Source organism: Manis pentadactyla, chromosome 1, assembly GCF_030020395.1.
Source record: "Manis pentadactyla isolate mManPen7 chromosome 1, mManPen7.hap1, whole genome shotgun sequence".
Classification (NCBI taxonomy): Eukaryota; Metazoa; Chordata; class Mammalia; order Pholidota; family Manidae; genus Manis; species Manis pentadactyla.
In genome coordinates this window covers 200,308,965-200,430,138 of record NC_080019.1, presented here as the reverse complement: position 1 = coordinate 200,430,138, position 121,174 = coordinate 200,308,965, and the positions used below count along the sequence as shown (strand labels likewise).

The 121,174-nt window shown below is 42.3% G+C and overlaps 1 protein-coding gene and 1 pseudogene across 1 annotated transcript; one reads left to right on the top strand and one right to left on the bottom strand.

The window, feature by feature from the left end:
- Window positions 1-22,913: 22,913 nt before the first annotated feature.
- RAB7A (RAB7A, member RAS oncogene family) lies at window positions 22,914-105,215 on the bottom strand. Its single transcript, XM_036911542.2, has 6 exons — window positions 104,987-105,215; window positions 38,183-38,243; window positions 36,036-36,162; window positions 28,627-28,845; window positions 26,948-27,076; window positions 22,914-24,335 (listed from the first exon to the last, which is right to left on the bottom strand). Exons 2-6 carry the CDS (start codon window positions 38,233-38,235, stop codon window positions 24,240-24,242), a joined length of 624 nt encoding a protein of 207 aa, XP_036767437.1. The 5' UTR covers window positions 38,236-38,243; window positions 104,987-105,215; the 3' UTR covers window positions 22,914-24,239.
- LOC118925510 (10 kDa heat shock protein, mitochondrial-like) lies at window positions 40,105-44,029 on the top strand (annotated as a pseudogene).
- Window positions 105,216-121,174: the final 15,959 nt, after the last annotated feature.

Sequence of the window (121,174 nt, the reverse complement as noted above, 5' to 3'; positions counted from 1 at the left end):
GATGGCTACGCTCAGAAGTCAGCGGCTCTCAACCTGGCCAAGAGCTGGATTTACAGCCCGCGTGGTGCATGCTGGGGGGTTTTGAATGCCCCAGCCAGCCAGCCTTGCAGCTGGAGGACTGATCTCAAATGCTGGCCATTTCGGGGGGCAGGACAGAGCACAGAGGAAGTTTGCCAGCAGATGAAAACGCAGCTGGGGTTTCTGCAAGGCTCCGACCTATTTTAGGTTCATGGGCTTTAGGCCCAAATGGCCTTGACCTTTTTAGATCAGTTTCCTTTAAAAGAAAAGTTATACAATGTACATACCAAGATTTACCATTTTAACATTTTTAGGTGTATAATTCAGTGGCATTAAGCATATTCACACTGCTGTGCAACCATCAGCACTATTTATTTCCAGAAATTTTCCAGTGTCCCAAAGAGAAACTCTGTACCAATAGTAACCTTCCATTTCAACTACCCCCTCACCCCACACACTTCCAATTTCTATTTGACTTTCAGCTGCTATGATTTTTACTATTCATATAATTGGAATCATACAACATTTATCCTCCCATATCTGCTTATTTTACTTAGCATAATGTCTCCAAGGTTCATCCAGTTATAGCATGATTGAGAACTGCATTCCTTTTTTTTTGAGAATTGCATTCCTTTCTATGGCGTAATATAGAGAGACCACATTTCTTATATTCATTCATCTGGTGGTGGACACTTGGATTGTTTCTCCTCTTTGACTATTGTGAATAGTGCTGCCATGAACATGGTGTGCAAGTAACTTGAGTCCCAGCTTTCAGGTCTTTTCTGTATAGACCTAGTTGTGGAATGGCTGGGTCATATGGTAATTCAACGTTCGACCGTTCGAGGAATGGCCGGGATAGTTTCCACAGCAGCTGCCCCATTTCACATTCCCTCCAGCAATGCACAAGAGTTCTAATCTCTCCAATTTCTCTTCACATCCTTGTGAAGCTTATTTTGTTTTGTTTTGAATAATAGCCATACTAAGGGGTATGGAGTGGTTTTCATTTGCATTTCCCAAGTGACTAATGACATCGAGTGTCTTTTTCACGTGTATTTGCCACTTGTATATATTCTATGGAACAGTATCTGTTCAAATCCTTTGACCATTTTTGAGTTGCATTGATTTTCTTTTGTTACCGAGTTGTGGGCATTCTTTATATATTCTAATCATTCCTTATCAGATACATGATTTACAAAAGTTTTTAATTTTCATGAAGTCCAACTTCCCTATTTTGTTTTATTTGTCTAATTTTAGTGTCAAATCTCAGAAATCATTGTCAAAGCCAACATCAGGAAGCTTCTCCCCTCTGTTTTCCTCTCAGGATTTTATAGTTTTGGCTATGACCTTTAGATCTTTGATCCATTTTGAGTTGTTTTGTACATGGTGCTAGGTAAGGGGACAACTTCATTGTTTTGCATGTGGCTATCCATTTCTCCTTGCCTGGTTTGTTGAAAAGACTGTCCATTTCCCATTGAATGGTCTTGGTACCTTTGTCAAAAATTAATTGACCATATATGTGAGGGTTCATTTCTGGTCTTTCTATTCCATTGGTTCATATGTCCCTATGCCAGTACAATACTGTTACAATTATACTAGTGTTGTATTAAGTTTTGAATCAGGAAGTTAAGTGTGAGACCTCCAACTTTAGCCTTCTGTTTTTTTAAGATTGCTTTGACTTTGCAAGGTCCAATGATTTGCTTTTTTAATTAAAGTATCATTAATATACAATCTTACCTTGGTTTCAAATGTACATCACAGTGGTTCAACAGTCCCTGCAATCAACTGATACTGTGATTGCAAATGATTGTGCCCCTTTATCCCCTTCCCCTTCACACCTGCCCCAGCCCCTCCCTCTTGGTAACCACTAGTCACTTCTCAGTGTCTATGAGCAGACTGCTGTTTTGTTCCCTCTGTTTTGCTTTGTTTTCATATTTCACAAACAAGTGAAATCATATAGTATTTGTCATTCTCCACCTGGTTTATTTCACTGAACATAATACCCTCTAGCTCCATCCATGTTGTTGCAAATGGGAGGATTTCTCTTCTTCTTATGGCTGAATAATATTCCATTGTGTATATGTACCACACCTTCTTTATCCATTCATCTACTGATGGACACTTAGGTTGCTTCCATATCTTGGCTAATGGAAATAGTGCTGCGATAAACATAGGGGTGCACGTATCTTTTTGAATCAGAGATTTTGTTTTCTTCAGGTAAATTCCTAGAAGTGGAATTAATGGGTCAAATAGTATTTATATTTTGTTTTTTGAGGAACCTCCATACTGCTTTCCACAGTGGTTGCATCAATTTACATTCCCACCAGGAGTGTAGGAGGGTTCCCCTTTCTCCACATCCTAGCCAGCATTTGTAGTCTTTGTCTTTTGGATGGTGGCCATCCTAACTGGTGTGAGGTGATATTTCACTGTGGTTTTAATTTGCATTTCCTTGATGATTAGTGATGAGGAGTCTTTTTATGTGCCTGTTGGCCACCTGAATTTCTTCTTTGGAGAAGTGTCTGTTCAGTTCCTCCACTCATTTTTTAATCAGGTTATTTGTGTTAATCAAGGTTCCATGATTTTCGGGTTCAATTTTAGGAAAGGTTCTTCCATTTCTGCAAAAAACATCATGAGATTTTGATAAGGATTGCATTGTTATCTGTATATTATTTTGGGTAGTATTGTCACCTTACTAATATTAAGACTTCCAATACATGAAGATGGGACATCCTTCCATTTATTTAGGTCTTTAATTTCTTTCAGCAAAGTTTTGTAGTTTTCAATGTACAAGTGTTTCACCTACCTGGATAAATTTATTCCTAATATTTTATTCTTTTTTATAATTTACATACAACAAAATGCACAAATCTTAGTGTACAACTTAATGAATTTTGACATGTGTATACCCCCATGTAACCATCGCCCAGAGCAAGATACCAGACATTCTATTTTTTTCCCTTTTACCTATTTTACCCATCCCTCCCCCAACCCATGACAACCACTAGTCTATTTTCTGTGTTTATGAGTCTATTTCAGTTTTTTTTTTTAGATTCTACATATAAGTGTAATTATATGGCATTTGTCTTTCTCATTTCATAGCACGATACCCTATAGGTCATCCCTGTCATAAATGGCAAGATTTCATTTTTTATGGCTGAATAATATTCCATTGTATATGTACCACCTCTTTTTTTATTAATTCCTCTATTGATGAACATTTAAGTTGTTAATATTCTATTATTTTTGATGCTAAGGTAAATGGAATTAATTTAATTTACTTTGTGGATTGTTCATTGATGTATAGAAATGCAACTGATTTTCGTGTGTTGATTTTGTGTTTTGAAACATTGCTGAATAAGTTTTTTGTGTATGTAGATTCTGTAGGGTTTTGTACAATTAAGATTTTTTCATCTATGAACAAAGATACTTTTCCTTTTTCCTTTCTAATTTGGAGGCCTTTCATTTCTTTTCCTTGCCTAATTGTTCTGGATAGAACTTCCAGTACTATGTTGAAGAGAAGTGGTGAGAGTGGGCATCTTTGTCTTGTTCCTGATCTGAGGGAAAGGGCTTTCGGTATTTCATCATTGACTATGGTGTTTGCTGTGGGTTTTTTTTTAATATGGCCTTTATTATGTTGAGGAAGTTTGCTTTTATTGCTTGTTTATTCAGTGTTTTTATTTTTATTTTTTGTAGATAATTATTTTTTATTGAAGGGTAGTTAACACACAGTATTACATTACATTAGTTTCAGGTGTACAACATAGTGATTCAACATTTATATACATGATAATTCTAGGTACCAGCTATCACCATACCAAGTTGTTAAAATATTTTGACTATATTCCTTATGCTACACATTACATCCCGGTTACTTATTTATTTTACCATTGGAAGTGTGTACTTTTTTTTTTCTTTTTTTTTGTGAGGGCATCTCTCATATTTATTGATCAAATGGTTGTTAACAACAATAAAATTCTGTATAGGGGAGTCAGTGCTCAATGCACAATCATTAATCCACCCCAAGCCTAATTTTTGTCACTCTCCAAACTTCTGAGGCATAACAAACAAGTTCTTACATGGAGAACAAATTCTTACATAGTGAATAAGTTACATAGTGAACAGTACAAGGGCAGTCGTCACAGAAACTTTCGGTTTTGCTCATGCATTATGAACTATAAACAGTCAGTTCAAATATGAATACTCATTTGATTTTTATACTTGATTTATATGTGGATACCACATTTCTCTCTTTATTATTATTATTTTTAATAAAATGCTGAAGTGGTAGGTAGATACAAGATAAAGGTAGAAAACATAGTTTAGTGTTGTAAGAGAGCAAATGTAGATGATCAGGTGTGTGCCTGCAGACTATGTGTTAATCCAAGCTAGACAAGGGCAATAAAACATCCACGTATGAAGAAGATTTCTCTCAGAACAGGGGGGGTGAGGTTCTAAGCCTCACCTCTGTTGATCCCCAATTTCTCACCTGATGACCCCCCGGGACTGTGCCTGTCTTAGGTTGTTCCTCCCTTGAGGAATCTTACCCGTCTCTGGCTAACCAGTCATCTTCCGGAGCCATACAGGGAAATGTAAAGTTGGTAAGTGAGAGAGAAGCCTTATTGTTTGAAATGGTTAGCTTTTTATTTCTTTGCATATTTATGCCCTGTAGCTTCTATGCCCAGCATTTGTCTTGAGGTATCTTTACCACTTGGAAGAATTATGATACTCGGTAAATTTGATATGAGGCACAAATTCTATTTAAGGGTTGTAATTAGGAAGGAAGAAGAAAAGCTATAGAAGTAGCAGGCGGAAGAAAACATGGGAAGATTGATTATTTCTTTGACATATCTTCTTGTAGAGTAACTTCACCATGTATAGGTTTTCAGCTACTACTTAAATTGCGCACACACATTAACATAATAGGAGTATAGTTACATAACCAAAGCATACCTGTAATTACCAGCCATCTCCAGTGAAACCAAGAAAACCAGTTAGGCACCTTAGGCATTTGTGAAAACTTATCTATGATATGGTGGATATTGTCCAACTGAACTTGAACAGTCTGAGAGAAATCAGACAAATTAAAACAACCCATTCCTGGGGAATGTTTACATCCCTTATGTTCTTTTAACAGTAAATAGTCTGTAGTTGTAAGATTTTAGAGCGCTACAATTTGCACTTCCCCAAATTCTTGATTGAGTTCCAACAGTATAGATCCAGTCAAATTTGTTGTTTTACTGTATGCACAGGCCAGCTTAGATATCTCCTTCTTCATTCCCATGGCAAGTCCAGGAACTGGTGGGATGAGTGCACCTACAGCTGTAGCACTGGATGGATCTTTGTTGGGGTTTTTTGATGATCATCTTCTGGCATGAGTCTTCCAGAGAGTGCTGATGTTGGAAGTTCTTTTTCATATCGTATCTTAGTTCACTTTCGGGGTAGCCCAATTAGGCTTTGATCTTCTGTATAAACACTAACAGACCCTTTGCCTACACTTTTATATGCCCTTTATACCCTTGTGTAGAACTCACTGGAGGTTACCACACAGGAACTGCCCCTTTTTTTGTTTTGTTTTGTTTTTGGTATCACTAATCTACACTTACATGACGAATATTATGTTTACTAGGCTCTCCCCTATACCAGGTCTCCCCTATAAACCCCTTTACAGTCACTGTCCATCAGCATAGCAAATGTTGTAGAATCACTATTTACCTTCTCTGTGTTGTACAGCCCTCCCTTTTCTCCTACCCCCCCATGCATGCTAATCTTAATACCCCCCTACTTCTTCCCCCACTTATCCCTCCCTACCCACCCATCCTCCCCAGTCCCTTTCCCTTTGGTACCTGTTAGTCCATTCTTGAGTTCTGTGATTCTGCTGCTGTTTTGTTCCTTCAGTTTTTCCTTTGTTCTTATACTCCACAGATGAGTGAGATCATTTGGTATTTCTCTTTCTCCGCTTGGCTTGTTTCACTGAGAATAATACCCTCCAGCTCCATCCATGTTGCTGCAAATGGTTGGATTTGCCCTTTTCTTATGGCTGAGTAGTATTCCATTGTGTATATGTACCACATCTTCTTTATCCATTCATCTATTGATGGACATTTAGGTTGCTTCCAATTCTTGGCTATTGTAAATAGTGCAGCGATAAACATAGGGGTGCACTGATCTTTCTCATACTTGATTGCTGCATTCTTAGGGTAAATTCCTAGGAGTGCAATTCCTGAGTCAAATGGTAGGTCTGTTTTGAGCATTTTGATGTACCTCCATACTGCTTTCCACAATGGTTGAACTAACTTACATTCCCACCAGCAGTGTAGGAGGGTTCCCCTTTCTCCACAGCCTCGCCAACATTTGTTGTTGTTTGTCTTTTGGATGGCAGCCATCCTTACTGGTGTGAGGTGATACCTCATTGTAGTTTTAATTTGCATTTCTCTGATAATTAGCGATGTGGAGCATCTTTTCATGTGTCTGTTGGCCATCTGTATTTCTTTTTTGGAGAACTGTCTGTTCAGTTCCTCCGCCCATTTTTTAATTGGGTTATTTGTTTTTTGTTTGTTGAGGCGTGTGAGCTCTTTATATATTCTGGACGTCAAGCCTTTATCGGATGTGTCATTTTCAAATATATTCTCCCATACTGTAGGGATCCTTTTTGTTCTATTGATGGTGTATTTTGCTGTACAGAAGCTTTTCAGCTTAATATACTCCCACTTGTTCATTTTTGCTGTTGTTTTCCTTGCCCGGGGAGATATGTTCAAGAAGAGGTCACTCATGTTTATGTCTGAGGTTTTTGCCTATGTTTTCTTCCAAGAGTTTAATGGTTTCATGACTTACATTCAGGTCTTTGATCCATTTTGAGTTTACTTTTGTATATGGGGTTAGACAATGGTCCAGTTTCATTCTCCTACATGTAGCTGTCCAGTTTTGCCAGCACCATCTGTTGAAGAGACTGTCCTTTCGCCATTGTATGTCCACGGCTCCTTTATCAAATATTAATTGACCATATATGTCTGGGTTAATGTCTGGATTCTCTAGTCTGTTCCATTGGTCTGTGGCTCTGCTCTTGTGCCAGTACCAAATTGTCTTGATTACTATGGCTTTATAGTAGAGCTTGAAGTTGGGGAGTGAGATCCCCCCTACTTTATTCTTCTTTCTCAGGATTGCTTTGGCTATTCGGGGTCTTTGGTGTTTCCATATAAATTTCTGAATTATTTGTTCCAGTTCATTGAAGAATGTTGCTGGTAGTTTCATAGGGATTGCATCAAATCTGTATATTGCTTTGGGCAGGATGGCCATTTTGACGATATTAATTTTCCTAGCCACGAGCATGGGATGAGTTTCCATCTGTTAGTGTCCCCTTTAATTTCTCTTAAGAGTGACTTGTAGTTTTCAGAGTATAAGTCTTTCACGTCTTTGGTTAGGTTTATTCCTAGGTATTTTATTTTTTTTGATGGAATTGTGAATGGAGTTGTTTTCCTGATTTCTCTTTCTGTTGGTTCATTGTTAGTATATAGGAAAGCCACAGATTTCTGTGTGTTGATTTTGTATCCTGCAACTTTGCTGTATTCCGATATCAGTTCTAGTAGTTTTGGGGTGGAGTCTTTAGGGTTTTTTATGTACAGTATCATGTCATCTGCAAATAGTGACAGTTTAACTTCTTCTTTACCAATCTGGATTCCTTGTATTTCTTTGTTTTGTCTGATTGCCGTGGCTAGGACCTCCAGTACTATGCTAAATAACAGTGGAGAGAGTGGGCATCCCTGTCTAGCTCCCGATCTCAGCGGAAATGCTTTCAGCTTCTCGCTGTTCAATATAATGTTGGCTGTGGGTTTATCATAGATGGCCTTTATTATGTTGAGGTACTTGCCCTCTATTCCCATTTTGCTGAGAGTTTTTATCATGAATGGATGTTGAACTTTGTCAAATGCTTTTTCAGCATCTATGGAGATGATCATGTGGTTTTTGTCTTTCTTTTTGTTGATGTGGTGGATGATGTTGATGGACTTTCGAATGTTGTACCATCCTTGCATCCCTGGGATGAATCCCTCTTGGTCATGGTGTATGATCCTTTTGATGTATTTTTGAATTCGGTTTGCTAATATTTTGTTGAGTATTTTTGCATCTACGTTCATCAGGGATATTGGTCTGTAGTTTTCTTTCTTGGTGGGGTCTTTGCCTGGTTTTGGTATTAGGGTGATGTTAGCTTCATAGAATGAGTTTGGGAGTATCCCCTCCTCCTCTATTTTTTGGAAAACTTTAAGGAGAATAGGTATTATGTCTTCCCTGTATGTCTGATAAAATTCCGAGGTAAATCCATCTGGCCCGGGGGTTTTGTTCTTTGGTAGTTTTTTGATTACCGCTTCAATTTCGTTGCTGGTAATTGGTCTGTTTAGATTTTCTGTTTCTTTCTGGGTCAATCTTGGAAGGTTGTATTTTTCTAGGAAGTTGTCCATTTCTCCTAGGTTTCCCAGCTTGTTAGCATATAGGTTTTCATAGTATTCTCTAATAATTCTTTGTATTTCTGTGGGGTCCGTCGTGATTTTTCCTTTCTTGTTTCTGATACTGTTGATTTGTGTTGACTCTCTTTTCTTCTTAATAAGTCTGGCTAGAGGCTTATCTTGTTTATTTTCTCGAAGAACCAGCTCTTGGTTTCATTGATTTTTGCTATTGTTTTATTCTTCTCAATTTTATTTATTTCTTCTCTGATCTTTATTATGTCCCTCCTTCTGCTGACCTTAGGCCTCATCTGTTCTTCTTTTTCCAATTTCGATAATTGTGACATTAGACCATTCATTTGGGATTGCTCTTCCTTTTTTAAATGTGCTTGGATTGCTATATACTTTCCTCTTAAGACTGCTTTTGCTGTGTCCCACAGAAGTTGGGGCTTAGTGTTGTTGTTGTCATTTGTTTCCATATATTGCTGGATCTCCATTTTGATTTGGTCATTGATCCATTGATTATTTAGGAGCGCGTTGTTAAGCCTCCATGTGTTTGTGAGCCTCTTTGCTTTCTTTGTACAGTTTATTTCTAGTTTTATGCCTTTGTGGTCTGAAAAGTTGGTTGGTAGGATTTCAATCTTTTGGAATTTTCTGAGGCTCTTTTTGTGGCCTAGTATGTGGTCTATTCTGGAGAATGTTCCATGTGCACTTGAGAAGAATGTATATCCTGTTGCTTTTGGATGTAGAGTTCTATAGATGTCTATTAGGTCCATCTGCTCTACTGTGTTGTTCAGTGCTTCCGTGTCCTTACTTATTTTCTGCCCGGTGGATCTATCCTTTGGGGTGAGTGGTGTGTTGAAGTCTCCTAGAATGAATGCATTGCAGTCTATTTCCCCCTTTAGCTCTGTTAGTATTTGTTTCACATATGCTGGTGCTCCTGTGTTGGGTGCATATATACTTAGAATGGTTATATCCTCTTGTTGGACTGAGCCCTTTATCATTATATAGTGTCCTTCTTTATCTCTTGTTACTTTCTTTGTTTTGAAGTCTATTTTGTCTGATATTAGTACTGCAACCCCTGCTTTCTTCTCGCTGTTGTTTGCTTGAAATATGTTTTTCCATCCCTTGACTTTTAGTCTGTACATGTCTTTGGGTTTGAGGTGGGTTTCTTGTAAGCAGCATATAGATGGGTCCTGCTTTTTATCCATTCTGTTACTCTGTGTCTTTTGATTGGTGCATTCAACCCATTAACATTTAGGGTGACTATTGAAAGATATGTACTTATTGCCATTGCAGGCTTTAAATTCGTGGTTACCAAAGGTTCAAGGTTAGCCTCTTTAGTATCTTACTGCCTAACTTAGCTCGCTTATTGAGCTGTTATATACACTGTCTGGAGATTCTTTTCTTCTCTCCCTTCTTGTTCCTCCTACTCGATTCTTCATATGTTGGGTGTTTTGTGCTGTGCTCTTTCTAGGAGTGCTCCCATCTAGAGCAGTCCCTGTAAGATGTTCTGTAGAGGTGGTTTGTGGAAAGCAAATTCCCTCAGCTTTTGTTTGTCTGGGAATTGTTTAATCCCACCGTCATATTTGAATGATAGTCATGCTGGATACAGTATCCTTGGTTCAAGGCCCTTCTGTTTCATTGTATTAAATATATCATGCCATTCTCTTCTGGCCTGTAGGGTTTCTGTCGAGAAGTCTGATGTTAGCCTGATGGGTTTCCCTTTATAGGTGACCTTTTTCTCTCTAGCTGCCTTTAAAACTCTTTCCTTGTCCTTGATCTTTGCCATTTTAATTATTATGTGTCTTGGTGTTTTCCTCCTTGGATCCTTTCTGTTGGGTGTTCTGTGTATTTCCGTGGTCTGTTCGATTACTTCCTCCCCCAGTGTGGGGAAGTTTTCAGCAATTATTTCTTCTAAGATACTTTCCATCTCTTTTCCCCTCTCTTCTTCTTCTGGGACCCCTATAATACGGATATTGTTCCTTTTGGATTGGTCACACAGTTCTCTTAATATTGTTTCATTCCTGGAGATCCTTTTGTCTCTCTCTATGTCAGCTTCTATGCGTTCCTGTTCTCTGATTTCAATTCCATCAATGGCCTCTTGCATTCTATCCATTCTGCTTATAAACCCTTCCAGAGTTTGTTTCATTTCTGTGATCTCCTTTCTGGCATCTGTGATCTCCCTCCGGCCTTCATCCCATTTCTCTTGCGTATTTCTCTGCATCTCTGTCAGCATGTTTATGATTTTTATTTTGAACTCTTTGTCAGGAAGACTGGTTAGGTCTGTCTCCTTCTCTGGTGTTGTGTCTGTGATCTTTGTCTGCCTGTAGCTTTGCCTTTTCATGGTGATAGGAATAGTTTGCAGAGCTGGGACGAGTGACGGCTGGAAGGACTTCCTTTCTTGTTGGTTTGTGGCCCTCCTCTCCTGGGAGAACAGCGACCTCTAGTGGCTTGTGCTGCGCAGCTGCGCGCAGACAGGGTTTCTGCTTCCTGCCCGGCTGCTATGGAGTTAATCTCCGCTGTTGCTGTGGGCGTGGCCTGGCTCGGGCAGCTACTCCAAAATGGTGGAGTCGCGTTGGAGCAGGAGCTGCTGGGAGGCTATTTATCTCCGTAAGGGGCCTCCCTGCTCCCTGGAGCCCAGGGGTTAGGGTGCCCAGAGATCCCCGGATTCCCTACCTCTGGATTAAGTGTCCTGCCCTGCCCCTTTAAGACTTCCAAAAAGCACCCGCCAAAACAAAACGACCACCAAAAAAAAAAAAAAAAAAGGAAAAAGAAAAAAATTTTTTTTAATTATAAAGAAAGGTGGTCGCTCGTTTTTCTTTATTCTCCGGTGCCAGCCTCAGGCCTCTGCTCACTGGTCTTGCTGCCCTGTTTCCCTAGTATTGGGGTCCCTATCCCTTTAAGACTTCCAAAAAGCGCTCGCCAAAACAAAACAGCAAAAAAAAAGGGCGCTCGCTTTTCTGGTGTCCTCCTGCGCCAGGCCACCGGTGCCCGCTCACTGTTCTTGCTGCCCTGTTTCCCTAGTATTGGGGTCCCTATCCCTTTAAGACTTCCAAAAAGTGCTCGCCAAAACAAAGCAGCAAAAAAAAAAAAAAAAAAAATTGGTCACGCGCTTTTCTTATGTCTTCCGGCGCCCGGCCTCTGGTGCCCGCTCACTGTTCTTGCTGCCCTGTTTCCCTAGTATCCAAGGGTCCCCTGGGCACGTACTGTGTCTGGGCCCAGATGGCTGGGGCTGGGTGTTCGGCAGTCCTGGGCTCAGTCTCCCTCCCGCTCTGCCTACTCTTCTCCCGCCAGGAGTTGGGTGGATGGGCGCTCGGCTCCCGCTGGGCCGGGGCTTGTATCTTACCTCCTTCGCGAGGCGCTGGGTTCTCTCAGGTGCGGATGTGGTCTGGATATTGTCCTGTGTCCTCTGGTCTTTATTCTAGGAAGGGTTGTCTTTGTTATATTTTCATAGATATATGTGGTTTTGGGAGGAGATTTCTGCTGCTCTACTCACGCCGCCATCTTTCGCCCCTCCCCATAGATATTTATAATGATTATATTTTGTTGTTGGATTAACCCCTTTATCATTATGTAATGTCCTTCTTTGCTTCCTTCTTTGTTTTGAAGTCTATTTTAGCTGATATAAGTACTGCAACTCCTGCTTTTTTCTCCCTATTAGTTGCATGAAATATCTTTTTCCATCCCTTCACTTTTAGTCTGTGTATATCTTTGGGTTTAAAGTGAGTCTCTTGTAGGCAGCATATAGATGGGTCTTGGGTTTTTATCCATTCAGTGACTCTATGTCTTTTGATTGGTGCATATAGACAGTTTACATTTAGGGTGATTATTGATAGGTATGTACTTATTGCCATTGCAGGCTTTAGATTTGCAGTTACCAAAGGTTCGAGGGTAATTTCCTTACTCTCTAAGAGTCTAACTTAACTCAGTATGCTATTACAAACACAATCTAAAGGTTCTTTTTTTCTCCTTTTTCTTCCTCCTCCATTCTTTATATATTAGGTATCATATTCTGTACTCTTTGTCTATCCCTTGATTGACTTTAGGGGTAGCTGATTTAATTTTATGTTTGCTTAGTAATTAACTGTTCTACTTTCATTACTGTGTAAAGAAATTAATAAAATTATATTTTTTCCTTAGTAATTAACTGTTCTACTTTCATTACTGTGTAAAGAAATTAATAAAATTATATTTTATTACCTTTGGTGACAGCTTTTTAACCTTGGGAACACTTTCATCTATAGCAGTCCCTCCAAAATACACTGTAGAGACAGTTTGTGGGAGGTAAATTCTCTCAGCTTTTGCTTATCTGGAAACTGTTTAATCCCTCCTTCAAATTTAAATGATAATTGTGCCAGATAAAGTATAAAGTATTCTTGGTTCAAGGCCCTTCTGCTTCATTGCATTAAATACATCATGCCACTCCCTTCTGGCCTGTGAGGTTTCTGCTGAGAAGTCTGATGATAGCCTGATGGGCTTTCCTTTGGATGTGATCTTATTTCTCTCTCTGGCTGCCTTTAATACTCTGTCCTTGTCTTTGACCTTTGCCATTTTAATTATTATATGTCTTGGTGTTGTCTTCCTTGGGTCCCTTGTGTTGGCAGATCTGTGCACCTCCATGGCCTGAGAGATTATCTCATTCCCAAGACTGGGGAAGTTTTCAGCAATTATTTCTTCAAAGACACTTTCTATCCCTTTTTTCTCTCTTCTTCTTCTTGTACTCCTATAATGCAAATATTGTTCTGTTTGGATTGGTCACACAGTTCTCTCAGTATTCTTTCATTCTTAGAGATCCTTTTTCTCTGTTCCTCAGCTTGGTTGTATTCCTCTTCTCTAATTTCTATTTCATTTATTGTCTCCTCCACCATATCTAATCTGCTTAAAACATTTTTTTTATGGTCATCGTTTGTTGAGTCTGGGTTGGTGCTAATCTGCTTTTAAAACCTTCCATTGTATGTTTCATTTCTGATACTGTGTTCCGTAATGATCGGATCTCTGACTGGAATTCATTCCTGAGTTCTTGAATATTTTTCTGTACCACCATGAGCATGTTAATGATTTTGATTTTCAAATATCTTTCAGGAAGATTCATGAGGTCAATTTCATTTAAATCTTTCTGTGGTGTATTCATAATTTTGCTTTGAACCAGGTTCCTTTGGCATTTCATATTTGTATGTGGCACCCTCTAGTGTCCAGAAGCTCTAGTCTCTGGAGCTGCTCAGTCCCTGGAGTGATGTTGGGGGTCACAGGGGAACGGTGTTGGTGCCTGGGGGGAGGAAAGAGCTGTTTCCTGCTTCCCAGCTGCTATGCCCGTCTCCACTGCCAGAACCAGTGGGCCAAGCACACTGGTATAAGCCTCTATGCTTTGCGTTTGTAGCTGCTGTAGGTGGGGCTTCCCTCTGGCTGGCCTAATCCCAGGGTAGGGTTTGTTATTTTGTGAGCCAGTTGGGGCTGGCCAGGAGGAAGGCCCAGCAGGCTGCGTATCATGGAGGGGGGCCTTGAAGCTGTGTAGGGAGCCAGGGGTTGGAGTGCCTGAAGATCGTAAAAGTTCCCAACCTGCTGAGCAGAGTGTACCCGGACAATTTTGTCTACCTGTCCTTTCTCCTGAGCAGTAAGGTCTGTGCAATCTTTGCCCCTTTAGCAGCCCTCTTGCTGTTAGGAAGTCTCTTAGACTGCCCACCTTTGTTTTGTACCAGAGCAGCCAGATATGGATCCTTACTTTCCACAAGTGGCTGGAGTCTCAGTCTCTCCAGGTTTTCTGCCTGTCTTAGCTTTCCAACCCCCCATTCATGAGAGCACCATGAAATGTAGGTTTGTGCTCCCAGAGCAGATCTCCAGAGCTAGGTGTTCAGTAGTCCCAGGCCTCCACTCCCTCTCCACTCCGTTTCTGTTCCTCCCGTTGGTGAGCTGGGGTTGGTGAAGCCTTGGGTCCCACCAGACCATGGCTTTGGTATGTTACCCTGTTCCATGAGGTTTATTCTTTTCTCCAGGTGTGTGCAATCTGGCGCAGCCCTCTTTCCTGCTGTTCTTTCAGGATTAGTTGTATTAATTATATTTTCGTATTATATGAGCTTTTAGGAGGAAGCCTCTTTCTCACCTCTCATGCTGCCATCTTTAATCCTGCCACATTTTGTTTATAAATTCATACATCAATGGGCATGTAGGTTGTTTCCATATTTTGGCTATTGTAAATAATTCTGATAAACATAGGCATGCATGTATCTTTCCAGGTTAGTAATTCTGCTTTTAGTAAATTCCTAAAAATAGAATTGTTGGGTCATATGGTATTTCTACTTTTAGTCATTTGAGAAAGCTCCATAGTGGCTGCACCAGTTTACATTCCCACCAGCAGTGTATGACGGTTCCCTTTTTCTCCACATCCTTGTCAACACTTACTATTTTCTTGCCTTGTTGATATTAGCCACTCTGATTGCTGCAAGGTGCTATCTCGTGTGGTTCTGATTTGCATTTCCCTGATGATTATGATGTTGAGCATCGTTTTATGTTCTTGTTGGCCATCTGTATGACCTTGGAAATATGTCTATTCAGGTCCTCTGCCCATTTTTTGACTGGAATTTTTGTGTTATTTTTTCTTTTTGATGTGGTTGTATGACTTCTTTATATATTTTGGACATTAGTCCCTGATCAGATATATCATTTGTGAGTATTTTCTCCCATTCAGTTTTTTGTTTTGCCTTTTCATTTTGTTGATGGTTTCCTTCGTTGTGCAGAAGTTTTTAGTTTGATGCAGTCTCACTTGTTTATTTTTGCTTTTGTTTCCCTTGTCTGGGTAGACAAATTCAGAAAAAAATTACTAATGCTGATGTTCTAGAGCTTATTCCTTTGTTTTCTTCTAGCGGTTTTGTTTCAGGTCTTATATTTAGGTATTTAATCCAGTGTGAGTTATTTTTGTGTATGGCATAAGGGAGTGATTATTTTTTTTGCATGTAGGTGTCTGGTTTTCCCAACACCATTTATAGAAGAGAATGTCTTCTTCCCATTTGTATATTCTTACTTCCTTCATCTTTTATTGACCATATAAATGTGGGTTTATTTCTGGGCTCTCTATTCTGTTCCATTGGTCTATATATCTGTTTTTGTGGCAGTACCATGCTCTTTTGATCACTGTAGACATACTATAGTTTGAGATGGGAGTGAGAAACTCCAGTTGTGATCTTTTTTCTCAAGGTTGCTTTCGCCATTCAGAATTTTTTATGGTTCCATAAAAAATTTAGGATTATTTTTTCTCTCTCTCTAAGAAATGTCAATGGTATCTTGATAAGGAATGTATTTGGGTAGAATGGCCCTTTTGACAATATTAATTCTTCCCATCCATAAACATGGAATAGCTTTCCATTTATTTGTGTCCCCTTCAACTTCTTTCATCAGTGTTTTATTTTTTTTTTCAGAGAACAAGTCTTTTACCTCGGTTAAATTTATTCCTAGGTATTTCATTCTTTTTGATGTGATTATAAGTGGGATTGATTTCTTAATTTCTATTACTGTTGTTCATTATTTGTATATAGTAATGCAATAGACTTCTGTATTGATTTTATATTCTGTGAATTTACTGAATTTATTTATTCTAAGAGATTTTTGGTGGTGTCTTTAGTGTTTTCAATATATATAGCATCATGTCATCTGCAAATAGTGACAATTTTACTTCTTTCTTACCAGTTTGGATATCTTTCCTTTTCCTTGTCTGAATGCTCTGGCTTGGACATCTGGTCCTATGTTAAATAAGTTGTGAAAGTGGGTATCCATGTCTTGTTCCTAGTCTTAGAGGAAAAGCTTTCACGTTTTCACCTTTGAGTATGTTAGATATGGGTTTGTCATATATGGTCTTTATTATGTTGAGGTATGTTCCCTCTATACCCACTGTATTGAGAATTTTTATTATGAATGGATGTTGAATTTTGTCAAATGCTTTTCAGCAACTACTGAGATGACTATATGATTCTTATCCTTTTTATTATGTGGTGTATCACACTGATTGATTTGTGGATATTGAACCATCCTTGCATCTCTAGAATAAATCCTCCTTGGTTGTGGTGAATCTTTTTAATGTACTTTTTAATTTGGTCTGCTAATATTTTGTTGAGGAGTTTTGCATCTATGTTCATCAGGGATATTTGTTTGTAATTTTTTTTTTTTGTAGTGCCTTTGTCTGGTTTTGGTATTAGGGTAATGCTGGCATCATAGAATGAATTTGGAAGCTTTTCCTTTCAATTTTATTTGAGTCCTTTCATATCTTTAGCTAGGCTCATTAAGAAAATATCAATTTTGTTTCTTTTCAAAGAACCAGATCCTAAGTTTCATTGATTTTTTGTATTGCCCTTTTTTTGGGTCTCTATATCATTTATTTCTGTTCTGATCTATATTATTTCTTCCTTCTAACTTTGGGCTTTGTTCTTTTTTTAACTACTTTATGTGCAGAGTTAGATTATTTGAATATTTCTTGCTTGTTGAGGTAGGCCTGTATTGCTATAAACTTCCCTCTTAGGACTGCTTTTACTGCTTTATTTCTAGTTAAGTAATAACCATTTTATTTCTATTTTCATTATTCTTAAAAGTATTTTTTTACTTCATCTTTGATTTCTTTGACCCATTGGTTGTTTAGTAGCATGTTGTTTAGCCTCCACGTGTTTGTGTTTTTTCCTGTAATTGATTTTCAGTTTCCTGCTGTTGTGGTCAGAAAAGATGGTATGATTTCAGTTTTCCTAAATTTATTATGACTGTTTCATGGCCTAACATGTGATCTGTCCTGGAGAATGTTCCATGTGCACTTCAAAAAATTATCCCAGTGTTTTTGGATATAATGTTCTGAATATGTCTGTTAGGTCAATTTGGTCTAACGTGTGTTCAAAAACACTGTTTCCTTATTAATTATCTGTCTGGGTGAACTATCCGTGATGTAAGGGCTATGTTAAAAATCCCCTACTATTATTATATTACTGTCAACTTCATCCTTTATGTCTGTTAATATTTGCTTTATGTATTTAGGTGATTCTCTGTTGGGTGCATACTTACAATTATTATATCTTCTTGCTTAATCAAGCCCATAATCATTGCATAGTGTCTTTGTCTCTTTATACAGTGCTAGTTTTAAAGTCAATTTTGTCTAAGTACCACTACACCAGCTTTTTTGTTTGTATTTGTACACTTTTTCCATCTCTTCAGTTTGTCTATGTGCCTAAAAGGTATGAAGTAGGTCTCTTGTAGGCAGTATATAGATGGTTCTTGTTTATTTAATTCAGTCATCATATGCCTTTGATTGGAGTATGTAGGCCATTGACATTTAAAGTAATTATTGATAGTTATGTACTTATACTGCCATTTTGTTAAACTTTTTCTGATTAGTCATTCTTCTCTTGCTCTTTCCGTGTGTGTGATGACTTTCTTTAGTGTTAGGGCTGGATTAACTTCTCTTTATTTTTTACGTGTCTATTGTATGTTTTTGGTTTGTGGTTACCATGTAGTTTACATATGATGTCTTACATATATAGCAGCAGCCTATGTTAAGTTGGTAGTTGCTTATGCTTAAGTTTGAACACATTCTAACAGTACTACAGATTTAACTCCTCTAACACCTTTTATTTAGTGATTCATTTAATTTTTTGTAGTAGTTGATCTTACTACTTTTGTCTTTTAACCTTTGCACTAGCTTTTAAATGACTGGTCTGTTACCTTTGGTGTTGCTTTTGCCAGTGAAATATATAATTTCCTTGCTTCTAGTTGTGGTCTTCCTTTTCCTCTTTTTTAACATTTCTTGTAAGGCTGGTTTTGTGGTGGTAAATGCCTTTACACTGTGTTTATCCGAGAAGATCTTTATCTCTCCTTCAATTCTGAATGATAACCTTGCTGGGTAGAGTATTCTTGGCTGTAGGATTTTCCTCTTTCAGCACTTCATGTCGCTCCCTTCAGGCCTGTAGAGTTTCTGCTTAAAAATCAGCTGATAGTCTTATGGGGTTTCCCTCAGAAGTAACTCATTGCCTTTCTCTTACTGCTTTTAAGATTGTCTTTGATCTCTGACATTTTAATTCTGATGTCTTGGTGTGGACCTCCTTGGGTTCATCTTGTATGGGGCTCTTTGTGTTTCCTGGACCTGGGTGTCTGTTTCCTTCCCTAGGTTAGGGAAGTTTCCAGCTATTCTTTCTTTAAATAAGTTTTCCACCCCTATTTCTCCCTTCTCCTTCTGTGTCTCCTATAATACAAACATTAGGACTTTGATGTTGCCCCAGAGCTCTCTCAACCTATCCTATTTCTCTTTATTCTTTTTCCTTTACTGTTTAGCTTTCTACTGTCCAGCTTGCTTCCCATTACTGTCTTCCAAATGGTTGACCCATTCTTCTGCAGTCTGTTGATGCTGTTGATGCCCTCTATTTCTCATTGATTGTATCCCTTATCTCTGGTTCTTTTATATATTTTTTTAAATCTTTGTAGAATTCTGAGTTCCTCCACTCTTAAATCTAGTGAGCAAACTATATAACTGTTAAACTCTATCATTCAAACTACTTGTTTCATTTAGTTATGTGAAATTTTGTTTTAAGCATTTTCCTGGGTGTCAGTTTGACTTTATGTTTTTATAAGTTATGTGAAAGGGCAACCTCTATTTTGAAGGAGTGGACTTGTGTAATGTAATCTTGCTAGGCTGCATTTGTCTGGCAGTTTTGGCTGGCTGGCTGACTGTGGGCTGAGATGTCCTGAGTGGGGCTACCAGGGCATGGGCCAGGGGTTTCCTGTGTGGTTGCCAGATGAGGCTGTCCTGGCAGGGTGGCTATTGAAAGGGCACAGTCTGGGGCATCTCCTGGGTGAGCAATGAGCTGGGGCCTCTTTGGTAGGGAGACTGCGGGTGGGAGCACAGGGTCCAGGGTCTACCGGATAGGCACTGGCCTGGCTATGCTAATGGAGCAGCTGGGGATGAATGGTGAAATCTGGGGGTCTCTCAGGTTTTCACTGGGCTTGGGCTGTGCAGACAGGGCAGCGAGGAATGGAAGGGGTGCAGGCTGGGTGAATCTGCAGTAGTGCTGCATTAGTACCACCTTGGTGGGCCTGCAGGTCTCTTGACACGCACGTTTGGGTGTAGGTGGGAGGCCGCCTCTGTCATGTCTGCTCACCCTGACCTTGCTTCTGTCTGCTCTGTTAGTGTCCGTGGGGAGTGTAAACAGTGTCACGCACCAGCACATCTGGTCCCAGAGAGTTCCAGCAGTTCCCCTGCTGTTTGGTAATTGGGTTCAACTCCTCCAAAAGGCAGTTTCTTTTCTGTACCCCGGGGTAGGTGAGTCTGCACTCCCTCTATTATTGTGCCCCTGTCTCTCCTGCCATATTTTATGTGGTCTTTTCTCCCTTTTTGTGCAGAAGGTGTTCATTCAGGCTACAGTCCCTCCTCGGGATCAGCTGCTGTGTGTTGACTTGGTGTGTACTTGGGAGGTGATCTCTGGCTCTCCCTGTGCCACCATCTCGGACCCATGGATCTACTCTTTTCTGTTGTTTAGCTTGAGTGTTTTCCAATACTCTGTCTTCGAAGTCACTTCTGCATCCTCCATCTGCTGTTCATTCCCTCTACTATATTTTTATTTTACTTTTTGTGTTCATCAGGGTTTTCTTTTTTATATTTTCTCTTTATTGAAGTCCTCCCTGAGCTCCTGTATTCTTCTCTCAAGTCCAGCGAACATCTTTATTAAGCGTTGCTTTGAATTCCTAATCAGGGAGATTGGTTAACTCCATTTCAAGTTTTGTCTTATTCTGTCATTTGGAGCATATTCCTCTGTCTACTCATATTGTTTGACTTTCTGTACTTGATTCTGTAAGTTAGTCGAAAGGGATACCTCTCCCAGTCTTGAAGGATTGGCCTTGTGTAGGACAACCCCTGTGTGGACTATTAAGTGCCTGGTGGCTTTAGCTGAGTGAGCATGAATGAATGGGCATGTTCCAGTGCAGGGACTCCCAGAGTGTGGTCTGGGGTGTGTGGCTGGAGGGGCTCCTGGATGGACACCAGTGAAGACTGTCCTGGGGGCCTGGGGTGTGGGCCAGCGGTACACTCCAGGTCACTCCTGGATTGGCACTGGCCAGATCCCTGCTGGGGGTGCAGTGGCAGGCATAAAGCTCCACTTTTAGGTAATCTACAAGCTCTACTAAAATTGGGATGAGACGTGGTCAGAATTAGGATGTGGGTTGGGTTCAGGGTCAAATTAAAAGTCAGGGTGAGACGTGGTCAGGTTTAAGGTGATCAGATTTAAGAGTGTCAAGATCATTTCACAGCCAAGATTCTGTTAAGGGTAATGTGAGGTATAGGAAGTTCTTTGGGGTCATGATGAAGGTTAAGTGGTTCAAGTTTCAAGACCAGACAGGGCAAAACCATGGGTCTTTTTTGACTGTCTGGTGGAGAACCAGGGTCTGGGTCAGGATTTGAAACAAGAAGAACATAAACCTGGCAATACATATTCACCTCAACAGGAAGCCCTTAGTGAAAGTTTGAGCCAACTGGGGTGAGTCTATTTAGTGGCAATGCAAAGAATCTGTGTTAGGGTAAACTGAGGTGGCATAAGCAGTGCTACAGCCATTCTTACTGTGAAGTAAGAATTAGCTTCAGTCTCGTACTACTGACATGCACATTGGAGCAAACCAACTTAGTCTCTCTTCTCAAAGGTAAAACCTTACTACTGCTGGTGTTAACAAAGGCATTGTTTTACTGAGAGGTAGGAGGAATTAGGATCCATCTGAATGGGACCTTGGACAAGAAGTTAAGTTTGTTAGTGCAACGAACTCCATCCCACAGGCCTTAGAGCTTGTGGGAGTGAACTGAGATGAAAGCAAGCACAGCGACACACCCATACTGCAAGACAGAGTGATTCGGGTCACACCGTGGCAGCAAATTTGTATTATGCCACAAACCAATTCCCAGACACTCGTTTCAAAAGTAACTTAATTTTTGTTAGAGCAAATTAAGATAAATGTTAAACTCAGCAACATACATTCACCTCAATTCACATTCTTACTGGGAGGCAGAATAAATTCAAATGAACTTATTACAGAGAATCCACACTAATGCAAAAAAACTGGATCCCATTATTCTCAAAAGCACATACTTAGGGTCAGTCTAAATAAGGCTATGGAAACATACTTTATTAGAGCAGAGTTCAGTCTCAGCCATTATTTTTTACTGTGGATAAACCAAATCTGGATGGACACAGTGTGTAAGACTTTAAGTATGTAAGATGAAATCAAGGTCAGCCAGATAAATGGATATTAGACTTAGTTCCAGCTTGGAGATTAAGGCTGTCATAGTTGGGTTCAATGTTAACTCCGAAGTCACGATTATGATTAGTCATATGGGTCAGATTCAAGATCACTTCAACAGGGACAAGGTTTAGGGTGATTGTGACTGACAAGATGAGGGAGAAGGTCAGAAGCAAAGTCAGCTCAAGGTCAAGTTTAAAAGTCAGGCAAGCTGTGGCTGGTCACTCTTAAGGTTCAATTCAGACTCATCTCAATATAAAGCAGGTCTATCTCAGAATGATCATCAGTTTTCGTATGATGGCTGAGACCAGAGGTCAAGATCCATTTCCATGTCACATTCAAGGTTAGGACCAGAAGAACATGACTTGAGGAAGAATAAACTGGTTTGCAGAGGTGAGAGCATCACACGGGCCCCACAAGCCATGGTGCAGTCACTGGGCCCCACGTCAAAGAGGACTCTGCTTCTCTGGAGGCCAAATACAGCACCGAGTAGGCAGCCCAGGCACTGGGATCAGAATTAAGCCAGCACAGCAGCCACAGTAGAGCTGCAGTTGTGAGTGTCTATGAAGGTTACTTTTAACACATGAACTACAAGCCAAGAGCAGGCATGAGGAAAGAGACCAACAGAGGCGGCTAACCAGTGGGGGTGTGGAAAAGCACAGCTTAATGGGCTCCAAAGCTAGACCTACACTGACCCACTGACTGGAGCATTTTATGTATTTTATAAACTTTGATCTATTTGTCATCTGTTTAGTTGAGCTGGTGGCTCAGAAATGTCGAACACAGGGCCCCTGCTGCCAAATCTTCCTCTCCTGTGAAAAATCAGAAATCCAGAACTATGTGATATCTAGCCAGCAGGGATCATGCCAATTGGAAAACCAAACACAAAGGAAAAACCACCACAGAAAACCCCTACTTGAACCGACAGGCTGTGCACAGTGCACAGGCCACCAGCAGTGGTGGTGACTCCTCCGGAGGGACGATGCTCTCACCACTCAGGGTTCCTACCCACCAATACCATGATTAAAAAAACAAAAATGAAAACACATCTAGGGACAGGTAGTGCAGGGCTGGCTGCAAGAAGGCCTTGTGGCCTCACAGCCCCACATGGGCCTGGCTATGGAGCTCGCCTGCCTGATGAAGCCATGGCTGGGATTGGCTACCATGGGCTCTACTGAGCCAAGGGTCTGGAAGGAGGAAAAAAGACAGGGCAAAGGTGGAGGATCTTTGTTCTTGTTACATTTTATTGGCATCACGTTCGTCTCTTTACAGAAGAACTCGGCCCACACCCTAGAATGTAGTCCTTTGAAAAAGGGGAGTGCTCCGTGAAGCAAGCTACAAGGCAGGGGCAGGTTCTGGGGAGGCTCCAACCAAAGAAACAGGTTAGCTGATGATGGGCGATACTGGGCAGCTGGTGGGGAAAAGGAGAAAAGGTTTGCTAACCTAAGGAGACCACAACCCTGAAAAGGAGCGCCTTCTAGAACAAAGGTAAAATCACTAGGACATGTCTGTTAGGATTTTCCTTTCCCTCTTAGAAGTAGGATGATGATCTAATGGGAGAGTTTTGAAGTGTGGAGCATAATGGAAAAAAAAGAGGAAAAACGAGAATTTTAAGTTCTGAAACAACAGCCATTTATCCATTGCACACACCACTGTATTATGCAAATCAACCTTTTGGAAAATTTAGACACAGAAGGGAACTAGACAGTTTTCCTCCTGGAGAGATGAAAAGCTTTTGGCTCTTAAGTCTTTGATAAAAGGCGCACATAATTCTTGTGTCTACTATACAGAATACTGCCTCTAGCTGGAGTTCTGAATTCTGAGTTGCTAACACTCTGCAATCCAGATAGGGTTCAACCAACCCTCCATCTTACACACCTGCATTACAGGACTTAAACACATAGTCCAAGAATTTCTTACACTAATTTATACATTTTTAATTGGTTGCATATATTAACATGTACTATAAGATTCTTTTCTAAGAAGCATTACATAATAAATGGATACTGTAAAAAGATCTGATTAGTTAAAAGTAACAAGCATTAACAGATACATACAAAACTCAGCCTGATCAGACTGGGTGTGAGCCTGTAACGAAGCACGGGCCATCAGCCTTCCCAAGTGGCAGCCTTCACGGGGTAGGGGTGGGGGGTAAGAAGACCACAAGACCGTTAAAAAAAAAAAATCAGATAACTAATTCAACACAGATTAACTGTAAACAGTTCTCTCTCTCCAGTGGACAAAAAGAATAAGCTTCTGATGCCGACTCCACACCAGAACAATTTCTATAGCTGGCCCGTCCTGCTCCATACGAGGGCTGGTGTGGTGGGTGGGCAGACCCCAGCAGAGCCATCGCAGGCCTGGGAGGGAGTCTGCTTGTGTCAGATCTGTGTGTGTGTGTGTGTGTATGTGTGTGTGGGGGGGTTTCTTTTGGCAGCTGGCTGTGAGAGAGCACTCTATGTTTTGTCTGGAAGGGAAGAGGGGCTTGTGTTGGAAGGCCTGGTGTGTTCGTGGTCTGTGAGGGACTCTGCTCCTGCTCTCCCTGCCCCTTCAGCAGCTGCAGCTCTCCGCTGAGGCCTTGGCCCGGTCATTCTTGTCCAGTTTGATAGGTTCAGGGAATTCATTGTACAGCTCCACCTCCGTTTCCTGGGCAGAGAGAGGGAAGGTTTGTTACTCAGGGCACGGGGATGGGGGGCAGGGCCCTGCTCAGCTCTGGCCATGAAGGGAGGGCTCTGGGAGAAGGTGCTCAGTCCTCAAAGGCTGAGCAAGAGGATAGGTTTTGTGATGACTCCAGGATGAGGTTGAGAAAGAAACAGCAGAAAGGGCAGCCTTTGACCCCAGGCAGGCAGGACAGAGGTTGACTCACGCTCTCCGTCAGATGGCACTCTGGTGGCTTGGGGACCACAGTTAGCTCACAGATGCCTTCTGTATGGTCCACAGAGTCACCATCGCTTAGACTTTAACAGGGCCTGGATTTATAGCAACTCATAATTAGCATTTCCACAAGGCAGCAGCAGTGGGCTAGGGCCCAGCACCAGTGTCCTCTCAGCCCCAAAACATTCCTCCAGGTCCTTATCTGCCACTTTTTTCTGGACTTACGTTATGGGTAGCCTTTTTTCCTTTCAAAGGCTTAGGAGAGTTTTGCCTACAAATGCTGCATGCTCAGAAACCAGCTGTGGACGAATTTTACCACCATCTGTAGTGCAAGATCACAGGAGATGGCCCGTGGTCATTTAGTGGCCTTTTGCTGAGTTCATGTTTCTCCTGAGGAGTGGCTTCCTCCTTCCTGGGAGGATAACAACGTCCCTTAAACATTGAGCACCTGTGTGCCACAGTGGTCTAGGATTTGGAGAGAAAGCAGACAATGTTTCCATTCACTAAAAGCTCTCTAGGAAACCTCTAGGAATACATATTTTAAAATAGAAAAGCTTTATTGAGGTATATGACAGAGTTGACTATTTTGTGGTTTTTAGTATACTCCCAAAGTTGGGCGACTGTACCCACTAATTCCAGAATACTTTCTTCAACCTGAGAAGAAACCCCTGAACCTGTAAGCGGTCACTCCCCGTGGCCCCGACCCCTCAATCGAGACGGTCCAGGCAGGGAACACATAGCTCGCAGAAAGAGAGTGGGGAGACCCAACACAGGTCCCAATACACATGCACATTAATTACAACAAAGGTAATGTTTCAAAGTGGGAAAAATGGTTTACTGAACAATTAATTAGCTACTAGTATTTGAAACAAGTGGCTATTCCTCTGAAAGGAAAAGGTGAGTCCCTATTTCCTGCCATAAGCTAAAGTAACTTCTATCTGAATTGGACATGTAATCTAGACACAGGAAACCTAGAAATTTAAAATGACAAACTTGACTAAAAAATTACTTTTTCTATGGCTGAGGAATATATATAAAAGGACAGCAGGGTTAGGAAATTCCCCTGCAACACAGATGAAGTTAGTTTCAATGCACCCAAGCTGGTGAGAGCTGGCAGGTGCCCAGCAAGCGCCGTGTCCACAGCAGAGAAAACCCTGAGGCCGGCGCTGTGTGTGCACAGGGCCTGCCACTGCCATGGGGAGGCCGGCCGGCACCAGCCCTGATGACCTGAGCCCTGACAGGCTCGCTCTAGAAAGAAAAGCCTTACGCTAAGGTACGGGACAGCTATTCAGAGGGAAAAGCCCAACAGTGCTGCCAGTCAGCAGGGAATGGGGAAAACAACCCCCAACACCACACCTCTCCAGGCTCATGTGCACTTCCATTAGGAAAACCAACACAAGGCCATTCACCCAGGGTGAGGGAAGCGGGGAACGGAGAGGCAACGGGGCCTCAGGCTGTGGCCTGGTCAGGTCCTCCCCACTACCGGAGTTTCTCCTGGACTTTGGGTGGACCGATTCCTTTTTGGGTAGGACTGTTCCCTGTCATCATGGGACATTCAGCACAGGCCCCCAACCTGAGTACCTCCCTGCCCACAGGTCTGGAAGCCCTGTCCTGCTGCAAACCACCGCCTTCTAGAAAGCCAGTTTCCCGGAGCAAGCAGAACTCACCCTGCCCCCATGTGCCCCCTCAAATGCTCTCTGCACCCCCCAACACATGCACCTCACCTCTGACCGGCCCCCACACCAGCCCCCACACCAGCCCTGGGGCGACTCCCACAGACAGCTGATGGTGCCTCATGAACTGCCTTAACTCCCCACCGCAGCAGAGCTGCTCAATCAGCAAGGGCCTTCAACACACACATGCCAACAAGAAGTGACATTTTGGGGGGAACAGTTGGGTAAACAATACAAAGGCAAAATGCAGGGAAATTTTATTCAAGGCATAAAATTCCTAGGATTCTGGTTAACTTCTCTGGTGATCAAATAAAACCATTTTGAGATGACAATACTAACTCTGTCCCGTTTAATCTTGACAACCAGCCTGCAAAGCAAGCATTATCCTTTTACAGATGAGCTGGAAGCCCAGACGTAATAAAAACTAGATCTAATGATGGAGCCGGGATTCGAAGTCAAGTTTATCCCTCCCTCACCCAGGAGGAGCAATCTGGCCAGGGCTGCCTCGGTAAGACGAAAGGGAATAAACACGCCCAGGCAAACGAGAGGCCCCCACCAAGGTCTTCGCTGCTCCTGCCCTGTTCAGGCTGTTCACAAACAAGTGGAATTTCTGGAAGCTTTAGCAGAACACGTCATTATTTTCCCAGATAAACACACGGGCTGGGCCACTGGTCAGCCACCAGGGAGAGCCAGAGAGCTGCCCAGACCCACCTGTTTAAGCGCATTCCGGGCGATCGTCTGGAACGCCTGCTCCACATTGATGGCCTCCTTGGCGCTGGTCTCGAAGTAGGGAATGTTGTTTTTGCTGTAGCACCAGGCCTGTGCCCGCTTTGTGGCCACCTGGAAGAGGAAGCAGGATGCACGTGTGCTCACACTAGAAGCGGCTGGCACTGACTCAAGCCTTCCCAAGGGTCTTGTCCCTGCTCTTAGAGGCAGCATGGGAGGGAGCAGGCTTGAGGGCTGAGGGTGAGTGGGGAGGGCAGGGTGACCCACCTGCAGACCTGTCCAAGGCCACCCTGCAGGCGACCCGCGGCACAGCGAGGATGCAAACCCAGAGCCCGGTCTGCCTCCGGTCCATCGCTTCTGAGCCTGACCTATCTCTACTTAAGCTTGTAAAGGGCATGTGCAGCCAGCCCAGGGAGCAATGAGCCCCAGAACCCAGAGATGCCAGCACAGCAAGCACCTGGCGGCTTGGTCTTGAGGGTTGCAGTCCCCTCCCATTACCGCTGATGGTCATCAACCTGTGCTATGCACGCACCCAAGTGCCATAGAATTCTGCGCTCTCACCCAGCACCCTCTCCTCTCGTACTCCAATTCCTGCCTGGCCCCTAACCCTCAGGCAGGAGAGAAGGACTATGTCACTTAGGAAAGGGAGAGAGATCAGTGGTTAGAAATAAACCTAGCTATAATTAAAACAGTCTATGTTCCCAAGAGAAATACTAGTTGAAAGTCAACCAGAGCAATTTTACTCAAAGCCCAAAGCAGTCTTCGGCACACGTGGGGCCCAGGTAGGGCCCCGAGGCACTGGGAGAACACTGGAGAAGTCCCTCCTCTGAAGTGCTGAAGGGGAACTGCGCCATAGTGCAGAGGCCGCAGCCCAAAGCCACAGCTGTGGGCAGCAGCGTGGGCGTTTCAACCAGGTCTCCTGGGCCCTGGGCCTCAAAGGCAGCTGACCTAAATGCAGTTCACACTCCCACACAGACCTTCCAGAGCATTCCAGGTGTAGCACGGAATCCTCCAAATTCACAAGGCACTAAGGAGCAGGAGTCTCTTGCAGGAGAGGACGGTTACAATGAGCCAACCAGAAAGCCGCCACTTACCCAGCTCTCACTGGGCACCAGGGCTTTCAGGTCCTGTCTGTTATGGTAAGGGGAGATTTGGACTCCAGGAAGCATTCCCAGCTAAGGATGCATGAGCTAAGCTTTCAATGTGAGTCTGCTTTTAAATCCAGGCCACCACTCAGCCTCAGTCATATCACTTCACCAGGGCCGAGATGCACGGCCAGCATGGGCAATTCCATGAAGTAGCCTGGCCCCTCTGCTGGCACAACATCAAAGGCAATACCGCTGCAACTCCCACTGTGCCCGCTTCTCCGCAGGGAGGCTGCACTGGTGCGCCTTCACCAGGTTAGGGAGCAGGGCCCTGTCCCAAGGGCTGGGCAGGTACCAGCTAACTGTCCCTATCCCACCACGGGGACAACACACAGATACGCTGGGAATGGGTCCTTGAGGCACGTGGCTTTTTACCAATCAAAGCTTAAAACAGCACTTGTCAGCCACACTTAGTTGCCGCTTTTAAAAGGAGCCCTTTCTGAATCAGCAGCCATCACCCTAACGAGGGCAGGCTCACAGGCCTCCACATTTATGAGTCCCACTATCTTCAGCACTTACTTGTCTGTTCTCCAGGTCGATCTTATTTCCCAACACAACGAAGGGGAAGTTTTCAGGATCCCGGGGACTGGCCTGGATGAGAAACTCATCTCTCCAGCTATCGAGGGTTTTGAAGGTGTTGGGGGCAGTCACATCAAACACCAGCACGCAGCAGTCTGCGCCCCTGTAGAAGGCCACGCCCAGAGACTGGAAGCGCTCCTGCCCTGCTGTGTCCCAGATCTGCAAGAGACAAGCATTTATTCTTGGGGGCAGAGAGCCAGGGGGGATGCCAGGCAAATGGGCTAGATTATGGGGCCACCCAGAGACAAGTGACTTCAGAATGCAGGAGGCAGATTTCAGTACCAAGACTCCCACACCAACCTGACAAAGAGCATGTGGGAGTGTGTGCGTCTGTGAAGGACACTATGGAGTCTGAACTTGGGGTGCTAGAAAACTTATTTTGATCCAGGTGGTGGTGGCATGGGCAGATACTTATGTAAAACGTGTGCTATGAACTTACAACTTATGTACTCTAGGAACTTCCTGTGGATGATGGAAATTTCGGGATGTGGTTACTCTATGAAGTGTACATCTAAGTTATGCATTTTACTGTATGTAAGGTTTACCTAAAAATATTAGTATGTTTTATTTATATTACACCTCAACCAAAAAAAAACAAAGCAAACAAAACACCCTGAGAGAGAGAGAGAGAAAGAGAAGGACGCGAACACACTCTAGTAGAGTGCAGGTTAAGTCAGTCTTTAAGACACAGTCTACGTTCCCAAGAGAAGGTTAAGTCCGTTTTTAATCAAAAGCAGCTCAGGTACAAATGACCAGCTCAAAGGACGTCATATGATTCACTGCCACACCAAGTTCAAGAGCAAGGACGGATTTCCACACACCCCAGGTCCCTAACTGGGCCACCCTGGTTAGCCTGGAGAGATGACTGGTGTTCTGAGGAATGGTTCCAGGGCCCCCAGCAGGCCTCCTGGTTTAAGAGTGGGCTTGGGTTGAGGCTGCATGCACCCACTTCCAGCTGACATGGGCCTCCAACTGTCTGTTTGCAGAAAATCACCTGCCTTCAGAAGGTGAGAACCTGGACCATCCTCATAACCCAAATAAATTCCAACTTTATGTCCAAATCATCAGCCACTAAGTACCCCAAAGGCCCAGGATTTGGGCCACTATTATTCTTTCCAGAACCAGATTTTGCAGGGTGGTCAAGCTCCCTAGGCCCTTCTCAGGCAGTTGGTCCTGCCTCCCTGTGGTCAGAACATTGGAGGAACACATCAACTGCACCTAGGCCAGACACACACTGAGCTCACACTTCAGGGGGCAGACCTCACCACACAGAACACAGTATGAGGCCTGGGGGAGTAGTAACTGGGCATGAGGGCAATGACATGGGGTGGGGCAGCACACTAGGGAGTCACAGTTCTCTAGTACAAGGTAAACAAAGCTCCTGAGGTAGTAAACACACTACCTCCCAAGATGCTCTCCAGAAGGAGAAAGTATGATCTCCAAATCCAGACAGTTGATCTGCTCTTGGGGACTGGCTCAAGTTGACACTGTGGCATGCAGGAACAGAGCCAGAACTCAAACACTGGCTGGAAGACTGGGAATGGCAGCAATAGGGCCCCTTAAAGTTAAGTTCCAATAAAGCAATACAATCACAGGCTAAAATCTGGCCCACAGACGGGTCAGGTACAGTCCAGGCCAACAGCACACTGGAAGAGGGGCCCACTTAGGCAGCCCACTCCGCTCACAGCAGGCCTGGGAAGACCCTTTCTGAAACAGGGCACGCCCTAGTGGCCACAGGCAATCGCCTGATGGGGGAGCGGAACTGGGAGGCTGTCGTGAGTGTGTGTGGCACAGAAGTGTGCAGACCACTGGGACCCAGAAGGAAGCAATGATGGCTTAGAGAGAAGAGTGAAGGGCAATAAAAACCACCTCGGAGCCAATTTTTCTACCTGTGCCTCACGGTCGGGGCTGAAGGCAGCTCTGCCCCTGACGACCCACAGGGAGACCGCACAGGACTTCTACTGACAGGGGAAACCCACAGGGGTCCGACCGCTAGTGGCGTCCGCCTCTGTGCTTTCCCGACTCCCCGCACTCCATACATACCTGAGTGGAAAAATGAGCCTTTTCTTATAAGAGGGGAAAACGGTGGAGGGGAAATTGAGAACACGGTTATGTAATCAGGGAAGGCAGAAATGGGTAACTACTCCTATAAAGAGAAACTGGAAAAGTTTTAAACCAGAACTTAAACCTAGGCTTGGATAAATTAAAAACATTTTCCAATTAGAGAAATAACATTGTTATTATTATGCAAACATTTGGATAAGTAAAGCAAAAGCCAAAAACAAAAAAACACCTGGCATCCTCCCACAGAGACCTTCATCAGCTGTCTTATTCTGGCTCCGCCTTGTAGGGGTTTTATGTAGCTGAAACCTTACACCACATGCCCCTCGCACGCTCTCCCGGGTCACTCCTCAGCCCCCAGAACGCCACGGAACTCCATCGGGCGCCAGCTCTCATCTTTACTGCTGCCCGAAAAGCTCTCACTTCATTCCTGTTTTTTAAGAAAACACTGCTGCCGATTTCCCGTGATCCTAAGTAACTCAGTAATGAACATTAACATAGAGAGCCCTTCTGTGTTTCAGATGCTTCTTTAGGACTGAATTGCAGGTGGAGGATTATGTTAAGAGCCTGTTACTTCTTGGTGGAACCAAATGGGTGTTTGGAACTCAGACACACAGACAGGGCAAAGTAAGAGAATTAAAAAGAAAAGTTGAAAAACTGGGGGTTCCTCTTATCAAGTTTCCAAAATTAATTTACCTTCAAACTTAGAAAAGCACAGTCTGTAAGCCAACTGTGGTCTTTTGCACTTTGTATATTTTAATTGAAACATTTTCTACATCCAACATACACTCATATTATCTTCCCAGTACTCTAATGTGACATACATTAACACTTTTAGCTTTTTTTTGTTTTTAAAGAAAGAGTTAAGCCTTCCTCACAGCATTCCTTGTCCTTCCTGCCCAGAAGTGAGGGGCTCCTGGGCATCTGTCTTCCATCAGCAGTAAGATCCTATACATTTCTCTGAGACTTGCTTTTTGCCTTCTCCCAAAGCTAAGGGCCAGAGAGCACCCCGCTGCTTTAACGTACCACCCCTCCTGTGCGGCCGTCCTTGCTGCGCCTCTGCATGTGCCCGGGAGCAGCTCCCCTCAGCTGCACGCCGGGACAGACTGCTGGGCCGCTGGTCTGCACATGTCCAACAGGACAGCAAGATGCTTAGCCTCCACTGTAAAGGAGACACAGGTACATTCCCACCATCAGCTTGAGCGTATTTTCTGGCCCAAACTCAATTCTGTCAGGTTTTTTCCCCCTCATAATTGTACATTTACTGTAAAAATACAATAAGGAGTATCTGTATGGTACATTTAAGCCACTTCCAAGAACTCCAAGTTAGTATCTGCATCAAGAGATAGCTAAATAAAATGAGGAATATATGAGAATTAAAATGCTATCTGGTGTTCATTTTTTAAAATGATTTAATGTACGTAAATTCTCACTTGTAACTTAGTTAGCTTTCTTAATCACGGCTGAGTATTTTCAACATAATGGACTCTGCTTCTAAAATGTCCTGAGAGGACATCCTTTTTGTTCTATTGATGATTATGCATTTGTTGTCATTTAGGATCAACGATTTCAAATGGTACTTTATACTGAAATAAGACACTTACCCAATGCTCATGAGACAAGAGCTGGTGGCACAAGCATCCACCATGTCCACAGCTGTGGCAGCTGGCCCATCAGCCTTCTAAATTTTGTAACTCCCTGAAGTCTGCCAAGGGACGTTACAGTTTCCTCTGCAGGCTGGCTGCTGAAGTCCCATGCCCAGCTATCCACTAGGTTGCCTCTTGACTGAATACAATTATGTGTTATCAACATTGTCTCCTGCCCTGTGTTTTTTGTTACTTGGAAACCATGTATGTCATTTAGACATTGAAGTTAACATGGTCTATCATCTTTCATCTTTTCTGATTTGTCCTTTCTCCATTTTAAATGCCTAAAGGTAAAAAGACTGTATTTTTCATTTTTAGAGTTTTCATTTTGTGTTTTTTTCCATTCAGGTCTTGAACCTTTTGGCTACTCCCCACCTAAATGGAAAGCCACTGGCTGGGCCCCACTTACTGTGTGACTCCTCTTTCCCCAGGCTCCTAGGAGTCACCTCTCCATCCAGTGTCCAGCTAGGTGTGCCCTGTTTCTGTGCCCTCTGATCCCTCCATCGGTGTATCCTTGTGATAGTATCACACTATTTAAACTTCTAGGGCTTCATAGTGGTATCTTTAAATTTTTCATGCATACTTGATTTCATCTACTATTTAATACTGCATGCTTTCTAATTTCTTCCTGAACATACAGGAACTCAGAAAAACCCGAAACAATCACTCATCTTTCCCTACACATTAAATTACATAGTTCCAATCCTGGTTTCCTTAATACTAGTTTGGAAGGTACATACTCTTAATATTAGGATCATTCTAACAATAGATACAAGCAAACAATTATTTTATCTCAGACCTTTCCAAATGAAGTCACTTTTCTTCTACCTGAAGTATATCCTTTGGGATTTTCATGAGAACTTAAAGGTGTACACTTCCATTCTTGGAGGGTATTGTCAGTAGGGACAGAATACTATGCTGACAGCTCTTTCAGAGCGTATTCCACTGCCTTCTGAGTTCCACTGTTACTGCTGAGAGTCAACTGTCAGCCTTGCTGCTGCTCTTTTCAAAGTCATCTTTTTCTTCTGGCTGCTTTGAAGTTCATCGTTTGTTGTCATTGCTATTTCATTTATGATTCACATGGATTTCTTTTTGATTTATCTTTCTTGGAATTTCGGCTTCCTAAAACTGTGGATTGGTGTCACATCAGTCCTGGAAAATTCTCAACAAATATTACCTCTGATCTATTCTCTCTTTTATGAGATGACTAAAGTAGGTGCAACCTACTGGGCTGAATCCTTTTTTACCTCTCTCTTATGTCCTACCATTCTTTCCTTCAGCCTTCGTCTGTGTATCCTCCCTGCTGCTAAAAACAGGCTTTTTATTTCCCAATTTGGGTTACTGTATTTCATTTTTAGAAGTTCTACTAACCTATGCCACCTGTTTTGTCTCTGCAGGTATGTAAGACTGCCTTATTTCTTTAACTGCAGAGAACACTGAATTTTCAGGGGTTTCTGCTGGTTCTTGCTTTGTTTTAGTTGAGCTATCTTTTACTGCAAGCTGCTAAAAGCTCTTGAAAAATGTGAGGATTCCTCAAGATCTAGGATGATGACAGTTTTAGTTTACTTCTAGTTTTAAACTGGCTTCAAAAGCATGAGGGTCAGACTTTTGTTTCAACCTCTCAGGAACACTTTCTCTTTCCCACTCTTCCCAGACCTGCCTCAGTGCCCTCAGTGCCTCAGATGGGGTTTACTCCAGGAGTGCAGCACCCTCAAAGGCCCACTTTAGCAGTGTGTGTGGGCTTTACTATGATGGCCCCTAACCCAGGAGGGGCTGGTCACTGACTTCTCAATCAGCCCACACGGCTCTCAAAACCACAGCTTCTTGTAGAGTTGTTTTTCCTGGTACCAGAAGCAGCTTTCAGTCTGGCTGGCACATGCTTGAAACCGTCAGGAGGTATTTCACCCATAGCATCCTGAAGGAATTCCACCGCTTTCTGTTACTGCTGAGAAGTCATCTGTCTGTTGTTACTTCATAAGTAATCTGTCTTTTTTCTCTAGTTGCTCTTCTGACTTTCTTTTTTGGTGTTCTGTAGTTTTGAGTATCCTAGGTGATCTGCTCTGCTCTTGCGGTTTATTTACTGTTTTCTTCAGTTGTGTTTAATCTGCAATTTAACTACCCATTCAGTTTATTTTTCAATGACTATCTTTTCACTTCCTGAAGTTCTAAGTTTTCCATATCCTCATTTTTTATAGTGTCCCTTTTCATTATGGTTTCTATTCCCTTTAAAAAATTTCTAGTCATTGTGATCATTTTTTGTGGTACATTATTTCCTCATGTGGCTATGAACTCATCTTCTGTCCTGAGGTTTTAAGTGTCCCTACAGATCGGCCTTATCTTTGTTTCTGCCAGGTGACAGGGTTTATGTCAAATTCTCCCAGACCAAGACTTCTGTATCATGCAGAATATAAACACAGAATCCACACGTGAGCATAGCAGGACTGAGCTTCTCTAATGAGGTGGCAAAGAGGCAAAGCCCCAAGCCTCTGTTTCACACATGCTATCTGCCACTTCCTTGGGTTGAGGTATTTGGTTCAGTTTTCACATCTTTCTAAAGCCCTAAACGAGTGTGTGCTGTGTCCAAAGGGATTCTCAGTTCTAGCTCCCTGCCTTGTGTAGTCATATCTCCTGCCCCTGATGATCAGTAGAGAGTCCCTATTATAAATTCACAAATCACCATGGCAGGAGCCCCTGAGCTTATCATCAGCTTTCAGTTCCTTCTCTTTACTTGTGATCTGGACATTTCCGTATCTCTCAAGCTTAGCTTATTTAAACTTTAGTTATATTTTGAACATCTCTGTGTAAGTCAGGGTGGGGAGAGATGGGGAGGGGTTAACATTATTAGCTCTGTCCTGGATGTGTGAGCAGGAAGTGTGGAGAGTCCTTATCTCCTGGGAGTTGATCACAGCTCAAGGTCAACAACGGGACACCATTTACTACAGGAAGGAACAACTGCTGTAGAGGCAGGAGTTTCAAAAGACAACACCTGGCTAACAATTGGAGCCTTTGGATGGGTGCAGATGTGACAAAGGGGCCTTGCTGGAGGTAGAGACCTGTGCAAGGACAGGTCTGTCAGAGCAGTACATGATTTGGAAGGACGGACAGGAGACAAAAAAGTGAATAGAATTTGGGGCCAGAATGTGAGGGCTTTCAAAAAAGCGGTATGAAGGGATCTACATTCTATCCCAACTGTTGGAAGGGAAGCCTTTGGAAGATAAAGCTAATAAAGAAAAAAACAGATTGGCTTAACAGAGACACAACTTTGGTGACTATAGACAGGACACATTAAAAGAAGCCAGGAAAATTGGGAAACTACTTCAAAGGCTGCTTTAAGAACGTAGGAGACACACAGAGAATTCTGGCCTAGAATACTAGGCAATAATATTAAAAATGGAACACATAGACTTTTGGAAAGACAAGACAGATCTGTTCATTGTCAAATTTAGTAAAAGACAACCAAACCAAATAAAAAACAGGAAGTCCAGTTAAATCAGAACTTTGGAAAAACAAAGAAAACATTTTAACAGGCAATCCTACCTGTAGCTAATTACCCATCCACGTAAAAGCGAGATAGGAAAGACAGGGAGGGGACACACCCAGAAATAGAAGAGTTGGGCTGGCAAAGGGGACAGGTGTGCTTACCTGCATCGTGACTAGTCTGTCATCCACCATCACTTCCTTTGTCAGAAAGTCTGCTCCTATTGTGGCTTTGTACTGATTACTGAATTTCTTGTTCACATACTGGTTCATGAGTGATGTCTTACCGACGCTGAAAGCAGAGGGAAAACCACAAGTGTTAAGTTCTGGTAAGGGGCTGAAACCTGACTCTGACACTAGCAGAGCGCTCTGAAGGAACCTGCCATCTTGAAGGAGAAGGAACAGCTCTCACAACACAGGGCAGTGCCTGCAAACTCCCCAGCATTACTCATTTGAGGTTGTGCTTTCTTCAGGGATAAAAATACAGGGTGTAGATGTGGGCCAGATGTTGCAGGCTGCCTCCAAGTTTTGGTACAGGCAACTCAGTTTCTACTGAATCTAGCATTGTTTTTTTCCTTCCACAAGGAGGCCACCAAATACTCTCCTTCTAAAACAAACTTCAGCAGTGAGATCACTCCACTATTGCAAAAATATCTCTGGTGTCTTGGGTGCCTCTCCACTTAGTGGTTGCTATCCAGTCCAAAAAAGTAATAGCAGGAGAAAGCCACTGGCTTTGAGCAGACTTACACACCAGTTAGCCAACCTGCTGCTTCAAAGTTTGAAACCTGAAGCAGAGAAAGCACCAACACTCCACCAAAACAGAATCAACCTCACAATACCACCTCCAGAGATGGTCTTCAGTAAGAAAACTCAGCAAGAGGCAATGTGTGACTTCGTGGGGAAGAGGTCAACTGGGACAGGCTGAAGATAATGTGAAAAAGCCTTCCTCAGATCAGTAATATCACCTTCCTTTCCCAGAGGAATACATTGGTTTTCACATGCAGAGGCTCTGAGGTACAGACATAGCCTAAACGCAGTGTTCTCCAGCCCTAGTCTCCTGAATCAGAACTTCCAGGAGAGAGGTTGGGAAATCTGTGATCCGACAAGGGCCTGGTGATTCTTTGCAGGTAAGTTTGGGTAACAAAGGCCTAAAAGGAGTGTCCTTCAATTCTGACAGCACAACAGAATCCCAGGGAAAGTGGACATGAAGGAGGGGGGAGGGAGAGGGGATTTAAGTGCAATTTAAGTGCTATTGACCCTTAAACAACGTGGGGGCGGCCACCCCGTGCAGTTGAAAATGTGTGTGTACCGTGTGACTCCCTGAAAACTTAACTACTAATGGCTTGCTGATGACCAGAAAGTGTACCGATAAACAGCTGATTATCACATTATTTTATATGTTACAGCTATTACATATATACTGTATTGTTACAGTAAAGCAACCTAGAGAAAACAGTTTTTCAAATTGTTGAAAATCTCCAAAAAATTTTTTCCAACGTGTTTATTGAAAAAAAAAAAAACATGTTAAGTGGACCTGCACAGTTCAAACCCATGTTGCTCAAGGGCCAACTGTATTGCCAACGAGGCTCTAACCCACTGGTCTAGGCAAATGCTACTTTAAAAGGCTCTTCAGGTGACTAAAAAAGCCAGCCAGGGTAGAAAAATCCCTGCTTTTTTAAAGGAAGGGCAGAGGCTTTTGGAATAAGGAGGCACACCTGCATTTATTATTATTATTAATTATTATTATTTTTTTTTTTTCAGCGTAACTTCTAGCTGGTCTAAGCTCTCCCAGGTAACTTCGGATGCCAACTCTGAAAGGCCTCCCACAGAATCTTAACAGCTACTAGAGAGCTAGTTGGTCAGTGCAGACCTCGGACCAGAGCCCAACTCCCCAGGCCAGGCTCTCTGGAATATGGGCCTGAGTCAGCCCAGCAGCGGGAGGGCAGCACACAACACACCTCAAATCACAGCCGGCAGACCTGGTGCCAATGGCAACAGCGCTACAGAAACAGGCCTCCCTTGTCTGGCCAGCTTGGAACCAACAGATTCTATGAACTACCTAGTATTAGTTGAGTTCAAACAGCCACCTCTTTCCCCAAATCATGCCAAAAATCAGGGAACCAAGGGTTATTCACGTAACAGGGATCATTAAAATTTCTGCTGTGCCCCACAACAGCAGGGAGACCGAGGGCCCTAATGCCATCACCATTAGAGAAGAGGTGGCAGAGGTCAGCTTGGAGGGCACAGGCTCCAAGGTGGTGAAGTTTAAATCCAGCCCAATCTGTTAGCTCACATTTATGAGAAACACTTACCCAGAATCTCCCAGGATGATAACCTTCAGCAACACTTTCTTCCTAGAGGTCATCCTTCAAACTAAAGGGAGAAAGGAGAACGCACCATGAGCGTGAAGGAGAAGCCAAGGTGAGCCGCTGCCCTAGGCACAGACTCCTAAGCAGCCCCAAGGGCACCGTGCCCTGAGCCTTCCTGCTGACCAGTTCTCTGCCACCCGGCGCCTTGACAGGCAGTTCTCAGTCACCAGAGCTCTGAGCCCAGGAGCAAGGCAATACAGTGGGCAGGGCTGTCCTGCCACTGGCAGTAGTTTGAAACAATGGATTCTACCGCTTGGATGTTGGATCATTTGGATTATTGCTCCAACTGAAGAGCTCAGTCCTGCTTCATTCAGGTCTCTGCTCAGAGAGGGGGTGGCTTTCTGTAAAGTAGCACACCCTCTATTTGCACTCTGTTCCTTTGATCTGCCTTCTTTTTATTCGGAGCCCTTGCCATGACCTGATATTTTATGTATCATATTTGTCTTCTTCGCTTTCTAATCATCTCCACGAGGACAGTTTTATTCCCCCTGCATCCCCACTGCCAAGTTGAGAATGATTATCCAACATTTGGTTAGTGTGTGAGTAATACTTGGCCTTGCAGCTCTTGGGCCCACCTTTTCCTAGGAAGGCTTCCAGATAGCCTTCTCTACCCTAACCAGACAATATGTAAGATGCCTAATTTTTGCTCAAATCTCGTCCAGACCTTGCCACATCACGGTCTCTTTACTTACCAAGCTAGAGCTCCGGTCTTACTGTGTACAGAATCTGACTCTGACTTTCAGAAAATGAATGGCTCTCAGAAAAGTAGGTGACCCCAATGTTGGTGATTTATCTAAGACTGCTGGAGGAACACCCCTCAGACAGCTAAACTCCCCAGTAGGAGGCCTGCATTCTTCTCTAGAACCAGGAATTGAAACGAGAATGGGAGCACCCTCAAAAGTGACAAACTACCCCTGCTGAGAAGCCCTAGCTCTGGCCCATTATCCTCAGCAGACACAGAGTACCAGGGCAGGTGACTTCAGTAACAAAACAAGGGTCAACACCCTCCTCGTGCTTTCAGTGGAGCAGGGGAAAATGGTGTTTATACATACAGTAGGCAAGGAGGTGGGTTCAATAAAGCCTGCTGTCAGTCTTCTATAGATGGGACAATAAGACCTCGGGCCAGAGGCCAGCTCCCCAGGCCAGGCTCTCTGGAATATGGGCCCAAGTCCACCAAGCAGTGGGAGAGCTGGTCTCGAAAAAGCTACTTTCTAGTTTCATCTTTCACCAACCTGGCTTTCTAAAGGCTGAGGCCGACAGTACTATCTACAGTGGGTGTGACTTCAGATGCAAATACCAATCCTAGACTACCTAGGCTTCTATTCTGGCTTTGCCATGTATTAAGCTGTGTGAGCCCGGGCAAGTCATGTAACCATTCTGTTCAAACAGAGATATAGGGATAATACTTCTTATGTCCTGGGGATGCTGCGAGGCCTGAATGAGTAAAATGCTCAGGACAGTGACAAGAATACAGTAAGTGCTTAGTAAATGCTGGCTGCTAGCATTTTAATGTGTGCCAAGTGCAGAGCAGGATAAGTAACAGAACCGAGTCCAGAAGGCAATGACAGAGCAAAACAGTCACACAGCCCAGGCAAGGTAATCAGGCCACACTCCCGTTTCCAGATACTGGTTGTCAACTGTTCTCTTTCAACAGGTGGTGTTGCACCAAAGACCACAAACTGAAAGGAAGTATTAGAACTGAAGACAGCCCACAGGACAGGATTAGAAACCAAGCCCTTGGCTTCTGAAAGTGGGTTTCCACGGCTTCATGAACAGCGTGGAGGCAGGATGCAGACCAGAGAGAGAGCTCGCAGACGCTTCCACCAGGTCTCGTGATCTACGCCAGGTCAGCGGTCTTACGCCCGATGCCTGGTGCCCATGCAGGTATGTGAGGACCTGGTAGCTCAGCTCTGCCAGAATTTGTCTATAAAGCTTTCTCTGGTGCTACTTAGGCGGCAGGATAGGATGAGCTGGAACCAAACCCATTCCCTTTAGTCTCCATCCTACTCAGGGCTTTTTTTCCTATCAAGCAATGAGAGGTATATTATGAAATCACTCATCTGTGGAGCCCTGCTAGCCCACCTCCTTGCCCTCCACAGTCAAGGTTTAGAGTCCTCATCCCAAGGTCTGGTACTACATTTGGGGCTACAGATCAGACAATGACAGCTGAGACAAGTTTCAAATCCAAAGAAGGGCAAATTAAGGGAAGAGATGAAAACATGAAAAGCTTTGCAAAGAAATTCTGGAATATTTAAGAAGTTCACTGACTTTGAGAATGAGAAAAGGGATCTCCATAACTTGGTTTAGTAAATTTCACTAGTGTACCAACCATTATTTTACATTATTTAAAAAAAAAAAAAAAAAAAAAAAACAAGAAATACAGTGCAACCTCCCTGCTCCCCCGCGGTGTTTCCTTTCCTGTTTCTGCCCTCACAGGCTGTAGGTCTGCCTGTGCACCACCCTGTGTGGCTGACCCTCCTAGGTGCAATGCCCTTGAGCCTCTTACCACATCTGCAAACCCCAGTCACAGTGATCCCCGAAACTGCCTGCGAACAGTCCGGAGGTCCCTGAGGTGCCACCTGGGCAGGTGCACATCCCCAGCCACGCAATCTGCTGGTGTGTTGCTCCTGCATTATTTATCCTTGTTTCCAGTACCTGTTTCCATTATAGTCTTAATGTTTAACGTTCCTGTGAGTGAAGTAAGCATTTAAATACCCATTCCTGCCTTTTATTTAATACATCAAAAATGGGAGAAAAGTAATGCCGTGAAGGACATGTTTGAACGTTTTGTGGGATCATTTCCTTGGGATACAGCAATACCCATGGGGGAGGCGTCTCGGACCCAGACTCACAAGACTACCACTGGCCGCACCTTGCTGGCTGTTTATGCAACAGTCCCCGTGGCAGGCAGTTCAGGTACAGAGACAGAGCAGACTCAACACACTGACTTAGAACCTCCCTCCTGAGAGGAGCCAGGTCTCTCTTGGCAGCTTCCTTGGCCCCCCGCACAAGAGCCACTGTGCTCCGGGAGGCCCAAGCACAGGGCCCACCCTGTATCCCTTTCTGCTTTGATACCCATTTCCCGATACTCACCGCCCCCTCCCCGTCCAGATGCAATTACCAACCAGGAGACACTTTACCGTAAGCAACACTGCCCAGTGACAGAGGTAGGGTCTGCCTTGATCAGGCTCCCAGGAAAACAGCTAGAAACTTAACTAACAAAGCTCAAATTCTCATGCAATGGAAAGGGCTCTGTCAGTCCTAACTCACAGATACTACTCAGGATGGGGATACTGAGTCAAAGTATCAGCCTTTTCATGGCATTCGCTAATTCACTTTCCTGAAGGATTTCCCAAATTTATATTGCAACCACGGTTAACAGCAATATGGGACCTGAATGAGAAAAATGACACTTTTACTGAGACAAAGAAAACTGGAATAAATGAGGAGTTATTTCTATTAGGAAGCATTAATGTAAAGATGTGACTTCTCCCCTATTTAAAAATTCCATGAATTTTTTTGGAATTTGATGAAATAATTCTAACTTTATTCATAAAAATGAATATATGAGAGTCCCACCCAGAATGAGTAATGGCAGGGGAGCTGCCTTAACAGCCTTAGAGAGTATGTTATGACAATACAGATTTAACAGTGTGGAGCTGGAAGGACTAAACAGAGACTCCAGAACTCAATAATTTGGACAAACAGAGCATTATAAAATTCAGTGGCAAAAGGAAGAACAATTAACTAACTGGTGGGAGCTGGAAGAATTCTGATGAGAATTAAGGTACTTACACTTCACCTTCCAAAACAGATGCCCAAAAAAGTAACAACTGAAATATAAAAATGGCTGTGTGTGAACCTGAAAGGGATACATGCAATATCAGCAGGCGTCTCCTGGGTGGTGTGGGCTTACAAATGGCTGTTTTCTTTATACTTAGTATGGTGACCTTCAGAGTAGCACATGACCTTTAAACTCAAAAAATGAGTTATATTTTGTTGAAAAGTATTAATTTTGACTTGACAAATAAGTTTTCTGATTACACAAATTTTCCTCATTCATTATAAAAGACAAACTACACACGAACACAGATTTTCATCTTCACTTAGGACTTGCTGAACACTGCAGGGGTTGCTGCAAATGATACTCCACAGCTGCCCCAGAGGAATCCCACATCTGATTTCACTAGGATGGTGATGGCTTTAACCTGTCAAAAAGCTAAAAGCTATGTGTTTTACTTAATGTTCTCCAGGATCAAGAATTGGACCCTTGTTTCTAGAAAAGAGCTAGGAAACAAAACAAAACAAACACAAATTTTACCTAAGAAACTGCCTAACAGCAGGGAGCAGCTTAAAAAATCTCCACAGGCAGTTTCTGCTTTGATACCCATTTCCCGATTACCACCCTCCCAGATTGCTGAGGACTAAAATTTCTTTTTCAGATACTATGAAGTTACGGAAAACAGTTTTCTAAGGCAGAGACGACTTCCTTTAAAGACAGAAGAAACTGAAGCAGGCAAAGCAAAAAGAGAGAGAGGTATACAAGGTCCCTGACTTATGTTCCTCAGAAATGAACACTTTAGGGAACATTACGAACAGCTTCTAAAACTTTTCTAGAGTGAAGCATATTCAGAACACATTTTCTTCCTACTGCTATCAAACCAAGCCTCATCAGTGTGTTTTGCAATTACTTCTGTGGAAGAAGGAGCATTTTCTGAGCAAACACAAACAGTATTTTATATGCTGAAGTGATTCTTTGCCTCAAGTATGTTTTTTGTGTAATAAATCAAAAGCTAGGATTATCCTTTATTAGCCTGGAGCTATTGCTTTCTTCATGTCTGAAGTATAGCAGCCAACTGGCCATAAAGGCAGATCAACAAGCAAACCCCAGGGAGCTACAAAGACCAGGAAAACTCATTCCATCTGCATTTCTCAGATTAGCAGTCATGTATTTCAGCCTTCTCTCTCTCTCAGCTGTCTGATGGTTTCTGCCTACTTTACCTACTAGGATGTGATTTACCACACACAGTCTAAATATAGTATTGAGAAGGAAGCATTGTGGAGACAGATTTCAGACGCTGGAGGTTTCTGAACAGATTCCGAAGTCCCATTCTAAACTGAACACAGCACACAACATCTCCGTCTCACTTTCTTCCAAGACTCTGCTCTGTACCTGACCAGCAGAGGACCCAGCAGTCATCCTACCCTCAAAGGTGATGGGCTTCAGGCTCAGAGTGAGGCAGGCCAGTGACATTTGCTGATAAGGTTTTGGAAGAAGTTACAGGGGAGAAACAAGGAAGGCACCTGGAGTCATCTAAGCTGGAGTCATCTAACACAACAAGCTGAACAGTAGTGTCTGTTGTAGGCTGACTCTTTAACTTTCCAGTCTGAGGAACTGGAGTAGGGCCTTATCAGCAGAAGGGCACAGCCTGTACACAGCAAGAAACACTACTTGCTGAGAGCAAGAGTACAAACTGCAGTGAGTTAGGGCAGAACGGGCATTTAGAAAGTTTCTTCCCCTCTTTGACTGACTACTAGGTGAAAGGCATGTAGCCCAACTGTAACCCAAAGAGGGAAAATGCTTCCAGAACAATCTCAAGGAAAAGTACTGCAAGTGACAGCAGGAGCTGTTATAATGGGTTCCAAAGGAAAGGGTGGACAGAGTCAACCAGTTAGTGGGAAAGTTGGAGACGAAATTCTACAGGATAGGGAGCCATCAAAGTCTTTCTAGATGATAAGGATTATTTCTTATTTAGAGATGGTGACATTCTTGGACAGTATGTAGGCTGAAATAAATCACTACCGAAATGGCATCAGCTGAAGCTGCCCATTCCAGTGAAGTTCTGAAATCTTTCATTATGTAAATAAGTTCCATGTCTCTCTTTTATAATAAACTAAATACAAAAAATACAAATAGAAACACCATTTGCTGAACACACACTGTGCTAGGCAGGGCACTAAGGTCAATTGTTTAATCCTATTTATTCATTAATTCAACAGATGAGGACATATAAGCTCGTAGGTGGTTGCTGCATTTCTAAAAATATTCAGATGTCAGATTGGAGCCCAGGACTGATTACAAAAACCTTTGTGTCACTAAATTGGGATGATCACCAAGGCAAAAAGGCATCTCATGCTTCAGAATGATCCAGAGGGTGAGGTGGAGTGCACATCCGAGACTGGCATGAGTGGGTAACTGTGGCTGAGCACCGGGCACATGGGGGTTCATAGCACTGCTCTCACTTGGATATAATTGAGATTTTCTATAATAAAAACTGTAAATGCAACTCATAAACTAGGAATATCTGTAAGAAAAAGCAAGAATATATAAATTTAATTTCATTAATAAAAATACTTCGACAAGCTTTATGGCAAAAGTATCCCAGACTAAGGCTTGATATCAGCCCTGGTTATCTGTAATAATCTAAAAAGCCTTTGCCACCACAGAAATCTGAGGTGAGAAGTAACTAGCATGTACATTCTAAAAAGGTTATGCTATGGTTTTGATAGGATCATATAACTTCTTTTAAGATCAATTTGAGAGATAATAGGAATTATTATATGAATTTATATGAATAAACATATTCATTGATATGAAATATATAAAAAGATAGTATGGATATAATTTGTATTCCCATCACAGAGCAGCTTACATAACAAGTCATAATAAGAGCAAACTTTTCAACCAACAGCATCACTCAGCCAATTGCAGTGACTAACAGACACTGCGCAAGCATTCTCAGTAGCAGGAGACAGCTGTACAATGTCACCCGGCAAATAACCACGGCTCTCAACAGCACTTCCAAGTCAGCAGGTGGAAGGAAGGAAACTCTGCTGGTCGCAGAAGGTAGGTTTGCTTGATGGGCAAAGGGAACAGATTCCCAGTAAGTAAAGGAAGATGAGCTTCACAGAGGCCTGGGCTCAAGCAGACTGCTGGGAGGCACGGAGGTCCTCATCACTGACTGTTCTTCTGGAATGCTCCCCATGTGCCACTTGAATGCTCCAACTTACTGCTATGAATGGGACAGGTGAAGGGTGTTCAGCGAGTCCTGTGGGGATGGGAGCTGAAGTGTGGCCATTTAAAAAATCCAAGGGTTACCAAATCTAAGAAATATTTCACTACAAGAAAGCGGTAAAAGGATGTGTGTGAGACTGGCTGAGTTAAAAAATAAAAATGGCTTCAAAGTTCTAAGCCTAGGGAAGAGGCAGGAGAACTGATATTGAATAATATTTTGAAAGCTGCAGAATTAAAACTGAAGCCATAATTTCCAACAGTAGCAAAAATGTCCCACCAGTAAGAAAAGGAGAAAGACAGAAACTGGAAATGTTTGGAAGCTCCATGATGAGATGGTACAGAATCCAAAAAAGTAATGGGAAAGTGAAGGAGAGAATATAATACACAACGTAGGAGGCCTTAGCCATACACTTCCTGAAGTATACTAGGGGAGGGCACCCTGGCCTGGGTAGGCGCCAGGGTGGGAAGACCCAATCTGGTGAGGAGAGGAGAGGATGACAGATGGCTTTGACAAAGGCCCTTTCTACGGAATCACAAAGTCATTTTTAGCAGGGTGCTGGTGTTCTAGGAATCAGGACAATGGGATCAGACTGGGAAGCAGAATTTAGCAACTGAACAGGACAGGACTATCACTACCTCTGAATGCACAGCAGGCGTTTAGGCAATTAAGACACTGTTTTCCTTTTGCTAGTCATTGCTCCATTTTTATTATTCTGCTCTCCCCTAAGTCCCCTGCTTGGCCTAGAGAACCTTCCTTGTCCTTCAGTCGGTCATCCCTTATTTCTCATTATTCAACAATTATTTCAAAATAATCCCAAAGCCTTCAATCTAGGTTCTGTACTCCCAAGCGCCAGGGTGTGTCTGTAGCTGGTTTTTTCCTCTCCGCTACAGGTCAAATGCTGCCTTTACTGAGCAGCCTCCTCTGACCTCCCCAGAGCCCAAGGTACCCTTCAAGCCTTCCACCAGTTTCTGTAAAGCTCTTCTGCACTTCCTGGGGCAGCTGGGGCTCCCTGAAGCCCTCCCATTCCTCTTGCTCAGTGGAAGAGATGGGGCAGGAGTCAAGGGGGTACTGCAGGGCTGTCCTACTGACCACACAGAAGCCCGCGGAGCCCTGCAGAACAGTAAGAGAGCCTCCTGCAAGTCTGTCTCCACGTCTGCCATCCCTGAAGGAACCCTGCCACTGAACCATGGTCCTCTAACGGGGCCTGGTTTCTACCTTTGCTAATTTATAGGGTTGCTCCACTTTATGAGACACTGGAATTTATACAACTTGAAATACATGGCCTACTGATAATGCCTAACTTGAATCTTCCAAGTAAGACTTTAACTGTAGGGATATTACTGAACAGGCTGCGTTGTTCCACTTAGAACTATGAGCTCCTGGGGGAAAACTGAGTAGAAAAAGTTATTACAAGCCTTCAAAATACACACTGAGGGCCCAGATAGAGTTAGACAGTCTGTCATTACAATAAAAATATCTAGTGAGAGAAGCATGTTAAGGAGTTGTCCTTAATATTTTACAGAAATATACTGATCCTACTCTCTCTGCTATAACGTCAAGAAACTCTAATATTTGGTTTCTGATCACACAGTGAATAGAAGACTCTTAAGCCCCAGGACTATCAATCAGTGTCATATTAATCTTACTACATTCATTCATTAAATAAATATCAAGGGCAAGAACAAACACTAGACTACAAGCAGAAATCTTATGAAATGCAAAAATAACATACTAGTGTGATCAAGACACGCTAAGCTTATTTTAAGGGTAACTCCATTAGTTGGGAGAAAGGAAAAGATTCCTCCAGGAAGAACCAACTGAACTAGACCTGAAGGAGGTAAAGACGGCAAAGCGTTTTCCTGGCAGAATGAACAGAACAGGCAAAGGTCTTACTGTACAAGAAACAAAAATCTGGAGGTGCATGGCCAGATCACGTGACACCTAGCAGCCCATGGCAAGGCCCTTAAGCCAGAGCAATGAGAAGCCCACCTTCAGAGGAGTTTTACACAGTCGCGTTCACACTGAGAAGCCATCAGCACCCTGCCATGGGCGGGGGGGTTGGTGCTGGAGCAGAAGGACACCCTAGGCGGGACCTGTAAAAAGCAGTTGCAAACTTGAGGCAAGGATGACTACACTGGAGTGGTGGTGAAAGTGGGAGGAAATGGAGGCCTTTTAGAGGGTTTGAAATAAAGATGGAAGCATTTAGTGATGGACTGGACTGGGAAGGGTGCAGGAAATGAAGGAAATGCCATAGAAGTCATCTAGTTTATGCCTAAATCAACCAAAAGGATCTTGGGTCAGGGAACCTGGAAAAAGAGCTAGATTGACTCTGGAAAGGAATCATGCTTGATGTAGACATGCTGAATGTGAGGTGACCTTGGCACACGCAGAGATGGTCTTTACTCAATTAAGTATTCATGTTATTTGGCTAATTACCACATGTCTTTAAATGGTAAATGAATAATGAAGCGGAGGACAGACATGGACCAAAATCAAACATGATGATGGATCTGGACAACAGTTACTTTTCACTGTAGAAAAAAAACAATAAAAGCAGAGTTAACGGTAGGTGGGACTAGGCTGTAACCAGTCCAGAGCGGAACCTATCAAAAGAGGGAGCCCATACCTGGGACACCGATGGCTGGGGGAGTGAGCAGGGCCTGTGGAATTCCTTGCCTTGCTGAGGCAGTTTGGAAAGTTCAAGAGCCCACTGCTTTAAGAGACTTAAGGATCTGGCAAGGAACAGCTATTTTGAAATTCACATTCAATTTCTTCCACATTATAGCTCACAAGAATTTCCAAGACCAGGAAAAATGTGAGCTCAACTGAATTTTCTTATTCCCCTTTCCTACTAGCAGGCCTGGAGTAATCTTGCAATCAAATCTATTAAAAGATACGGTTGTATTTAGTTATATCTTAGGTTTCACTGTTAACTGAGGGAACGCCTGCGCTAGGATGTTGACCTAAGTCTACATGCCTGTGCTAAAATGGGAACGTCAGAGTTCACAGGACCCAGAGGGCAGTACAAATAAGAGACAGCTGGCCTTGCCTTCTAGAGATTTGTTGTCTGGAAGGCAAGAAGACATAATCATTACACAGGGCGGTATAAATACAGTCCTTTAGGAACAGCACAGCAAGGGGAAGAACACTACCAGAATATGGAATGTCTTCAAAAGCAAGGCTGAACAGCTGTACACACAATGCCTCCAAAGGAGCGTTCAGTGTGTCAGAACGAATTGCTCAGTCTGTTTTTCTCATTTTCAATCCCTTACAAGCTTCGGAGAAGTTCCCAGGAGGCTGAGGCCAAAGATGACCCAGGCTACTGGGGGCACTCCAGATGACCACGTGAGAGAGTTGACTAGTCTATCTTTGTAACATTTCTTCAGCATACAACTCATTTCCACCCCACATGTCCTGTCTCAGGTGAGTTGCCACTGTGCCCACAGGGTCCCATCCCCTTGATGCCCTTTGTACCCAGGATCCTGCTCATCTGGGAGGGGTGATGTCTAGGCAGTCTTGTGAGCCTGTCTTCTGCACACCACTCCCCAGACCCAAGATCATCTGGGTACCAGGGTCCCCTTTTATATGACTACCTGTGTGTCTGCCTGTCTCCAGCTGGGGGTGGAGGAAGAGGCAAGCTCTTCCTGGAGGCAGCCTCTTCTCCATCTGTGCATCCCGATTTCAGCAGGGCAACACACACGAAGACCTGATAAACAGTAACTGCTCAGGTAGAGCACATGCCCGGAGGCCACCTGGTTTAGATATACAGTTCCAGGCTGCTGCCCCGGTAAGTGTCTTCTTCTAGGCTAACCCATGACTGATGATTCTAAGTTTCTTAGCACAAGTAACAGCTAGCTCTTACTCACATGAAGACTTTGAGCCTCCTGCCCATTCATATACTTATGGGTACACATATCACTGAGCAGGAAAGGGTGGGCTGAGAACCCTGGCCGGGCCAGTTCTCTGAAGTAGTGGTGGTATTAAGGGTTGTCTGTGCTCTCCCTTAAAAAGTAGAGACTACTTCCTGTGTATAGTCATCTGTGAGCCTTTAGCAGTAAAAGTTGGAGGGATGTAGGAGTATATAAAACCTAAAAAAGTGCCTTGGCAACCCCCTTTCCTCCCAAGTTCCAGTAGGTTTTGTGGACAGCCCTGCCATCTCACTGGAGTCTCCCATAGGCAACAGAGGCAAACTGGCCCATGTTCACACCAAAGAGCAGAAAGACATTAGAATGCACAGTTGCTCTTGCTGCTATTTAGCAGAAGCAGACCTTAACAGCCATGAAAACAGTTTCTGTCCCTTGCTCTAGCCTGGGTAGATCATGGGGATTATCAGGGGTGACTTTCTTGCACACTGATTACAAGGCAGGTGAAAGGGTGCAGGAGGCAGGCAGCAAGCTTCCCCACCCATTTGCGCATCAGCCCGGCCACATGAGAGAATCGTTCTGCCTGATACGCAGCGTTTGTCTGTTCAGCTAGGCTTAAGTTGGCAGCCTCTTCTTTAGAACTGCTTTCACAAGAAAAATGAAGCTCCTCTACAGAAGAGATAATGCAGAGAAAGTTCCTAGCATTTCATCTGACACATGAGATATCTTTAGTAAGTCGCTCTTACGTGAGGAGTTTTCTGTGATGAAGCACTTACACCTCGTCAATGACTAGTATTTCATGTAGTTTACGACTTTAACTATAGCTACATCAATGCACTGAAACTGTCTGAAGTCCTAGTTATATTTATAATACATATCAACCACGCATGACCTGAAATCATGATGCTTATCAGCATGGATGCTTTGCATCATATATTAGCAAACACTGCCATGGAGTCATATTTAGTATAAGACTCTTGTCATTAAAGAAAGATACATGGCCAATGTCAATAGAAAAAGCAGAACTGAGAAGTGGGCAGTGGGTTGGTTACTAAGTGACTCACTCCCAGATACCAATCTGAATTCTTGCCTCTGCTTCCGCTGTGCAGAAATGGTGTAGGCACAGGAGCCCTAAGATGTGAACTGCTCACAAAACCCTAGCCCACGTTGGTTGGACCACCCCACACCAAAATACTCTATGCCTTGACATGCTTCCTCTGAGCCTCACTTAATCATACTTAAACAAGTACAATCATGTGTCCCCTTTTTATTCACTAACCATGACCCACAGGATGCACAACCTAGTTCAGTTCAGATACTTGCTGAGTGTCCATTACATGTCGGTCACTGGGCTGGATGGATGTTGGGGGTGACCTACAGGAAACTGTAAATGTTTTCTTTGACGTCCTTTCTAAAGGAGGTCATCATAATTCTCTATAAGGTGATAAGCCATCTTCATGACATCAAAGTACCAGGTGAAACAGCAGGTGCTGATGGAGAAGCCGCAGCAAGTTATCCAGAAGAGCTGGCTCAGATCAGTAACAGGTGGCTACAGTAAACAAATTTCAGTGTAGAGGAGCAGCTTTCTACTGGATGAAGATGCCATCTAGGACTTCCATAGCTAAGGAGGAGAAGTCAAGGCCTGGCTTCACAGCTTCAAAGGACAGGTTGACTCCCTTCTTAGGGGCTAATACAGCTGGTGACCCTTAAGTTGACATCAGTATTCACTGACCATTAGGATATTCCTAGGGTCTTAAGAATTGTGCTGAATCTACATCCATTTACAGAGCTCTGCGTGTGCTCTGTAAATGGAACAGCACAGCCTGGCTGACAGTACATCTGTTTACCTCAGGGTTCACTGAATATTTTAAGCCCACAGTTAAGGCCTACTACTCAGAAAAAAGATTCTTTTCAAAACATTACTGCTCACTGACAATGCGTCTGGTAACCTAAGAGCTCCAATGGAGATGGACAATGAGGCTAATGTTGTTTTCATGCCTGCTAACACAGCATCCACTCTGCAGACTACGGACCAAGGAGACATTTCAACTTTCATGTTTCATAATTTAAGAAATACATTGCCTAAGGCTATCACTGCCATGGACAGTGATTCCTCTGATGGATCTAGGCAAAGTAAAAGGAAAATCTTCTGGAAAGGGCTCACCATTCTAAATGTCATTAAGAAATTCATGGGAAGAGGTCAAAATGTCAACATTAACAGGAATTTGGAAGAAGCTGATTCCAATCCACATGGGTGACTGTTAAGGGGCTCAAAACTTCAGTGGAGGAAGTCACTGTAAATGTGGTGGAAATGGCAAAAAACTAGAATTAGAACTGTAAGGAGTGGAGACTGAAGGTGTGACTGAATTACTGCACCACATTATAAAACCTGAGTGGAAAAGGAGCTGCCTCTTATGGATAAGTAAAAAAACTTATGGTTTCTTGAAAGGCAATCTCCTCCTGGTGAAGATGCTACTGTCATATCAACAAAAGATTTAGAATATTATATAAACTTAGTTGATAAAGCAGAGGCAGGGTTTCAGAAGATTGACTTCAAATTTTTTTTTTGATATCATTATGTACAATTACATGAGCAACATTATGGTTACTAGACTCCCCCCATCATCAAGTCCCCACCACATACCCCATTACAGTCACTGTCCATCAGAGTAGTAAGATGCTATAGAGTCACTACTTGTCTTCTCTGTGCTGTACAGCCCTCCCTGTGCGCCCCCTACATTATGTGTGCTAATCGTAATGCCCTCCTTTCTCCCTTACCACCCCCCACCCATCCTACCCAATCCCTTTCCCTTTAGTAACTGTTAGTCCATTCCTGGGTTCTCTGAGTCTGCTGCTGTTTTGTTCCTGCAGTTTTTTTCTTTGTTCTTATACTCCACAGATGAGTGAAATCATTTGATACTTGTCTTTCTCCTCCTGGCTTATTTCACTGAGCATAAGACCCTCTAGCTCAATCCATGTTGTTGCAAATGGTAGGATTTGTTTCTTCTTACGGCTGAATAATATTCCATTGTGTATATGTACCACATCTTCTTTATCCATTCATCTACTGATGGACACTTAGTTTGCTTCCATTTCTTGGCTATTGTAAATAGTGCTACAATAAACATAGGGGTGCATATGCCTTTCTCAAACTGGGCTGCTATATTCTTAGGGTAAATTCCTAGAAGTGGGATTCCTGGGTCAAATGGTAAGTCTATTTTGAGCTTTTTGAGGAACCTCCATACTGCTTTCCACAATGGTTGAACTAATTTACATTCCCACCAGCAGTGTAGGAGGGTTCCCCTTTCTCCACAACCTCGCCAACATTTGTTGTTGTCTGTCTTTCGGATGGTAGCCATCCTTACTGGTGTGAGGTGATATCTCATTGTGGTTTTAATTTGCATTTCTCTGTTAACTAGCGACGTGGAGCATCTTTTCATGTGTCTGTTGGCCATCTGAATTTCTTCTTTGGAGAACTGTCTGTTCAGCTCCTCTGCCCATTTTTTCATTGGATTATTTGCTTTTTGTTCGTTGAGGTGTGTGAGCTCTTTATATATTTTGGAAGTCAAGCCTTTATCGGATCTGTCATTTACGAATATATTCTCCCATACTGTAGGGTACCTTTTTGTTCTATTGATGGTGTCCTTTGCTGTACAGAAGCTTTTCAGCTTGATATAGTCCCACTTGTTCATTTTTGCTTTTGTTTTCCTTGCCCGGGGAGATATGTTCATGAAGAAGTCACTCATATTTATGTCCAAGAGATTTTTGCCTATGTTTTTTTCTAAGAGTTTTATGATTTCATGACTTACATTCAGGTCTTTGATCCATTTTGAATTTACTTTTGTGTATGGGGTTAGACAGTGATCCAGTTTCATTCCCTTACATGTAGCTGTCCAGTTTTGCCAGCACCATCTGTTGAAGAGACTGTCATTTCCCCATTGTATGTCCATGGCTCCTTTATCAAATATCAATTGACCATATATGTTTGGGTTAATGTCTGGAGTCTCTAATCTGTTCCACTGGTCTGTGGCTCTGTTCTTGTGCCAGTACCAAATTGTCTTGATTACTATGGCTTTGTAGTAGAGCTTGAAGTTGGGGAGTGAGATCCCCCCCCCCCACTTTATTCTTCTTTCTCAGGATTGCTTTGGCTATTCGGGGTATTTGGTGTTTCCATATGAATTTCTGAACTATTTGTTCCAGTTTGTTGAAGAATGTTGTTGGTAATCTGATAGGGATTGCATCAAATCTGTATATTGCTTTGGGCAGGATGACCATTTTGACGATATTAATTCTTCCTAGCCACGAGCATGGGATGAGTTTCCATTTGTTAGTGTCCTCTTTAATTTCTCTTAAGAGTGTCTTACAGTTTTCAGGGTATAGGTCTTTCACTTCCTTGGTTAGGTTTATTCCTAGGTATTTTATTCTTTTTGATGCAATTGTGAATGGAACTGTCCTGATTTCTCTTTCTATTGGTTCATTGTTAGTGTATAGGAAAGTCACAGATTTCTGTGTGTCAATTTTGTATCCTGCAACTTTGCTGTATTCCGATATCAGTTCTAGTAGTTTTGGGGTGGAGTCTTTAGGGTTTTTTATGTAAAATATCATGTCATCTGCAAATAGTGACAGTTTAACTTCTTCTTTACCAATCTGGATTCCTTGTATTTCTTTGTTTCGTCTAATTGCCGTGGCTAGGACCTCCAGTACTATGTTAAATAACAGTGGGGAGAGTGAGCATCCCTGTCTAGTTCCCTATCTCAGAGGAAAACCTTTCAGCTTCTCGCTGTTCAGTATGATGTTGGCTGTGGGTTTATCATAGATGGCCTTTATTATGTTGAGGTACTTGCCCTCTATTCCCATTTTGCTGAGAGTTTTTATCATGAATGGATGTTGAATTTTGTCAAATGCTTTTTCAGCATCTATGGAGATGATCATGTTGCTTTTGTCTTTCTTTTTGTTTATGTGGTGGATGATGTTGATGGATTTTCAAATGTTGTACCATCCTTGCATCCCTGGGGTGAATCCCACTTGGTCGTGGTGTATAATCCTTTTGATATATTTTTTACTTCGGTTTGCTAGTATTTTATTGAGTATTTTTGCATCTATGTTCATCAGGGACATTGGTCTGTAATTTTCTTTTTTTGGTGAGGTCTTTGCCTGGTTTTGGTATTAGGGTAATGTTGGCTTCATAGAATGAGTTTTGGAGTTTTCCCTCCTCTTCTATTTTTTGGAAAACTTTAAGGAGAATAGGTATTATATCTTCTCTGTATGTCTGATAAAATTCCAAGGTAAATTCATCTGGCCCGGGTGTTTTTTTCTTGGGTAGTTTTTTGATTACCACTTCAATTTCTTTGCTGGTAATTGGTTTGTTTAGATTTTGTGTTTCTTCCTTGGTCAGTCTTGGAAGGTTGTATTTTTCTAGGAAGTTGTCCGTTTCTTCTAGGGTTTCCAGCTTCTAAGCATATACGTTTTCATAGTAGTCTCTAATAATTCTTTGTATTTCTGTTGGGTCCGTCGTGATGTTTCCTTTCTCGTTTCTGATTCTGTTGATGTGTGTTAACTGTCTTTTTCTCCTAATAAGTCTGGCTAGACGCTTATCTATTTTGTTTATTTTCTCAAAGAACCAGCTCTTGGTTTCAATGATTTTTTTCTATTGTTTTATTCTTCTCAGTTTTGTTTATTTCTTCTGTGATCTTTATTATGTCCCTCCTGCTGACTTTAGGCCTCATTTGTTCTTCTTTTTCCAATTTTGATAATTTTGACATTAGACTATTCATTTGGGTTTGTTCTTCCTTCTTTATAAATATGCCTGGATTGCTATATACTTTCCTCTTAAGACTGCTTTTGCTGTGTCCCACAGAAGTTGGGGCTTTGTGTTGTTGTTGTCATTTATTTCCATATATTGCTGGATCTCCATTTTGATTTGGTTGTTGATCCATTGACTATTTAGAAGTGTGTTGTTAAGCCTCCATGCGTTTGTGAGCCTTTTTGCTTTCTTTGTACAGTTTATTTCTAGTTTTATACCTTTGTGGTCTGAAAAGTTGGTTGGTAGAATTTCAGTCTTTTTGAATTTACTGAGGCTCTATTTGTGGCCTAGTATGTGGCCTATTCTGGAGAATGTTCCATGTGCACTTGAGAAGAATGTGTATCCTGTTGCTTTTGGGTGTAGAGTTCTATAGATGTCTATTAGGTCCATCTGTTCTAGCGTGTCTTTCAGTGCCTCTGTGTCCTTACTTATTTTCTGTCTGGTGGATCTGTCCTTTGGAGTGAATGGTATGTTGAAGTCTCCTAAAATGAATGCATTGCATTCTATTTCCTCCTTTAGTTCTGTTAGTAGTTGTTTCACATATGCTGGTGCTCCTGTGTTGGGTGCATATATATTTATAATGTTTATATCCTCTTGTTGGACTGACCCCTTTATCATTATGTAATGTCCTTCTTTATCTCGTTACTTTCTTTGTTTTGAAGTCTATTTTGTCTGATACTTGTACTGCAACACCTGCTTTTTTCTCCCTATTGTTTGCATGAAATATCTCTTTCCATCCCTTCACTTTTAGTCTGTGCATGTCTTTGGGTTTGAGGTGAGTCTCTTGTAAGCACCATATAGATGGGTCTTGTTTTTTTATCCATTCTGTTACTCTATGTGTTTTGATTGGTGCATTCAGTCCATTTACATTTAGGGTGATTATCGATAGGTATGTACTTATTGCCATTTCAGGCTTTAGATTCGTGGTTACCAAAGGTTCCAGGTTACCTTCCTTACTATCTAAGAATCTAACTTAACTCACTTAGTATGCTGTTACAAGCTCAATCTAAAGGTTCTTTTCTATTTCTCCTCCTTTTTCTTCCTCCTTCATTCTTTACATATTAGGTATCAAATTCTGTACTTTTTGTCTATCCCTTGATTGACTTTGGGGATAGTCAATTTAATTTTGCATTTACCTCGCAATCAGCTGCTCCACCCTCCCTACCATGGTTTTACTACTCTGGTGACAGCTATCCAACCCTAGGAACACTTCCATCTATAGCAGTCCCTCCAAAATAGACTGTAGAGATGGTTTGTGGGAGGTAAATTATCTCAGCTTTTGCTTATCTGGAAATTGTTTAATCCCTCCTTCAAATTTAAATGATAATCTTGCCAGATAAAGTAATCTTGGTTCCAGGCCCTTCTGCTTCATGGCATTAAATACATCATGCCACTGCCTTCTGGCCTGTAAGGTTTCTGCTGAGAAGTCTGATGTTAGCCTGATGGGCTTTCCTTTGTATGTGATCTTATTTCTGCCTCTGGCTGCTTTTAACAGTCTGTCCTTATCCTTGATCTTTGCCATTTTAATTGCTGTGTGTCTTGGTGTTGTCTTCCTTGGGTCCCTTGTGTTGGGAGAACTGTGGATCTCCATGGCCTGAGAGGCTTGGGGAAGTTTTCAGCAACTACCTCCTGAAAGACACTTTCTATCCCTTTCTCTCTCTCTCTTCTTCTTCTGGTATCCCTATAATGCGAATATTGTTCCGCTTGGATTGGTCACACAGTTCTCTCAATATTCTTTCATTCTTAGAGATCCTTTGTTCTCTCTGTGCCTCAGCTTCTTTGTATTCCTCTTCTCTAGTTTCTATTTCATTTATTGTCTCCTCCACCATATCCAACCTGCTTTTAATACCCTCCATTGTGCTCTTCAACGATTGGATCTCCGACCTGAATTCATTCCTGAGTTCTTGGATGTCTTTCTGTACCTCCATTAGAACGTTGATGATTTTTATTTTGAACTCCCTTTCAGGAAGAGTCACGAGGTCCATATCACTTAAATCTTTCTCGGGAGTTGTATTAATAATTTTACTCTGGACAAGGTTCCTTTGGCGTTTCATTGTTTGTATATGGCGCCCTCTAGTGTCCGGAAGCTCTATTCTGGAGCTGCTCAGCCCCTGAAGCAATGTTGGGGGTCGCAGGGGAGCGGTACTGGTACCTGGGGGGAAGAAAGAACTGTTCCCCGCCTGCTGGCTCCTGTGCCTGTCTCCACTGACTGAGCCAGTGGGCCGGTCACACAGGTATGTTTTTGTCCCAGAGCAGCTGGATATGGATCCCTGCTTTCCACAAGCAGCCGGAATCCCAGTCTCCCCAGGAACTCTGCCTGTATTAACTTTCCAACCTGGTAGTCATGCGAGTCTCATGAAAGCACCATGAAATGTAGGTTTGTGCTCCCAGCGCAGATCTCCAGAGTCAGATATTCAGCAGTCCCAAGCCTTCCACTCCCTCCCTGCTCCGTTTCTCTCCCTCCTGCTGGTGAGCTGGGGTGGGGGAGGGGCTCGGGTCCTGTGGAGCCACAGCTCTGGTACGTTACCCTGTTTGGTGAGGTCTGCTCTTTTCTCCAGGTGTGCGCAGTCTGACGCCGTCTTCTTTCCTGTTGCTCTCTCAGGATTAGTTTAGCCAATTAAATTTTCTAATTGTTCCAGTTTTAGGCGGAAACCTGTCTCTCCTCTCACGCCGCCGTCTTTCTTTGTTAAGTATTTTTGCATCTATGTTCATCGGGGATATTGGTCTGTGATTTTCTTTTTTTGTGGTGTCTTTGCCTAGTTTTGGTATTAGGGTGATGCTGGCTTCATAGAATGAGTCTGGAAGAATTCCCTCTTCTTCTAATTTTTGGAAAACTTTAAGGAGAATGGGTATTGTCTTCTCTAAATGTCTGATAAAATTCAGTGGTGAGACCATCTGGATGGGAGGCTTTGTTCTTGGGTAGTTTATTGATTACTGATTCAATTTCATTGCCAGTAAATGGTCTGTTTAGATTTTCTATTTCTTCCTCAGTCAGTCCTGGAAGGTTGTATTTTTCTAGAAAGTTGTCCATTTCTTCTAGATTATCCCATTTGTAAGTATATAGATTTTCATAGTATTCTTTAATAATTCTTTCTATTTCTGTGCTGTCCATCGTGATTTCTCCTTTCTCATTTCTGATTCTCTTTATGTTTGTAGATTCTCTTTTTCTCGTAATAAGTCTGGCTAGGGGTTTATCTATTTTGTTTACTTCCTCAAAGAACCAGCTCTTGATTTCATTAATTTTTTCTATTGTTTTATTCTTCTCAATTTTATTTATTTCTCCTCTCGTGTTTACTATGTCCCTCCCTCTGCTGACTTTGGCCTCATTTGTTCTTCTTTTTCCAGTTTCAATAATTGGGCATTTAGACTATTCATTGTGATTGTTCTTCCTTCTTTAAATAGACCTGGATTGCTATATACTTTCCTCTTAGAACTGCCTTTGCTGTGTCCCAAAGTTGGGGCGTTGTGCTGTTGTTGTCATTTGTCTCCATATATTGTTTGATCTCTGTTTTAATTTGGTCATTGATCCACTGATTATTTAGGAGCATGTTGTTAAGCCTTCATGTGTGTACAATTTATTTCTAGTTTTATACCCTTGTGATCTGAGAAGTTGGTTGGTAGAATTTCAATCTTTTTAAATTTACTTAGGCTCATTTTGTGGCCTAGTATGTGGTCTATTCTGGAAAATGTTCCATGTGCACTTGAGAAGAATGTGTATCCTGCTTCTTTTGGGTGGAGAGTTCTGTAGATGTCTGTTAAGGTCCATCTGTTCTAATGTGTTGTTCAATGCCTTCATGTCCTTACTTATTTTCTGTCTGGTTGATCTGTCCTTTGGAGTGGTGTGTTGAAGTCTCCTAAAGTGAATGCACTGCATTCTATTTCCTCCTTTAATTCTTTTAGTATTTGTTTCACATATGTCAGTACTGCTGTGTTGGGTGCACAGATATTTATAATGGTTGTATCCTCTTGTTGGACTGACCCCTTTATCATTATGTAATGTCCTTCCTTATCTCTTGTTACTTTCTTTGTTTTGAAGTCTATTTTGTCTGATACCAGTACTGCAACACCTGCTTTTTTCTCCCTATTGTTTGCATGAAATATCTTTTTCCATCCCTTGACTTGTAGTCAGTGTATGTCTTTAGGTTTGAAGTGAGCCTCCTGTAGGCAGCATATAGATGGGTTTTGCTTTTTTATCCATTCTATTACTCTGTCTTTTGATTGGTGCATTCAGTCCATTTACATTTAGGGTGATTATCGATAGATATGTACTTATTGCCATTACAGGCTTTGGACTCATGGTTACCAAATGTTCAAGGGCAGATTCTTTCCTAACTAACTGTCTAACTTAACTTACTTATTGCCCTATTATAAACACACTCTGATAATTCTGTATTTCACTCCCTTCTTTTTCTTCCCCTTCCACTCTTTACATGTAAGGTGTTTTATTCTGTATTCTTTGTGTTTACCTTGACTGATTTTGTGGATAGCTGATTTTACTTTGCATTTAGTTAGTATTTGGTTGGTCTACTTTCTTTGCTGCGATTTTATTTTCTCTGGTCACCGCTATTTAGCCTTATGCATGCTTCCATCTAGAGCAGTCCCTTTAAAATACACTGTAGAGATGGTTTGTGGGAGGTAAATTCCCTCAACTTTTGCTTATCTGGGATTGTTTAATCCCTTCTTCAAATTTAAATGATAATCTTGGTGGGTAGAGTATTCTTGGTTCGAGGCCCTTCTGTTTCACTGCATTGAATATATCATTCCATTCCCTCTGGCCTGTAAGGTTTCTGGTGAGAAGTCTGATAGCCTGATGGGTTTTCCTTTGTAGGAGATCTTTTTTCTCTCTCTGGCTTCTTTTAATATGCTGTCCTTGTCTTTGATCTTTGCCATTTTAATTATTATATGTCTTGCTGTTCCCCTTCTTGGGTCTCTTGTGTTGGGAGATATATGCACCTCCATGTCTTGGGAGACTATTTCCTTCCCCAGCTTGGGACAGTTTTCAGCAATTATTTCTTCAAATACACTTTCTATCCCTTTTTCCCTCTCTTCTTCTGGTACTCCTATCATGTGAATATTGTTCTATTTGGATTGGTCACACAGTTCTCCTAATATTCTTTCATTTCTACAGATCCTTTTATCTCTCTCTCCCTTAGGTTCTCTGGATTCCTGTTCTCTGATTTCTATTCCATTAACAGTCTCTGCCACCTCATCCAATCTGCTCTTAAATCCTTCCATTGTTTGTTTCATTTCTGTTATCTCCATCCTGAATTCATCCCTTAGCTCTTGCGTATTTCTCTGTGGCTCCATCAGCATACTTATGAGTTTTATTTTGAATTATTTTTCAGGAAGACTGGTGATTTCAGTCTCACCAAGCCCTCTCTGGTGTTTGAGGGATTTTGGACTGAACAAGGTTCTTCTGCCTTTTCATGGTGATGGGAGTGGTCCCTGGCAAGTGGCGCATGTCAGCTGGGAGAACAAAGTCCCTTCATGTTTGCCAGTAGGCTTACCTGTCTCTGCTGTCTGTACCAGTTAACCGCACACAGGGAGCAGCCTCTGGGTTAATACCCTGAGTTGCCATGAGTAGGGTGGCCCTTGGGATGGCCTAGGGCACTCGCAGGGGTCCAGGCAAGTAGCGTGTGTTCTGCCGCAAGAAGAAAGTCCCTTCGTGCTTCCTGGACTCTGTCAGTCTCCACTGTCTGTGCTAGTCAGCCATGAGCAGGGAGCAGCCTCAGGGTAAATCCTGAGATGCTGTGGGTGGGACGGCCCTCGGGATGGCCTAAGGCACTGGCAGGAGTTGCAGGCAAACGGATGTGTTCTGCCACGAGAACAAATCCCCTTTTTGTCTCTCAGACTCTGCATCAGTCTCCGCTGTCTTTGCCAGTCAACCGCATGCAGGGAGCAGTCACTGGGTCTTGGCCCATTAGCTGCGCACAGGGAGAAGCCTCTGTGTTAAGTTGTGTGGTTGTTGTAGGGGGACTGCTTCCCAGATATTCTGTAGCAATGGCGGGTCACCTGGTTTGCTTGCAGTGCCTGTGGGGGTTGGGGTCTGGGGGAGGGGAAGGAACAGCAGGCTGCTTATTGCTGTGAGGGGGTTCGGAGCTGCCCTGACACCCAGGGGGTTAGGGTGCCTGAAGTTCCTTAAAATTCCCAGCCTGCTGGGCTGAGTGTGCCTGGACGATTTTGTCCACCTGTTAAACCCTTGCCCCTTTAAGACTTTTAAAGTGCCTTCTTTTTCTTTTGTCCCAGGGCAGCTGACTGTGGGAACCTGTTCACAGTCTTAATCTTGGATTTTGCTTTTCTGCTCCTCTAATATTCAGTGCACCATGCAGTGTGTGTCTGTGCTCCCGGTGCAGATTACTAGGGCTGGTTATTTAGCAGTCCTGTACTTACTTCCACTCCCTCCCCACTCTGATTTTTTTCCTCCTGCCAGTGAGCTGGAGTGGGCAGTGCTTGGGTACCGCCAGGTCACAGTTTTGTATATCTGTGAGATGTTGGGTTCTCGCAGATGTAGCCTGGCTCGTGTACTGTATCTTCTGGTTACTTTTAGGAATAGTTGTATTTGCTGTATTTTCAAAACATATATGGTTTTAAGAGGAGATTTCCGCCACCCTATTCACACCACCATCTTGAGAATCTCTAAATTTTATTTTTCTTAAATTAACATTGCTTCTTTTCCTTTATTCATTCATTTGATAGCACAAAGAGCCAGGCTAGCAAACATGGAGATAGCCATGGGGGCTGGGCAGCCTCTGTATCACCTTGGAGCGGGCGGAGCAGAGGCATGCTCCCTTACTGACAGTGACTAGGCCACTGACAACTTGTGACTGGTTTATTGCCCCCATAATTTGTTTCTCCAACGTATCCGTTGAGGGAGACTGATGCAAATGCCCGAAGGGTACCTAACTGAGACCCTAATTTAGCTTAAAATCTAGTTCTTTTTCAAAAGATCATTCTGAACCTTAGGCAAAGATTTCCTAGATATCACACCAAAATGACAATTCAAAGAAAAACTTACAAATTGGCCCTTATTAAAGACTTTTCTCTTCAAAAGACAGTTAATAAACCGGAATGACCAAGACTGGGAGAAAATATTTGCAAATCACATATCTGACAAAGGATTTAGAATACACAAAGACCTCTCAAACTCAGTAAGAAAACAACCCAATAAAATAAATGGGCAAAAGATTAAACAGACACTTCCCCAAAGATGAGTAAGTATGTGAAAAGATGATCAATATTATTACTAACTAGGGAAATAATACAAATTAAAACCATGAAATACCACTACCCCCGTTAGAATGACTAAAATTTTTTTTAACAGTTGGTGAGAATATGGAGTTGATATTGTTGGTAGGAATGTAAAATGGTCATTTCAAAAATGGTCATTTCAAAAGTTAGACATACATTTTAGGGTGATAAAAACATATTCTGGAATTAAACAGTTGTGATGGCTGCAAAATCTTGTAAATATCAATAAGCACTAAACCGTACCATTTAAATACTGAATTTTATGGCATATGAATTATACCATCAACTTTTTAAAAACTTAAATATATATCTACTATAAGCTCCAGCCATTTTCTTCCTAAGTATTTACCCAAGAGAAATGAAAGCGTATGTCCAGACAAAGACTTGTATACAAATGTTCATAGCAGCTTTATTTGTAATAATCAAAACCTGGAAGTAAACCTCCATCAACAAGAGATTGGGTAAATACTGTGACCCGCCTACATGATGGAGTATCACTCAGCTCTAAAGGGGATTGGACTGCTGCTGCACGCAACAAAGATGCATCTCAAATAACGATACTGAGTGAAAGAAGCCAGGCACCTCTCCCTCAAGAGCCCAGTACGTACATATACATCGAGTACACACATAGATGCCCTTTCTATCAAATACCACAGGATACAAACTAGAGAGCAGGTCAGTGGCTGCCTGGGGTGGATAGGGAAGGGGCCATAGGCAGGAGGGTGGAATTACAAAGGGGTGTTAGGTGACTTCGGGGATAATGGATTTGTTTATTAACTCAGTTGTGGTGATGTTTTTACATCCTATGTCAAAATTCAAAATGTACAGTTTATTGCATGTAAATTGTACCTCATTTAAGCTTTTTTTTTTTAAAGGTTATCAGAGTAAAGAAGACCTGGTACATATACACAATGGAGTATTATTCAGCCATAAAAAGAAAAGAAATTCTGCCATTTGCAACAACATGGATGGATCTAGAGGGTATTATGCTCAGTGAAATAAGCTGGGTAGAGAAAGACAAACACCATATGATTTCACTTCGTTTTGGAATATAAAAACAAAGCAAAACAGAAGGAACAAAACAGCAGTCTGCTCATAGACACTGAGAAATGACTAGTGGTTATCATGGAGGAGAGGTTAGGACAGGTGACAGGGGAAGGTGAGACGCTAAAGGGGCACATTAATTCACCATCACAAGGTGGCAGTACAGCATGGAGAATATAGTCAATGATTCTGTAACATCTTTCTACAATGACAGATAGTAACCGCCCTAGAGGGGGTGAGGATTCAACAACATGAGTAACTGTTGAACCACTGTGTTGTACATTTGAAACCAATATAAGACTGTATATCAATGATACTTAAATAAATTAAAAAAGCAATCAGAGGCTATCTGCAGATATTTGAGGGGACACCAAGGAAGAAGTAGTGACCATGTGCGGCTCCAATTCTCACCACACTCAGGATGCCAGAGCTGGACTCCAGTCTAGGCTTTTAATTCCCTGCTGCATACATGTCTGTCCTGTGTTTTGTCAGCACCTAAAGTCATATTATGTACAGATACCTCTCATCTACGCAAATCTGTCCTTCCCAAGGGAAATATTCTCTCCTTTTCTCAGACTTAAATCCATGCCCTATGTTCCTGTACCCCAGCCACCACAACTAATCTAAGCCTAGCCATAGTAATCTTCCCCAAAGCTCTCCTCTCCGTGTACATGTCAGTCTGAATCCTCAGTCCTTCCTGGCTCTGCTGCCCATCCCCAGACTACCTCCACTACATCTTGCTTTGCTGTACACAGTATTAGCTACCACAGTCAGAGCTCGTTGGGCTGACTCTTCTCGCCCTCGCAGAGCTTGGCTCCAGCTCCCTTTGGTGGCTCCCACAGCTCGGGTCTGCCCGCTTGCCTGCCTGCCATATCCAACCTCGCCTTGGGTCTTAGCCTGCCTCTCCACACCTCCCCAGCCCTGGCCCCAGCCCCAGCAGGGGCATCCCTGTGGCATTCTGTGCCTCAAACCCAGCCGCTTCTGATTAGATTAGAACTAAATGCCTGACCGAAAAGACAAGCAATCCACCAGAGGGAGTGAACCGCTCAGATTCTCAATGAAATCTGAATGCCAATGTAACATGTAGCTACATGGTGCCAGGCACTAGGCACACAGGCTGCAGCAAGAGACTGTGTCAGGCAAGTCAGACCCAGGTGTAAGTCAAAAGGAGAACCCTCTTCACACTCACTAGGATGACTTATTAACTAAAGAACAGACAGTAACAAGTGCTGAAGAGCGTGTGGAGAACCTGGAGCCCTCGCACACTGCCGGTGGGATTGTCAAACGAGGCAGCCACTCTGGAACAAAATCTGACGGTTCCCTATAGACGAGAGTTACCCCATGACCCAGCAACGCCACTACTAGGTACACACCCAAGAGAAGTGAAATAATATGTATCCACACAAAAGACTGTACAAAAATGTTTGTAGCACCATTATTCCTGATAGCCAAAAAAGAGGAAACCATCCAAATGCCTATCAGTTGATGAACAGAGAAAAAGCTGTGAGTAAGCAAAGTCATTTGGGCCCTTGCAGGACTAAGGATGTCAAAAAGGAGAAGGGATGAGAAACCCTGAGGTGCCCCACAGAGATGACAACCTTCTCACTCCCATCAAGCTGGGCTGGAAATGAATTTCCTAAGATTCTCCCCAGTACCCTTCTGGTAGCGCTTCCCACACAGTCAACCTGAGTGGCGCGTTGTGCAGAGAGCCTGGCCTGCACCCCGTCTTCCTGTCTCCCGCAGCAAACAGCTCTTCTAGCCACAGCTTTCTCACTTCGCCAAACACAGTCCCTTTCCAGTGCCCTAGACTTTCCTACCTCTGCCTCTGCCAGTGACATGTTTCTAATGTGAATGACCTTCCTGCCCCTGTTCACCATCCCTGCTTCACACACTTACCCCCCTGCCCTCCCTAACCCACTCCAGTAACACAAATAAATGAAGAAATCTGTCTTCAGTTGGCCCCTCCACCTATACACGCACAAATGCAAAAACATTAACTCTGATGTGCTCATGCTGAACATGGCCACCTCAAGTATATAATAAACAAACGACTGCCGAACTGTATTACTCCAGGTAAGAAACAGAAACTAAACCAGTTGTTTAACAATCAAGGTTTGAATCAATGGAACAGAATAGCTACCAATTGCTCAACAATAAAGTAGGACACAAGCACTGGGTAAACATGTCAGGCAGAGCAGCGGCCAGGGCATCAGGGCAGCAAGCGTAAGATGGCACGAGATGGAGCACATGAGTCCTTTCCGGCACCATCATGTTTTCATCAGCTACCAAAAATGTTACAAATCATAAATTCTGACGAACAACTTTACTTCATGAAAGATGAGTATTTCATACAATAATTTCTCCCTCTGAAAATCTGTAGAGGAAAACAATGTATGCTGCCTTTTTAACAGGACCTGTATAGTGGATAAGTGGGGAGACTCTTTAATGGATGAATGCCAGTAGAAGGAATGACTGATACAGAGAAAAAAAAATAATTTTACAACCCTTAATGAAAACAAGATTCAGGCAAAGACCATCAATGATGCTAGTGCCATGCGTGAATGTGGGTGGAGAACTGAAGATCCACAGGATACTGAAATAGCACCCCACACATCACTTCCTAATCAGCAGATAGGACGGTGACCATTGTAATAGTGATTAAACTCCTTCACTAACAGTGGGACCAGCAGACACTATGAAGTATTCTTGTCAAAACACGTAACCTAAATTTACTCAAGCTTTTAGATCTAACATCCAGTTCACAAGAAATCCCAGGGCTAGAACAACACATTAAACATCAAAGGATGCAACGACCAGTCAAGCCTAGAAAGTGGACCATTCTATTAAGGTAACTGGCTTATCTTTTCAAAGTTAAAGGTAATGACACAAATAAGGGGGGAGGGGAAGAAACATGTTCTAGAAGAAAAAGACTTGAGCATTTATGGGTGACATGTCATGGTGTCTACTTCACTTCGTATTAGTTCAGCCAACAGTGCAGATGAAGCAAATAGATAAAATGTTAAACACTGAAGTTAGGAAGGAGTGTGTGTGGTCACATATTGTATAACTCTACTTTCTATATTTGTTATCTACTTTCTAGTATCTATATATTATCTACTTACTTTATACTTCTGTATTTGGAATGTTTTCCTAAGAATATTTTAAAAAGAGATGGCTACTCCACATTAGTGGAAGAGTGGCTCAACATCAGAAGCAGTGCTGTGAGGGCTGGACCTCACACCAGATCATCATCTGGTTAAAAGGCTCCTACATGCATCCTGAGGGCCCCCCACCAGCACCGTGGGGTGCTGGACCCCCTAGGGAATGTCAATACACAGAAATGCCTCAAATCAAACCTTCCAAAGTACTCCAGGTGTGCTTATCCATAAACCACCTCCTCCCCAGACAAGAAGACACTCTCTACTAATTCAGATTTAAGTAATCCTTCATGTCTTTATTTCCCTCCTGGTTGTTTTGGGTTTTTTGGTGTGTTTTTTTTTTTTGAGGGGTGTGTGTGTGATAAGACTTCAGAAAGTTAAGAAAAAGTGGGGGGGGGCAGGGGAGTTTTGTAATAAATAATAAATAACATTGTTTGCTTAGTTTGTTAGGAGAGAATGAACATTGGCAAACATTTTTTCTAATTCTTGGGGAAGAGTGGGCAGAAACCCTTAAAGTTTCCATTTTTCCCTTCTCCTTAGCCTTTTTCATCTTTGATCTGCACACAGCAAAACTTATGTGTAGCCTAGAATAAACTAACTCATCATTTTTAGCTTAATACTGCCAGGGGTATTTCCCGCTCCCACCCCACCCCCCAGGTTTTCAAATTTATTAAAGTTATAGGAAGCATTCTTACTTTATTGTAATTTATATATCATAATGTACTGTGGCAAAACAAACATAACATGAATCTACAATTTTAGCCTTATTAGCTCTGTAAACAAATTCTCACCTGCACCTCAATTTCCGTCCTCATCTGCAAGAAAGATTTCTACTGCAGGGAAGATTCCATTGGCAAATAGGTGAAGAAGTCTGTAAACAATGGAACTCTTTACATAGGGAGGCACCTTCCCTGAAACTGCTTTGGGACTGGCAGGAGGGCATGTAATCATTTTGCCTTGCTCCTCCTACACAGGATTAGACTACAAAAGATTTCAAAGTTATCACTAGTTCCATATATCTGAGTCAGCTAACCTAGAGACTGGTCTCCTATAGCTCTCACTAACCAAAAAGCTACCCACCTTTCATTTCTACATCTCCCTTCTGTTACAGTTGCTGGATGAACTTCACTTTTTCTGAAAGGCTTAACAATCAAAAGCCTGTTGGTTAAGTGACTAAAATGTCCTTTATCCCAGTCAGAGAACATCATCTGGCTATTCACAAGCCAGAGACTAGTTCCCTGGATTTAAGAAGTATCTGTGAAGCAGAGATATTGGAAGAACCAGTCTAAGGGTGCTCTGGGACCTGACTCCAGGGAAGAGTGACTCTATTAAAGCCAGAGCTATTAGTCAGGCTTCTCCAGAGAACCAGAACCATTAGGATGGAGGAACAGAAACATGGCTCTGTGAGCACCATACAGAAGCCCGTGTTATGCCAGTTTCCTTCAAGTGAGGTTTTACATCTGTTAAAAGTAAACTTTACTTATATATGAGATTTATATATACATTTAATGATGTATGAGATTATATAAATACAAGGTCATATATATTTGTATATATGTCATTTTTATATATGACATTTATTATAAGGAAGTGGCTCATGTAATCCTAAGTCTGAGAAGTCTCAAGAACCAGGAGAGCTGATGGTGTGAGATCCAGTCTGAGTCTGAAGGCAGGAGAACACCTTCAGACTGATCACTCAGATTCTCTCTTGCTCAGCCTTTGTTCTATTCAGGACTCCAACGACTGGATGAGGGCAATCTGCTTTGCTCAGTCTATAGATTCAAATGTTAACCTCATCCAGAGACCCCCCCTCACAGACACAACCATAATAATTCTGCAGCCAATTATCAGGGCATGCCTAGCCCAGTCAAGGTGACACATAAAATTACCCGTCAGACCAGAGTAGATACAAAAACCTAACAGAACTTACTCACTTGAGGTTTCAGAAAACTGCTTTAATTTCAAAGGTTACATTATTGAAAAGTAGGTTTAAAGGGATTCAAATTGTGCTTGCAAGATTTTGACATAATAAAGATCAACCTGCTAAACAGTATCACCAATGCACCAATGCTAAATGCTAACTCAAGATGGAAACACATGATTTCCATGCTAAAAAGGAAGAGAGATGCTCATTCTATAACTACCCTTGAACAACATGGTTTTGAACTGTGTGGGTCCAGTTATAGGTGGATTTTTTTTCAATAAATATATTGGAAAAAATTTTTGAGATTTGTGGCAATCTGAAAAAGCATTTTCTCTAGCTTATTTTAAGAATACAGTACATAATATATGTAACTTACAGAATGTGTTAATCAACTGTTTTTGTTATCTGTAAGGCTTTGGGTCAACAGTAGACATGGCACCTTTGTGGAAATTCAATTGACCATGTATGTGAATGTCAATTTCTGGGCTCTATTATTATATTCCATTGGTCTACACATCTATCCTTATGCCAGTTTTTATTACTGTAGCTTTGTAGTAACTTTTGAAACAATTCCCTAAGTTTTGAGGGGGGGCCAAAAGATACACATGGATTTTCAACTGTGTGGGAGTCAGTGCCCTGACCAGCATGCTATATAAGGGTCAAATGTACTCAGGTTGCACTGCTTTACCTACATCCCACATTGCACTGCTAAGTGTGCTATGAGGTGGGAGTACACGGTTTACTTAATTTTTTTCCTGTTTGGTAGGACAGTCATTGTAGGAATAGAGGTTCTTGGTTCCTTGTTGCTGTTACCAACCTCAAAATAACTATGAAATCACATTTCAAGGTCCAAAATCTGCAGTGAAGATGTATTCCAGCTTTTACTTGAGAGGAAGGGTCTGTCCGAAGAGAAGATACTGATCTTAATTTCCTCACTTGTAAGAAAATCACGTTGTGGTGTAACCATCACCATTATTCAGTTCTAGAACTTTGTCTTCATGGCAAACAGAAACTCTCTACAAATTAAGCAATAACTCATTTCCCATTCCCCCAGCCCTTTATAATCTCAATTCTACTTTCCATCTCTCTGAATTTTCCTCTTCTAAGTAGCTCATGTAAGTGGGATACTGTATTCGTCCCCTCATGCCAGGATTATGTCAGCAAAACATTTTCAAGGCTCACACCTGCCGTAGCACGCAAAAGAACTTCATTCCCTTATAGAGTGAATAATACAGTTGTATGTATGACACATTTTGCTTATCTATTTTTGTTTCACATTTCTACCTTCTCACTGTTATGAATAATTCTGCTGTGAACACAAGTTTTGGGTATCTGCTAAGATCCTGTTTTCCAGGACATATGGTAATTCTGTTTTAACCTTTTAGGGAACAAACAAACTCCTTCTACAGGGCCAGCACCATTTTAATTTCTCACCAGCAATACACAAGGTTCCAATTTCTCCACAACTTCACCAACATCCTCTTTTTTCGTACTTAAAAAAAAAACTAACAAACCATCATAAGTCACTGGGAAGTGATAAATCTCTGAGTTGTAAATGACTACTGATGGGCATTTTTCATTGTGTGGGCAAGCCATCCATGCATCTTATTTGGAGACATGTCTAACTGAAGTCCTGTAACCATTTTCGATTTGGTTGCTTGTTTGCTGTTTAATTTAAGGAGTTCTCTAAATATTCTGAATGTTAATCCTTTATCAGATAAGATTTACAAGTCTTTTCTCCCATTCTATGAGCTTTTTATTCTCTTGTCTTCTTGAAGCAGTTTTTAATTTTGATGACATCCAATTTATCTATTTTCTGTTGTTGCCTGTGCTTTGGTGTCACATCCACAAAAATCACTGACAAATCCGATGTCATGAAATTTTTTGTTTTAAGAGTTTTATAGTTTTAGCACGTAGATTTAGGTCGTTGACTAGTCTTACTTTTGTATATGGTCTAGATAAGGACCCCAAATCATTCTTTCGCAGGTGGATGCTTTCCCAGCACCTTTACCACTTCTTGAAGATACTTTCCCCAGTGAATGGACATGGCACCTCTGTGAAAATTCAACTATGTATGTGGATGTCAATTTTTGGGCTCTGTATTCTATTCCACTGGTCTACACGTTTATCCTTATGCCAGTTTTGATTACTGTAGCAGCTTTGTACTAAGTTTTGAAATCAAGAAGTAGGAGACTTCCAACTGTATTCTGGGCTTTTTTTTTTTTTTTTTTGATTATTCAGGGTGCCACGATTTTCCATATGAATTTTAGGACAGGCTTTCTATTTCTGCAAAAAAATCCTTGGGATTTTGATAAGGACTGCACTGAATCTGTAGATGAACTGGGTTGTACTGTCATTAAAGTTTTCTAATCCATGAACACAAGATACTTTTCCATTTATTTATATTTACATCTTTAATTTCTTTCAGCAAAGTTTTATAGTTTTCAGTTAGCAAGTCTTCACCTACCAAATTTAATTTATTCCTAAGTATATTTTTTATGCTATTGTAAATGTAACTGTTTAATTTCCTTTTTAGAGCATTCATTGTCAGTATATAGAAATGCAACCGGTTTTTATTTGTTCATTTTCTATCCAACAACTTTGCTGAATTAGCCTATTAGCTCTAACGGGTTTATTAATTTTTTTTGGTATCCAATCTTTAAAGTATTCCACATATAAGATCATATCATCTGCAAGAGAGATAATTTTACTCTTTCCTTTCCAATTAGGGTGCCTTCTATTTCTTTTTCTTGCTGAACTGCTCTGGAGAGGACTTTCCAGTACTGTGCAATATTAGTGAAAGGGGGCTTGTTCTTGATGTAAAAAATAAAAGCTTTCAGCCCTTCACCATTGAGTATGATGTTGTTCACTGTGGGTTTTGCACATATAGCCTTTATCATATTGAGGTGATTTTCTTCTGTTCTAGTGTTTTTTGAGTGTTTCCACCATGAAAGGGTGTTGAATTTTGTCAAATACTTTTTCTGCATCAAATGAGATGGTGGTGAGGTTTTTTCCTTTCATCTTGTTAATGTGGCTTATCATTCTGATCACTTTTTGAATGTGGAACCATCTTAGCATTCCAGGAATAAATCCCACCTGGTCATGGTTTATAATCCTTTTAATATTCTGGATTTGATTTGTTGGTATTTTGTTTGGGATTTTTCCATCATTGTTCGTAAGAGACACTGATTTGTAGTTTCTCTTTTTTTGTAGTGTTTGTCTGGCTTTGGATTCAGAACAATGCGGGCCTCATAGAATGGTTTAGGAAGTATTCTTCCATCTTTGATTTTTTGGGAGGAATCTGAAAATTGGGGTTAGAAGTTTAAACATTTCTTAGAATTTCACCAGTGAAACCATCAGGTCCAGGGCTTATCTCTCTATCAGGAGGTTTTTCATTAACTGATTCAACCTCTTTACTTTACAACAAGTATGATTTTCTGCTTGGTACTGAGTCTGTTTTGGTGGATTCTGTGTTTTATGAATTTTTCAATTTCATCCAGGTTACCTGATCTGTTTAAGTATGAGTGTTCATGAGATTCTCTTATGATTCTTATTATTTCTGTAGAATTGATAGTAACAGCCCCATTTCCACCTCTGATTTTAGCAATATGAGCTTTCTTTTTTTCTTAGGCAATCTAGCTAAAAGTTTGTCTGCTCTAATCTTTAGTATTTCCTTTCCTTCTACCAGCTTTGGGTTTAGTTGTTCTTTTTCTAGTTCCTGAGAAACTTAGGTTGTGTATTAGAGATCTTTGTTTTTTTTAATGCTAGTGTTTATAGCTCTAAATGTCCATCTTAGCCCTGCTTTGCTGTGTGTGTTCTGTCAAGTTCAGTTATGTCGTGTTTTCATTTTATATCCATCTTTAAATATTTTCAAACTTCCCTTGTGATTTCTTCTTTGGCCCATTGGTTAAGACTATGTTGTTTAATACCCACAAGTTTGTGAATTTTCCAGATTTCCTACTGATAACTAATCTTACTGCGGTCAGAGAAGATACTTTGTACAATACGTTACCTGTTTTTTAAAATCTACTAAGACTTAATTGTGGCCTAACTTATGATCTATCCTAGAGAATATCCCACATCCACCTGATTAAGAATGTATAGTCTGCTGTTGTTGGGTAGGGTCCTATGTGTGTTAGATCTAATTGGTTTATTGTGCTATTCATTTCTCTATTTCCTCACTTATCTTCTATCTGGTTCTATCTGTGTTTAACAATTATTGTAACACTATTTCTTCCTTCAGTTCTGTCAATTTTTACTTCCTATATTTTGACAGCCTGTTATTAGGTGTGTAAATGTTTGTCATTGAATTATCTTCTTGCTGTATCAAACCTTTTATTGATATATATCCTTCTTTGTCTTTTGTCAATTTTCTTGACTTAACAGCAAATATCTGGATCCTGTTTATCTATTCAACATGCCAGTCCACCTGTTGATTAGAATTTAATGCATTTACACTGCAAGTAGTTGCTGTTAAGAAAATTTAATGCATTTACACTGCAAGTAGTTGCTGATAAGGACCTATTTCTGTCATTTTACTGTTTTCCATACATCTTTTTCTGTCACTCCTTTTTTTTTCATAGCTTTTTCTGTCATTCCTGAAAAGACTTGTCTTCCTTTGCTAATTGTTTTTGTAGTGAAACATTTTAATTCCCTTCTCATTTCTTTTGTGTATTCTATAGCTGTTTTCTTTGTGGTTACCATTTAACATCCTAGTTATAACAGTCTCATGTGAATTTATACCAGATTAACTTCAATAACCCAGAAAAACCACTCCTTGCAGCTCTGACTCTATCCTCTCTTAGTTCTTGATATCACAAAATTCTGTCTTTATGCATCCTGTGTCAAAAAACATAGGCTAACAGTTGGGTCTTTTTAATATACTAGTCTCTTAAATCATGTAGAAAACAAAGTGGAGCTACAAACCAAAGCTACAATAGGTCTAGCTTTTACAATGTCCATGTATAATGAAAAAATGATCTTTACTTTGTCATAAGGCTTTGAGTTACTGTCTAGCATCCTTTCATTCCAACCCAAAGCATTCTTTTCACGCAGGACAGGCCTAGAGTAATTTGTCTCTCTGCTGTGGTTTATCTGGGAACATCTTAATTTCATACTCATTTCTGAGGGACAATTTTGGCAGATACAGGATCCTTGGTTGACAGTTTTTTACCTTCAAGACTCTGAATACAACAAAACCCATGCCTTCTGGCCTCCAAGTTTTCTCATGAGATATATACTCAGGGCGTTAATGCTGAAAATATGACGAAAGCATCTACCTCAGTTTTACAGATGTTAATAATGTACCACATTATGTCTTAATGCAACAGAACATTTTCCTACAGTATCATGGTGCCAACTGACTTGTTTCATCATACAGTTACCCAGGGAAACAGTTACAGTAAACCTGCTATTCCCACCTAGTTCTGCAAGGAAGAAAATCAGTGGCCTAGGGACGACGAGGAGTCAGGACAGAGGCCAAAGTGCCTGCCAGCCTAGAGTTGAGGACGGCCAGCCCAGCCCAGACTCCCTGTTTGGCCCTGGAGCCTCCCCATCTGTTTACAGCACTAGCACCAGTAGTGAGGCCCCAGAGGAAGCCAATGACCCCCAGGGTGTGTCCTCAAAAGGAAACTCTCTCCACGCTGGACAGCCTGATGGTTTGACCCCAGTCCTCCCTCTGGTCACAGACAACACCAGCAGGTGGCCACTGGGAGGGTCCTTAACTTTATTCTAAGACACGTCTGTTTTAGGCTGTCCAGCAAGAACCAGCACAGCAAACAGTGAAGCCAATTTAATCTCTTATGGCAAACAGCCAAGACAGGGATTAAATCAAACACAGCGAGAGTCAAGCTGCATTCCCTGCATTATAAACGGGGATCAAGCAGATGCTGAGTCCAGGAGCCCAGCAACATGGTGCAGCGGATGGGCCAGAGGCTGGATGCAGACAGCTGCAGGTGGTAGCAGTGCAAGGTGTACATGTGGGTGTGCAAGGACACTTGGGTAAGAGGACTTGGTCCAGTGAACGATGGTGCACAAACTGCCCTAGCCTTCTCTGCACGGAATTCAAATCGAGATGGACTTGCACCTTGCATGTATCCAAACTACTTGGTGAACCTAGGGACAGCCTGAAGCCACCTGGGAGACTCGAGGAGAGGCCACCCTTGCCACAGCCCATCGCTCTGTCCCACCTGGGGGGGAACTTCAGAGACTGAGCTGCGTTTCCTGGGGCACTTGCCCCTCCCCTGCTCCCCTCTGTCTTTTCTTCCATGTTTGTTGGGGGTGGCGGTGGTTCCTCCAAATCTTAAACTTGGTGCTTGTGGGTAAAATTGCAATGTTTCCAGAATCACTCACCTTGCCTTAGTGCATTTCCATATCAATAGGTGTTTCCAAGGTATGGAGAGAAGTAGTCTATGTCTATATCAATACGTGATTACAGTGAGGAGCGAGGGTATAACTGGACCAGTGAGGTTTGGTGGGGTCCCTTTTTGCAGCCAGGTCACAAGGGACATGGATGAGCAGATGTAGACAACTGCTTGTAGACAATAGGTGGGTTTCTCCCACTTTATTTCTCCCTTTGACTGTTTTCAGCTTCAAAGGTAATTTGCCCCGTGCTAGGAACTTATATTCACCCCCCCTGAGTTACAGGGCTGCTGATGGACAGTGTTCAGATACTGTTTTGCTTCCTCCCTGCACAGACACAGGAGTGCAAGCTCCAGCTTGTGAAATGTGTGGCAGTGTAGTATTCGGAGTTGATCTGAACTAAATGGAAAAATGACTTAAGAGAATTATCAGAGTCACTCCCAACAGCAGCAAACATGGTTCTGGAGGGAAAAGGCTCTGAGCCGGATTCCAGGGCAGAAATAAAACTGTGCGTTACCTTCCTACTAACGCTACCTAACATTTTCAGAAGGATCAAGGGGAACTTTTGGTCCTGTGGCCTGTTATTACAACTGAGAGGTCCACAACAGGATAAGGAAGTCCTGTGAAGCAGGCTGTTGTGGGAGTCTGTGAAGTGTGGGTGGGGTCTCCCAAAGTGGCTTAGGGGACAGTCACTGACCTGTGCAGCCAAGTCTCCTGCCTATAATGCAGGAGCCAGGCATTTCCACTATGACAATTTCTCCCTAAGTGGCACAGAGCAGACCCTCTGTTCCCCTAAGAAGCCTGACTGAGGTTTGGGTCTTTCAGCCAGCTGGAGGCTCAAAGGGCTGCCACATGAGAAGCCAGACAACCCAGGGGGCAGGGGGCAGGGGGCAGAGCGAGGGTTCATGGTAAGAGACAGCAGCCCAGAAAGAGGGTCAGAGGGAATGGAGGAAAAGTGGCTTTTAAAAGGCAAGTTCCAGGTTCCCAGGAACCCAGTATTTCCATTTCAGGTGGTGAGTTTGTGGTGTCAGATTGCCATTGGGAAGCTTCTGCATAGACTCCTAGGCAGCCTGAGGAACACCCGGCGGGCCCCACTGCTCTGCACAAGGCCTGGCTGCAGTGTGTGCAGTTGTTGCCCATGCCGTGGCCCTGTCCTGGGACAGTCCCAGCATCCGAGTGTCAGAGCGGGGCCAGGGGAAGCACAAGATGAGCGGGAACAAGGTGGGGGTCTTGTCACTCCCTCTTTATTCCTCAGTTTGGGTTTTCTTTATGCTAAGCAGCCCAATTTGTAGCCAGCCAGTGATGATGTCCTTGAAATCCATCCCTGGCAAGTCCCCATTCCTTAGTGGGCTTCGGGGGACCTCTGCGCTCTGTCCCCTGCAGACCTTTCTCACCCCATCTTGCACTCCACTCACATGGAATTGCTCAGTACCTCTTGCCCACACATACTTTACGCGTAGTTTTCTCTGTGAAAGCCCATGTGCCAAGAACATGGCCAAGCCCCAGGGGGCTCCCTGAAATGGATCAGATGAAGAGCTCATGGTCCAGCTGGGAGGATGAGACAGGGGCCTAATTCCAGAATGTCCCTTGTCCAGTGGCACAAAGGAAGCACACACACAGCATGTGCACGTTCACCTGCTACCAGAGGTATCAGGGCAGTTTCACTAAGGACGTGGAGCCTGTGGGGCCCTGATGTTGGCTTTAACCACAGGAAATGGCGAGGCAGCATACAGACAGAAGGCAGCTGGAGTGTCAGGCACATACAGGACAGAGGTGGGGAGTGTGGCTGGGAAGTGGGGATTGGGGGTGGGGCTGGACCAGCACCCCTAGTTTCCAGGACCACTTCCCACTGGTGCATTTTGCTCTGCGTCTCCAACTTAAAACACCCCCCTGCTGTTCTGGAAAGCAGTCACCTCCACTGATGGACTGCTCTGCTAAGGAGACTTTCTCCTCTCCCATGAGCTCCATGCCTTGACTGTCTGGGCCTCATCAATCAAAGCTGATACATGAGAGCTTAATCTGTATACTTAATGATTGACAAGGAAGGATTTACTTCTGCGTTTTCTCCATTTGTTTCCTATATGTCTAGTTTTTGTTGTTCAATTCCTCCTTTATTGATTTTTTTTGTATTTTGTTGAATTTTTTATGTCCCATTTTGAGCCCCTCTTCTTTCCTCTTCTGTTTATTATTTTCTCAGTCATTACTTTTGGGATTATAATTAACATCTTAAAACTTACAATAGTATACTTTGCTCTTATCTCTGGCCTTCATTCTTTACACTGTATTACATCTGCACACACTGCATGCCTGTTAAGATAAAAAAAATTTTAACTTTTATGTCTTTAAAGTCACATTAAGAAAAAGAGGACAAAACAAAACAATGAAAACACTGGCCTTTAGATTTACCTATGTAGTTACCTTCACCAGTATTATTTCTTCTTAGAACTCTGAGTTAATTATCTAGTGTCTTCATTTCAGCCTAAAGAACTCCCTTTAGCATTTCTTGTAGGGCAGGTATACTAGTAATGAACCCCCTCAGCCCTGTTCATCAAGAAATATCTTAATTTCTCCTTCATTCTTGAAAGGACAGTTCTGCCAGATAAAGAATTTCTGGGGGGGAGGGGCGGAAGATGGCGGCGTGAGTAGAGCAGCGGAAATCTCCTCCCAAAACAACATATATCTATGAAAATATAACAAAGACAACCCTTCCTAGAATAAAGACCAGAGGACACAGGACAATATCCAGACCACATCCGCACCTGAGAGAACCCAGCGCCTCGCGAAGGGGGTAAGACACAAGCCCCGGCCCCGCGGGAGCCGAGCGCCCCTCCCCCCAGCTCCCGGCGGGAGAAGAGCAGGCAGAGCGGGAGGGAGACGGAGCCCAGGACTGCCGAGCACCCAGCCCCAGCCATCCGGGTCAGAGTGCAGGGCGCTCGATACTAGGAAAACAGGGCAGCAAGAACAGTGAGCAGGCACTGGAGGCTGGGCAACAGAGGACATAAGAAAAGCGCACGACCATTTTTTTTTTGCTTTTTTGCTGTTTTGTTTTGGCGAGCGCTTTTTGGAAGTCTTAAAGGGATAGGGACCCCAATACTAGGGAAACAGGGCAGAAAGACCGGTGAGCAGAGGCCTGAGGCTGGCACCGGAGAATAAAGAAAAACGAACGACCACCTTTTTTTTTTTTTTTAATTAAAAACTTTTTTTTTTTTTTTAATTTAAAAATTTTTTTTTCTTTTTTTTTTTTTTGGTGGACGTTGTTTTGTTTTGGCGGGTGCTTTTTGGAAGTCTTAAAGGGGCAGGGCGGGTCACTTAATCCAGAGGTAGGGAATCCGGGGATCTCTGGGCACCCTAACCCCTGGGCTGCAGGGAGCAGGGAGGCCCCTTACGGAAATAAATAGCCTCCCAGCAGCTCCTGCTCCAACGCCACTCCACCATTTTGGAGTAGCTGCCCGAGCTAGGCCACGCCCACAGCAACAGCGGAGATTGACTCCATAGCAGCCGGGCAGGAAGCAGAAACCCTGTCTGCGCGCAGCTGCGCAGCACCAGCCACTAGAGGTCGCTGTTCTCCCAGGAGAGGAGGGCCACAAACCAACAAGAAAGGAAGTCCTTCCAGCCGTCACTCGTCCCAGTTCTGCAGACTATTCCTATCACCATGAAAAGGCAAAGCTACAGGCAGACAAAGATCACAGAGACAACACCAGAGAAGGAGACAGACCTAACCAGTCTTCCTGAAAAAGAATTCAAAATAAGAATCATAAACATGCTGACAGAGATGCAGAGAAATACGCAAGAGAAATGGGATGAAGTCCGGAAGGAGATCACAGATGCCAGAAAGGAGATCGCAGAAATGAAACAAACTCTGGAAGGGTTTATAAGCAGAATGGATAGAATGCAAGAGGCCATTGATGGAGTTGAAATCAGAGAACAGGAACGCATAGAAGCTGACATAGAGAGAGACAAAAGGATCTCCAGGAATGAAACAATATTAAGAGAACTGTGTGACCAATCCAAAAGGAACAATATCCGTATTATAGGGGTCCCAGAAGAAGAAGAGAGAGGAAAAGAGATGGAAAGTATCTTAGAAGAAATAATTGCTGAAAACTTCCCCACACTGGGGGAGGAAGTAATCAAACAGGCCACGGAAATACACAGAACCCCCAACAGAAAGGATCCAAGAAGGGCAACACCAAGACACATAATAATTAAAATGGCAAAGATCAAGGACAAGGAAAGAGTGTTAAAGGCAGTTAGAGAGAAAAAGGTCACCTATAAAGGGAAACCCATCAGGCTAACGTCAGATTTCTCAAAAGAAACTCTACAGGCCAGAAGAGAATGGCATGATATATTTAATACAATGAAACAGAAGGGCCTTGAACCAAGGATACTGTATCCAGCACGACTATCATTCAAATATGACGGTGGGATTAAACAATTCCCAGACAAACAAAAGCTGAGGGAATTTGCTTTCCACAAACCACCTCTACAGAACATCTTACAGGGACTGCTCTAGATGGGAGCACTCCTACAAAGAGCACAGCACAAAACACCCAACATATGAAGAATCGAGGAGGAGGAACAAGAAGGGAGAGAAGAAAAGAATCTCCAGACAGTGTATATAACAGCTCAATAAGCGAGCTAAGTTAGGCAGTAAGATACTAAAGAGGCTAACCTTGAACCTTTGGTAACCACGAATTTAAAGCCTGCAATGGCAATAAGTACATATCTTTCAATAGTCACCCTAAATGTTAATGGGTTGAATGCACCAATCAAAAGACACAGAGTAACAGAATGGATAAAAAAGCAAGACCCATCTATATGCTGCTTACAAGAAACTCACCTCAAACCCAAAGACATGTACAGACTAAAAGTCAAGGGATGGAAAAACATATTTCAAGCAAACAACAGTGAGAAAAAAGCAGGGGTTGCAGTACTAATATCAGACAAAATAGACTTCAAAACAAAGAAAGTAACAAGAGATAAAGAAGGACACTACATAATGATAAAGGGCTCAGTCAAACAAGAGGATATAACCATTCTAAATATATATGCACCCAACACAGGAGCACCAGCATATGTGAAACAAATACTAACAGAACTAAAGGGAGATATAGACTGCAATGCATTCATTCTAGGAGACTTCAACACACCACTCACCCCAAAGGATAGATCCACTGGGCAGAAAATAAGTAAGGACACGGAAGCACTGAACAACACAGTAGAGCAGATGGACCTAATAGACATCTATAGAACTCTACATCCAAAAGCAGCGGGATATACATTCTTCTCAAGTGCACATGGAACATTCTCCAGAATAGACCACATACTAGGCCACAAAAAGAGCCTCAGAAAATTCCAAAAGATTGAAATCCTACCAACCAACTTTTCAGACCACAAAGGCATAAAACTAGAAATAAACTGTACAAAGAAAGCAAAGAGGCTCACAAACACATGGAGGCTTAACAACGCGCTCCTAAATAATCAATGGATCAATGACCAAATCAAAATGGAGATCCAGCAATATATGGAAACAAATGACAACAACAACACTAAGCCCCAACTTCTGTGGGACGCAGCAAAAGCAGTCTTAAGAGGAAAGTATATAGCAATCCAAGCATATTTAAAAAAGGAAGAACAATCCCAAATGAATGGTCTAATGTCACAATTATCGAAATTGGAAAAAGAAGAACAGATGAGGCCTAAGGTCAGCAGAAGGAGGGACATAATAAAGATCAGAGAAGAAATAAATAAAATTGAGAAGAATAAAACAATAGCAAAAATCAATGAAACCAAGAGCTGGTTCTTCGAGAAAATAAACAAAATAGATAAGCCTCTAGCCAGACTTATTAAGAAGAAAAGAGAGTCAACACAAATCAACAGTATCAGAAACGAGAAAGGAAAAATCACGACGGACCCCATGGAAATGCAAAGAATTATTGGAGAATACTATGAAAACCTATATGCTAACAAGCTGGGGAACCTAGGAGAAATGGACAACTTCCTAGAAAAATATAACCTTCCAAGATTGACCAAGGAAGAAACAGAAAATCTAAACAGACCAATTACCAGCAACGAAATTGAAGTGGTAATCAAAAAACTACCAAAGAACAAAACCCCCGGGCCAGATGGATTTACCTCGGAATTTTATCAGACATACAGGGAAGACATAATACCCATTCTCCTTAGAGTTTTCCAAAAAATAGAGGAGGAGGGGATACTCCCAAACTCATTCTATGAAGCTAACATCACCCTAATACCAAAACCAGGCAAAGACCCCACCAAAAAAGAAAACTACAGACCAATATCCCTGATGAACGTAGATGCAAAAATTCTCAACAAAATATTAGCAAACCGAATTCAAAAATACATCAAAAGGATCATACACCATGACCAAGTGGGATTCATCCCAGGGATGCAAGGATGGTACAACATTCGAAAGTCCATCAACATCATCCACCACATCAACAAAAAGAAAGACAAAAACCACATGATCATCTCCACAGATGCTGAAAAAGCATTTGACAAAGTTCAACATCCATTCATGTTAAAAACTCTCAGCAAAATGGGAATAGAGGGCAAGTACCTCAACATAATAAAGGCCATCTATGATAAACCCACAGCCAACATTATATTGAACAGCGAAAAGCTGAAAGCATTTCCTCTGAGATCGGGAACTAGACAGGGATGCCCACTCTCTCCACTGTTATTTAACATACTACTGGAGGTCCTAGCCACGGCAATCAGACAAAATAAAGAAATACAAGGAATCCAGATTGGTAAAGAAGAAGTTAAACTGTCACTATATGCAGATGACATGATACTGTACATAAAAAACCCTAAAGACTCCACCCCAAACTACTAGAACTGATATCGGAATACAGCAAAGTTGCAGGATACAAAATCAACACACAGAAATCTGTGGCTTTCCTATATACTAACAATGAACCAACAGAAAGAGAAATCAGGAAAACAACTCCATTCACAATTGCATCAAAAAAAATAAAATACCTAGGAATAAACCTAACCAAAGACGTGAAAGACTTATACTCGGAAAACTACAAGTCACTCTTAAGAGAAATTAAAGGGGACACTAACAGATGGAAATTCATCCCATGCTCGTGGCTAGGAAGAATTAATATTGTCAAAATGGCCATCCTGCCCAAAGCAATATACAGATTTGATGCAATCCCTATGAAACTACCAGCAACATTCTTCAATGAACTGGAACAAATAATTCAAAAATTCATATGGAAACACCAAAGACCCCGAATAGCCAAAGCAATCCTGAGAAAGAAGAATAAAGTAGGGGGGATCTCACTCCCCAACTTCAAGCTCTACTATAAAGCCATAGTAATCAAGACAATTTGGTACTGGCACAAGAGCAGAGCCACAGACCAATGGAACAGACTAGAGAATCCAGACATTAACCCAGACATATATGGTCAATTAATATTTGATAAAGGAGCCATGGACATACAATGGCGAAATGACAGTCTCTTCAACAGGTGGTGCTGGCAAAACTGGACAGCTACATGTAGGAGAATGAAACTGGACCATTGTCTAACCCCATATACAAAAGTAAACTCAAAATGGATCAAAGACCTGAATGTAAGCCATGAAACCATTAAACTCTTGGAAGAAAACATAGGCAAAAACCTCTTAGACATAAACATGAGTGACCTCTTCTTGAACATATCTCCCCGGGCAAGGAAAACAACAGCAAAAATGAGTAAGTGGGACTATATTAAGCTGAAAAGCTTCTGTACAGCAAAAGACACCATCAATAGAACAAGAAGGATCCCTACAGTATGGGAGAATATATTTGAAAATGACACATCCGATAAAGGCTTGACGTCCAGAATATATAAGGAGCTCACACGCCTCAACAAACAAAAAACAAATAACCCAATTAAAAAATGGGCAGAGGAACTGAACACACAGTTCTCCAAAAAAGAAATACAGATGGCCAACAGACACATGAAAAGATGCTCCACATCGCTAATTATCAGAGAAATGCAAATTAAAACTACAATGAGGTATCACCTCACACCAGTAAGGATGGCTGCCATCCAAAAGACAAACAACAACAAATGTTGGCGAGGCTGTGGAGAAAGGGGAACCCTCCTACACTGCTGGTGGGAATGTAAGTTAGTTCAACCATTGTGGAAAGCAGTATGGAGGTACATCAAAATGCTCAAAACAGACCTACCATTTGACCCAGGAATTCCACTCCTAGGAATTCACCCTAAGAACGCAGCAATCAAGTTTGAGAAAGACAGATGCACCCCTATGTTTATTGCAGCACTATTTACAATAGCCAAGAATTGGAAGCAACCTAAATGTCCATCAATAGATGAATGGATAAAGAAGATGTGGTACATACACACAATGGAATACTACTCAGCCATAAGAAAAGGGCAAATCCAATCATTTGCAGCAACATGGATGGAGCTGGAGGGTATTATGCTCAGTGAAACAAGCCAAGCGGAGAAAGAGAAATACCAAATGATTTCACTTATCTGTGGAATATAAGAACAAAGGAAAAACTGAAGGAACAAAACAGCAGCAGAATCACAGAACTCAAGAATGGACTAACAGGTACCAAAGGGAAAGGGACTGGGGAGGATGAGTGGGTAGGGAGGGATAAGGGGGGGAGAAGTAGGGGGGTATTAAGATTAACATGCATGGGGGGGTAGGAGAAAAGGGAGGGCTGTACAACACAGAGAAGGCAAGTAGTGATTCTACAACATTTTGCTATGCTGATGGACAGTGACTGTAAAGGGGTTTATAGGGGGGACCTGGTATAGGGGAGAGCCTAGTAAACATAATATTCGTCATGTAAGTGTAGATTAGTGATACCAAAAACAAAGAAAAAAAAGAAGGGCAGTTCCTGTGTGGTAACCTCCAACGTGTTCTACACAAGGGTATAAAGGGCATATAAAAGTGTAGGCAAAGGGTCTGTTTGTGTTTATACAGAGGATCAAAGCCTAATTGGGCTACCCCGAAAATGAACTAAGATACGATATGAAAAAGAACTTCCAACATCTGCACTCTCTGGAAGACTCATGCCAAAAGATGATCATCAAAAAACCCCAACAAATATCCACGCACTGCTACAGCTGTAGATGCACTCATCCCACCAGTTCCTGGACTTGCCATGGGAATGAGGAAGGAGATATCTAAGCTGGCCTGTGCATACAGTAAAACAACAAATTTGACTGGATCTATACTGTTGGAACTCAACCAAGAATTTGGAGAAGTGCAAATTGTAGCGCTCCAAAGTCTTACAGACTATTTACTGTTAAAAGAACATACGGCATGTGAACAGTCCCCAGGAATGGGTTGTTTTAATTTGTCTGATTTCTCTCAGACTGTTCAAGTTCAGTTGGACAATATCCACCATGTCATAGATAAGTTTTCACAAATGCCTAAGGTGCCTAACTGGTTTACTTGGTTTCACTGGAGATGGCTGGTAATTACAGATATGCTTTGGTTATGTAACTATACTCCTATTATGTTAATGTGTGTGCGCAATTTAAGTAGTAGCTTAAAACCTATTCATGCTGAAGTACTCTACAAGAAGATATGCCAAAGAAATAATCAATCTTCCCATGTTTTCTTCCGCCTGCTACTTCTATAGCTTTTCTTCTTCCTTCCTAATTACAACCCTTAAATAGAATTCGTGCCTCATATCAAATTAACCGAGTATCATAATTCTTCCAAGTGGTAAAAATACCTCAAGACAGATGCTGGGCATAGAAGCCACAGGGCATAAATATGCAAAGAAGTAAAAAGCTAACCTTTTCAAACAATAAGGCTTCCCTCTCACTTACCAACTTCACATTTCCCTGTATGGCCCTGGAAGATGACTGGTTAGCCAGAGACGGGTAAGATTCCTCAAGGGAGGAACAACCTAAGACAGGCACAGTCGCAGGGGGGCCATCAGGTGAGAAATTGGGGGTCAACAGAGGTGAGGCTTAGAACCTCACCCCCCCGTTCTGAGAGAAATCTTCTGCATACGTGGATGTTTTATTGCCCTTGTCTAGCTTGGATTAACACATAGTCCACAGGCACACACCTGATCATCTACATTTGCTCTCTTACAACACTAAACTCTGTTTTCTACCTTTATCTTGTATCTACCTACCACTTCAGGATTTTATTAAAAATAATAATAATAAAGAGAGAAATGTGGTATCCACATATAAATCAAGTATAAAATCCAAATGAGTATTCATATTTGAACTGACTGTTTAGAGTTCATAATGCATGAGCAAAACCGAAAGTTTCTGTGATGACTGCCCTTGTACTGTTCACTATGTAACTTATTCATTATGTAAGAATTTGTTCTCCATGTAAGAACTTGTTTGTTATGCCTCAGAAGATTGGAGACTGACGAAAATTAGGCTTGGGGTGGATTAATGATTGTGCATTGAGCATTGACTCCCCTATACAGAATTTTATTGTCGTTAAGAACCATTTGATCAATAAATATGAGAGATGCCCTCACAAAAAAAAAAAAAAAAAAAAAAAGAGGACAGACTTCCAATGGTAAAATAAATAAGTAACCGGGATGTAATGTATAGCATAAGGAATATAGTCAAGATATTGTAACAGCTTGGTAGGGTGATAGCTGGAACCTCAAATTATGTATATAAATGTTCTACCACTGTGTTGTACACTTGAAACTAATGTAATGTAATACTGTGCGTCAACTACCCTTCAATAAAAAATAATTATTTAAAAAAAAAAAAAAAAAAGAATTTCTGGTTGACAGGGTTTTTTTTTCCTCTTTCTTTCAGGACTTCAATATGTCATCTTTATTGCCTCTGGCCTCCATATCTGATGAGAAATCAGCTGTTAAAATAGTATTTAGGGTCTCCTGTGTATGACAAATTGCTTCTCTTGCTACTACTTTCAAGGTCTTGCTGCTTTCCAACTTCTTTCAAAAGTTACAACCTGAATTCCAAAAAATCAACCTGATTAAAAAAACAGGCAGAGGACCTGAACAGACATTTCTACAAAGAAGAAATACAGATGGCCACAGGCACGTGAAAAGATGCTCAATATCGATGATCATCAGGGAAATGCAAATCAAAACCACAATGAGATTATCACCTCACACAGAATGGCCACTATCCAAAAGTCAAGTGTTGGCAAGGATACAAAGAAATGGTAACTGTCCCACACTGATGGTGGGAATGGAAATTGCTGCAGCTGCTGTAGAAAGCAGTATGGAGGTTCCTCAAAAAACTAAAAATAGGAATACCATTCAACCCAGTAATTCCATTTCTAGGAATTTACCCGAAGAAAACAAAATCCCTGCTTTGAAAAGATATATGTACCCCTATATTTACTGCCATATTATTTACAACAGCCAAGTTATGGAAGCAACCAAAGTGCCCATCTAAAGATGAATGGATAAAGATGTAGTACTTACACACAATGGATTATTCAGCCATTAAGAAAAAGAAATCCCCCCATTTGCAATAACATAGATGGACCTAGAAGGTATTACGCTAAGTGAAATATACCAGGCAGAGAAAGACAAATACCAGATGATTTCACTTATTTGTGGAGTATAAAAACAAAACAAAATGAACAAGATAGAGGTAGACTCATAGACACTGAGAAGTGACTGGTGGTTACTGTGGGGGAGGAGCAGGGGTGGGTGGATTGGAAGGATGAGGAAGATAAAGGGGCACAAAAATTCTCAATCATAATATAAGTTGGTCACAGGGATGGTAGTACAGCATGGGGTATATAGCCAATGATTTTGTAACATCTTCTTATGCTGAATGGTATTAACTGAACTAGTGGAGGTGAGGATTTAAGAATATGGGTAACTGGTGAACCACTGTGTTGTATACTTGAAACTAATATAAGATTGTGTATCAACAACACTTCAATTAAAAAAAAAAAACACTGGGAAACCAAGAAAAAAAAAGTTACAATTTGACTATAATGTCTCTGTCTCAATTGTGGATCTCTGAGCTTATCCTTCTTGGAGTTAACTGATCTTAGGTGTTTAGATTCACCATATTTAGTAAGTTTTCAGCCATTAAATTAAAACAATGTCTTGTTCTTCTCTAGTTTCCTTTTGTCACTCCTATGAGGTGCATTTTGGCATGCTTATGAGTAGTCTGTGGCTCCCTTAGGTTGCATTCATTTTTCTGCATTTTTTTCTTTCTGTTCCTCAGACTAATTTCAATTGTCTTAACTTTCAGCCAGCTGAGTCCTTCTTCTGCCTGCTCACTTCTGTTGTCAAACTCTTCTAATTAATTTTTCATTTTAGTTACTTTACCTTTCTGCTCCAAAATGTTTGGTTCCTTTTTGTTATTTCTTCTCTGATATTCTTTTTGTCCAGACATTGTTTCCACAATTCCCTTTAGTTCTTTGTCCGTGTTTTCCTTTAGTTCATTGAGCATATTTAACACAAGTTAATTTAAAGTCTTTGACTAGTCTGACTTCCTCTGGAATAGTTTCAGTCCAGTTCTTTTTTTCCTGTGAATGGGTCATTCTTTCCTGTTTCCTTGTATATTTTGTACTTTTTCTGGTTAAGAAATGGGCATTTTAACATGGCATTCTGGAAATCTAATTCTCCCACTGCTCGGGGACTGCTGCTGACTGCTGCTGGTGCAGAGCTGGAGCTGTCAGTTTGAGAGCACACCACCAACTCACGGAAGATCAGCTCCCTGCCCTTTCAGGAGCGGCCCTGTCCAATCAGGTTGTACAGTTCCAGAACACTTGATCTTGATTCCAATCACTCTTTACAGATCAGTGGCTGACTTGGTAGAGGGATTGTAGGTAAAATTGTAACATTTCCAGAATATCCCGCCTGGCTTTAGCACTTTTGCATATCCTCAGGGGTAGAGAGAAGTTCATCTCCATGTCAACCTGGGCAACCAAGGGCGTGTCTGAACCTGAGAGTTTAAGGGGAGAGGCTTGCTGGCTTGTTTCTTCCAGAGCAGGGGAGAGAGAGAGATGGCATGGACTGCAGTTTGTAAGCAATAAACGGGTTTTAAACTTTATTTCTCCCTCTGACTGATTTCAGTTTTTAGAGGTATTTGCCCTGGGATTTCCTTTCCCTGGACTTACAGGGATCAACCTCTAAAGCTTCCTACTCCATTATTTTGAATGACACCACTGTGGTATTTCATCTTTTAACTGAAGTATCAGTGACCCAGTCCAACTTTTAGACCTTGACCAAACTCATTCAGCCCTTGAGTCACTGATAATTCTCTCAGCAGAAAATGACAGGTACAAACATATTCTTTTGACATAAGGAATGATTTGTCTTCTAGTTTTGGTAAAGGATCAGGATGAGTCACTCCTTTCTTAAATGTACCTCCTTCCTTAAATCTGTTGTGACCACAGAAGACTACCACAGGGAAGGATTCAGTATGTAGCAGAAGAAAAAGATAATCAAAATAACAGCAGAGACTCAAAACATCAAACTACTGACTCCTGGATTTAAGCACTGTTCAAAACACTGAAAGTAAAATGTAGTACTAAAAGGTGGTTGAATAATGTGGGGGAGGGGCACAGGGAAGACAAGTGGTGATTCTACAGCATCTTACTATGCTGATGGACAGTGACTGTAAGGGAGTATGTGGGGGGAAACTGGTGATGGGGGGAGTCTAGTAAACATAATATTCCCCATGTAATTGTAGATTAATGATACAGAAAAAAAAAAAGGGTGGTTGATAAGGAGCATGACACAGAATAGACAGCAAGAGACTTTATTCGGGGAACAAAAGCCCAGTGCTCTAAGCATTAATACTTCTAGCTCTGTGACCAGCATACACTAGGAACTTGAGTATCTGCTAAAATGTTTAGCTTCCTCTGTCTTAATAGAAGCATCTTTCTGGAAACACACATAACAAAGGACACAAAAAACACACCATGCAGGGAAAGTATTTAGCTTTCACTCCAGAAACCTCTCTAAAACATGCCTTTTTGGAGGCAATGACTTTGTATCACTAGGGTAAGCCAGGAGTTACGGTGTTTGGTAAACTGATGTTCTTCTAATGGTCAGCAGTTCCCTCCAAACAAGTTCTTCCTCCCGAAACAACTGAACTCCATCAGCAACTGACCAGCGGCTGAGAATATGACATGATCATCAGTCAGCAGCAACAAAGGAAGGTGAGAACTTCTGTGTATCACCAGAAACTGATACCAATCAGGGAACCACACCATATGCTGCCCAGGCAGCTCCACTTACTTACTCATGTTTTTCAGGATTGTAGCCCTGCTTCCTCCTCGATGAGTCCGGTGTGCTTGCTGATGTTCACTACATCGTGCAAAGCTTGTCAAATGGGCATCCTCGCTTTTACAGCCATAGCCACCATCTGAGCCCAGCCTGCACACGTCGTACCTGGCCTATTTTAGTAGTAAATCTGTTCAAGCAGAATAACCTCCCTTGTATTTTCTTTTTTCCTCTTAAATATGTAAATATGGATAGATCATCATGATGAAATGCAGTTTATGTGAAAACAAGAGTACCACCCACTGTTTGCTTTTGGCCACATCACAGTACTTACTTCCTACCTGGGCTCTGGAATAATAACATACCCCCAGAACACAAAGCTCACCATGCTTGAAGTCCCCTGAGTAGTACTGCACAGCATGCTAGCATTCTTACTGAATCCCTGATCTCCCTAATTCTTCATTTTCAAGGCCTATCACCACCCCTCAAATCTATCATCTCAAATCAGTCATGGCCAAGAATCAAAACAGTTGGCTTCCAGGTTCTGCCACATTAGTCCATCTGGAAAGGTCACAGGTCCACTTCTCTTCTCCCCTTGATGCATCTCCAAGAAAACCCAGTGGGGTGAAAACTGTGGGAGGGAGGGAGGGCCGTTTCCCTTTCTCCCACAGTTTTCAAAACACATATTCAAAACATAAATACACACAGGCATATGTGTATTATTAGCAAATACAGACTTATATGAATTACTAGCCAACATTCTAAACTTCTTAAGAACTTCAGATTCTAAACTTCTAAACAACTTAAGATTTCTTCTTAAAGTAGGACACACTGAAAACAAGTTATGCTCCCATTCGTGTTTACTAGGTTGAATCCTATGAAAATGTCTTTCTTGTAGGTCAAAACCAAGCAATTTTATAGGATCCACTGTTGTCTCTAGGTAGGAAGGATTAAGGTGGGACAAAGATTTGTTTTCAAGGTTTCCTTTTGTATAACTGGATTTACCAAGTATATATTCACACACAAAAAATGAACACCTGTCCAGAAGACTACTATCAAATCTTTTTTCATACTATGTCCCCTTTTGTAGGTAGCTGTTCATGTGTCACAGCACCGAACAAAAACCTTCTTCAGGACAGGAACTGTCTTGCTCCTCTGGCATTTCCCTAGCACAGCGCCCAGCACAATGCATCCTTTGGGTGCTTGCCCATCTGACGGACTCAACTTCCACTTCCCCTGTATTACCAGGAGCAGAACTCAGTGTTCTCTACCACAGCAGTGGGAAGCAGAAAAATCAACTCATGGCTCACATTCTGACCCCACTGTTTGATTCTGGTCTGTAAACAACCACAGGTAAGGTTACTCATTAACTGTGTGCACCACCTGCCCAGGAAGGGGGTACATAACAGGGTTGGCCAACACGTGCATCTCCTCACTCACAACCCCAGCTCCCCTTCTCCCAAGGGGAATATTTCTAACACTACCTCCCCTCTCCACGGGGCTACCAGAAACCTGGCCACAGGTCCCACTCCTCACAGAGAGCACTCCCTCCCTCCCTCCCGCTCCGCAGACAGTGGGTGCTCTTCAAACCCAGGTGACTTTATGGGCTCAAGAACTGCAAGCCACATCAGACCTCCATTTGGCAGGGATACCTGGACAGGACTGCATATAATATGCAGGAACGATGAGCTACACCTTTAGAAGATGACAGGAGGAAAAAGGAAGAACGGGTTGACCCAGTATACAATTTTCCTGTCCAAAAGGCAATAGTTTTTCCCCATTCACACTGCTAACATTCCTTCAAATACCTTGAAAATAAAGACTAGCCCAATGGTCTACTCTTTATCTTTGAAAATTAATTAACTACCTCTTTATCTGTAAACTTAACAGAAAAAAAGGAAACATTTTATTAAGGTATTACTGATATACACTCTAATAAAGATTTCACATGAAAAACAATGTGGCTACTACTACATTCACCCATATTATTGAGTCTCCCCCCATACCCCACTGAAGTCACTGTCCATCAGTGCAGCAAGATGCCACAGTGACTATTTGCCTTCTCTGTGCTATACTGTCGTTCCCATGATTCCCCCCAACACCATGTGTGCCAATCATAATACCCCTCAATCCCCTTCTCCCTCTCTCCCCACCCATCCTCCCCCACCCCTCCCCTTTGGTAACTGCTTGTCCCTTCTTGGAGTCTGTGAGTCTGCTGTTTTGTTCCTTCAGTTTTGTTTCATTGTTATACTCCACAAATGAGGAAAATCATTTGGTACTTGTCTTTCTCCACCTGGCTTATTTCACTGAGCATAATACCCTCTAGCTCCATCCATGTTGTTGCAAATGGGAGGACATGTTTCTTTCTTATGGCTGAATAGTATTCCATTGTGTATATGTACCACCTCTTCTTTATCCATTCATCTACTGATGGACCCTTAGATTGCTTCCATATCTTGGCTATTTTAAATAGTGCCGCAATAAACATAGGGGTACATGTATCTTTTTTAATCTGAGAATTTATATTCTTAGAGTAAATTCCTAGGAGTGGAATTACTGGGTCAAATGGTATTTCTATTTTTAGTTTTTTGAGGAACCTCCATATTGCTTTCCACAATGGTTGAACTAGCTTACATTCCCACCAGCAGTGTAGGAGGGTTCCCCTTTCTCCACATCCTCACCAGCATTTGTTGTTCTTAGTCTTCAATGCTGGCCATCCTAACTGGTGTGAGGTGATATCTTGTTTTGCTTTTATTTGTATTTCCCTATTAATTAGTGATGTGGAGCATCTTTTCATGTGCCTGTTGGCCATCTGAATTTCTTCTTTGGAGAAGTGTCTGTTCATATCCTCCGCCCATTTTTTAATCGGGTTATTTGCTTTTTGGTTGTAGAGGCATGTGAGTTCTTTATATATTTTGGATGTTCACCCCTTGTTGGATATGTTGTTTACGAATATATTCTCCCACACTGTAGGAAGACTTTTTGTTCTGTTCATGATGTCCTTTGCTGTATAGAAGCTTTTTAGTTTGATTTAGTCCCATTTGTTCATTTTTATTTTGTTCATTTTTTTGTATGTTCAGTTTTGCTTTTGTTCCCTAGCTCAAGGAGATGCATTCAGGAAAAAGTTGCTCATGTTTATATTCAGGAGATTTTTGCATATGTTTTCTTCTAAGAGTTCTTTGGTTTCATGACTTACATTCAGGTCTTTGATCCATTTCAAGTTTACTTTTGTGTATGGGGTTAGACAATAATTCAGTTTCATTCTCTTGCATGTAGCTGTCCAGTTTTGCCAACACCAGTTGTTGAAGAGGCTGTCATTTCCCCATTGTATGTCCATGGCTTCCTTATCGTATATTAATTGACCTTATATGCTTGGGTTTATATGTGGGCTCTGTAGTCTGTTCCATTGGTCTATGGGTCTGCTCTTGTGCCAGTACCAAACTGTCTTGATTACTGTGGCTTTGTAGTAGAGCTTGAAGTCAGGGAGCGTAATACCCCCCGTTTTATTCTTCCTTTTCAGGATTGCTTTGGCTATTAGGGTCTTTTGTGGTTCCACATGAATTTTAGAACTATTTGCTCTAGTTTGTTGAACAATGCTGTTGGTATTTTGATAGGAATTGCATTGAATCTGTAGATTGCTTTAGGCAGGATGGCCATTTTGACAATATTAATTCTTCCTATCCATGAGCACACAATGTGTTTCCATTTATTGGTATCTTCTTTAATTTATCTCAAGAGTATCTTGTAGTTTTCAGAGTGTAGGTCTTTCACTTCCTTCGGTACATTTATTCCTATGTATTTTATTCTTTTTGATGCAATTGTAAATGGAACTGTTGTCCTGATTTCTCTTTCTGCCAGTTCATTATTAGTGTAGGAATGCAACAAATTTGTGTATTAATTTTGTATCTTGCAACTTTGCTGAATTCAGATATTAGTTCTAGTAGTTTTGGAGTTGAGTCTTAAGGTTTTTTATGTGCAATATCATGTCATCTGCAAACAGTGACAGTTTGACTTCTTCCTTACAAATCTGGATGCCTTTAATTTCTTTGTTTTGTCTGATTGCTGTGGCTAGGACCTCCAGAACTATGTTGAATAACAGTGGGGAGAGTAGGCATCCCTGTCTTATTCCCCATCTTAGAGGAAAAGCTTTCAGCTTCTTGCTGTAAAGTATTACGTTGGCTGTGGGTTTGTCATATATGGCCTTTATTATGTTGAGGTACTTGTCCTGTATACCCATTTTGTTGAGAGTTTTTATCATGAATGGATGTTGAATTTTGTCTAATGCTTTTTCAGCATCCATGGAGATGATCATGTGGTTTTTGTCCTTCTTTTTGTTGATGTGGTGGATGGTGTTGTAGATTTTCGAATATTGTACCATCCTTGGAATAAATCCTACTTGACCATGATGGATGATCTTTTTGATATATTTTTTAATTTGTTTTGCTAATATTTTGTTGAGTATTTTTGCATCTATGTTCGTCAGGGATATTGTTCTGTAATTTTCTTTTTTTGTGGTGTCTTTCCCTAGTTTAGGTATTAAGAGTGATGTTGGCCTCATAGAATGAGCTTTGAAGTATTCTCTTCTCTTCTACTTTTTGGAAAACTTTAAGAAGGATGGGTATTAGGTCTTCACTAAATGTTTGATAAAATCCAGCAGTGAAGCCATCTGGTCCAGGAGTTTTGTTCTTAGGTAGTTTTTGATTACCAATTCAATTTCATTGCTGGTAATTGGTCTGTTCAGATTTTCTGTTTCTTTCTGGGTCAGCCTTGGAAGGTTGTATTTTTCTAGAAAATTGGCCACTTTTTCTAGGTTATCTAAAAAGGAAACATTTTTAACATGTACCAAGTCTGGGACATTTCTGTGGAGTCTCCTATTAGCAACCCTCTGCCAGAATGACAAAGAAAAACCACATTTGTCAAAGTTCAACAAGAACAGTTAACAGAAGTATGGATTATGAAGTAAGTGTGTATGTTTAAATACTGCAAGAAAAACCAAAGAAGCAAAACATGAAATGCCAAAAAGCTTTGGGAACAGAATTTGAAATCTGACGTTCACTTTCTTTCCAAAGTCTTCTTCCAATCCATGCATATGGCAGTAAAGGCATAAGGTTTAAACAATATGAACCAGTGTCTCACCAAGCCCAAGGCTCCTTGGGAATCAGAAGGCTGGTTTTCTACTGTTTGTACAGCTACTGACTTGCACAGAGCTTGCAAAATGGTAGGTGGTGGATAAAACCTACCGATCAAATGAGGAATTTATACAGTGCTCGTCCCAGATCCATGGGGTAGGGAGGGGGAATTGGGCATTTGCTCTTGGCCAGGGCACCTTAGCAAAGGCTTCCTCTGTAATTTCTTGATGAGTCTGCCAGACAAACCGATTAAGGCATCAGGACAAGAGGTAGGAAGAACAACAACTTAATCAAAAGCTAACAAGCATGTGAACCTAACTTCAGAGTAATACAAAAGATGGGAAACTGCCTAGCTTATCAAAATGTAGTATGAAGCAGAAGCAAGTAACACAGTAGTACTGTCCCAGAGACAAAGAATGGAACAGAAGAGTTTAAAAAAACACATGTAGGTGGGAAATTAGTGTGTGATTAGAAAAAAAAATTTCTAGTCAGCAAGGATGGAAATACCGTGAGAGGCTGGGACAACTACACATTTGGAAAGATGCTGACATCACACCACGCAGATTTCCAAATGAGCTAAGTAGTAGGAAAAATTTGTTTTTACTGTCCCTAGGAATGTGGAAGGCCCAAGTATAATAAGAAACCCAGAAAACAAAACAAATTGACAGATATGACAATATAAGTTTCTATACTACAAAACACACCATCAACCAAACCATGCCAAAGAGGAAAAATCCAGGAATATTATCAACACGGAAAAGGGTCAATATTCTTGCTGTATAAAAAGTTTAGAAAGAAATGAAACACTTGGGCTTTAGAGAACAAGAGCCAACTTACAAAAGAAAAACAAATGGCTAACATATTTTTTTAAGCTTAATCTATTTATCAAAGAAATGGAAATGTTAAACAATGAGGCATCATTTAAGCTGGCAGACATTAAGAAAAATGACAACTGGCAACTACATAAAACAGAATTCTCAAACTACATGCTAAGCACACAACCTTCCTGGAAACAGTATGGCTACTGAACAACAAATTCTATCTATGTATAACCACCAAATCTTAAGGAAATGATCATAAGTGGACAAAGATAAATACTAAATAACTTTCTTAAAGAAAAAGGCTGTAAATAACTGCAATGTTCTGTCAAAGGATGGCTAACCTATGGTAAATGCAGTATGTACTGACAAGGAAAGGTGTTAAGTACATACAGTGAAATTTTCAGAAAGCAAATTACAGAAGACTGAGCACTACATGATGCCATTTGAACATAAAAATGTAAGTTTGGAAGTACAGTCACCAAATTATCCAGAAGGATGGCAGACAACTATTCACGTTAAGACTTCAGAAACAAGTGCATTTTAGGAAAAACTGAACCACCCAGCAGTGTGGTCACCCTTGCTCCTCATAAAGAAGTGAATGAGCAGGGCTCCATGTAGGTGAGAGCTTCTGAAATGGCTGAAAGAGTCCTTTAAGCTTCTGTTCGTGTCAGGATACTACAGAAGTCATGGCAGAATGACCAACAGCCAAAGAAAAAAATAGGATCCTGGGCTAGCTAATCCACTATTCCCATTTCTGAAGCAGAAACCGAAGCTTAGTAACTCACTTGAGAGCCATGCTATGGCCCTGCTTAGGGAAGCCTCTACAGTCCTACAGATTCTGAGTTCAAACAATGTGAGGAATTTACAGGTATTTTTTTCTCAGCCCAGGAATACAACAGATGTGATGTATGTGTGCATGTATCTATCACAAGCCGCTTGGGAATATATTTTTAGTTTCTTCAAATGATTAACTTCTGAGGAAAAACAAATAAATTAGTCTAGGTCTACCCCAAAGAAAGACCTCTCCTACTGCATGTCAAATAAAATATACAAAACAGTTAAGAGACACACATATAAAACATAAGTCACATGGATTCCGAGAAAAGTGTGAACAGAGGTAGCCAGGGAGGTTTTAAAGCTGGAGCTGGTGGTGCCTGAGTCAGATGGATGCCAACACATGGAACGCAAAAATAAAGGCAAGTGGCAGGAACCAAGGTGAAGGAGGCAGGGAACCCCGTGTGCTAAGGAAAAGGAAGTAAAGTAACTCAGGGAATAGTGGGTCTGCATCCGAGGCACCACCTCACCAGCGAGGTAAGTGGGAATCGGTTTGTAGAGGGCCACCACCAAGGGCAATGGAAAAACAAAGGGTTCTGCACACAGGGAAGGAACAGCACCTACGGAGTGCTTGAAGACTAACTGGTAGCATTTCACAAGAGGGGTCTGTATGGGTGGGTGGGAGTGAGGAATCAGTGATGACACCAAGGAAGTCTACAGGAGTCCCAACACTGAACACTGACAAGGCAAGGGAAGGCTCAGACCCAATCTTTTCTTTCACACCTTCTTCACGCAAAGGATATATCAAAGTACATGAGTGTTATCATTTAAAAGAAATAGATTTCTCAGGATAGGAAGGTGATTTTTAAGTGAAGATGTTGGGCATCTTGGTATCCTATTTAGCATTTAATAACCAAGCTAACTGAAACAAGAATCTACAAATGAGGCATTCTTTTCCCCCAACCTCTATCGTCTAATAAAGCAAGCGTGTAAAACTAGTACTAGTTCCCAGATATTTCCAACTCTTTGCTCTCCAAGTCCACAGCAGAACTACACTTTTGGTCTCCTGTGCAGTGTGACTCATTCTGACCAGTGAGTTGGAAGCAGAAGTGACGTGTCATTTCTGGGCTGGAACGTTTAACTGCAAAGCAAGACCCTGATAGTTCTTCTCCACTTTGCCAAGACCGCTGCAATATTCCAAATCACGGCTGCTCCTTCAGTTGATGCAGAGCCCCTGGAAACCCATGCTGAGCATGTTGCTTGAGCAGAAAATACACCTCAATTGTTGTCAGCCACTTTGAGGTTGTTAAACTGTAGAATTACCTGGCCTGTTCAGTCTGATACTGCTTGAAAAGTTGCTACTTGGAACTTTACATTTCAAAAGTAACAGAAGAGTCAAAGCATCCTTCTTTTAAAAAACGAAAAACACTGAACAATAAACTTAACAAAGGCTCCTCCAGAGAAGATGCTCTTGTTCTTCTCACCACTCTGAGGGTTAAAGAAACATCTGCCAACTTGGAATACTGAATGCCTGTCCTGGCCCCTGACACAGGGGCCGCGTGGTGCTGTGTCCTCCCAGGCCATTTCCTCATCTGAGCCAAGATGGTGACAACTCAAATGCCACTTTGTTTGAACTTTGAAGTGAAGCCTGAACAAGGGAACAGCTGAGCTCTATAAAGCATAGAGATTGCTTATATACGTACTTTGTTCCAGGTATCACACCAATGGACACCTGGTGTGGCTAAGTCATTTTGCACAAAAAAGCAAGTTCCTTAGAAAGCAATTCTCCTGAAGAGCATTTTGCAGCCCAGTTCAACAGATGCTTGAATTATATGATCTAAAGCTTTTCAAACGCAGGTACCAAACCAAGAGCTAAGAGTCTTTAGTAAGAGACAAAAATGATGGTGACTTTTTTTTCCTTTTTGGTAAGACAGACTGGAAAGCAGATAGCTAGTACAAACAATTACACAGAACATCTCAACAGCCCAAAGCTTTTGATATCAATCCTAGATTTCCTCAGGCATTTACCAGTAAAACAGACTACCCATAAACCGCTAAGAGGAGCCCACCCGGGCTGGCGGGCTGAAGAGGGAAGCCAAACTGCTTTCTCCACACGCCAACCCAGACCAGCTCCTACTTTTAACCTAGGTTAATGGCATTTCTGAAGAAGCACCACTTGGAAGGTTTAAACATAACAACTGTACTTCAGTCCTAGCCCCACTAATCTTTTAATGTGTGTTTTCTTTAGGTAATTTATAATACCAAAGTCATTCCTTATCCATAATTGGGGTACCACCTGCCTTACTCAATAGGGCTGTGAGGTTCAAGTGAAAGGACTATGCGCGATCCTAGCACTATCCAGAGCTAAGTATCACTTTGTTAAACACAAACCCTTCAACAGGTGCTTCCCCTGGCCTCCCCGCCACTCTGGCCCCATATGAATAGCCATCTCCACACTGAAGGGGCTGCAGTCCCTCCATCTGCCTTACAATCCACTTGGCATATGCCATGTCCTCCAGTTACACTGGCTTTCCCTTCCAAATCAGTTTATCCAAAAATTCACTCAGCACCCACCTAACCCAGCCATTGAACACCTCTAGCATTTTCTGTTAAGTTATTTTTATGACTACGACCTCCTCGCTCCCTCAATTATTCCTAAGCCTCCTGTGTTCTTAATTTTATACTCCCCACAGCTGCCAGCCAAGTTTTCTTATGATAGACAATAAAAACTGTCAAATGAACACAGAATACATAGTTTATCATTCAGGAAAGCAATACATATTAATCACTGTCCCAGAAGCATAATTTACATGCTACAAATAGTAACTTTGTGCAAAATTAGAACAGGAAAAAAACTGTAAGTTTACTTAGTAATATTTCAAGAGCCATCCTAGAATAACAAAGGTGAGAGTGGCAAAAGTAGTACTATTCAACAAAACTAAAGTCTACATTGATGTACAAAGCTCAAGATCACTCAGCCAGAAAGCTGTTGGTCAAACACCAACTAATACCTAAATGGTCACTCGAGTATATGTAAAACACATCTATTTCTAGCATGCATATGAGGGAATCCAGTATTTTAAGAAATCAAATGTCAGATCAAAGAAGAGTTTGAATGAAAGCACTGTCTACTACGGCTAGAATAATACCCCACAGATGATGCTTTGAGCCAATTCCACCACTAAGAATGGGTCCAGATCATAATAAAAACTAATCCACAAGGGCAACTACAGAGGGCTTACTGCTCACACACTGAAGCCGTTCTGCTTTTCTGAGCCCAATGGATTTAAGAAGCATTTACAAGAGGCAGTCTCCAACCATGACCCATTTTGCCCAGAAACAACCTCCTCACTCCATCAAAGACTGCATTCCTAGTACTAAATGGGGCCATAAAGAAACAGCTCTTGCCAGAGGGACAAAAATGAGAAAGAAAGTATCAAGTGTTAGCAAAGATGTGGAATACTTGGGACTCTCACAGACTGTGGGTGGGAATGTAAACTAGTACAGTTTTCGAAAATTGGCAGTTTATCTATCAAAGCATAACCGATACTGTTATGGGCCAAACTGTGCCCCCCAAATTCATATGCTGAAGTCCTAACCTCCAGTACTTCCGAATGGGACTGTATTTGGAGATGGGGCATTTAAGGTGATTCCGGTTACATGAGGTCATGAGGGCAGGGCCCTTCACAATATTACTGATGTCCTTATAAGAAGAGGTTAGGACACAGATATGTACACAGGAAAAACCATGTGAGGACTCAAAGAGAAGGCTGCCCTCTACAAGCCAAGGAGAGAGGCCTCAGAAGAAACCAACCCTGCTGATACCTTGATCTTGTACATCTAGCCTCCAGAACTGTGAGAAAATGAATTTCTGTTGTTTTGCCACCCAGTCTGTGGTATCTGTTACAGCAGCCAAAAGAACAGACACACACCCTCAAACTCAGCAGTCCCATTCCTCAGTATTAACTTAACTGAAATGTGTACATATATTCATCAGAAGACAGAAGAATATTCAAACAGCATCATTTGTAACAGTCATAAATAACAAGCTACCCAAAAGCACATGGATAAATTAATAAATACATTGTGGTATATCATGTAAGGGAATACTATTGAGCAGTGAAAATGGGAGTTACACCTGCATCCAACACAAAATCTCACAATAACATTAAGTCAAAGAAACCAAATACAGAAGTGTACACAGTGATGATTCCATTTATACCATGGGCAAAGCAGGCAAAATTACACTATAGTGTTAAAAATCAGCAGACTCATTATCCTGGGAGGAAGGGATGAAAATGACTTGGAGGAGGCACAAGGGAACTTCTGAGTTTGTTAAAATTCTCCAAGTTGTTCACTTACTTGTGTACTTTTCTGTATGTTCTACTTCAAATTCAAAGTTTATTAAAATACAGAAATGACAAATTACTTAAAAATAAGGGCCAACCCTTTGCTTACCCAGTGCCATGGCAAATAAACCTTATTCTAGAACTGGACCCATCAGGTTCTTCACCTGTCACTATTAAACATTTGAAAAATACATCTAGTCCCATGCTCTCCATGAGGCCTCCACCTTCCCATCACTGAGTGTTTATTAGGAGAGGTTCCACAGGCTGAAGGATCCAAGAGTGCCCAGCCCCCTCTACACGTAAATTCCCACACCATATTTTTTTAACTGAATTTCATTAAAGGAAGGCTAACATATACACTCATAGGAAGAAAACAATCAGTTAACGCTTCGGTCTTCTCTGGGTAGTGAACCAAATTTTTCCTCTTTTCACTTCTGTATTTTCCTAGCTTTTTAAAAAAGAACTGACTCGTTTAACAATCAGCAAATGAGTAACGTCATTTTAAATAAAAGGTAGTGGAAGAAATACACTTGTATAAGGAGTTAAATGCTGAGATCTTTATATTAAATCACATATAATCAAAAGACAGGCTGGTGCGCATCAGGAAGAGCACTGACTGTGTTTCAGCAGACCTACCTAGATTAACATTCTAGTAGCTGGGCCAGGTGGGCACCCAGCCTCAGCTTTCTCAGGCAGAAATAAATGGTCACCCTATAAGTTTACACAGTTGTGTTGAGCACCAAATGAAATTCTATGTAAACTGTAAGCAATTTGTGTAATAAACAAATTTTAAAAAGCATTTGAAGACAAATATTGTGTAGGTGCCTCATTAGCACAATAGGTAGCGCATCAGTCTCAGTCTCATAAAGACAAATGTTGTGTAGGGCAGTTTCTACAAAACATTAATGCTCCTTAACAATCGTCAACTGAATGGCACAGGGTAAAAGGATTTAAGAGTGGCTCTTAACATGTGGGCTGCCCAGATGATCCATTGTTATTTTGGGGGTCTCCAGACATCTAAGACCATGGGGAATTATTGGCTGACTGACTAAAATAAATACTGTATGTAAGAGACACTGTTTTTCTTAAAGTCTATGCTGTTACTGCTGAGTTTTATTAAAGGGTAATTCATAGTGGCTTTGTGATGTACTCTCAAATAACTCAAAAAATTTATCAAACTAATAAACATTTTAAATTAAAACTGCATAAGAAGACTGGAACCAATGATGTAACTATTTACTTCACAATATAATTTTTAAAGGATTCCCAGATTGAGCTGGGTAAACCCATGAAAGCCAGTAGCAAGAAAAAGCCATCTTTACTTGAAAGGTCCCAGGTCCCAGGCCTCCGTAATATGCATCCTCGGATTTGCCCTGTCCCAATAGCAAGCAGTCCTAGGCAACCAAGAAATGGACACGAGAATGGTCTGGTCGATTGCCCTCCACGGTAGTGATAATATCACCAAGACAGAGAGCCCCAGGCAAGGCGGGAGAGAGGCCCCCTGCATGAAGTACTGCATCTCTGGGTGAATGAACAAGGCCAGCGCTGTATGTCACCACTGGGATCAACTCCCATGCTTTCTTCCTCCCCCGCGGAGACATTGTGCAAGTTTCTATTCTTAATTTGTTTCTGAAATCACAGCCTGGAGTACTAAAAATTGAAACTAGTCAGAGACACTGCTAAAAAGCCTGTTCTGATTTCACCCATCACAACACTTTTCCCTTCGATTCACAATTACACTGACCAGGATCGCCACTGAGAAGTGGTGATTCTAAAAAAACAATGCAAACGATCTTTTTTTGTTGTTTAATGCCAAATGTGGGAAGGAAGAAGCAGAAAATAGATGGAAGACGTTAGAGCAAATAATCAAAGAGAACAACACAGTGCAAAATGTTTCTGCAGCCAACTGCAGAGAGAGAAGCAAAGAGCTCTATTAGACGGCATTAGCAGATAAGTGTTTGATAATACACAGGAAAGGATGCTTGAGAATACAAAGGCAACCTTCCGTGGGAGGTAAGTATCAACAGCAAGACTGTAGCCATGAAATGGGGGTGGGGGAGCAGTTAATTTCTAGAGCTTCAGTCCCCTTCAGAGGATGACGTCAGTGCCGAGGGGAGCCACTGTTGAGCTGTACTTGGGAAGACTGCTCCTCCTCAGCTCCCCAGAAAACCCTGCTTGCCTGGATCTCCCAGTCCAGTATTTGGTCAAACCCTTCTTCTCAGACACATTTGTTGAATTACACAAAAGAAGAGTTAGACAATTTATCATAGGAATAATGGTAAATATTTATGTCAAGTTTCAGGGAAGATCAGTGCCTAAGAAAACTGTCACGTGTGTGGTCTGGGTTTGCTACACTTTTGCATAGAAAGGTTAATGCCAAATGAAAGGGCAAATGTCAGTAGTGCAGATCTCTTTGGAAATTTACTAAAAGCTAATCAAGTCACCCAAACCCTCTTGCCTCACTTGGTGGTGGGGTCAGGAATCGGATTCAAAGCTACACTGTTATAAAGCAATGCTCTTTGATTATCTGGCTTGGGGACTTAGGCCCAACAAGAGTAGGGGAGAAAAAAAAAAGGCCCCACATGGTTGCTAACAATTACCTGGAGGGATACACTAATAAACTATTTTTAGACTGCCTTCTCTTACATTCCACCCTTTGGTTTGTGTACTCATGAAGTTCTACCACAAATGCAAAACTCACATCTCCTTTCAAAGAAAGGAATTGTTTTAAGGAACAGCTGTAGAAGATGGGGTGGTACAGGGTTTTCTCTAGAATGGTCCTGGTACTGTGACTGGTAAGCACTACATTTAACTTTCTTTGTCGGTTAAAGAAGAAAATTCAGCATGCCAAAAGCGCCTTTGCTCAAAGAGCACTGCAGCAACTAACATTTGCAGTATAAAACGGCAGTGACATGAACTCCCTCTTGAGCAAATGAATGCCTCTAAGCAAAAGGAGAAACAAGTTTAGCGCCGAAGGTTACTCTTCAAAAGACATGATCAATTAGAAACTGTAACATTAGCTTCTGTACTCTCTTCAAGAGTAAACCAAGCAAATACTGTTGTTAATATGAACAAAACCTTCAAGTTAGCCTAACACCAAACTATCTGGATTACTAGTTTCACCTGCGCAGATGAGAAATAACTCCTTTTCCCAAAACCTCAAGTTCTACCACCAAGCCATTCCACAACAGAATTCCTGGCCATGACCACATACCATTTTTAAATTCCTTTAGGCCAGGAACCATGTCTATCTCCCTGAGTCAATACCCAGCAATGCCTGATACATGGTGGACACTCAAAACATCTGAATGAGTGAAAAGGTGCTAACCATTACTCTCCTCTAAACTCAAACATTATTTCAGGCTAACGTGCTTATTACTCACTTAACTATATCAGGCAAGGCAGCAAAGTTAAAAAGAAAAAAAAAATTAGAATAGAATTGTGAGCACTAAGCTTTACCTGGGATAGTATCTTCAGGGGAAGTTCTCGCAACTCACTTTCCAGTTCTTAGACTCAAATCTGAACAAATCCCCCCAAGTCTGAAGAGGAAAACACACTAAAAGTAGACTCTATTAATCCACGGATGAGAAGTCATGCGGCTAATCAGCTGCTTAAGTCACAAGTAAGGGACAAGAGCCTGTTCTTCTGGAATCCAAAGAGAAGATCGAGTATTTTCAACAGCAAAGAACCAACTGGCTTGGCTGGTGGGCCACGTACTAATATTTTTAAAAGGTTTACGTTGCAGAACTGCCAGACCTAACACATGACAAAAGATTTAGGTAACAAAAATTTTTAAACCTGAAGTACTTTGCTATAATTCTAGAGCTACTGATTTATTGGCACTACACTACAAAAAAGATGTGTTACAAGTCAAAACTGCAAACAGACTATCTTGCATTTAAGGTAGAACTGGTGTTATCAGAAGAGGCTTTCAAATGACATCACTAATAAAGAAAGGCAGGAAGTAGATACCAGCTGGTGAAAGATCACAAGCTTCAGGAGCATCAGAGAGCAGTTCAACCCAGATGCTGAGTACAGTGCTCTGGAGTCTAACAGCCTGGGGCTTGAATATCCACTCCATAACTTATTAGCTGTGTGACCTTGGACAAGTGACTTAACCTCTCTGTTCTCTGATGGGGCACAGTAATGGTTCTTTAGCCGGTTGCTCTGAGAATTAAACATAATTTATGCAAAGGTCTTGCCACTCTGCCCAACATACAATAAATGCTCAAATGTTTGCTACTATTACTCTGTTTTCCACTTCTATAAACTACTATGTATCACGCCCGAACTGAATGCAGTAAGAGACCCCCGGCGCGGTGGGAATTCAAACACAGCTCTACAGCCAACCACTATCTCCTAGTAAGTTTGGAAACTTCTCTTCTTTCAGCATTGAGCGTAACAAGGTTATGACAAAAAGCTCCCTGTGTCCCAGAGCCAGAGGCGTCTCACATGTATACAAGTATTCGAGACGAACCCAGTGCACGTGACCTGACTCACTGCCTTGACTCAGTTGCCGGCAGGGAAACTATCTCACTAACAGGGTCAAGTTGTTCAAGTGAAGAGACTGATGGGAACCTTGGCTTAGCTCGGGGCGCCTATCAGCGCTGCGCTTACGGTCGGGGCGCCTGGCCGGCGTCCCCCGACTCGGCAGCGGGCGGCGTCGACTCCTGCACCCTCCGGCTCGCCGCTCCAAAGGAACTCAACGGGCTAGCGCGTCCGCCGCGGCGCAGGGCCCCCGGTGCCCAGCAGCCACCCAACTCAGACGAACCTCTAGGCTCTCCAGTCTTGACGCTACCCGTAAACAAGGCGTCCGTGCCCACTGGCCCCGGGTCGGCACCACGGCCAGAGGTCACACCCGGCACCCTCTGACCTCTCCCGGGCGGGCGCGGCCCGGGCCTGCCCCTGCGCCCTGAGCGACGCGTCGTTTCCTCGCGAGGCCGGCGCTGGACCCAGGGCCTATCACCATAGGGGCGAAGCAAGACCCCGGCGACGAGGGGCTGGGGAGGGGGATGGGGCCAGGCCACCGGCCGGGCTGGGCCCTCGGCTTACCGCGGCCACTCCGCTGGGGGCTCCGGGCCGGGCGCGTCGCGAGGGCTCCCACCGAGGAGAAGATTCAAGAGAGGAGCGGGGCAGAGGAGAAGTCCCCGTTCCGGCGCCAGCGGACTCTTCGGCCCTCTCCAAGGCTTAAACACCGCCGCTGCCGCTACCGCCGCCGCCTCCGGCTTTAAGGCCAAGACTCCGGCCCCGCTCCCACTTCCGCCACCGCCGCCACCCCGAGCGGAAGTACCTGTCACGAGACACTTGACGCCACGGGTGCGGGGGAAGAGACCCGCCTCAACCTTGCGTCACGTTCCGACGCCTCAGGCCTCGACTTGATTCACGGGGTAAAAACATGTCTTCCCCCGACTGGTTGCTGCCATCTTTGAGGCTCTAGGAGGAGGAGGACGGCGCCATGTCGAACCCACAAACCCGTATCAGCCATTCTCCGTTCCCCCAGAAAAACAAATGCCAGGGGACAGAGAATGGGGTAGACTGGCCCTTCCTGCGTCCTTCTTCAGAAGGGGCTGATCAGTCAACGGAGTCGTCCTACTGTGTGCTCAGAGCCCTTCAGGATCAGCAAAGCTTGCTCTAGGAACAGGCTTTCCCTCGCAGAAATCTCGGCACTGGGAGACAAGACAGTGGTTGACAAACTCACAGTGGGATGAAGAAGGGCGCTTATATTTACCAAGCACCTATTGTGCACCTCTACTATATATACCTTTGGATCATCTCCATTCATCCTTACTTCAACCACTTAAGGAAAGATTATTTTCACAATTTTGCAAATAGGGAACTGAGAGCAGTAAAGGTCAGTTGACCTAGCTCCCAGGTAAGTGATAGAGTGGGGGTGGGAACACTTGTCTAATGCCAATGTGTGACCTTTTAGTGAATTGAAAATGACTGCACCAATTGTGTAGCAGGGTAATAAGAGATACAGAGGTGTATTAGAATTATTGAACGCTTTGTCTGACAGAAGAGACAGTCCAAGAGAACAGAATACAAACTCAAGGCTCTCTGAGCTTGGTGTCAAAAGGGACACAATAAAGCTGTACCCTGTAGAGCCCTTAGGATGGTAAGACACCCTACTAGGCACCAGCCCCATCTGAACACATTAACTTTATCTCCATCTTCAAAAAGATGCTCTTCTCATAGTCTTTTCCTGTCCTGGTTCATGCAAACTTCACTTCAGTTGCCTGGTTCAAAAATTTTGGAATCATTCTTGACTCCTGTAGGGGGTTGAACAGTGATCCCCCAAAACATATGCCCACCTCCTGGAACTATGGATGTGATCTGATTTGATAAAAGGGTATTTACTTTGTAATTAAGGATCTTCAGATAAAATTATCCTGGATTATCCAGGTGGGCCCTAAATCTAATGTCCTTACATAAACATAGAGTACAAAGACACAGAGAAATCCATGTGAGGATAAGAGTCAAAAACTGGAGTAGTCGCAAGCCAAAGAATGCTGACAGCAACCAGAAGCTGAAAGAGAACCCCCCCACACCAAAAAAACAAGGAGTATTGATTTTGAACTTTTCTACTTGGGAGAATACATTTCTGTTGTTAAGCCACCGGACTTTTGGTAATATGTCACAGCCGTTCTAGGAAACTCATTCAAGTCCTCTCTTGTAACCTTTATACACAGCCTTCAAATGATATCCAGAATGTGACTTCTTACTATGTTTGCCACTACCACCTGGTCTGAACCTCCATCATTTCTCGTCTGGAATATTTCAACCCTGGTGTCCTGTTCCCACCTCATCCCGTCTGTTGTCAACACGGCAGCAAGTAATTCTATAAAAATGTCAAACCATGTCATTCTCCTGCTCAAACTATACTATACTGTACTTCCCAAAGGTCAGAGTAAAAATTAAGGCTTTACAAACAGAAGGTCCTTCCTCATCTGACACCCAGATACCTCTTTGACCTCATGTCCTCCTAATGTCCCATCTGATCAGTCTGCTCAAACTATACAAGTTTTAAGAAAAGTGAAGGCACACATCTAATTTAGTCCTTTGCACCTGTATTTCTTTCTATCTGGAAAGCTCTTCTCTCAGATACCTGTATGGCCACTACCTCACTTTTCCCTGGTTTTGACTTAAATGTGATCTTCTCAGCAAGAATGGCATTCCCTATTTAAAACTGAAGTTCCCCTTCCTATCAACACTACACCCAACACTCACTTGCTGTCTCTCCTGTTTTTCCTCTTTATATTGCTTATTTGCTTATTGTCCATCTTCTCTGTTAGAAACACAGCAGAGCAAGGATTTTTGTCTGTTTCATGCATTGCTATATCCCGGATCCCTGATCCCTGAAACAGTGTTGGGGCATGGTGAGTGCTCAATAAATACCATTCACAGAATATCCATGGGAATGGAAACTGGAAATAGTCTGAGGAGCAAGAATTCTGATAGTTCTGTCTCCTTCTGCAGCCATTCAAAATTGCCAGGTTTGAAGATAAAGTTGCAACTAAGGACACAAGAAAAGTTAAGAGCACAAAAATAGAAAGACACCTGTGAGGCCCCAGCCTTCTAAGGCAATGACTGAGAAGGCTACTCAGATGCAAACATAAGCTATTTCTTATGGAAAAGAAAGAAGACTCAGAAGAAACCTGTGAGCCAAGAGGGTGGTGTTGAGACGCTGAGAACCCTTCCCAGGCAGCAGGATTGGACCCTGATAAAACAACTGGCAACATGTGCCTAACTGGAGTTTAGAATCACTATGACCCAGTGGTAGCTATGTCACTCCTGTTTCGCCCTTTTTCAACAGAAATATCTACTTTTGTTATCTTATGCTTGTCAACTCTGTTGGGGTTGTGCAGAGCAGAAAACATGTCTGTAGCTCACAGACCTTTCAGACCAAGAAGAACAGTACTCAAGAAGCTGTTCTTGAAGAATCATAGCTGAGGCGCCTCATCTTTGCCTGGAACCAATTTACATGACAAGATCCATTATGAGCAATCAGGTGTTGAGATGAGACTTTTAAGGTCCTTTGGAGGAGGTGTGTATATTTTGCACATGGGAGAAATAGAAATAATTTGTATTCAGAAGGTGGACTATGGTCGATTCAGGATAGCGGTAAATTATTTGCTCCTCCTTCCTTTGAGATGTGGACTCTACTTCCAGTCCTTTTGAATCTGGGTTGGTCTTACTGTCTTGTTTGACCAATAGAATGTAGTGGAAGTGATACCTCGTGACTCCACTGCTAGGTCATAAAAAGCCTTACAGCTTTCAACTGGACTCTTTGAAGTGCTCAGGCAGCAGGAGCTCCTCTGGAAAACCAGCCTCATACAGTGAGAAGCCCAACCTGCATAGGTATTATCAACAGCCCCAGGTAGGCCCGCAGGATGCAGCCAGAGACACTTTAAGCACAAAGTGTGTCTCTGTGTGAGATGTGTCGTCCTTCACGGGTCACCCACACTGTAGCACCTTTCCTGGCCAGCACCCTCTCTTCTGTTCTTCCAGAACTAGTTTCCTAGAACCTGCTAGGCTCCTTCCTGCCTTACGCCTGTGACACCGCTTGCTTGATGTCTGTTTACTCATCTGCTTCTGATCTAGAAGCTCCTCAAGAACCAGTACCTGCTCTGATCTACCTCGATGTCCCAGCATCCCAGCACCCCTTTTGACACTTGACAAATCTCACCAGATGGCTAAACAATTCAAAGCAGAATGAAATGTTGAATTATTCTGACATGGCTTTGCATGACTGATGTTTTTTTGGGTTTGCCATTTAAACATGGCCAGTTCTGCTCAAGGGTTCCTCCCTTGGCAGTTTTATTCACCCAGGACTCACTGGCTGGCTGTCCCTCCGTCCCGCCCTAGTCTTCCTCTCTTAGTACTTCCCCAGCCTGAGCCCCTGTGCCTTTGAGCAACTCCACTTGAGCTCTCTGGGCCTCAATTTCCTATTCTCAGATGGTATGAGCAACCCCAACTCCCTGAATTATTGTGGGAATCAGATGTGAAAGAGATTTACAAAGGGACCCATCACGCATAGGGGAATGACTGAAGTTACATGTCAGTTGCTGGGTGAAGTAAATCTCAGGGGTGGCTTCAGGTACTTTTCTGTTAGATGTATAAAGGAAACAAAGGTTGGTTCATTCATTCATTCAAAATTAATCCATCTTTAGCTGCCAGGACAACCCTAGGGACACAGAGATGAACCAGCCACAGTCCCTGTGCTCCAGGAGGACCCAGCTGCGTTCGTGTGTGGCTGGGGGAGCACCCACAAACAGACAGCCACACCTTCAACTAGATCCTCTTCCTCTTTGCACAACTCTAGCCACAGGCTGCTTTCCAGAACCTTTCAGCACACAAGGCTGCATTGTGGCCCTCACCCACAGCAATCCTTTCAGGGCCAGGCCCTTGGCCAGTTCTAGGGCCAATAACTCTCAAGTCTGGGTTTTTCCTGGGGTGGAGGGAAGCAAATCTGTTGGAAGAAACATTTTTTCCCAATGGAGATAGAATAAGAAATGTCTAGAATTGCTGGGGGACTCATTGCCTGCCTCAGAGTAAAGCTTATGTAAAAACAGGAAAACAAAGATGGCAAGGGCCACATCTTAGTGATAGAATTTGGGACACTTCTATCAGGTGATATCTGAATGCACGCACTCTCCCCTGACACCCCCACACCCCACCCCACCCCAGCCTTCCTCACGTGGTTAATGGAAACCCAGCCTCACCCAGGGGCCGGGCTCCGCAGCTTCAGGGCCCAGGTCTTCCTGACTCTGTCAGGGCCGAGGCTCTGACTCTCCTAGAGGCAGCCCAGAAGAGTCGGGGGATACAGCCCAGGACCGTGGGGGAGTGAGCATCCCCCTGGGCAAACTCTGACCTGTGGGACTTGGGATTTGGGGAGGAGCTGAGAGGTAAAGTCTCTGCTTTCACCTTTCCCCTGTGGACTGCTCCATATGGCCTCCCTGGAGACATCTCGTGGGACTAAAGTTGTCAGAATCAGCAAATAAAAATACTCATATTAAAACACTGTGTTCATCTGGAATTCACACTGAACTGGGATGCTGTACTGGCCTGGCAGCCCTCTGAACCCAGCACACCACTGTGCCTGCTGAGACCTGGCCCAGGAGGCAGCACAGCGCCAGGCCTTTTCCCTTCACTCCTGTTGCTGGGGATCGAACCCCATGACACAGCGGGAGCAGGTTAAGCGTGTTATTGGGCTCTGTTTCCTAAGAAGCCGAACTCGAGCAGCAGCTTGAGCTCAGGCAGATCGAGTTAGACTTTTGTCTCTTGCCTCTAAGAGTCCTAATGAAATATCAGCCTGTTCCCTCTTTTGTAGAATGAGGATAACAATTCCTGCCCCACTGACAGCCTAGGATGGACAAGAAGGTTAAGTGACCTTAGGAAAGGCAAGGTGGTGACACCAGAGCCAGTAGGTCACTGCAGTCACCTCGGACGACAGGAGGTTGAGTCCCAGAGCTGCGTCTGCCGCCCGAAGTTAACAGGGTTGGGAGATGGGGTTGCTCTCCCCTCTGGCCACAGGTCCATCCACGCTCTCCCACGTAGGCAGTGTCCCCCCTGGCTCCACTTCATCAGACCCCTGCACCTGTTTCAGACTTTCAGATTAAAAGCCCCATGGGGAACAGGCTGTTCCCACACAGTCATTCTTTCTACAGTGTGGGCTGAAGCCCTCTGGCTCCATCTGACACTGCTGTGAGCGGTTCACGCTGCCTTTACCTACCCAACGTGCCCATCCCTGTGTGTGCCTCTGATCCCCTCTGCCCAGAATGGCCCTCCTGTGGCCCCATCATCTGACTTTTATCTGTCTCTCATGTATTTATTCATTCAACAAACCTAGCTTGAGCACTGCAAAGCAGTGAACTAAACAGAAGTCCCTACCCTAAAGAAGGTGGAATGTACCTTCTAGCGGCAGACACAGAAATAAACCGTACAGATAAGTGTACTATACAGCGCATTAGAGGCTAACAAGTGATGGAGAAAGACAAAGCAGGGAGTGGGGTGGCCAATGCCCCCAGTCCCTCTAGTCTCATTCTCCCCCTGATCAATCCATTCCCACCACGCTGGCCTTCTTCCTGTCCTCAAATACACCGAACTTGTTCTCACCATTGCCCTTCTAGATCCCCTGTCTTGGACAGTTGCCTCTCTCCCCATTCCGAAGATCTTAACGTGGCTGGATCCTTCTTACCATTTGAATCTTAACTCCAGTGACACTACTGGGAGGCCCTCCCAGGTCATGCTGCCTAATATACCTCCCAGTTACTCTTTATCACATAACCTTGTCACATTGTAATATTTCCTTCTTATCACCCCTCTCAGAAATGATCCTCCGGTTTCATTTACTTGTTCCCTGTTCCTCCCCCTAGAACACGAGCTTCATGAGAGCAGGGACATTTCCTGTCTGATCTGCTGCTGTAGTTCCAATGCCTGGAACAGTGCCTGAGACATAACAGCTACTCAGGGAATATTTATTGAATGGCAGATAAGTTAATTTCTCTCCTGTTTCCCTACTCATTTCCTTTCATATAGAGAACTCCCACTTTTCTTTTAAGACAAGTCTAGCAAGGATGTATGAGTAAACACACCATTACAATTACTGTATCAAGTAAGCTAACACAAGCTGCTGTAACAAACAGGCCCCCAAATGAATTAGGGCTCAGACAAAATCAGAGCAGGTGACTTTTCTACATACACTGACTTGTGGTACTGGACTCTTTCCACCTTGTGGTGGCACCATTCCCAAGGGTCTTACTGTCTAAATACAACTGGTAGCAGGGGATAAACTTTGTGGGGATGGCACATTGCTTCTTAAATGCCTTGGTGTGGAAGTGACTCATGTCACTTCTGCTCACATTACTTTGGAAAGAGCTAGTCATACTGCTTACCTAGGATGCAAGAGGAGGTGGGTGGAGCCAGGGTTAGACAGCTGCCTTCCAGCAACAGCTGTTAGGCTATGGGAGAAGTATAAGCTTTGGTGGGCAGCTTTCTTCCTCTGTCACAAATACAGCATTATCAGTGCTGTAAGCACTGATATATAAGCAAAGCATTATATATGTTACATTGTATATATTACAGCATTATCAGTGCTGTAAGCACTGATATATAAGCAAAGGAGCTATGGTGGCCCAGGACAGGTACCTCATGGAGCCTGGGAGACAGACTAGTCAAGGAAGGCTCCCCAGAAGAAGCAGTGCTGAGGTGACTCATGAAGGAAGAATCTGCTGGGCAAAGGAAAAAGGTTACTGCCAGCAGAGGGACAACTATGTGCAAAGGTCTGAAGAAAAGAGAGAGCTGATGGCTCAGAGTTCCTAGAGAACAGAGTTAGGGGGAAGGAAGGAAGAGCAGCAGGGAAACCCAAGCACAAAGATCAGGTCACGATAGGCTGTGAATGCCTTTGATCCATATGTCAAAAGGGCCTTTTCCTATTTTCCTGGTATTGACAATGACAACAGAGATTCCCAGTGAGACAGAGCGGTGAGGACCTCACACTTACGGATGATCAAGGACATCTGTTAAGGCCAGGAAAGAACAGCCCTGCCTCCAGAGCGCACAGAGAAGGGGCGAGACTGGCCCTACCACACTCATTCTTCCTCCTGCTCCCACCCCCAGATGAGCAAAAGCGCAGGAAGAGCTGAGAGAGGGAATCATCACCCAGGGGCAGGGTTTCCATGCAACTCACTCTTACAGCTGGGGTGGGGAGCTCCCAGCAGGATTGGTGAGGATCTCATTTCCTAGTGGAATCTCCAGTTAGGCAGCAGATGTGTTGATCCTGCCCTCTGGCTCCCTAGACAGGGAAAGGAGAGGGACGTAAGGCCAAGAGGAGGCTGCAGGGGAGCTGTCTGCAGACCTGCGTGGATGAGGCTAATGTGCAGGAGTCTCCCAGAGTCCTCGGGGCCTTGAACCACTGTATTAGCCACTGACAAATGAGATCCTGTGCATACAGCCCTGTGCATAGGGTTTCTGAATGCTTTCATGACATGGCAGCTGACTTCCCCGAGAAAACAATCCAAAGGACCAAGGTAGGAGCTGTAATGTCTGGTATGACCAAGCCTCAGTAGTCATACATTACCACCTTTACAGAATTCTACTCGCCATAATCAGCTCTGATTCAGTGTGGGAGGAGACCAGAAAAGATGAATACCAGGTCAGAGTCACTGGGGCCAACGTGGGAGGTGGGAGACCGCATGCTTCTTGTTGGCTCCTTACCCAGGAGGGCTGGCCAGGGAAGGGGGAGGCATTATGAGGATTCGGGGTGTACCCTCAGCAGGAACTAAGAGGTAGGAAGAGCGCAAGCCTCCATCTGAGCTCTTCTATGGTTCTGAGCTACGGGAAGGTCCCACGGGGCTCTGTGGATGACTCGCGTGTGTGGAAATGCAGGCCCCACAGAGGAGGCTGATGATCAGAGAGCAGAGCATGACCGTGTACCACCCTTTGCTCACTGCTCTTGTGTCACCTCTGTCGTACATCAGATGACTGCATATTTATGGTCTCTTTCTAGGCCATGTCCTTACCCATTGATCTGTTTGCCTGTCTTTATACCAATACCACATTGTTTTAATTATGATACTTACATAATAGGACCTGATATCTGGTAGTGTGAGACCCCCACCCTTCTTCCTCTCCTGGACTGTGTTGGCTATTTGGTCTCTTGAGTTTCCATATAAAATTTAAAATCAGCTTGTCAATCTTTGCAAAAAACTCTGCTATAATCTTGACTGGATTGTATGGCCCTTGTAGATCCATTTGGGGAGAATTTTATTCAGTTGTAACTTATAATTGGAATACTTTCCTCTATGTGTATTACACTTCAAAAAATAATGTCATTAAGAAATTCGCTACCCAGAACATATTTCATATTTGTATTATAAGACATGGAGCTTCTTCAGCCAGCACTAACTTTTCAAAAAAAATTTGCCCTTTTTTCCTGGGTGTTTGTGTTCCCTCAATTCCATTGTTTGCATACCACCTTCATTACTTTTGACATAGTCCATGCCACAAACACTGCTATTTACACAAGAGGAGATTTAAAAGAAAATTTTTTAACTATTTAAAAAGAAAACTTTGTATCACCATTATAAGGGGGTAAAGAGTTTCTCTAGACATATTTATAAAATAACTGAAAATAAAGCATAGTGATAATCAGCATTATTGAATTTTAGCTAGATATTTACTGTCTGCTGAAAGCTTTGAGAATGAGGCCTGTTCCTTCTTTGTTCAAAAGGGGTATTTGCAAGAGTCAGAGACATGTAAAAGATGTGTAAGAAATGTAAAAGATACACTGCTCTCATATTTAGAATTTCTCCTTAAGGTAATCTGAAAGATTGGGAAATAATTGAAAAAGGAATAATTCTGTCTTTTTTTTTTGGTAGCTAATTGTAGATTCACATGCAGCTGTAAGAAATAATAGAGATTGCATGTACGTGGTGGGGTTTTGCAAAGCTATAGTGTATCACTGTCAGGATAATGACACTCAAAAGTTTTCAGTTTCTTCAGTTACTCACGAGTTCCTCAGTTTCACTTACACTCATTTGCACGTATGTATCTGTGTGTACTAAGTTCTGTACAATTGGATCCCCGTGTAGGTTTGTGTATCTACTACCACAGACTGTATGTTTTTTAATGGTACGTCTCGCTCCAAGTTGGACTTCAGGACTCAGGAAACTGGGCTGATGGAACCAGCCTCCACCTACTAGCATGTCATTTGCTGCTGTGTCACGGGTGTGTGACAAGGGAAACTCATGTTCTGGCTCTTAAGGGCCTCTGCCCAGATATGAAACTGATTTCCATTCACATTTCTTAGACAAAACTTGTCATATGTCATGCCCAACTTCAATGAGGCAGGGAAACACCATGTCCCTGAAAGGAAAAATTGAGTATTAATGAACAGCATTGAAGATTCAAACAGTAGTTGAACATTAATGACCACTGTCACACCATTTGTACATTTCTCTCCCACTGTGAGCATTGGTGAACACCCTAAGAGGCCAGGTCTTTAATCCATTCTTGGGGGAAACAGGGCAAAGAGAACACACACAGATATGTACACCTTTAAAAACAATCTCATATTAATAACACTGGCAATGTGAGAGAGCAGTCCATTTTTCCTTCTCAAGTTTCTTTGGAGTCTAGCTCAAATGTGGGATAGTCATTTTGGTCATGTCTCTCTGCCCTTTTATTAAACCAGGCACCAGAATCTACCTGTTTGGCCTCCTAAACGTTTCCTGGGTTCGTCCTTCGTTACACTCTAAAACCCGATCTCTGCATCCTATATAGGACCACCTTTCCACCCTCCTCCCAGGGTCTAGCCTCCACTCCAACATCTGCCAGTGATCTTTATTTTTAATGTTCCAGCCAAGTGGAACTCAGGAATTAAACATTGGAACAACAGTGAAATTGTTACTCAAAAGGGAAACAACAAAGAATTAAGTGTTTTGAGTTTCCCTTTCTAGGCCTTCTCTAAAGGCACATGGAATTTTTATGCAATAATAATAATATGCACATAATTTTTATATTGCTTATTTTATCTAAAGTTATATCAGGTGCATTTATTATATTACCAAATAGTCCCAAAGCATCCTAAGGTAGCTATCACTTTCATTTTCTCCCTGATGATGTAACATTATAGATTTGTATTTGAACATTTTAGAAAGATCAGGAATCTGTGAATATAGGAAAATACATCATCAACATCACACCACCTAGAGATAATCAATAATATCATATGTGGTATATGTCATTTATGGTTTCTATGTTTGATATGACATATTGTATTAATTAACTTTAGAAAATGTCAAAATTACCTCAAAAATTAGCAGCTAAAAACATTTGTGGGTCAGGAATCCAGGAGTAACTTAACTGGGTGTAGCTGGTATCTGGCTCAGATTCTTTCAAAAGCAAGGTGCTGGCTGAAGCTACAGTCATCTCAGGGCTTGACGGAGGAAGGATCCACTGTGACACTAACTCTCGTCGCTGCTGGCAGGCCTTAGGTCTGGACTGGCTGGTCTGGAGACATCAGTTCCTTACCACAGGGGATCCCATATTCCTGCCCAGACATGGTAGCCACTTCCCCAGAGGGAGGAATATAAGCCAGAAATAAGTCTTCAGTATGGAAGACACAATCTTTTTATAACTGAATATCAAAAATTACATTCCACCACTTCTGCTATATTGTCTGTTACAAGAGAGTCACTAAATCTGCCCCATACCAAAGGGGAAGAGATTATACAGGGTGTGAATGCCAGAAAATGAGAATCACTGGGGGTCACCTTGGAGGTGGCTTACCTCCCCTTACACAAAGCATTATTTTGTAACCTACTGGTTTTTTGTTCATTTATTTGAAATATAATTCATATACCACAAAATTTACCACTCGACACTTTTTAAAATTAAGGTATCACTGATATACAATCTTATGAAAGTTTCACATGAGCAACATTGTGGTTACTACATTCACCCATATTATGAAGTCCCCCCACACCCCATTGCAGTCACTGTCCATCAGTGTAATAAGATGCTGTAGAGTCATTACTTGCCTTCTCTGTGCTATACTACATTCCTTGTGACCCACCTACATTATGTGTGCCAATCATAATGCCCCTTAATCTCCTTCTCCCTCCCTTCCCACCCACTTCCCTTTGGTAACTGCTAGTCCCTTCTTGGGGTCTGTGAGTCTGCTGCTGTTTTGTTCCTTCAGTTTGGCTTCGTTGTTATACTCCACAAATAAATGAAATCATTTGGTACTTGTCTTTCTCTGCCTGGCTTATTTCACTGAGCATATTACCTTCGAGCTCCATCCAAGTTGTTGCAAATGGTAGGATTTGTTTTCTTCTTATGGCTGAACAATATTCCATTGTGTATATGTACCACCTCTTCTTTATCCATCCATTTACTGATGGACACTTAGGTTGCTTGCATATCTTGGCTATTGTAAATAGTGCTGTGATAAACATAGGGGTGCATATGTCTTTTTGAATATGGGATCTTATTTTCTTTGGGTAAATTCCTAGGACAACTCAACAATTTTAAAGCATATAATTCAATGGCTTTTAGTATATTCACAAGATTGTGGAAACACCACCACTTATTCCAGAACATTTTGATCACCCCATGGAGAAACTCTGTGTCCATAAGCAGCCACTCCTGTCCCTCTCCGTCCCCCAGAGACCATTAATCTACTTTCTGTCTCTATGAATCTGCCTATTCTAGATATTGCATATAAATGCATATATGCAACATCTGGATATTACACATATGTATGCATATGAATTGCATACAACAATATGTGGTCTTTTATTTCTGGCTTTTTAGCAATAACGTCTTCAAGTTTCAACCATATTGTAGCATGTATCAGTACTCATTCCTTTTTATGGCCAAAAAAGATTCCTTTGTTTGCATTTCTAATTTTGTTTATTCATTTATCAGTCGGTAGACACTTGATTTGTTTCTCTTTTTTTGGCTATCGTGAATAATGCTACTATCAACATTCTTATACAAGTTTTTAACTTGTTCTCCATTCTCTTGGGTATAAACCTGGCCAGTCATATAGTAACTCTGTTTAACTTTCTGAGGAAGTGGCAAACTATTTTCCAAAGGTGCTGCATTTTACAAACCTACTAGCAATATGAGAGTTCTGATTTCCTGGTATCTTGGCCAACACTTGTCTTTTTTTTTTTTTTTTTTTTTACTGTAGTCATCCTAGTGGGTGAGGAGTGGTTTCTCATTGTTGATTTGCATTTCCCCAATGACAAATGAAGTTGAATATCTTTTCATATTGCTCATTGGCCTTTTGTATACCTTCTTTGGAGAAATGTCTATTCAAATCCTTTGCCTGTTTTTAAATTCAAATGTCTTTTATTGAGTTGTTAGTGTTTCTTACATATTCTGGGTAATAGGTCTTTAGCAGATACATGATTTGCAAGTATTTTCTTCCATTTTGGGTTGTCTTTCTTGACAGTGTTGTCACACAAAAGTTTTAAATTTTGATAAAAGTCCAATTAATTTTTTCCTTGGTTGCTTGTGGTCTAAGAAACTACTTTGTAATCCAAGATCGTAAAGACTTACATCTATGTTTTCTTCTAAGATCTTCATAGGTTTAGCACTTACATTTAGGTCTTTGATCCATTTTAATTAGTTTTTGTATATGGTGTAAGGTAGGCACCCATGTTTATTCTTTTGCAGTGGTTCCAGCACCACTTTTTGAAAAGACTATTCAGTTCCCAATAAATGGGCTTGGTACCCTTGTTGAAATCAATTGACTACTGATACATGGGTTTATTTCTGGACTCTAACATATTTCATTGACCTCTATGTCTATCTTGTATACATACTACATTGTCTTAATTATTGTTGCCTTGTAGGAAGTTTTGAAATTGGGAAGAGTGAGGTCCTCTAACTTTGTCCTTCTTTTTCAAGGTTGTTATAGCTATTCTGGGTCCCTTACATTTCCATATTAGTGTTGCCAGGCAGCTGCATCTGGGGAGGTCTCTCCCCACACACCAGGTGAAACCTCAACCTGGATGGGGGAGGGTTCTTGGCTCTGAATGAGGAAGAATTCTCATGTAGGTCAGACAAGTGTAGGTAAGGAAGAAATTCATTAAACCAAGACCAGCAGGGAATGACAGCTGTCTTGCAGGCAGCAGAGAACAGGAAAGTGCAGAGGGAAAGAGGGAAACTTCTTGACCTAGGGCAGATTCCCTTGCCAATGCTTAAAGCCAGGGTCACCTGGCATCCTGTGTCCACTTGGATCTGCATGGCATGGGAACTAGCCCCCACCACCACAGGATTTGGGGGAACCATGGAGGATGGGGTGGAGTGAGATTATGTTCCGAGAACTTCCTCAAGAAGGGAGATTTTCAGGCAGGCTACTGCAGCTACAGTACCTTTAGGTCACCCAGGCGAGAACTTGCGGGCCCAAATCTAGGCTCTCAGCAGCCCCTCCCTACTTATGAGGAGTAAAGCAGAGACAGAGTGAAGACTAGGAAACAGAATGAAATACAAAGAGACAAAAAGGCAATAATTTGAGCAGTGAGAAAGCTTTGTTTAAAAGTACACACTTAATGAAAGGGAAGTGCAGGCTTCGTCAGAGAGAAGGTACACTGAAAGGCTGGGATTCTCTTTTTAAAGCTTTCAAGAAGGGGCAAAGGTCATAGGGGGGTTGTTGGGTGTAGGCTTGACTTGTGGACTCATGCTGTCTCTCTCTAGTGAAGGCCACTATGTCCTGTTCCATAGTCAGTCCTCTAGGTAATTCTTTGAGATAAACACAAGGTATTCATTGATCCTGTTCTTCTCCAAGATAGTGGTTACCCTCAAGCAGTGGGGACATATTAGTTAAGACTGCTTGCCCTGCCTTAAGATTGGGTGGGATATTGTCTGATTATCAAAGAATGTGTTAGGAATATTACTTCTCAACTCTGCTTTTTAAAATGGAATCTTAGCCTTAAAATGGGGTCCCTCCTGTTCTTACTATACAGTTTATATCTCAGCATTTTTTATCATAGGCAGGAAAAGTTAATCATGATGCTTTCCCCATGTACCTGCCCTGCGTCATTAGGACCACCCTGTCAATTTCTGGGGGGAAAAAAGGTTGGATTTTGATAGGGATTGCATTGTACTGAGGTTCAATTTGTAGAGGATTGCCGTTTTCTTTATTATGTCTTCCAATCTATGAACACAGGGTGTCTTTCCATTTATTTAGGCCTTGATTTAACAATATTTTGAAATTTTTAGTGTAGCAATATTTCACTTCCTGTGTTAAATTTGTTTCTAAATATTTTATCCTTATAATTTATTATAAATAGGATAATTTTCTTAATTTCATTTTTAGATTCTTCTTTGCTGGTATATAGATATAGGACTATTTTTAATATATTTATCTTGTATTGTGAAATCTTGCTAAGCTTGTTGATTAGTTCTAACTAAGTGGTGTTATGTATGTGTTCATTTATTCCTTAGGGGTTTCTATGTCATCTTTCTTTCCAGTCAGAATGCATTTTACTTCCTTTTCTTACCTAATTGCCAGGGCAAGAACTTCCAGAACAATGATGAATGGAAGTAATAAAAGAAGACATCCTTGTTTTACTCTTAATCTTAGGGGAAACCTTTCATTCTTTTTACATATCAACAAGTATGTAGGATAGCTCTCGGTTTTTCTTAGATGCCCTTTATCAAGTTGAGGGAGTTCTATCTGTATTCTGTTAAGTGTTTTTCTAAATCAAAGAGTGTTGGATTTGTCAAATGCTTTTTCTGCATCTATTGAGATGAACATGCAATTTTTCCCCTGTGTTATGCTATTAATATAGTATAGTAATTGATTTTCACATGTTGAACCAACCTTGCATTCCTGGGATAAAATCCAGTCAGTCATGGTTTATACTCCTTTTTATATGTTACTGGATTCATTTTACTAGTATTTTTTTCATTGTAAAAATTAGGATATGCATTTTATTTTTGTTTCTAAAGTGCACATCTCCCTTCCTCTCTTCTTTAACTTTCTTTATTTTATTTTTGTATCAGTATAAAATTACATGGGCAACATTGTGGTTAATAGATTCCCCCCATTACCAAGGCCCCCCACATACTCCATTACAGTCACTGTCCATCAGCGTAGTAAGATGCTATGGAGTCACTACTTGTCTTCTCTGTATTATACTGCCTTCCCCATGCCTCCCCTACATTATGTGTGCTAATCGTAATGCCCCTTATTCCCTGTTTCCCTCCCTTCCCACCCAGCCTCCCCAGTCCCTTTCCCTTTTATTTTATTTTGGTATTGTTAATGTACAATTACTTGAACAACATTATGGTTACTAGACTCCCCCTATTATCAAGTCCCCACACATATCCCATTACAGTCACTGTCCATCTGTGTAGTAAGATGCTATAGAATCATTACTTGTCTTCTCTGTGTATACTGCCTTTCCAGTGTCCCCCCCCACTACATCATGTGTGCTAATCATAAGGCCCCTTTCCGCCCCCCTTAACCCTACCTTCCCACCCATCCTCCCCAGTCCCTTTCCATTTGGTAACTGTTAGTCCATTCTTGGGTTCTGTGAGTCTGTTGCTGTTTTGTTCCTTCAGTTTTTGATTTATTCTTACACTCCACAGATGAGTGAAATCATTTGGTACTTGTCTTTCTCCACCTGGCTTATTTCACTGAGCGTAATACCCTCTAATTCCATCCATGTTGTAGCAAATGGTGGGATTTGTTTTCTTCTTATGGCTGAATAATATTCCATT

What these genes read in the sequence shown, in the direction of transcription:
- RAB7A (XM_036911542.2), bottom strand. Translation starts at nt 38,235, where the DNA reads ATGACCTCTAGGAAGAAAGTGTTGCTGAAGGTTATCATCCTGGGAGAT. An exon ending in TCGACCTGGAGAACAGACAA is followed by an intron (nt 27,077 to 28,626) that starts GTAAGTGCTGAA and finishes TTCCTCTTCCAG; the next exon opens with GTGGCCACAAAGCGGGCACA. An exon ending in CCCGGAATGCGCTTAAACAG is followed by an intron (nt 24,336 to 26,947) that starts GTGGGTCTGGGC and finishes CTCTCTGCCCAG; the next exon opens with GAAACGGAGGTGGAGCTGTA.